The following is a 130,720-nucleotide window of genomic DNA, read 5'->3' on the forward strand; positions in this document are numbered from 1 at the left end:
CCTAGATTCTACTGTGCTGCTGTAAAGCCTCACAGCAGCACAATGACAGAACATCTCTTTTGTCATTGTGCAGCAGTAACAGCAGTAACAGCTCAACAGCAGACAATACTTTTGTAGGTAACTTAGCAACACTGAACCAAGTGCTCTACAGCATCAGGATAAACAATTAGATAGTTATATATTTGGAATGAATAATGATTAGTATATAAGTAGAGTAGCTCTCACTGTAGTAACCCCAGCTTCAAGCTAAAGTTTATTCTTTCATCATCTTATCTCAAGCAACTTGCAATGCCTTGACAATACAGTGCCATCAAACACATCAAGTGGACTCTGACATTCTAACCTGAAGTGTGAGATTGTGTCAGTTTATCATGTGTTATTAGTCATATGGAATTTTGGCTTAACAATGAGCAGAACATGAAAGAGATAACAAAGATTGCTCCAAGCTGTCTGCTTGTGTGATACCAGGCTCAAAGGCTTTTAGATACACTTATGGCTTCAGCTTGTAAAAAAAACTAGCTGAATTTTATTCCTTAGCTTTATACTATAAAAGTTGGTCTTCATTCTATCTACAAGGTTATTCTTTAAATACTAAGATCCCAAGGGTCTGTTTCCTTATTAGCTGTAGCTCCTATGAGTGCTTAGACTACCCTCTTTTTGGTCTCTATCTGACTCAGACCAGTATGGCACCACTAATCTACTCTGTAGGTCTGCTATCCATGAGTGAATCAGCTACATCTTCTATATCTAGCACCTCATCAAATAGCTTTATAAGGCTATCCATGCTTGATCCATTTCTGATTGGATGATGCATTTATCATATGCATGCTTCAGCTAATATGCATCCACTTCTAAGTGCTAAAGTCACTCATTAGACTCAAAAGGAGAAAGACAGACAATAGAAAGCCATCTGTCATTATCTTGCAGATTGTTGATCATATAGCAGATCTCCAGACAGATCATATTAGTGCTCTATTGCTTGAGCCATAGTAGAGAGAATGGTTTCTTGTTTTGAAGATGAGACAATGCTCACTGCTCAGCTCTCTCAATGCTTTGGCAGATCTAAAGCTAGAAAAACTGAAATTTGATGCTCATGAAACCATGGTGCAGCATACTAAGGGCTGTTCAAACTCACAGTAATGTTTTTCAGGCTCACTAATTCACTGACAATATTCCAATAGATGATGAATGATATCTTTAAGAATCTTATTGCCACTGGAAAGGTTACAATCTATCTTAATAACATCTTAATCATATCTGGTGACTGAGAGAAACATTGTCACCTTGTCTAACAGATCCTCACACTGATAAAGAAGCACAAACTATTCCTCAAAGCAGAGAAGTGTGAGTTCAAGATGTTGGAGACAGAGTATCTGAGGGTTATCATCAGCAAAGGAAGCATTCACATAGATCTGATCAAAGTACAAAGCATTGATGAATCAGAAATTATTTAGCTAGCAAACTCTCTGTAGGCAGAAAACACAAAACCTATGTTGGTAAGTGAAATGAAGGCACAGAATCTGAAGGCTGGTCTAAGTGAGTCTAGTCATGTACCTCTATATAGTGACTAATCTCTAAAGAGGTATAGCAAAGAGTGGCTACAGGGGTATGAGACTCTGAATTATATACTGTGACTCATAATATATATGTGAACTTTTCTATAATAGAATGTCACATATAGATCTGGATACTGGATGGCACAATCTATATGTGGCATGAACTTTTAATGTCAGAATCTTATATGCAGTTCTGGTGGAATTTAAAGAAATTTTGAGTGTCATTCAGTTACTCTTCAAGATCTTTTGTTAGGTCTAAGAAGTGTGAGCATGATATGCAAGAGCAGCAGATCCCTTTTGTGCTTTTGTGAATGAAGCAAGACAAGCCAATATTCTACAAATTAATAAGTTCACTAGTGTCGTATGCAAGCTTTCAAGTAGAATGTAAGATTGTCAAGATGCTATGGTGCTCTCAGTTGAAGGGTATTAACCTATAGGCAGTCTGTATAATGGGTTCTATTGGAGGGGTGTTGTACTGGTATACAGTTTAGTATGAGTGTCAAGTCATCTTCTATGACTCATCTGTGTTCTGTTGGATCCCTCTCAGATTTTCTTTGTACACTACTTATACTACTCTTTTTACTAATATCAAGTACATAATATTTAAACAGCCTTTGTAACTGCAGTACTAGCTTAATGAGCATAGCAAACTTTTTATTATGTGAAGCCTTTTAGTAAATTTAGCATATTTAAAAGTTTGCATAGCTAATAGTATGTTAGCCCTTCTAATATTTCTTATGAATATCTAACTAATACATGGTTAGTCCTTTGTAGTATATTACTCTTCCATATGCTGTTACAATTTTTCCTTTTTTCCTTTCTTTTCCTTGGAAATGACCCCTATCTTTGCTTAGTCAGAGCATCTAAACCAGTGCTTAGGACCATGGAAATGCTTAGCTCAGCAACTCAGTCAGTCATTGTTCTACTGCGCTGCTGTGTGCTGTGAAGGGAGAGACAATGCTTCTTTTGTCTCCAAATGGTGGTGCAACTGCAACAGTGCAACAGCAGGACAACAGCTTTTGTGGAGAGCCTGGCAACAGCAGGGATAACAGCTCTATGACAGACAATATCTTTTGTGAACATCTATTAATAGTCAGATAACAGAATAGTATTTAAGTAGTGTAGCTCTCACTGTAGTATCTCAGCTTTGAGCTAAAGTTTATTCTCTACTATCCTATCTTGAGTCATTTGCAAATGCCTTGATCACACAATGCTGATAGCACATCAGTAAACTCTAACAGTATAACCCAAAGCACGAGGTTCTGTTAGTTTATCACATGTTATCAGTCATGTGGAGTTTAGGCTTAACAATTAGCTCAAAGCTTCTAGCTTCTCTTTCTCAAGCCCAATTGTGCTGAGAAACTGAATGCCACCTGCCTTTAATCCCTCTGACCTGAATTTCACTCATGAGTTCTTTGAACTCTTGGCTTCTATCATAGGAATCTTGATTGGTCTATTGATGATCATACAGCTGTGCTATGGATGTCAATCAATTGTAGCTTGGACAATCAGGCACTATCATAAATTCCAACATATTCGAACCATTCTCTGCAATGTCACACCAGACCTCCCTCTCCACAACATCCCTGCCTCTGCCCAACAGTCTTTCTGATCTGCAGAAGGACTCAATCCTGAAAACATCTCTGGGAGCTCGACTGAGGAATGTCCTAGGGAAGAAGAGGAGCAGTGTCAGCAGCACACATATCCTCCACGATCCCTGATAGCAGTCATCTGAGACCCTGAAAACCCTTGGGCTACAGGGTTTCAATGACCCAGACCTGACACCTTCATTCTGTCTCCCCAGCACAGTATCCCAGCAACAAAAACCATAACCTCTGTCCCTAGCACCAGCATTGGGTGCCATGCTAGAGACTCCTTGGATGCTCCATGGATGGCTTGAGGGACTGGAAATTCCAGGGGCTGAGAGTCTCAACATACCAATTCAACATGCAGCAAAGACACCAGTCATAGAGTGGGAACCAACAATGACTTCTACTAGAACAATAACAGCAACAAGTGCCACTGGTGGACAACAGCTGCTGTCGAGGCTGACAAATTGGAGCACTATGCAGTTAGTGGTAATTCTAGCTGAGCAGCAGGCATATGAATGGTTTCAGCAGGAACACGATCAGGCAGCCCCACCATCCTGGTCCCCTTGAGAGAAGACTAAGTTTGACATGCCCAAGACCTTGCTGAGTATTGGCAGGACCAGACACATATCGACAATGAGATTATGAGGGAGAATGCCCTCTTTAAGTGGTACCTCTGAGCACAAGCAGAAGAGGAGTGCAGGAGAGGTGAGGGAGGTAGTCAAACAACTATGTATATTGGAACCACTACCTCTGACTTGCCCTTCCAGGAATCTGCCACTCCCACCACTGAGTCTGATCCCTGGGCAGACCATGCTGAGAAAGAAGCCCAGCCTCACCTTGACAACAACTGACTGCTATCTTATGGGACTGACACCATTGTAGAGACAGAGGACATTCCAGTCTGAAGAGATAGAATCTCAGCAGAGAGAGGTATCATCAGAGGAGACAATGAGAGTATTGACCTCACCAGTGACCTCAAGAAGTTCCTTGATGGGAACTTCATGGCTCTTTTCCTTAACCCAAAGTTTTACAGAAACTTCTGCCAGTATTGCAGAGCAATGGCACCAGGAGCAGCAATGAGCATCAAGGAGCTGCCAGAACAGCCTGAGCAGCAGCCTGCTCCTCGACCCAGACCTGACAATGCTGGACTCAGTACACAGCCTCAGTCCAGCCAACCCAGTGGTCTTTGACCCATACAACAGTTCTCTCCTTGGGGACAAGGAAGCTACTGACACAGATGACAAGGCTGAGGAGGAGGATCCCAACAGGAAGGGTGGAGGTCTTCTCTCTAGCTGAAAAAAAGAATTCAAACCATGGACAGAGGAGGAGTTACAACAGAAGGAGTGGGAGGCATGAGAAGAGGAATTCATATGGTTATACTAAGAACAGATAGCTGAATTATAGAGGGATGATCTTTGGCTAAGATCATCTCTGGGACAAAGGTATACTTTCATCAACTCTGTTGAGTGAGAGGAAATTTTGCAATATGCAATCACTGAGCAGGCCATTTTTAATTTTAACCAAAGATATTTACATTATCAGATGGGACTATTACCACCATACAAGCTGAGGTATGGCAACAGAATGCTGCCCAAGCTATGGATGCCAAGTGTGATGCCACCTAAATCAGTATACACTATGTCATCAGTCTGATCAGCAGCAACAAGATATTCATTCACTATGTTGGCTGTATGAAGCACAGCATCTCAGCTTTCTCACTATTGATCATTGCTGAGTAGCCACCTGATAAACCCTTAGAGATTCCTAATGCCATGGCTCTTTGCTGGACAACCACCACCTGATGAAGCCAAGAGAAGCAAAGCAGTTCCAGTGGAGCTGAAACCAGAAGGGGATGATCCTGAGGCCATAGCTCAAGGCTGGACTATTAAAGATGAATGTATCATATGGAAGGGGCCTCTCTCATCAGGGAGTCTAATAGCTGATGATGGATCTCTCCATTCATTTCCAGGACCATCAGCTAGATGGGCGGGTCCACCAGAGGGCAGACCACTAAACCCAATGCCTCCTCTCAATGCCAAGGTCCAGATTTTAAATGTCAGATCAGTTCTGGTGTGTGAACCCCTCCCCTTCAAAGAGGCATCCAATGACATCAATCAATTTCTTACAGACTGCGATTAATACTTCCAAGTGTTTACATCATATTTTCTGCTCGACATGTACAAGGTGACCTATACCACTACCTATTTGGAAGAGAAGGCAAAGGTATGATAGGTTCTCATTGCCCTCCCATTCTGATCAACCACATGACAATATCATCAATATCCTGCATGGCTAGTATCCAAACAGATGATCTGTGACAAGTTCATGGACCCAGCCATCTAAGAAGTCCATAAACAAAAGATGAAGGAGTACAAGATGGGCAATAAAGCAGCCACTGACTACTTTGACAAATTGGAACAACTTGGAAAGCTCACAGGAGTATGGGAAGATGTGACCAACACAGGATGAATGGTTGAATACATAAAGAGAGGACTGCCATTCTCTTACCTCAAGACTATCTCAGACCTCAGTCATAGCATTCTGGTTGGCTATGAAGAGTGGAAGACCAGAATCATCATCATGTGGCAAGAATGACAGCGACAGAAGGCAGAATCATCCATCTTATCATAGGATGGACACAGGAACTAGGGACAGGGCTGGAAGCCCTTGAACTCCCAGGCAACCATGTCATCCAAGTCCAGTGGCTCTGCCCCAACTTCTCAATACTCCAAGAAGCAAACTGGTATGGGCATGACATATACCAGAATGGGTAAGCCAATAGATGTGAATCACCTCAAGAAGGGGGGAAAGTGTTTCAATTGTGGCCAGAAAGGCCACATGGCATGAGACTGTCCTCAGAAGAAGAACAAGCACATCTGAGAAGATATTTGGGCACAGATTGCTGAGTTAATGAAAGAAGAACAGGACCTCAGCCAGGGTAATAAGGCCAAGGAGGTAAAAGGTGAGGCTGAGCAGTGAGTGATTCCACTGACTCAGCCAAAGAAATGAGTAATGGGCTACAGACTGCTGGACAGACTGACAATTCTATATCTGTAGATACCCCTATGACTAAATTATGCATGCATTCGAATATACCCAATCCCATTACTCATAAAGGTGAATCGCCTAAGGAACCAAATCAAGACACTCAACTGCCAATGTATAGTCAAAGAAGGACAGAGAGTCCTAAAACAGATGAGTTTTTACCAAAGGTTCATCAAGCTAATGCTTTAAAAGGCATCCAATTGCTGATGAGCCAAACAAAAAAAGAGAACCCCACCAGTTGGCTAAAGCCATTTGAGACTGAATAGACTTGGCAGGCCATCAAAGATGTGAGAGATGAGGAAGTGGCAAAAGCAGTACTCAAGAATTGGGTACATAAGACCTGAGCCAAAGAAGTAATCAATGACATGATTGCTGGGATGTGAGTTGCAGAACAACATCAAGCCCTAGAATGGCTCAATGAACTACATGGGCTATGGAAGTTCATCTGATGAGCTAAAGGTCCAGGTCAAGACCTAGTAACCAAAGCCCAGATCGAAACACTCATCTCTTGAAGCACCCATACTATTATGGCCTTGATTGACAGTGGATGCACTGGGAGTTCCATCAATCATACCTTTGTCAACAAAAATAATCTCCCTATTCAGGCCACTGCAGCTCTGATCTCCATTTACAATGCTGATGGAACAAAGAATCAAGCCAGATCCATAACTGAATATGTGGAGCTCAGACTCACTATCAGAGATCATTCTGAATGAATAGATCTGGCAGTAACCGATTTAGGAACCAAGAAAATTTTTCTTAGACATGATTGGTTAATATAACATAATCCATTAATTAATTGGAAAACTGGACACATCATATTTGCATGATGTCAATGCTGGAAGATTCCCTTTAAATTACCAGATGCAGATCCTAAAGATCAGTGGGATGAGGAAATGAAAGATGGTGAAATGATCCTTGCCATCAATCTACAAAGGGCTATTAACATTCAAGCAATACACCATGCTAATGACCTAGTGGCAAAAGCCAATGTCAGCAAGGAAGGAAGGACATTTGAGGAGCTGGTATCAGAATGGGCAAGAGACTATCAAGACTTATTCAAAAAAGAAAGTTTCAATGAATTACCCAAGCCCAAGCCCTGAGACCATGCAATAGAATTGATTCCTAATGCAAACACCAATCTGGATTGCAAATGTTATCCTCTAGACAACAACAAACAAAAGGAATTGGACAAGTTTCTTAAAGAAAACTTATCCAGTGGAAGGATCTGACTATCAAAATTGCCAATGGCCTCACCCTTCTTCTTTGTCAAAAAGAAGGATAGGAAACTCTGACTGGTATAGGATTACCAAAAGCTTAATAAGATAACAATCAAGAACTGTTATCTGCTTCCTTTAATTTCAGAGTTGATGGACAAACTCTGAGGTGCCAAATATTATATCAAATTAGATGTCCAATGGGGGTACAACAATGTGCACATCAAAGAAGGCAACAAATGGAAGGCCACTTTTCAAACTAACTATGGTTTGTTTGAACCAACAGTTATGTTCTTTGGACTCACCAATTTGCTGGCCACATTTCAGTAGATGATGAATGATATCTTCAAAGATCTCATTGCCACAGAGAAGGTCATGATTTATTTGGATGATATTCTGATTATGTCCAAAACCAAGAAAGAACATCGACAACTAGTATGGCAAGTACTAGCACTAATGAGGAAACATCAACTCTTTCTCAAGGCTGAAAAATGTGAATTCAAGATACTAGAAACTGAATACCTCGGAGTCATCATCAGCAAAGGAAGCATTAGAATAGATTCTGTCAAGGTAGCCAGAGTAACTGAATGGCTAGAACCAACCAAAAAGAAGGAACTGCAATCATTTTTAGGATTCACCAACTTCTACCAGCAGTTCATTTGGAACTACAGCAAAATAGTCCGACCCATGATGCAATTAACTGGAAATTCCCCATGGACTTAGAGAATTTCTCAACAAGCAGCATTTAATGGTCTTAAATGACATCTGGCTGAGGATGTCATCCTGGCCATACTAAGTCAGGATGGGAAATTCAAAGTGGAGGCTGACTCCAGCAAAGATGCAATCAGAGCAGTGCTTTCACAAGAACAGGATAACAAGTGGCGACCAGTTGTCTTTATGTCAAAAGCATTCACCATGACTGAGCGCAACTATGAAATTTATGACAAGGAATTTCTTGCTATAATGTTGGCACTTGCTGAATAGTGGCATTACCTCATTGGAGCAGTTCAGACTTTCAAAATTTGGACAGATCACCAAAATTTACAATATTTCTGACATCTCCAGAAGCTCAATTGCTGACAAGCCTGATAGATCACAGAACTATCACAATACAAATATACATTACACCACAAATCAGGTGCAATGAATAAGAAGGCTGATTTCTTTAGCCAGAGAGTGGACCATGACCAGGGAGGGGACAACAATAAGGAAGTCATACTCTTATAACCAGAACACTTCTGTGCAATGATTATATCCATGGAAGAGAAGGTATATGAATGGATCAAAAGTGCTATCAGAGACCTCCACAAGTGGGATTAAAGAATCGCTCTATCACTCAACCATAAGCAGAGACTAAAAAAGGAAGGGGGATTGATCTATTATGACAGATGGATCTATATCCCAAGAGATCAAGCACTGCATGGTGATATCATGGCCACATGTCATGACCATGCAATGGCCAGACACCCAGAGATTGTGAAAATGAAGGAATTAATCCTGAGAGAGTATTGGTGGTCCAAAATAGACTATGATATCATCTGATATGTCAAAGCCTGTGATATTTGCCAATGAGATAAGACTTCAACACAACTCAGAGCAGCCCCACTTCATCCGAATGAGATCTCTGCATCTCTGTGGACCCATATCTCAGTTGACATGATAACCAGACTTCTCAAAAGTGATGGCTATAATGTGATCATTGTCATAGTCGATTGCTTCTCAAAGGTGATCATTCCAATCGCTTGTTCAACAGAATTAACATTGGAGGGTTGGGCTAAAATCCTGTGAGACAAGGTATATGCAAAATATAGCATGCCTCAAGTAGTGATTTCAGACAGAGGCCTACAATTCATGTCCAAATTCTTGGACAACCTATATTGACTCCTAAATATCACACAGAATGCCTCAATGGCATATCACCCATAGATGGATGGTCAAACAGAATGGGCCAACCAGGAAATTGAAAAGTACCTACAACTTTTTATTAATTATCGACAAGATGACTGGATGGAATGACTAGCACTAGCTGCCTTTCAACTATGGAAGACATCCACCAGTTGCACAAACCAACTGGGTGCACACTATAACACCAGCATCAGCAGATTTTGCAAGGACAATGGCAAAAATCCATGAAGAAATAAGAACAGCACTTGAAAAGACTGTGACAACAATAAAAAGGCAATATGACAAGCATCATCAACCCATGCATCAATATTCAAGCAATGACAAGGTCTGGTTGGATACAACAAACTTGCATCTACTAAGACCCAAACAAAAACTAGCAGACAAACAAACAGGACTGTTCAAAGTTGTCACCAAAATCGGTAATTCTATATATAAGTTGCAACTACTAGCAACTTGGAAAGTTCATAATGTCTTCAATGAGGCATTATTAACACCATACATTGCCTCAGCCTTTCCAAACCAGGAACATCCATCACCACCACTATCAGATCTAATCAATGATAAAGAACACTACAAAATTGATGAAGTGTTAAACTATAAAACATGAAAAGTCAAAGCACAAGACAGAGGCATAAAAACAACCATTGACTACCTAGTGAGCTGGAAAGGATATGGACTGGAATCAAACCAATAGGTCAACAAAAAATACATGAACACAAAAGAGGCAATTCGAGACTATAAACACAGAATCAACAAGGTGGATGCAGAGAGGGTCATGTTCAATATTATCCCTGAGAAAATATGTTGACCTACTGACAGCAGAGGATATGTCGATGGCAAGGAGGAGCTTTCATCAATACCTGCCTATACAATGTGGGTTATAGAGAATGGAGATGCTGACACTTTGACAGATGAGCCAGAAATGGTGCAGACATACAGCAAAGAGCAATCTCTCACTGAAGATGGAGATGCTGACACTGTGACTGGTGGAGACAACTTACTCTAACTTAACTATCAGGACAATGGTCTTAAGAAGGGGGTAATGTTACAATTTTTCCTTTTTTCCTTTCTTTTTCTTGGAAATGACCCCTATCTTTGCTTAGTCAGAGCATCTAAACCAGTGCTTAGGACCATGGGAATGCTTAGCTCAGCAACTCAGTCAGTCATTGTTCTACTGTGCTGCTGTATGCTGTGAAGGGAGAGACAATGCTTCTTTTGTCTCCAAATGGTGGTGCAACTGTAACAGCACAACAGCAGGACAACAGCTTTTGTGGAGAGCCTGGCAACAGCAGAGATAACAGCTCTATGACAGATAATATCTTTTGTGAACATCTATTAATAGCCAGATAACAGAATAGTATTTAAGTAGTGTAGCTCTCACTGTAGTATCCCAGCTTTGAGCTAAAGTTTATTCTCTACCATCCTATCTCGAGTCATTTGCAAATGCCTTGATCACACAATGCTGATAGCACATCAGTGAACTCTAACAGTATAACCCAAAGTGTGAGGTTCTGTTAGTTTATCATGTGTTATTAGTCATGTGGAGTTTGGACTTAACATATGCTAGCTGTGAAAAGCTTAGATATCTGCAGCCAGCCTTGTATATATGTCACAATAGACCTTGTGGATCATATTAAGATGCCACATGTATACTAATAATGATATATGTCTTATATGATTGAGTATTGTAGTGTCTGGCCATACCTATAGTGCTTATTAGAATCAAAAGTTTACACATTATGAAAGTTAATAGAAAAAGTTCACAAGATCAAGAAAAGTTCACAGACAAAAGAAAAGTTCATATGTATATATAATATTCACACACAAGGGGATGTCTGTGAATAACAAATAGTTTTTAACAAAATTACTGCTATTGAGTCTGAAATAATTGGTTTACTGAAAGTTCATTTAAGGGCAGAAGTCAAAAATAATTATTGAGGCCCATGATTTTAGAGCACACAGAGTCTAGAGCTCATCAGCATAATGGAATGGCTGACTTCCATCAAAAAAAAAGAACTTCAATCATTTCTGGAGTTTATGAACTTCTACCAGCAGTTTATCAAAGACTACAGCCATATTATTCAACCTATAATGCAGCTGATGAGAAATACTCCATAGATCTGGGAAATAGCACAAGAAGACATCTTCCAGCAGTTGAAGAAGCAGTATTAGCCATCCTGACAAGAGAAGAAAAGTTCCAGATGAAAGCTGACTTGAGTGATAGAGCAATCAGAACTATACTTTTACAAAAACAGAAAGACAAATGGTGATCTGTCATATTTCTATCCAAGACCCTTATGACCACAGAATAAAACTATGAGATATGCAATAAGGAGCTCCTCACTATCATGCTCACTCTGGCTGAATAGAGACACTATCTAATAGATGTGACTCAGCAGTTTGAGATCTAGACCAATCATCAGAATCTTCAATATTTCTGACTCCTGCAGAAACTAAACCAATAAGTCTGTTGGATTACTGAACTGGCAAAATATGACTTCCTCCTTTAATATAAGACAGAGACTGCAAACAAAAAGACAGACCTGCTCAGTCAATTCATAAACTATGACCAAAGAAAGGATGGCAATATTAGACTCAAGTTGCATATGATCAGAACATATAATAAACTAGTGCTGTATCACATTTGTACAGTCATACTAGAGTTTACTTGTGTGTATCTGTTGACCAAGTGCTTCAAGGCCTTTGCAGATTGGCTTGAGAGTGAAGTGGTATAGAATAAACTTTAGCTTGAAGCTGAGATTATACAGTGAGAGCTACTCTACTTATATACTGCTCATCTGTCAAGATAAATATATAACTACTTAATGTGCTTATTCAGATTTTTGTGCCTATTATCTTTGGGTGTTGCTACTATCTACAAAAAGATTGTTGTATATCATTGAAAGTTGTTATTGCATCAGAAGACAATAACAGATGCAGCTTGTTGTGATGACTAACTCTGTTCCACAGTCTTAAGTGCCAGCCTAAGCACCCTGACTAAGTATAAATAGGGGTTAATTGAAGAAATAAATAGGAAAAATCATAATATTACCCTCTTCTTAAGACTATTATCCTGATAGCTTAATTTAGAGATAATTCATAGTTACATATTGTGTTCACAGCATTCACATGTTTCTCATTCATCTATTAGTTAGATTCTGGACTGTAGCTCTTTCAGCTGACTAGGTAATTGATAGTCATCATCATACCTCCTTTGTGTGCACAGATCTTTTGTAGCCAGTAATTAAGAATTCAATCAATTTTATAATGTTCTTTATCCTCAATCAAGTCAGAGAGTGGAGGCAGTGGTCACTCCTGATTGAAAAAGGCAGGTGTGATGAAGGGGGTAAGGAGAGATTCATTGAAAACATTGTGGATTTTCCAGGTGACCAATAGATAGAGTTTATATGCTGAGATGCCAATTTTGGCAATGACAGGAAATAAACCTGTTCACTTGTCCACAAGTTTCTTCTTGGGGTGCAATAGATGAAGATTGGTCATATCCAGTCAAACCTTGTCATTGATGCTGTAAGAGTGGGCAGAGGCCTAGTGTTTGTCATATTGGGTTTTCATTAAAGAAGCCACCTTTTCAAGAGCAGCATGTATTTTATCATAAATTTTGGTCATCATGTGAGTGAAGTCAGAGGATGCAGGTGTGGTTATATGAGCATGTTCTGTGTGAGATATATTTGGGTGCTGTCTATAATTGATAAAGAAGAGGGTTTTTCCAGTGGCAGAGTGGATGTGATTATTGTGTTGAAATGCTGCAAGAGCAAGCCATTCAATCCAGTTATCTTGTTGATAATTAATAAAGAGATGAAGGTATTTTTTGATCTCTTGATTAATGTGCTCTATCTGTTCATCCATCTGTAGATGATATGCAGTTGAGGTGTTCTGCCAAATATTAAAGAGGTGATACAAATCATCCAAAAACTTTGAAATGAATTGTGATTCTTGATCAGAGATTACCATCTGAGGCATACTGTATTTGGTTTATACCTTATCACACAGTATTTTAGCCCATCCTTCTGGTGTCAACTCTGTCAGACATATGACTGGAATGATCACTTTTGAGAACCAATCAATAATGACTATAATAGCATTATAGTCATTGCAGTCCAGTAATCCAGTTATCATGTTGACAGAGATATATGTCCACAGTGCTTGTGGGATCTCATTCAGGTGGAGCAGTGCAGCATGTGGTCATATTGTTGACTTTCTTCACTGACATGTTTTGCATCCCTTCACATAACATTCAATGTTTTGGCCTAATTTTGACCACCAATATTTCCAGAGCATAAGCTCCTTGGTCTTGGATATCTCTGAGTGTCCTGCTGTTGCATAATCATGATAGGTGGCAATGATTTCACTATAGAGCTGCTGGTCTCTTGGAATATAAATCTATCTGTCATAGTAGATCAATCTATCCTCCTTCATCATTCCTTACTTATGATTAAGTGATAGGGTCACTCACTGATCTCACTTACTACTGTCTCAGGTCACACTCCTAATCCATTCATGGATTTTCTCCTTGGTCAGCATCATCATTGCCTGAAAGTGTTCAAGTTTTAATAATGCCACTCTATCATTGTCATTCCTCCTTTAATCATGATTAGCTTATTGACTGAGTAAGTCAGCCTTCTTGTTTGCTATACCAGCCTTGTGATAGAGCATATAAACATATTTGGAAAGTTCCATTACTCATCTTGCTTATTATTGATTGAGCTTCTGGGGGAGTCAGAAGTATCAGAGGTTCTGATGATCAGTTTAGACTTTGAAGGTCTAAGTGGTACCAATTAGATAGTGTCTCTATTTCTCCAAGGCAAGTATTATAGTAAGGAGTTCCTTGTCATAAATCTCATAATTTCACTCCATGACCATTAGCATCTTGGAGAGAAAGGCAACTGGTTTTCACTTCCCATCCTATTCCTGAGAGAGCATCACACCAATAGCTCTCTCACTCAAATCAGCCTCCACTTTAAACTTCTCTTTCTGCATCAGAATAGCAAGAACAACATCTTCTACAGGGTATTGTTTAAGATCATCAAATGCTAGTTGCTGAGGAGGTCTCTAATTCCATGAGATGTTTCTCATGAGTTGCATCATTAGGCAGACAATCTTGCTGTAATCCTGAATGAATCATCAATAAAAATTGATAAACTCTAAGAAGAATTGGAGTTCCTTCTTCTTTGTTAGCATCAGCTATTCAGTTACCCTAGCTACCTTGATAGGGTCCATTCAAATACTTCCTTTGTTAATGATAACTCTAAGGTATTCCATTTCCAGAACTTGAAACTCACATTTTTCAGCCTTGAGAAAGAGTTTATGCTTTCTTATTAGAGTGAGTACCTGGCAGACTAGTTGTCAATGTTTTTTTTGGTCCTGGGACATAATAAGGATGTCATCAAGGTATATGATCACCTTTTCAGTGGCAATGAGATCCTTGAAAATATTGTTCATTATCCATTGAAAGGTGGCTGGTGAGTTTGTCAATCTGAAGAATATCATTGTGGATTCAAACAGCCTTTGGTTTGTTCAGAAAGCAGCCTTTCACTCATCATCTTTCTTGATTTGCATGTTATTACACCTCTATCTGATGTTCAATTTGATGTAATATTAGGCCCCTTGGAGTTTGTCCATGAGCTCTGAAATGAGCAGAAGAGGGTAGCAATTTTTAATTGTCATCTCATTCAACTTTCAGTAATTCTAGATCAGTCAAAGCTTGCTGTCCTTCTTTTTGATGAAGAAGAATAGTGAAGCCATGGGGGACTTCAAGGGTCTGATCTATCCACTGGAAAGATTCTCATCCAAGAACTTGTTGAGTTCTTGCTGCTCATAGTTGCTAAAGGAGTATATTTTGCAGTCAAGATTAGCTTTGGCATTAGAGATGAGTTTGATAGTATGGTCCCAAGGCTTCAGTTCTAGCAACTCATCAAAGCTTTCTTTATCAAATAAGTCCCAGTAGTCTTGGGCCCATTCTGAGACTATTTTTTCAAATGTCTTCTTCTCCTTGCCAGCATTGGCCTTGGCTGCCAGATTGTTGGCATGATGCACAGCCCAAACATGTAATGCTTATTGCATGTCAACAGTGAGTATAATTTTGCCATCTTCTATTTCTTCATTCTATCTGTCCTCAGGGTCTTCATCTAGTAATTCAAAAGAGACCTTTCAACATTTGCACTATGTGAAGATGATTCACTCAGTCTTTCAATTGACTAAGGGATTGTGTTGGATAAGCCAATCATAGTCTAGAAACACTTCTTTGGTTCCTAAGTCAGTTATGGCCAAGTCAATCCTTTCTGAATAATCACTAATAGTTAGGCATAGCTCAACAAACTCAGTTATTGAGCCAGCCTAGTTCTTATTTCCATCTGCATTATAGACTGATATAGGGGCAACTATTGCTCTAGTGAGAAGTTTGTGCATAATGACAAAAGCACAATTGATGGAGCTACTGGTACAGCCACTGTTGATCAGGGCTGTTACCATATATATGGTCCAGTTTATGAGAGTCTCAATTTGGGCTTTGGTAGTTAAGTTATGTCCCAGGGTCCTGGTGCTTCTGATGTATCTCTGGGTCTCTAGAGTTCATCAAGCCACTCCAGCACCTAGCATTATTCTGTCTTCTTCATTTCTTCAACTATTTCATCAATTACTTTTTCAGCCCAGATCTTATATACCCAATTCTTGAGTACTACCTTAGCCACTTCTTCTGTTGAGGCATCTTTGATGGCTCACCAGATCCATTCAGTGTCAAACAGTTTGAGCTATTTAGTGAGAGTCTCTCTCTCTGTTTGGCCTGCAGGTGATTGAGTTTTTTCCAGTGGTCCTTCCAGTATATATGCAGTAGTTGGAGAACAGGGTATATTTGAATGCACTGATAACTTAGATATATGTGTACCTATAGAGATACTATTAGTCTGTCCCATGGCTACTGGTGACACACTATTTTGTTTGTTGGCTGACTCAGTTGAACCATTCACTGGTTGGCCTCATCTTTTACTTTTTTAACCTTTGTCTCCATGCTGAGTTCTTCTTCCTCCTTCTGTGGTTCAGCAATTTGTACCCATATATTCTTGTATGTCCATTTCTTCTTTAGACAATTCTACAATATATGCCTCTTTTGTCTACAATTGAAACACTTCTCTTCTTTCTTGAGATAGTCAATATCCATCAGCTTTCCAGCTCTAATATACATAGTGCCTGTTTCTGTCTTCTGTGCTCTGTAACTGGGGGTATTCAAGGGTGAGGTACTGAACTTGATAGTGCCAGTCTGATTACTGGGCTTCAAATTCTGCAGCTGGCTCAGTTTGTGATATTCTTGTAAATTGGACTGCTCTGTCTTCTGCCACTGCCTTTCCTTCTACACCTTGACAATCTGTTCTTTCCAGTCATTATATCCCTTCAGAATATTCATTCTGATATTGGACACTATCTTGATATAAGATGGCAGGGCCTCTCTCTTGAGCACTTTGACTATCCATCCATTGTTGGCTATATCATCTCAGATCCTGATGAGTTTGGCAAGTTGTTCTAACTCATCAAAATATTCAGTGGCTGGCTTATCACTCATTTTGAACTCCTTGATCTTCAATTTATATACTTCTTGTACTGCAGGATCAATGAACTTGTCATTGAACATCTGTTTGAAGACCGGCCAGGACAGCAGTCAATAGTGCTGCCTAGTTGTAGAGTAAAAATTAGAGGAGATCAGGATCCACCATATTTTGGCTTTGTCTTCAAGATACAATGAGATGAAGATGATCTTGTTTATGTTGGTCCTAAGATAAGCAATATAGATCTTGAAGTATTGTTCACAGTCAATCAGGAATCAATTGATATCATCAGATGTGCCTTTGAATAGATGAGGCTTTCAGAGTAAATCAGGTTTATACTGAAGAACAGCAGCATTTTCTGGTAATGCCCCTATTAGATTAGATCATTGGTCAAAGAGTGATCATCACCATTCAACTGATGGGGCTGAGAAGGAATAGAGGGAATTGTCATCAGTGACCAGGCTTCTTATAGGCTCTGCTTCTTTGCATATGATTACCCCATTCCAGATGGTGAATCCTAGATGTATTGCTTTGGAGTCATTCTTGACAGGGTCCTTGCCACTTTCTTTTGCTTCATCTGATGGGAGTTGTCTGCTGAGAAGTCAGCTTCTTTTGCTGGTCCAAGAGTTTTGGAATCTGGTGGCTTGAGCTTCAGATTGTACTTAGCTGTAAGTTAGCTGAGTTGCTATAGTTTGAGTGAAGAGGGTGGAGTATAAGTATCAGCTGCTAGTTGTTCAGATGGAGGGTGCCATGTACATGGCATGCTTTGGGGTGACTGAGGGTGTCCATGGCATTGGTTGGATGTTGTACTTTGACTGATATGCCAGGAGTTTGCCAAGTTGATCCTCTAGATGCCTTCTGTTATAAATGTAAATAGCATGTTGAGTGGCAGAATTTTGTAAAATATTCTACTGCTCTGTTTTATCTGCATGTATATACTTTTATCTCAGGTTTAATGCTAGCCATCCAGCATCTCACTATAAAAATGTTACCTCCTCATTGTATAATTCCAAATATTTCTTCTCCTGATGTTATTGTATTTCTTCTCTCAGTACTTCTTCATTGATCTCTTCTTACATATATTGCTGTAGATTCTTCCAATTAAGTGAAGTGTTCCTTCCTACTTCCTTGCTGCTCTTCTTATCCCCAGCCTTATTATCTGCCTCTTCCTTGCTATCCTCAGTGAGAAAGCTGGCAGGCTGGTTATAAATGCTTGGAGTGTGGAGTTTGATGGTTGTCAGAGAGCTAGTTGTCATATTGAGTGCTTGGTCCAGCCTCATTGTCATTGGACCAAGAAGGAGACTGCTCAGAAGCTTGGCCAGCACTGATCTCAACATCTTTCCAGTGACTGCCATATGCTCTCTGTTCCTCTAATTCTCAGCAATAGATGCAGAAGTTTCTGTAGTATCAGGAGTTAAGAAAGAGTGCTGCAACTCTTCCTCTCAGGAACCTCTGGAGACTGTGGTCAGAGATATGAGCATTAAGAAGGACTTGAAGCCTATAGGCATCAAGTACAGATTCAGAATGAGAGAGAATGGTATCTGTGTCAGTGATGCTGGAAGTTTCAGAATAAGGGAGATACATGGTGTGTTGGGCAGCTTCACTGAGAGTGACAGCCTCTGCTGACCCTGCTCAGAGATCTGTTCCTCCTGTAGTACTAGGCTCCCTAAAGGAAGAGTCAGATGGGCTGGTTTCTGTTTGGAGTTCATACCAGATAGAAGAACCAGATCCCCACATGGCTGCTTTCAACTCATGCTGGTGGCATCAAAACTGGTGGTCATACTGGGCTTCTTCATAATTGTTCTGTGCCTGGGCCACTGCATACTTGGCAGTAGCTTAGACTTGTTCTTCTTTGTCCTTCTGGTTCCACTCTGCATGAGTGGTAGTGAGTATGAAATCTTCTGATGCAGTTATAATAGTATGTTGGAGTCTTTCTCCTGGCTTGAGCTGAGTGTGAAGCCTTCTACTTTCATCAATTCATATTGTGAGCCTTTCATCTCATTGCTTCAGTGGATCCTTGTTGTTGGATCAGAGGTTGGTAGCTCTATGACTACTATAGTCAGTGTAGACCAATGAGGCAGGACTTCTAACTAGCATAGCATAAAGGGAGTCATGACCTGAGTTTGATAATACACTTCAGGATCTTGAAGCCACTCAAGGAGCATCAAGAGAGTCCCAAGCATAATCTCCAATCTCAGGCTCTCATGGGGCAGTAGAAGTGTCAGAGGAAAGCTCAGTATCAAAGAAGTCACTGGAGAGATTCTTGTTCTCATGGTTCAGAACTGGAGAGAACTCTACTAAGACCCACAGGTTTTTAAAGCCTGTGAGTCAAATATGCTGATTTCTGTCATTTGTTTCAATTGGTTAGAGGGAATATCAGTGTCTCTCCTCTTTTTCTTGAGTGCTCCCTGAATGTACTCCACTAGGCCCAGCTTGGAGTATAGGTCTAGGCAGGAGCTAGAAGGAGACTCAGGCAGAGGGAGAAATATTATAGAAGAGAAGGTCAGAGGTAACATTTTGTAGAATCTGTTGTACTTGCTGAAAGGCTTGATAGTGCTTGACTATTCAAGCAGTTACTGATTGACATCCTTGGCAAAGCTATACAATGGTGAAAAGCTCTAGCAGAGTTCTAATAATCACAGCTAAAAGCCTAAAGAAGTCATTTGTAAGGTTGGAAGTTATTGTCTGAGAAGGTAGCATTCAGTTTCCTTTGCACTTATTATGCATAAAGAAAGAAAAGCAGCAAGCTTTAAGCTAATTGTTAGACTCAAGTCACATGTGATCAGAATATGTGATAAACTAGTGCTGTATCATGTTCATACAGTCATGCTAGAGTTCACTTGTATATATCTATTGACTAAGTGCTTCAAAGTCTTTGCAGATTGGCTTAAAAGTGAAGTGGTATAGAATAAACTTTAGCTTAAAGCTGGAGTTATACAGTGAGAGCTACTCTACTTATATACTGCTCATCTATTAAGATAAATATATAACTACTTATTGTGCTTGTCCAGATCTTTATGTTCATTATCCTTGGGCATCACTATTATTTACAAAAAGATTGTTGTTCATCATTGAGGGTTGTCATTGCATTGGAAGACAATGACAGACATAGTCTGTTGTGATGACTAAGCCTGTCCCACAGTCTTAAGCACTGGCTTAAGTGCTCTGACTAAGCATAAATAGGGGTTAATTAAAGAAAGAAATAGGAAAAATTGTAACAGACAATGAGAAGATGGTAGTACTCAAGGCAGAGCACTTCAGAGCAATGACCATACCAACAGAAGAGGAAGCTCATAAGCACATCAAGAGCACTATCCAGCAAACTGAGCTGTGGAATCAAAAAGATAGCATCATCAATCAATCACAATTGTGGAATGACTAAGGAAGAGGACTAATCTATTATGACAACTGAATCTACATTTCTTATGATCACTCTCTTCAGGGAGAAATCATCATCTGGTCTCATAATCATATCACTGCTGGACACTCTGAAATTGTGAAGACTGCAGAATTGGTATTATAAAAATATTGATAGCTAAAACTGAAGAGAGACATAGAGAAGTATATGAAAGCCTGTAAAATCTACCAGTACATCAAGTCAAGCACCCAAGTGAAGGCAGCTCTGCTTCATCTGAACAAGATCTCAGACACTCTATAGATGCATATATCTGTGAACATGATCACCAGTCTACCAGAGTGCCAAAGCTATGATACTATTATCATCATCATTAATCACTTCTCAAAGATGATTATATCAGTCACATATTCAACAGAGCTATCATTGAAAGGATAGGCAAAGATTCTAGAGGACAAGATATATGCCAAATATAGAATACCACAAGTTGTGATTTCAGATCATGAGCCACAGTTTATCTCCAAGTTCATAATAGGCCTATACTATCTTTTTCAGATCTAAAGCAATGTCTTGACTGCTTATCATCCACAGATGGATAGGCAAACAGAGAGAATTAATCAGGAGATCAAAAAATATCTCTGAATGTTTATCAATTATCAACAAGACAATTGGATCAACTGGCTTCTGCTCATGGCCTTCCAGTACAACAACCACATACACTCTGCTATGAGCAAAATCCTATTCTTCATCAATTATAGAAGACACCCCCACATCACTAACTCATTCCACTATACTACTACAACTTCTGCCTCAATCATGCTTATGAATCAGATGGCCAAGATTCATGACAAAATAAAATCTGCCCTCAAAAAGGCAGCTGCTGTGATGAAGCATCAGTATAATAAATCCTGCTGCTCCACCATCTAATACAATGTCAGTGATCATGTATGGTTGAACATAACTAATCTTCATCTCCTATATCTAAAAAATAAATTAGCTGACAAGTGAATCAGACTCTTATCTATTATTAAGAAGATCAGCATCTCTGCCTATCAGCTCATGCTTCTAGTCACTTGAAAGATCTATCCTGCTTTCAATGAATCTCTTCTCTCTCCTTATATGCTCTCTGCATTCCCAAACTAAGAAGCTTCCCCACCTCCTGAACTGATTCTGATCAATAATAAAGAACACTATGAAATTGAAAAAATTCTCAATCACCATCTTTATAAAACCTATGACTGCTAGAGTCTGGGCTCTAATACTTTTGTCAAATATCTCATCAAGTGGAAGAGTTATAGGTCTGAGTCCAACCAATAGATCAGCAAATATAACATGAATGCTGCTGATGTCATTTATGACTATAAACTCTCTCTTAATTGAGCCATCAGAATAATGGTCCTAATAGGAGAATAATATTATGATTTTCTTTTTTATCTTATCTTTTATCTTGATTATCTTATCTTTGATCTTATTTTATCAGAGTATTTATCTTATCTAAAGTGCTTGTTGACTAGCATGAGATGATTACTTAATCACAAAAAGCAACTCATGCTATTATCCTTTAATATGTAATAGATATCTCACCAACAGATAATACTCTATTGTCTCATATTTAACAATCAGACATTATAACACCATAGTATAGAAACACACAATTAGTAGAGACTATATTTATCACACATAAAAACATATATAAGTAATATAGCTCTTGCTGTAGTAGATTAGCTTTAAGCTAAAGTTTATTTATATCACTCTTTTTCTCTTAAGCCTAACTTGTATGGCTTTAATCAAACACTACTCAATTCACACTAAGTGGACTCTAATATGGTTGTGCAAATATGATACAGCATCAGTTTATCACATATCTAGAGTCATATGATGAGTGAGTCTAATATTAAGCTCATGACAATATATAGCAGTCTGATTGCTTATAACTGCTGTTGATTAAAACACTAATATTACTATAAATAGATAGATCTTTTAGATATGTCTTATCATGCAGAGAGCATATGAGTTCATCATGAAAGATCTTATGCATCATCATTGGAGAGATGACTTTTACTATATCATCTATCAGTTCTCATCTAACAAATCATATCATAGAATTCTCTCAGATCAGCAAAATTAACTCACTTCACAGTACATCTTTCAGTCACAAAGTCAAAGTTGTTTCTCAACCAAAATAAAGAAGTGGGATCAAGCTTGGTTTTGTCATGAATTTTACTTCTAAATCATGATCTGCTGATGCTTAGTAAGCTAATGCTTACCAATCCTGACCAAAGCCTAACTTCAACTGTGAATGATAATGCCATGATGATACAATAACCATGTCTTACTTATTGACATACAATAAATGGCTGAGAACAACATGATAATAGTCACTGCTACATGCCTTTGTCATAATAAGAACTGCAGCACACAGGAAACTCACTATAGCAATCACACAATAGAGTGACAATGATGAATAAAACTATAATCACAGTCATTATCATTCAAACAATGAGTATAAAGCATAGAAACCAGACAATAGTTGCCTGTAGAGTAGAAAGCTCTTTAAACAGTATTTAAGAACAGTAGTATACACTGATGTACTCTAGTCTCAAGCTAAGGTTTAATATATTTACTAAACACTCTGACTATCTGGTGTGAATACTCTTTTCCACAACAACAGACTATCTCTACCAGCTACACTCCTTGATCTCTCTTTACAAAATTCTCATCACATACTTAATCATTCTTATCATTCTTCTATACCAACAATAGACTCAGACCCAGAACTCAGAATCAGACCTCAGCAGAAGCAGTGCTGAATATTTGTAGATGTTTAATAGTTGCCTCACAGATTTTCAGAGACAGCTGAGATGTAGCCTTCTTGACTTGTTGCAACAATGATAATATGGATGCAGAGGTATTTGAGACAGTGAATGGTGTGTTTGTGGTGGTTCTAGTAGCTGGAGAGTGAATAGAAAGATCTTTAAATATGCTGATGTTGGTGTCAAGCATGCCTGGCATTTGGGCTCTCATCTATAGTGAACATAGAGTTCTGTATGCAGAGCTATAAGCAGAATCAGATCCCATAACAGTAGCCATATCTGTGAGATGATGATGGTTGGATGATAAGAGTATCAGCTCACTCTGAGAATAAGGTAAGCATTCATATAACAGCTTTACTGTGAGACAAAAATAAAATAATATAGATTGGTAGTTCAGTTAGACCTACATTTTGCTGGAATGAATGCAAGACTTAAAGCAAAAGAATAAGTATCATATTGATTCATAGTTGTGATTTTCTTGACACTGTTCTGCAGAACCAGCAACTTCATCCTATACACTTTTAGAGTGGAGGTAACATTAAGATATCTGTATGATAGAGACTTGATTATATTATTTTCAATCAGCCATCTAGCTATATCTTTCAGTATGTTTATTGAGAAAAAGTTTATACAAGGACAGTATCAGTGATTAGCAGGATCAGATGTACACCAATTGGTCAGTTGGTTTGCCTAAATATTAAAAATAGAAATTGTATTTAATATGAGAAAGTATTTATTTATTTGAAATACTTGTATATAATAGTGCCAAAGAAAACATGTGTAACTAATGTTGCTCCTTGGCTCAATATGTATTCTTTGGGGTTGCTACTGATAGGATCTGCTATGGACTGGGAATTTAAGTGCCAGCTGACATGTAGCTAGAGAATGGCTGAACTTTAAGATACAGATTTTAATATTCTATTTACTTCTATATTAATTGTCTCATGTCTACTATGTCTTATTGTGCTTTATGTATTACAGTTTGATGTTTATCATTGAGCTTGAGGTTAGTCAGGTTATTGCCCCAATAGGTAAGAAATGATATCAAGAGTAGGATCCTTTTGTGTTTAACATTAATGAGTTTAATTGTTTACATTCCACTCATTTTCTGTACACTTTGAGATCATGAATACATTCAGGAAATGGCCTGATTAGATTTTGTGACTGTTAGTTTTTATTGGGATGCCAACAGGCTACAGTTTTTCATCAGACAATATTGCTATTAAAGTTTTTGATAAATTATTTCAAGGCACAAAATATTCTTATATAAAAGTATTAATCAATGTCCAGATATTACCTAATTGAAAACTAACATATAAAGTAATTGAAGGGTAGGCACAACATCGTTTGAAATAGAGCGTATCAGTCTTGTGTTCCATACTTTGGGACTCCGTGGCGCGGTCATATAGTCTTTTGCTTCTTAAGTTCTCTTCTTACTTCTTAGAAAGTGACTGTGACCGTGCTATTGACCATGACTCACAGCACGTCTCGCACGGACCAATTTTGCTTTTCTTTGGTCCCACCCTTCGTTAGACACCCCATTCTTCCTTTTCCCTTTACCCTCACGTAGACGTCTACCACTCCTCTCAAATACATACATCGTTCACCGTATTGCCGCCTTCCGTGAGTCCCAGTGTTTCCTGTCGGTTAGGACAGGTTTCCATCTCACCCTGAATTTCCCCCATAGCATGAATCCACAAGAACAGCCCAGCAATAGCACAGCGTCGCCCCTAGCAACTGTAGAAGACACTTCTCATGGCTCTCAGAAAACGGAAAACTTAGGGAAATGTCTTATTCTGACATTGGTGCGGCATGGACAGGTATGTAATGTTTCTTCACCGTTCTAGTTCTGTAACAATCCCCCATAAAGTCCCAATCGAATGTCTGTCGACACCTAAGCGGAGGCAGATTCGATCCTCTCACCGACTGCGGCTATTCCCAAGCAGAACAATTGAGCAAGGATCTATCCTCTATGCACATCGATCATCTCATATCATCTCCGTATACACGAGCTTTGGATACTGCTCGGGTTATTGGTCGAAACAATATCGAGCGACCTGGCTTGAAACCTGAGGAAGATGAACTCATCATAGAGCAGTACCATGGACCCGCGGTTGAAGCTGCTCGGAGCGCTGGAAACGGGGATCTTGCATACGAGCTACGGACCGGACAAAGTTCTTTCCTTGCGTATGGACGTCCCACTTTCCCTCCTCGATCTTACAGTCCCCCTGGAGGCGAGAGTCTGGAATCAGTTTCTCGACGCGCACGGATTACACTGCGCCGCTATCTGCGTTGGTATGGTGGAAGCTTTTCTTCCATGCCGGATGTTCCGATAGACTCGACAAATCTTATCGACGGCGTTCCTCATGTTGTTATGGTCAGCCATAATATCTTCCTTACCGAGTTCTATGAAACTATGCTTTTCTTCAACGATCCTTCGCAGAGGTACGACACCCCGGTGAATTGGGGAAATGCCAGTTGGTACGTATTGTCGTCATCGTGAATCCATCGATACTCTCTGAATCTTTACAGGGCACGATACATAGTATTCTACGATGGCGAGCGCTTGGAGCTCAAAACCATGAAACAGCCCTCTTAACTGTTCGACGTGGGGAATATCGCTCTGCTAGCATACGTCGCGGTCATATCATTTCATCTGGCCGTACATCATTCTTACTCATAAAGAAAATTTGAATTATCAGAGAAGATCGAAAGCAGAGATACGAGATCGGCATATAGAAACAGATTCTAGGGCATCGACGGTACGAGTACGGGCCCGTATATCATCCACGGGGACATTGGACATCCTCACTAAATGTTAAATATCCTCTCCATATTGAACCTCTAGATACATTGTGTGTATAGTCGACAGCAACCGAACAACAAAGGAGTAGACAACAAACGAAAGCGACCGAAGAAAAAAGAGTTCAGCAGAGATCAGGCACCGAGACTCGCCAGCTCTTTTCGAATATCGGCCTCGCCTTCCATCTTCTTCAGCTGGGTCGCCTCTAATCTCTCTCCTCGTTTCGCCTTCTCCTTCAGCTCCTCAATTGCTTTTAGCTAATCCAATAGCGGCCCATCAGCCTAGAACATGAATACACGTCGTTGAAACCATACCTTCTTGTTCAAATTCCGGATCTTTTTGGCCGCCGGATCGAGAGCACTATCCAGTGTGGGAGTAACAGGTGATGCCACATCCACAATGACCTGCGGCGGGGGCGGAGCCGCCTCTACATTAACCTTGCCATTGGCCTTCCCACTGACAGAAACGTCCAACGACGGTCGTCCACTGTCAACATCCCCAGCGTCCTTCTTTCCCTTCTCCTCACCGTCCCTCTTTGCACCCTTGTTCCTCTTCCTCGACGACTTCTTCTCGCCTTCCGGTCCAGGACTCGGACTGTGACTAGGCGGAGCAGCACCGGGGACGTGTCGTCGCCCATTCCCGTTCACATTCCCGTTGACCGAGGTTCCGGGAGCGGGACTCCGGTTGTACCCTCGAGGCGGCGTAGCAGTGCCATTCGTTGGCGTTCGTGCGGCACCACCTTCGTCTTCTCGCTTGAAGATCGCAGGCGTTGCCAGACCTCGAGCTCCCGGGGGTCTGTACGCACCCGCGGGCTTCGCCGCAACAGGTTTCTTGACGGCCTCCATATTCTTGACGGCCTCGCTGGGAGCAGGAGACAATGGAATACCCTGCCCAAACTGGGCGACGTGTTCCACTGGTGTAGGCCTCCAAGAAGCTTGATAGAGCTCTTCCGCGTTCTGCATGTGGACAAGGGGTCCTGAACAGTGCCAAATTTTAATACCGTTGTCCACGCGTAGACGGGGAGACAGCGTCGCTGTCAGGAGGAAACGGCCATCCGGAGACCACTCGCAGTACGACGTGTTAGGAGCATCGATGGTCGTCACTTTCGTTAAGGATCGTCGATCGAAGACGTCAATCTTGCCTGCGAGGTTACCAAAGCCAGCGAGGGCAATGAGGCGGCCTTGAGGATTGAACGAGACGAAATTGTGCGGAGATGACCCAAAGTCGTGCAACGAGCGGACTCGATGGTCAAATATGACAGACTTTGCCGGCATATCTAGAGAATTCATGGTGAATATTGATTAAATGTGTAGGAAAATATGAAGGTACAGCCATAAACGACCGCGAACTCTTTCGAGTTCGGGCTCCAGTTGAAGTCGTGGATGGGTCCCTCCTTGTCCAGAGTGACACGGCAGTCAAAGTTACCGGCAGAGCTAAGCAAATAAAGCCCAGTCTCCCCATAGTAGCTCTTGTTCGAGTTGTCGACTTCGGTCTGAGTCAGGAGTAGGACCTGCGTGCCCAGTGTGTTCCACTTGATTTGTGACCGGTCTGCTTTGTAGAAGTTCTTTTGGCACGTCGGGGAGCCGTTGAGGGTTAACAAGCCGTAGATCTTGATACTGGCAGGTGCACCCTACAAGAAACGTCAGCAGAACTAAGGAGGTGTACCCACCTAGGCGACGTACCTTCTTCTCAGCAACGAACACGGCGATAGAAGGATTGAGCCCGGGACTCAGGGCAATGCTGGTAGCTCCCTCCACCCGCAGCTTGTCCACCATTCCCTTGGACCACTCCGCAGGCCGGTACACCTGGATGTCGGCGCCAACTAATCGAACAGCATGCGACTCTGAGATGGTGTACTGAAGGTCCCAGCCATCCTGTGACTTCTGTCCGAAAGAAACGAGTTCCTCGCCGGTAGAGGTCGAGAAAACCCGGAGATTTTTATGTTGAGACCCGTCTTCGAGTTTGACTGGCCGCTCCCAGGTGGACAAGTACGTGCCTCGAGGAGAAAAGTTCAGCTCGATGACGTTTGTAATTGCCAGCTCCCTGAGGAGTATGGCCCCCTCTGCCTGGAATATTCGCACTCTGAAAGAAAAAACGAGCCCGGTCAACTCTCCTCGTCAGAGAAACCAAACGTTATGGCTCACACAGTAGGTAAAGCATACGCATACAGACGACCATCAGCGCTGTACGCATAGGATCTGGCCGCAACGTCTGGAGAGACAAATCCCGGAACTGGGCTGTAGTTCGGAGTGCCGCCAACGAGGCCGAGAGATTTTTGAGCACGGACTAGAGGTTGAAAAGCATCATTAGCATGTATAATTAAAGGCAAAAAACATTGAAAAAAGTGAGAGCGAAGTATTCGTTTGGCGGTTTCGATGATTGTGCACCGCAGACGACCACTACCACAAAACTGAAACAAACCGAATACTAACATGCGTATTGCTGTGAGATTTGGGATGCCATTGCAGAATATTGAGGTCCAGAGGGCGAAGAGAGAGGTCTGAAGGAGGAGAGAAGCAAATTAATGCTTCGCAGTCGACAGCGGCAGTGAGTAGAGAGAAAGCGCTGCTTTGCCTTGGTTCCAAAAGCACTTGAGGGCCGGTCCGGCTAATTTTCTTCTAATTTTCCTTCCTGATTAGGGCTTCTGATCTACGAACCATCGGTGGCACTATAAGCCTTATTTCTCGGCCACGATACGATACGATAGGAGCAATATTAGCGCTCCAATCATGTCTTTACTCTTGTAGGTCCTGGACTTTCACGCATACCGGTGGCATTTTGCATGAACCTCATGCTTCGCGTCTATTGTACCCTGTTTTGAGAGTCGCGTCTGGTGGCATTCCAAGAAAAGCACCCGAAAATGCCACCAGAAACTGTAGCATAAATGAGGAGAAATCTGAGGTACGTTTCTGCACTCTGCATTTCTTCGAACGCTCACAATATCTGCGTTATCCCACACGAACTCATGGTAGGTGCTGCTCTTTTGCGTTGCTTCTCGACTAATCGTCCTCGTTCAATTCTCTGCAGTCCCAATTCTCTGATTCTTCGAACCTCGCGCTTGCAGGTTATCACCACTCCACACCAACCCCTCAAAGTAACACGGATGGGGAACAACACGCACCTGTTTCTTATGCGACGTACTTCGAATATGTTCCACGGACCCCAAGGTACAACCGTGACTCTCCGTGCATTTCCATTCGCTTCTCAGTCAATGGAAATGTTGGCCCATACCTTGAAGACGTACTGCGTGGACAAGTCACCATTGACGGCGCGTATAAACCCGCGTTCGAAGACTCTGCCAGTGGATGGTCGAGGACAAAATGGATGCTTGATGTATGGGCCAAGCTTTCCCCCTCCTGTTTTCCATGCTTTATGCTTGATATTCCAGTGGCCCGGTCTCCCAAGCGATTGCATAGGACTCTGGTGTCACGATATCAATAAAAAGCCCCTTACCCGCGACGCTCTCATTCGGGAGATTGGCGCACAGATTGGGCAGATCATGTGGAAATCGAAGAAGAGGGATCCAAGATACCAACAGTCAATGCATACGCCTCATTGTTGGCGCTTTGAAAATATCAAGTATCGCAATATTCGATTCTTTTCACTCAACTACTATAACCGTGTCTGGATACCTATACTTGCAGTTGACATGCGCTGCTAGGTTTTATCCCCCTTCTTTCTCTCCAACTTGATCTGTACCCCACCGAGTTATACTACCATTTTGCTACCAGAAATTTCACTTAATGGATCATGCACAGATCCTGATGCCTGATATCTCTCAGTTAAATATGCAGATTGGGAGCCTTGTGCTTTGCTAGAACAGATTTGACAACATTATATGTTGTAGGAGTGACCACTGCCAGTCGGAGGTTCATATAGGGGTTATTTGTCTCTATTATTCATGGGTATCATAATTTTCGTTTAATTTCCAATGGCTATTTCCCCTCAACAGTAAGCTACAGCGTTCCTTCCGTGCTGTGTGCTTTCCTTCTCCCCCAGCTTCCTCCATCCCCAGACGATTCGACATGTCTCCCCCCACAGGCAATGGAAAAGAATCTAATACCGCCCGTATCCTCGGCTCAGGAACTTCAGGTCAGAAAAAAAAAATCTTGACGGCGACCCAGTTTCACTGAATTTCGACTTTTAGGTGTTGCTGAGCTGCTCGTTTTCCATCCTGTGGACACTATTGCGAAGCGATTAATGAGTAACACGTCTCAGGTGGGTCTTGACACGAGCATGACTCTGGAGGACTTTCATCGACGTTCAAGCAGGTCTCCTTGTCGTCCCTATCGACCATCATCTTTCGTGACAAGGCGACCGCCAGCCTACCAACAAAACTTGGCTCCCTTTTTCCTGGTCTTGGCTATGCGGCCGGGTACAAGGTCTCCCAGCGGATATACAAGTTCGGTGGACAGCCGTGGTTCAATGACCTCATATCTTCGCACTACGGTACCCAGTTCAGGAATACGTTTGGAGAGAGGAAGGGAAAGCTAATGATGCAGGCTACCGCCGGAAGGTCTGCCTTTCATCCTTTTTAGTACTCTTGTCGACGCTCACACGTACCTTTTGGCAAGCTTGACGGGCATTGGTGAAGTCGTACGTGACATATACACATGAATCCACGAAGGGACGCTGACCACCACGACAGGTCCTACTTCCACTAGACGTCCTCAAAATCAAACGTCAAGTGAATCCCGAAGCTTTCCGTGGCCGTGGGATCCTCCGGATCGTCATGGAGGAGAAGGGGGCCCTCTACCGAGGATGGGGATGGACAATGGCGCGGAATGCTCCCGGAAGTTTCTCTGTAAGATCCCAAAGCCATAATATTCCCATTTATATCGCTCACACGGTACCCTGCAGTTATTCGGTGCTTCCGCCTTCACGAAGGACTATATCCTTGGCGTGAAAGATTACTCCAAAGCCACTTGGGCACAAAATTTCATCGCTTCCATAGCTGGAGCCGTCGCCTCTATCACCGTCGCCGCCCCTCTAGACGTCATCAAGACCCGAATTCAAAATGCCAACTTTGAGAGCAAAACGTCCGGAATAACCGTCTTCAAGGATCTAATACGGAAGGAGGGCCCAACTGCCTTGTTCAAGGGACTCACGCCCAAGGTACCTGTCGTTCCCACCTAGCTCGGAATTCCAATTGACTCTTTGTGACATTCGCAGATTCTGGTCGTCGGTCCCAAGCTGGTGTTCAGTTATACTCTAGCACAGTCCCTGATTCCCCTGTTCGCTAACTACGTTTAGATTTTCTACGATGAGCGTACTTTCATATGCATCTAACTTAGCTAGATGAGATATAGATGTAGGACCTATGTATGGCCTATGTAGTACCATTGACGAATGTCATGCCTGATTACCCTGCTCACTTGCACATGCCGTTGATCATGACGCATACCTATTGAACAACCACCCACCGCATGCCAACAATCACCGAACTCCCTTCTGACAGGATCCTTTCCACGCAGAACAAATCGTATTCAATTTCGCTTGCGAGAAACAATCAACGTATCGAGCAAGAGTTAGAGGTATATGCCAACGAGTAATCATAGACGTAAGTAACAGACAAACAACATTGATCTACAAAAACATAGCGCATGGCCTGGCATGGCATAAGACTAGTAATACATAGGTGGTCTACACCTCACTGATATCTAGTAAGAGAGATAGAAATGACGATGATGACAAAATGATGAGATGAGATGAGATGAGATTTGTACCGGACTCTATGCCTCCTGAGGCGATTGGGGGGGGGGGGGTATCTACAAAGCACTGGGCGGCAAGTTAAGTAAAAACCAAAGCGAATTGGTCAAAACTATATGGCAGCCAAAACGAATGATGGATGGATGAATGGATTGCGCCGACCGGCTCAACGGTCCGCATTCACCACGATGACACACGACGGCGGTGCGTACGAAGGCTTCGCTTCGACGGAACACTGTCATGGATTGACGGAACACTGTCATTTTTTGATGGAACGGATTCGCGTTTCGAAGAGGGCGGCGATGCGTCCAGCTTAGCGGCCCGCTTTTTCTGAGGGCGTTCTCTGCACGTCTTGGTAGGAGAGGCGGCGCTGGCGCTGCTGGTAGCACTGCAGGATCCGTGAGTATGAGAGTTGGAGGAGCTAGTGGATGCAGTTGTTTGGGTTGCCCCTGACTGGGTCGAAGAAAATGATGCTGCAGTAGAGGGAGACGCGGTGGTCACAGGCGCGACAGAGGATGAACTTTCAGAAGATGAGGTAGTGGCGGGCGCGGCATGGGTAGAAGATTCCGACGATGCAGTAGTGGTAGGTGCGACGTACGTAGAACTTTCCGAGGTCGAGGTTGTCCCGGGTGCCGCGGATGTAGCACTTGCCGCTGTCGACGAGGTCGCAACTTCAGCTGGAAGCGATGACGACGACGACGACGACGACGACGAGGACCAGGATGACGAGGACGAGGACCCAGAACCGGACGAAGAGCTGCCCCCAGTGCTAGTTCCGGTGAAAATGTCGTTTTGAGCGCCTGAAAATGTTTCACGGCGAGTTAGACGCCGCGAAATATCAAAATCCGACGAACGCACCACCACTGAATCCCATCTTGGTGTTGTATCCAGGGGACTTGGCTTCTCCGGCGAGATCGTAGCCAGAGACGGACACAGTGTCAGCTTCATTCTGGTTCCAAATGAGGAACTTCTTGGGACCAGAAACACAGGTGGATTGGTCGTCTTCACACCATACAGGGGTCTGTGGAGTTCCAACGGCAGTTGTACCGGTGGCGCCTGTAACTGTACACCTGTAGGGATGCATATAGATGTTAGGAATGCCACAGCTGTCAGCGAAAAAGATGTCAATCACGGCTTTGAGTGAGAGTAAGAAATATGACGAACCCATTGGGTATCTGGAGATAGCCGAGCGATCATTAGGTCAATCGTCATTATAATGGCCGAGGATAGAAATGCGTACCCAGCCCCACTAAGCAGGCACAATCAGTTTAGGTCCAAACACTAGTTGCCAAGAATACTCACAGCACAGATACAACCGCCATCTGGGCATGCTGGCATTTCCGCTGGGACATCATAGGTTGCAACAAGCTTCCAGGGGGTACTAAGCATTCGGAGTCAAGGCAACGTACAAGCGAATGAAAGCAATTTGCTCACTTCGCAGCAACGGTGAACACAACAAGATTGTCTTCATTGACCGCAGAGATGTCGGACTTGAAATGGGTCAGGACCATCAACGCCAGTAGAGTGGGCTGCGCTACGCACGGTATAGGAGATAGCGAAAGCAGTTCCTGCTGCCATGGATTCGTTCTGGGCGTGGACTACCATCGGGACAAGAGTCAGTGATTGACATCTCGACAGAATGCAGCCGATACTTACGATTGGGGCTGCTTACGCAGTCGGTGTGCTACAAACATTTTTAAGTGCCCGTTGAAATGACGATGCCATAAAGATACTGACAGTTTCATACAATTCCGGGTGGGCTTGACCGTCAGCCCAGTCAGAAACTTCAGTACCGTTGTAAGAGTATGAGGTAAAGGCGCGGTTAGAGGCAATCTCGACGCTGAACGAGCCACCAGCGGGCCTGTGGGGGGTGATTTAAAAATAAATAAGATTTGAGGAACACCATCAGTGCTCACAGTTCCAAGAAAGTATTGTCCGCTGGAGGTTGAGCAAGACACTACGAAAAAAACTCAATGTTTTAATTAAAGTGGCGGGAGTTACTAGTTCTTACGCCAGTATCAGCATGCACTGTGAGTCAACGGGAATCAGTAAAGATAATATGAAGTAAAAGAAAGCACTCACTCCAGTATCCGTCGTAGGCCAGTTCATACACGGGGTTTACAGCCTCTTCGGCGTTGATGTTAGACCCAGAGACACCCTAGAGATCGCGTAGAATGAGGAGACGACAGATAATCGACCCAGCATAAACGCACACTGAAGCACCACATCGAGGGGTGAAACGGCGCGACATGGCCTCGAACGGCTTGCGCAAGGAAGAGAGCAGCAGCGAAGGTCGTGAACATGTCGAGAAGGGATTGGAGAACGAGGATAAGGAGAAAAGACAGTCAGTTTTTAAAGGAATGTGAACAGGCGTTCCAGAGAAAGAAAAACGGAACTGAAGATGACCTGCAAAAGGCGTCCAGGAGGAAGGCGTAAGAGTGATAAAAAGGGCGAATCTGGGTTCGTGCCACTTATAACATTCGTGATGTGAATTGCCAAATCTGGACGCTGGAATTTCACCCCTTCAGGAACTCCAGGTTGCGACAACAAGGCGCTCCCAAGCCACGTGAGGTGGTTGCTAGGCTGCTTTCGACTCGAACATTTTGAACCATCGAAAGGTAAATTGAGGCCGCTGGGGCCGTTATTCAATTGAACGTCACTACGCCGAGCGTATCGCGTATCGACAGAGACTTGACACGGTGCATCATGTTTCCCCCCTCTTTCCCCCCCCCCCCCTGCATCAGACTTGGCGCTAGAAATCTTGCAGAGCCCACATACCCAAGGATTAAACCCAATTAACGGATACCGGCTACTGATCAAGATTGTTGGATTCCGAAGAGATCCCTACCATTCTTCGACGCCACCATGTTTATTAAGTCTCCTTGAGAACGAGCTGCCGCGCTACTGGACTGGACAGTTTGGTAAATGGGTTTGATCACCAATCCGGTTGCGAAGTCAACTGGCCCTCCCAACAAAGACTATTTACGTAAATGTCAAATTGTATGGAGAACTCTACTGACTCATCGAGGCAGAGACCTACCAACGCAACTCGTAGATGTCAGCGGTAGTCCTCAAGCACCAACGAACTGTCGAAATCTTCGTATTTCACAGTTCGGGAGCACCTAGACCGAAGAGCGCTGTTCCGATTCGACCCTAACGCGACCGGAGGTTAAGCGCGAAGCAAGTACTTATCAGATCATCATGTCGGCGTCGAAGGTGCTGTCCGAGGCTACGAAGCCAGCCAGCGTGGGAGAAATCTATTACCAAGCTCGTTCTCGCTTTCCCTTGGATCCTTCTATCGATCAGTTAGCGTTCATTAAGTCTTCCGAGCTAGTTACCAAGTAGAATACTCCAAGCCTCCTTCAGTCTACAAGTTGTAGGCTAACCATAACCAGCCAGACGGACGATGCGACATCTTTCAGGAGGGAACCATGCAGTGACTTTTTCGTTATAGCTAAAATTTAGTACGCACTGTGCAACCATAGCAAATTTAGACCGGTTCCGTGTCTACTACTTGTCAGACTCTTCCCTAATGCTCGCCTAGTAGAGAACATCTCTGTCGCATCAGCATACGTGGCTAGACGCTGTACTACGCGAATGTCTTCTGATGGAGACATAATGACGTTCAAGTCACCAGGTGCAGCTCGACTGGTTAGTTACTCCGAGTCAATGAGCCACGAAGCGTCGAATTCTGAGGCTGAAAGACAAACGTCTGATAACAATCTGCTCTCGAGTGCCATTCACATGTCTTCGGGTACATCAGAATCTTCATTTATTAGCATACGTACACTCATTTCTCGGAGATCTGTCCCCAAGACAAATGACGTTAGCCATAGACTCCTCTCATGGGTAGTGTCGATGATTCACACTGGCAGCCGACAAAACCATGAGGTTGCGTCTGGATCCAACACTCTCCTATCATACAATCATCGCCACCGTCAATAACATTAAATGGTATATTCTTAAAGACTCCAATGAACAGTACACATACAAAATGGGATACATACAAATCGACAGTAATCGACATACCGATCGACACTTATGCATAAATAGAAAACCGCTGAGTCCAAGCTGCTTAGTACTCGGCCAATTGCAGTACCTTCCCTGTAAACGCCACAGACGTCAGCCCTGCATCCACGAAAACATACTGCTTGGAAATACTAACCAACATGTGAATAGGGTGTACGCCTCCGGTGCCCAAGAAGCTGCACGTCACCACTGTCAAAGAACGAGTATCCCGCTGAAAAAGAATTAATGAGCAAGGATATTCAGCAATGGGAGGCGACATACGCATAGCGATATCATCATCGTCATCTTCGTCACCCGAATGTCCACTGATAGGTCGTCCTGTCTTTGAGTCCCTCAGAATACCTGCATGATCAACGAACGGCGCCGGGCGTTCATTCGCCGAGCGATGGATATGGATGATCAGCTTCTGTATATCAAGCAGATATTCCTGAAGGGTATTCAAAAACCGCCTAGTCTGCAGATGCTTCGAAGACGCGCAGCTACCGCAGGCCGTTAGCTAGAGCCCGCATGGGACAATATTGGAAATTCATACACAGATAATCCGTCCTCCTTGATGATATATCCAATTCCATACCCATCGGCAGCGACGGGACCGAAACCAAAGAGTCGCAGAGCGGGGTTCCCACAATTGGACGTCGATAGAATCGACGTGCTGAGGAGTTCCCAGCCGGGGTCGGTGAAGATCGCCGGCATCTTATTGTAGAACTCCGGCCATGGAGCAGGGTCGTCAGGCGAAGGGTCAAGATTTCCATTAAACTGCCTCTGGAGGAGACAATACAGAGCGTAGAGGTGCCTTGACGGATGGAATCAGCATTCCGCCGATAACTTTGATGCGCCCATGTGATTCACCCACCTGTCTTGGCCCAGCCCTTGGCTGCACTCTCGGGTCAATTTAACGTGACGCTCGCAGGCCTTGTGCAAGGCGTCTACTTTTTGGGAAGCTGGAGCTTCAGAGTAGAAGACCTACGATCATGTAAGCCTCGGTCCACACATGTCATGAACGGCTAAGCTCTGACCTTTGTAAAGTGGACGCTTTCAGGCTGAATAGAACGGATGGCCTCGGTACGTCCATGCAAAAATGATTTAGTCATCGCCGGTTCGTACACACATTCAATCCGACCTAGGAGGGTGTCAGTAACGGCGAAATGGGGAGAGATGAGCGAGCTGACCGTACAGCCCAAAATACGCCGCTTGGAACGCCATCTGGACAAAGGCATCTGGACTAAATCCATGGCTTGTGATAAAGTTCTTTCCATAACCCTTAAATTCGAGCGCTTGACAGTCGTTCTGGCAAATCAAGTCGCTAATTCTCGTTTCTGCAAATCGAATACCCACGCGCAACTCGGGAGAAAGTTTCCACTCTAACTTCTTCGGTGTCGTGTCAATGTGGTCTAGAGGTGGTGTCGGCGGTTTACCAGAGTTACGCGGAGGCTTGAACGCCTTTGCGTGAGGGGAAAGGGTCGCGTGGAAAAGAGTAGGCGCTGAGGGATTGATTGACCGGGCAAGCAGCATCAACCCTTCAGTGAAAATATCAGCCGCAAACCGAAGTACAGTGTGACCATCAACGCCAGTGTGCTCAAAGTTGATACCAGCAGCACCATCTGCACAAACGATGATTTGAAGCTGAGAGCCCCAGAATAAGCGAGTGGGAATAGAAGCATCAGATCCAATGACGTACCTTATCGTACCATCGGTTAGTACAGGTACCAGTCTGAACACCCTCTTCCAAGCCGTACGTGCCGCACAGGAAATTACTGCATAGATCCGCCAAGTTATCCGGCGCAGCATCATCCAAACAGACAACGAACAGGGATCGGTCGATGATATCAATGCATGACTTGTTAGTACGGTCATGAGACAGGGTATCGCGGAGTTGGGACCATATCTTTCTATTCTCCGTGGAAAGGACGCCTATCGCGCCTCTGACGACCTGAAATCATGATTGATTGATGCGGATATCAATGCAAGTAGTCGTGTACTCACATCAGCCTTATCGGTCTTGTCAGCATCGCATATGATAGCCTTGAGGTTCCGAATGACTTCGCGTTCCGTAAGAACCGGCAAGTTATCATCATCAAGGACATCGAACCAATCTAAGCGTCACTTAGAGCGGCCGTTAGAGTTAGATGCGTCTGATACTCACAAAACTGTCCACGACGAAGAACGATGATATGTCTCGAGTCCTCATGCACTTGCATCTTACACCCTCGCTAAGCGAACCTTGTGAGCACGGATATGTCTCGCTGCCGACACCACCGACGTACCTCTGTTGGTATCCTGGCGGTGCCGAACAGCCTCGAATACTGGTCCATGTCCAGAGGTTTTCCTCGAATTGTATCCGGCTCCAGAATTCCGGCTCGAAGGTCATGGATAAAGCCCAGGGATGAGATAATAAGCGACGCAGCGCGAGGAAGCTGGGTGCCTCGATCGGGAGAAGGATCATTCCTGGAAGTCGTGAGTCACAATTACGGATGAGATTAATGGACTGAGCTCACTCGAGAACGAAGAATGGATTCAGAGCTAGGACGACGGGGTCCGTATGCGATAGATATGACTCGTACCAAAAGTCTTCGATGTAACTACACCGTCCTTAGCCTAGATAACGAAGCGAACAGGGAATAAACGCCTACCTGTCTTTGTTCTTTGCCCATGTCTTCAGTTTCTCTTGTATTCGGGGCCCATCCTTGTCCAAGAAGTCCTGCACGGCTAGCTTCGTCTGTTCGTGTTCCCGTGCATCCTGCAACCCCTCAAGAGCCTTCAGATACCTTCTGCATGTATCCTCCAGAGGGGGGATAGGAAGCTTTGGGAGCTTGTCCTGGTACGTAAAGGTCTGACCTGGCATTGGGGTCGAAGAACTAGATGCCTTGAATTTCGACATTAGGGAACGTGAGCAGCAGCAGCAGGAAAGGAGATTATTTGACGCACGAATATTGAGTCTTTATATCGGAATGTGGGGAAGTGTGGGATACGGGATTTGAAATCAGAAGGAGATCCGGCATGCAGGTCGTAGAAATGCTGACATTACTACTGACAGATAGCTCCTAATAGTTTAGCGCTCAGGTCCTCCGTTCCGTAACTGGACGGCGGGATGGCGGTCCGCACGGCGGTACTTGTGTCTAGGCCGCCCTGAAGGTTCGCGCTCGGTGCCTTGAAGAGTCTTCAATACGAGGGGAGATGGAAAGCTGGAGCGACAGAGATAGTCACTTAGTGACACAATGCTGGTAACGGCTAGTCCTTCGGTTCCAGTAACTGAGTGAAAGAAGGTAAGAGAGGGTAAGAGAGGGGTCGGGTAATTCCGAGTTTATTATGGTGAGGCAATTATAGGGGGGCTTGCACACTGTAATTTTGGATCTGACAGCCGCTGCTACTGTGCGGAATGGCTCGGGTGACCGCTCGGTATGCGTATCTCTGTTATCACACTCTTTTGTAGCGGATAAATTAACAGGGAAAACCGATAAATATCGTACATGCAGCGGGCAAGGCTGATCGCTGTGCGTCGAAAAAAAATTACCAATGAAACAGAGAGGCTCGTTCGCCTAATGATCCACCCGTTGTGCATGCAACTACTGCTGCATGACAGGCGCGCATTGATGGGCGGCCACAGAAACTGACATTTCCGGCTAGATTCTGTCCACCAAAATTGATTGAATGTGATTGGATGTCCTTGGCAGCTAAGGGAACAAAAAGAGGCGGCCGGCGGTTGCTGCGCAAGATTGAAACACAACACCAGTCAGAATCAGCCGGACTTGAGGGGAAACACTCCCGTGTACTAGAAAATATAGCTAGGGTCCTTAGTGGCATTCTAGGGTGAATGCATATCCAACGCAGAGTAGGGAAGTTATCTTTTCGAATGGAAGTGTAGGTGACGCAGACTCGAGTTAAAGTCTTTCCCGTTCTCAGGTGAAGAACGGCTCGGAAGGGGACTGGCTGTCGATGAAGGTAAGCGATGAAAGCTATTTTCTATCAACTGTTTGTTCCTTGAATGCCGAATCTCTGCTGAATAATTTGCCTGCTGCACCACCTGCCTAGAAGAACCTTGACAGTGAGCACACAAAACAGGCGACAGGGCCGAAAAGCAATCTCACGTTGATCGCTTTTGGTCTTCTCTTGTGCGATGTAAGTGCTGAAGATACCCTGGCCTGGTTTCTAGAAAGCAGTGAACCATGAGACACAGGAAGAAAAATAGTCGCGTTATGTGTCGACCCAAGAGCTCTGAAGTACCCAGTCTGTTTTATTATAGGTATATTATAGGTAAGATGTTGAGCTGCCCGCTCGATGTGACTCAAGCCAGGTCGAACAAGGAAGAAAACTAACCGTTCCACATCAATTACACGAATAGCAAAACCACAGTTGCTTCCTTTTTTTTCTGGAAACGAGCCGAAGAAAACGAGAGAGATTATGAGGAACAACCGCTCAGGCGGAAGCATAAGCGCGCAAATAACTGAACGAAATAATCAAATTCAAGCTCAGTAAGTTCGTCATGAAGCACAAATGACACGGGCTAGAACTTGCATGTATAATGGAAATAATTGGATAGTCATAATTTACTAACTTCAAAGAGACAGAAAAAGGCTCTAAACTCCTTGTACAGGTCTTCGAAGAAGGCCGACCACGCCGGGAAATTATAAGCGCAAGTGGAGTTCCGAAGTGGGAATTGTGGCTGTATCCTTCCACTTACGGGCTTCAGTCGAACCTGTGCCTTGGTCGACGATATCTGCTCGGGGATTCGACATTTCGATAGATCCTGAAATTAGTCTGTTTTTAACGTGGGTGTGTTTGTCTCCCACCGTGTTATCACAAAGCATAATGTGACGGCCGAGAGCCAGCATTGTCCTTTACGGGCGGCAAGTTCGGCTTGCCGATTGCCAGGGAATATTGCTTGTCCCCGTTTTCCCTTCACAATCATTATGCAATGCAGGCTATTTTTTAATGTGTGTGGGGGGGGGAAGTGATGCTTCTTAGCTTCAGGTGCACCCCAAGATCCTGAAATACAACATTTATTTGCTGCCAGACTCCCATCAGGTTGGAAGTAATGAAGCCACGGACTTCGTACAATCTGTGCAGTCTTATATGTTTATTTTCCTGTGATTTCAGGTCATGATCATGACCAATGTTCGCTAACACCCATACTGATCACTAGTAGACTCTGAAGCATGAATCAGGCAGTCAGGACTGAATAAGACACTGTATATTTCTGATTAATGATAGTATATGCTGGATATGATGTCTAGTGAGTTGGAAGGACTGAGCTTTTGTATATATTGTAATTAGTGATGGCTCAATGCATTAACTAGTCAACTTTGGAGGTAGAAGCAAGAGGAGGAGGACCAACAGCCTCCATAGGAACAGGAAGGTGGCTCTCCAGTTGCTTGACAACCTGACTATGGTGATTGACCACAAACTCGCGGTACTGAAGCAGAAAATGTTGTTCTTCACCCCTATCACAGAGAGGGCGGTGATTACTAAATCTAGAATCAGCTTGTTTATTCCTCGAGCGTGGGAACTTGTGGCTTGTTGACCACGGTGACCGTCGTCGCCATCGCGCCTCTCGTTGCTCTCGTTTGTACTCTTCTCTACCAAGGATACCGATGTCGAAGTATATCGTCGCTGCTGTCGCTTCATCTTCAAGTCACTAAAACATAATCTTGCAGTTCTCGACACAGATACACCCAACAAGAGGACGAGCACCTTGTCGAATACTTGGCGACTCAAGCTATCGGCTTCCAGGCTACGAGAGGCAACCAGCTCTACATGAAACTGGTGGATGTGCGTTCGTCGTCTGCTTTCTTCCTGACTTGATTGAATCTCTTGTTTTCTGCAGGACGTGCAAAAATGGCCATGGGCAAAATCACGTAGCTGGCAGTCTTGGAGAGACAGATACGTCAAGAATCAGGATACTTTCAATATATCTATCAAGCGTTATCGGAAGAAGATGGCAGTGGGCAAGGAATTTGCAGTGATCAACCTTGGAAAGAGGGAGCACGAGTCCGACAAGGATGTCGCGGTGAAGAGACCGAAGTTCACGGATAGTCGCGATGAGGCACAGGAAGACAACGACCGGACGAAGGATAAGGCTAGATCAGAAGCGTTGCCGTCAACTAAGCAAGCAGTCACGGTCAGGCCGTTGCATTCAGAGGATAGTGGGAGCGGTCGCAGAGAGCCGACTACCGTTCAGAAGGAGGTGTCGAAGGCGAAAGATTCCACAAGCAAGATGCCTGTGTCGTTGTTCACTCAAGAGTCTGATGAGGAGTCTGACAGCCAAGAAACGCCAGGTCCAGACGATTACGGCGGCGAAATATTCGGGGATGATGTGCAGGAGCAGGTCATTGAACAGGCCATGGATACGGAGCTGGGCATCAATTCTGATCACGATCCAGCGGATGTGAACGAGGTCGCAGAGTTACTCACGCCTTCGCAATCCAAAATTTCGTACGTTCTTTATTCTCGGTAAGTTTTTTTTGATCTGAATATTTCTTCAGGCATAAAATACTTCCGTCTCCTCGCCTTATCTACCCCGATATATCCCAGCTGCCCTCTCCTCATTTACGTACCAAGGAGGACCCTCCCCCTGCCGCATCCAACTCCGATTCCAAATCCATGACGAAGCAAGATCATCTTCCGCGTCCTCTCAACCGACCCCTTCGCAAACGTCATCCTAGCTCAGATTCGGGGTTCTTTGAGTCACCTGTGTCGTCTTCTCGCGCTCCCTCTCCACAGCGAGTACGCCAGCTCCCTTGTCTCACAGAAGGTCCATTTGGTGGCCATCGACTCGCCAGTGGCAGAAAACGTGGAGGATCGAGTTCTGATTCTGATTCTGAGCCTAAAGAGACTTGGCCCCCGGTGAGGGGCAAGGCGAAGAGGAGACTGACTGCTTTGGAGAAGGGAAAGGGGAAAACGACGGAAGAAGCAGTGACCTCGGAAGCCGTACCATTTAGTTCGCCATTTTTGAACCAACGGCCTTCATCTCGACATGCTATCGATAGGTATAATTCAGTGGACAAATTGTCGTCCTCGCTTCCGCCCTTCCCTGAGCGACTACAGCACGTTCTCCCTTCTATTCCACGTAATGTTGGATCTTCTAACCCGCGTCCGCGGTCCCTAGTAGCTCCTTCCGACGATGGCGATGAAGAAACAATGTCTAAACTCTTGAGTGATGGCAATCCCTTTGTTGTCCCTCCGGCGCCGGAAAAGCCTGTCCCCTTCCTTGATCTATGCTCTATAACGAAGAAACCACCCCAGCGACGATATACCCTCGCTGCACCTGCACCTCCTCGAATTGATCTACGGAAGGAGGCATTCAAGCGGGCGTCGCGAAAGTCGTTGCCGGGAACATCAATTTCAGCGCCTGTCCTTATCAAGGACTCGATGACTGAACTTGGAAGATCACTGATGCGTAGCTGGACGAGACGATTCGGATTACCTGAAGATCGCGTGAGGAAAGTGTGGGAAGAGGAGCTGTCGATAGAGAACACGGAGAAGCGGTTGCAGCACGTCAAACACGAGCATGAGAAAAGTCTGACGCCTACGAAGAGGGTCAAGAAAAAGTCTGCGCCGAGGATGGATATCGACGTGCTGCCTGACAATGAGGATATCAATGGATACGAGCCGCCGTATTTGTCCAGGGCGCGCAGGTTTGCGAAACTGTCCAAGCAAGGGAGGGTAAAGGAGGCATTGGACCGGGATCGATGGTTAGCGAGTGAGGGTCGTGTGAAGAGCAAGAGTCCTTTGAAGAAGGTGTCGCCGTTATGGGGCAAGACAGAGGATGAACTCCTGCTCAACGTGAATACCCACAATGCGAACTCGCTGCGGGAGCTTGAGAAAAAGGTTGGGTATGCTTTTATGCTGGAGAAGGTTCGTGATGTTGCTTTGTTGAATCTGGCGTGAACATTGTGTTATGTATCTGGATTGTGGTTTCATTATTGGGCTGAATGGATGAATCTGCAAAGTTCGCTGGTGACTATTTGAGGTTCTATCGGATGGCGGTTAGTTTTTCTACCTGTTATTCGGCAATTCATGCACGTTCGATGTTAGCACCATTTCTCCTGCAATACAGATGCACGATTATTTTTGTTCTGATGACGCTGACGAGATCAGGTGGTTCTGGCTTCTTGATAGGGCTGCAACACGGTCACCTATAAAAAGGGCACATACAGGATTTCTGCCTTTGCTCTGTACCCCAAAATGGTGCAGGCCGGCTTTCTCCTTGCCGCGTTGGTGTCTGTCTCCCACGGTTCCTATGTCGACCCAGCGGTGTTGGACCAGTGTTCAGGGTATGATCTCGAAGATGCGACTTGGCAGGGAACATCGTTCAAGGCGAATCTCATTCTACGACCTGAGGGATGCGCTGTGTTCGGGCCAGACATTTCAACATTGTCACTTGAAGTGGTGTACGAAACTGGTGCCCACCTTTTACTCGTTTATGTTTTCCGCTTTGAATCTCATCATTACCTTATAGAAACACGAATCCATCTGAAAATTGCTGATCCCCACAATGCGAGGTACGAGGTCCCGGAATCCGTCTTGGTGCGCCCATCGTCGAGCGGCGACATCGTCCCGGACAACGCTTCTATCCAATTCAATTACACGGCATCGCCCTTCTCGTTCTCTATTTCTCGTACTTCAACCGAGGAGGTACTCTTCACGACCGCAAACCATCCGCTCATCTACGAGTCGCAGTATCTGCGCGTCAAGACGAGTCTCCCGCAGGACCCGAGCATTTACGGTCTTGGCGAGCACACGAACCCATTCCAGCTGCCCTTGAACACAACCTTGACGTTATGGTCACGCGATGCATATTCCGTTCCCAACGGGACTAACTTGTACGGCAACCATCCTGTCTACTTTGAGCATCGTACTACTGGGACACACGGCGTGTTCTTGCTCAATTCAAATGGCATGGATATCAAACTTAATAAAACAGAGTCCGGCGAGCCAACGCTCGAGTACAACGTCATCGGGGGCGTCCTTGACTCTTATTTTCTTGCCGGTAGCGAGTCGAGTCCTGTCGAGGTTGCGAAGCAGTATGCAGAGGTCGTCGGACTGCCGGCTGAGGTACCCTATTGGTCTTTCGGACTTCACCAGTGTCGCTTTGGCTACCAGAGTACGTCTTAATCGTTCCTGTATTGTAGTGACAAGAGTCTAAGCATATTGTCACTCTAGATTTCGTTGACGTTGCTAATGTCATTACGAACTATTCGGCTGCAGAAATACCCCTGGAGACTATGTGGACCGATATCGATTACATGGATGGGCGCAAGATCTTTACCGTTGATCCCAATTACTTCCCTTTGGACAGGATGAGACAGATTGTTCAGTACTTGCATGATCATGGCCAGAAGTACAGTGAGTCCGGTGTTTGATGGATGTCTCTTATGGTGTCAAATAACGTGTAGTCCTTATGACCGACCCCGCCGTGGCATTACAGGAGGGTTACGAACCATATGATCGCGGAACCGAGATGGACGTTTGGTTGAAGATGCCCAATGGTAGTGCAGTTATAGCGCTTGTCTGGCCTGGTGCGTGCTACATCGTCATATCTTCAAGTGCGTGATACGGAGATGTTTGAATGACCAGGTGTTACTGTCTATCCTGGTGAGTCGGGCAGATGCTGATCGATTGTCAAACCTCTGAACCCCATATCAGATTGGTTCCACCCGGATATACAGGAGTAAGTTTCCTCGTTGCTGGAGATAAAGGTTGTAATGAGATGCCTTAATAGGTACTGGAGCCAAGAGTTCGAACAGTTTTATAACCCGGGGCAAGGCCTTGATATTGACGGCGCATGGATCGACATGAACGAGCCTTCCAACGTAAGAATGGAATCTTTTTCTAACTTCCTTCGCTTACGCAACTTCTAGTTTTGCGTCCTGCCTTGCGAAGACCCGTACCAGCAAGCGCAGGAACAAGCGTTGCCTCCTCCCAGGACGTCTCTGCCTCCGGATCATAACGCGCCTATCTTCGGCAACTCGACTTCAGCATCGAAGAGAGAACTCGCGAAAAGAGATGACCTTTTGGATCCTCCCTATGCCATCAACAACGCAGCGGGGGAGCTGTCTAGCAAAACCGCATGGGTATGGAACCTTTGCCTATTGACGTTATGCACTACTTATATTGCTTCCAGACCAACGCAACGTCTGCGAATGGTTTGAGCCAGTATAACACGCACAATCTATATGGAACCTTGATGTCTAATGTAACGCGGAACGCGATGCTGAACAGACGTCCGGGCTTGCGGACTTTGGTCATAACTCGGTCGACATTTGCAGGCGCGGGCAACTACGTTGGCAAATGGCTTGGTGATAATGTCAGCACTTGGTATCACTACAGGATCAGCATTGCTGGTATGTTGGGCATGGCCAGTGTGTACCAGGTTCCCATGGTAGGAAGTGATATATGTGGGTACGCTGGAAACACAACAGAAACCCTGTGTGCTCGCTGGGCTATGCTGGGAGGGTTCTATCCGTTTATGAGAAATGTAAGCTCCTTGTGCGTGATAAGGAAGAAGGGACTAACGCTTTGTCGTAGCATAATTCGGACACCTCCATTTCGCAAGAATTCTACCTTTGGCCTACTGTAGCCGAAGCGGCTAGAAAGGTTCTTGATATGCGGTAAGCTTTTGAGTTCATCTTGCGACTTAACTTATTAAAACGCCGTATAAGATACCGTCTCATGGATTACATCTATACCGCTTTCCATACAGCCAGTCTTGACGGAACGCCCGTGCTCCAGCCTTTGTGGTTCCAGTACCCTGCCGACAAAGCGACGTATTCCATCGATCTCCAGTTCTTCTACGGTGACTCCATTCTTGTGTCGCCCGTAACAGACGAAAACTCAACTTCCGTTAATATCTACCTTCCCAATGATACCTTCTACGACTTTACGTCTCTTACTCCCATTAAAGGCGCTGGCCAACAAGTCACCCTCACCGATATCGGGTTCACGGATATTCCAGTATTCATCAAGGGAGGAAGGGTCCTACCTCTCCGGGTTCAGTCGACTATGACGACCGTTGAGCTTCGGAAGGAGGACTTTGAGTTTGTCGTCGCGCCCCGTGCGGATGGGACTGCCGCGGGAAGGTTGTACGTGGATGATGGAGTATCGATTAAGCAGAATGCGACCACAGAGGTGGCGATGAGCTTTGCGAATAGCAAGTTGGAAGTCTCTGGCAGCTTTGGGTACAATTCTGGTGTGAATGTCGTGAGGGTGAGAGTACTAGGGGTTGAGGCCAAGCCTGGGTCGGTTTATGTGAACAACCGTGAGGTGAAGGGTGACGACTATGACGAGGCCAACAAGGTTTTGGATGTTCCTGTTGGGCTACCGCTGAACCAGGACTTCTCAGTATCTTTTTCATAAGGTTTTGTGACGTTTCTTCTTTAAATTCGAAATGTATCAAGTGGAATGGACAATACATTTGTACTACAAAAGCATATAACATAAGCACAAAGATAGGGTACCAAAAATGAACGACTTGGAGTTCCAGCGTTATCTTTAAATTACAGGCCTGCTAGTTGACGAAGTGCGATACTCTTGAGCTCCGCTTTATCTGTCTTGCCGTTTCTGCGATGGAAGAATCAGACATTGTTGGGAGATAGACATTGATCGGGATACTCACTTGGTCAAAGGTAACGCGGGAACCGGTAAGAACTTGCAGGGAACGGAATACCAGGGCAAAATCTGACAAGCAGCTTCCTGGACGCTCTTGGCGTCGACACATGAAGGCGTGAAGAACCCTATGAGCTCGTCGCCAATCAATACTGCACATGCCCCCGTAACTGCGGGGCATGATTGCATAGCTGCACTGACACCATCCAACTCTACGCGAAAACCCTAAATGGTACAGGTGAAAAAGATGTTCCACTTGACTGCGAAAAAGAATCATACTTTGATCTTTACTTGATCATCGACGCGACCCAAATGGTCGAGTGAACCGTCTTCTCTCCATTTTCCGATGTCGCCAGTGTTGTACATCATCCTGAAAGCATGGTCAAGTTGAGTGAGAATGGCTGAATGGAGATAGGACTTGCCCGCCAGGAAGGAAAGGATCTTTGAGGTATCGTTGGGAAGTCAATTCATCTAGTCCGAGGTATCCTTTGGAGATACCCTTCCCGCCTGCCCACATAACGCCAGGAGTCCCGAAAGGAACGGGTTGCAGGAACTCGTCCAGGATGTAGACGCTGTTATTCGCTGTCGGCTTACCGATGGAGAGGGGCGTGTAAGGAACGTGTTTATGCATCGTGTTAACTATCGTCGTCTGCAAAGCAGATGAACCTTTCATATCACCTGAATATTCGCTGGGATGGCTCACCTCCGTGGGTCCACAACAATTGTAGAACGTCGCTTGAAAAGCCCACCTGTCTGCTAATGATTGGGGGCAAGGCTCTCCAGCCGTAGCAACCACTCGAACATTGGGGAAGTCGGACGGATCATGGGGGAGCAGAATAGACGGGGTAGCGACTATGATATCTACCGTCTTCATGACCTTGATCCAATCTGCCCGTCGGGGACCCCGCAAGTATAAAGTCCCGCCATTTATCAGACACCCTAGAGTTTCCCATGCGCACATATCAAAGGCTATATTGAGGAGCTGGGCGACTTTCATCCCTGGTTTTATGTGCAAATTCCCCGGCGATAATGAGAGTACTAGAGAGGAATCAGTATGAGAACTTGAACTCGACGCGAACGGAGGAAACGCACAGTTAGTGACATTGGAATGGCTAACCATTACACCTTTAGGCTTGCCGGTGGTGCCTATGCATGATTAGTATTGTATGCGGGTATGGAGGGTGATGCATACCTGATGTGAATATTATGTAGGCAGTATCGGAGCTTTGAGAGAGATCTTCAACCGGGCCGACAGGGACATCTTTGATGGAGTGAAGTATGTCTTCAATGCATCCATAGGGATGACAGAGTAGGTTCCTGCGAGAGATACATCCTTTGGACACCAGAACGAATGCGGGCTTTGCATCATTCATGATGCTTTTAAGTGTATCATCCTTGGTGATATCGCCATCCAACGGAATATATGCCGCGCCAGCGCGCAAGATTCCAAAGATGGCGACTACCTGAGCAATAGAGCGCTGGGCGACGAGGGCGACAAGAGTTCCTGGGCAAACACCACGGGCTCTTAAATACGACGCAAGGAGGGAAGATAGATGGTTGAGGTCGGCATAAGATATGGAATTCCCCTGGTGATCAATGACAGCTCTCTGCGAGGGATTGGCTCGTGCCACAGACACAAAAGCATGGTGGATACACTTGAACGGTGTATGCACTTCTACGCCAAAACTGTGCCTCGATGTGATCGGAAGACTAGGTATCTTTTCAGATACCTTTTCCCCCTTCTCGAATTCGGGGACGCGGTGGTAAGAGTACGACTGGGCGCGTGTTGTGAAAAAATACTGTCCCAGAACAGCGAAAATTACGTAGCGAAGATAGCGAACACCGGCGCTGAAGATCCTCGAGTCCATGTCGATTGCCCGGACCCGGAAATCGAGTTCAACAGAGAGTTGGGCATTATAAGGTGTCAGAGCGGAATTCAAATGTCGCTCATATCAGAATAGACCATGGATCCCTTGTCAGAGGGAACGAGTGCAGAGAAATGCCGAAAAGTGCTGGCGACCAATTATCGACAGACAAGCAAGAGGTCAAGGACATTACTGCCTCCGATTCATTCAGTGTCACATGGCAATATCAGTAGATCATGGCTAGTTGTTAAAGGAACCACCTGTACTTTTCTCTTCCCGTCGAATTTCCGATGATCAACCTTTCAAAGTCACTCGGTTTAGTGCCCCAAACGTGCGCGTCGTGGACCTATATAGTGATCAACCACCCACGGAATTGTACCCAGACCACCGCAGCGATTGATAGGCATCATGACACGGCACTTCCTGCAATTCGGAGGCACGTATCAATCAATATTACAAGTCATGAAAACAAAAAAGGCTACGACGAATACAAGGCACTATTGTTTGACAATGCTAGAAGGATAGCCAAGCAATGATAGTATTGACGGCGTCCGTATTTTACCCGACATTGCAGATGCAAGTACATCGCTAGGCATATGGTCTTGAACAAAAATTTACATGAAGTCAAGAGGACTTCGTGACATTGGGTAGTCAAGCAGACCTCGATCTTGAGTGAGTAAAATTCTGAAAGCAGTTCAAGGAGTTCCGTTACCCTGCAGCCTTGGCTTCATATTCCTAAGAGCGGTAGTGCGCAACTTTAAGTCAAGGAACGGAGATACCCGGGACCAACTGATTGTCCATCTTATCTTATCTTCAATCTAAGTTCGTCCAGCAATCATCTCTTCTGATGGCTGCATGAGATTCGCTGACTGTATGGGGTAAATCCGCTCCCTACTCAGATGTGGTGCTACTACTTGTTGATGTCGAATTTCCTTCTTGTCTCCAGACCACTCTTTGCATAGCAAAATTTTCTGATTCCATCGCGAACCAGTATGTTGCAAAGGCATGTCTCTTTGTGCTGCATCATCGCCGACCCAGACTCTCTTAGGCCATGCGGCAGTTACATTAGCATGTCCTCGAATCATTCATACGTGGCCGCCGCGACTTCGGATCTTCTTGAAGTAACATCAACCATCACCCAACCTGGTGACTCGTTCCTGCGTCGTGTCGCAGATATACTTGGACGGGTGCACGATTTCTCCGTCAAGGCAGGGAAAAATTTACTGCATTATCTCAGTATACGTGGTGCAGGAATGGCAGGTCCACGAATCAGAAAAATGCCTTACCCCAGGAGTAATGGGACATGCGGTTATCAGAATGCAACGTCATCTACTTGGCGTTCTCTGTATGCTTTCTTCCTTGTCATTCGTACTCGGCCCAGCCTGGACGCGTCGCTTTTACACAACCGGAGGGACATCCGTATGATATAACCACCGGGGGGGTTTTCCTTTCCCCCCTTCCCTCCAAGCCACCATGAGCAGCGACGCGTCCACCGCCTCATCTAGTTATACCACCCTTCCTTCCAACCTTTCAACGACAGAGAAGACTGCAGTCATCTACTCTAATACCACGGGTCCCAAGGAGATCAACGAAAAGCTCGGCAATCCTTTGGATGGCTACGAAGATCAGGACATACCCAAGAAAACTCAGTCGCGTCCCGTCCGTAACTTGCGCCTCCAAATTTTTACGGTCTACCGTCGTCTGTTCTCTGTAGCTTTCGTCATCAATATGGCCATCTTCATATCCTACGTGGTTCACGGATATTCCTCTTTGAGAGTGGCCGAAGTGGTGGTAGCGAATCTCTTCATAGCTGTTGTTATGAGGCAGGACTATGTCGTCAACGTGATCTTCTACATCCTACGTTCGGTACCGCAATCGTGAGATCTCGGTGGTTTTTTTTGTGCCTTCTATTTCAATGCTCACGCGTATGTTAGATGGCCCTACTTCGTTCGGAGCTGGGCTGCGAGAGCATACCATCATGGAGGCGTTCATTCTGGTACTGCTATTTCTGGCGTTATATGGCTGGTCCTTTTCACAGTCCAGGCCACGAAAGAGTTGGCTGACGGCACCGGTGTAAGTCCTAAGTCCTAAGTCCTGTTTTTGGAACTGAAAACAGTTTATCAGGCCTCAGCCGCAACCGTGGCAATAACCTATGTCATCTTGACGTTCCTGATTATAATTGTCGCCTTAGCCTATCCACCATTCCGAATCAGGCATCACGACGTGTTCGAGCGCGTACATCGATTCATGGGTTGGACAGCGACTACACTGGTGTGGGCGCAGGTAAAGGTCCATCTCAATAAAACCTTTCTCGAATTCTGATCAAAATTCGACAGGTGGTCTTACTAACGAATGACTATAAGGGCTCTCGAGCATTGGGTGTTGCCCTAGTTCATGCTCCAGCTTTTTGGTTGATGATAATATTGAGTGCGTCCCTTATCCTTCCGTGGGTAAGGCTCCGCAAGGTCGATGTACGGTGTGAGGTCCTCTCCGATCACGCGGTTCGCATGTATTTTGAATATGGTATGCCATATCTACTCAATACTCTCATACCACCTCTGACAGAATTATTCACAGCGACACCGATACCCGGCTCTTTCGTGCGCATTTCGACAGATCCTCTGTTCGAATGGCATGCGTTCGCCACCATGCCTGAACCCGACATGAAGGGATTCTCTCTGCTCGTATCAAAAGCAGGCGACTGGACCACCGAGATGATCACAAACCCGCCCACAAAGATATGGGTCCGGGGCATCCCAACAACTGGCGTTCTGACTATTGCGCCGCTTTTCAAGAGAATCCTCTTTGTAGGTACTGGCAGTGGCATTGGACCGATCGCACCACACATTTTCGCCGGAAAAGCAAATCATCGGCTGATATGGACAGCGCCGAACACGCGAGGAACCTTTGGAAATCATATGGTGGAACAAATTCTGGATAAGAGCCCGGACGCTTTGATTTGGGGTTAGTCAATATCTTTGGACGACGACGCGCAGATCCTTATTGGTTTAACCTTTTGACAGACACCCGCAAACAGGGAAAACCCAACATGGTCAAGCTCATCAACCATGTAGTGGACGAATACAATCCCGAAGTCGTCTGCGTCATATCGAATAACAAGTTCACGCAAAAGATTGTGTATGGACTTCGTAGTAGGGGCATGCTTGCTTTGGGTGCAATCTTTGACTCCTAGAGTTGTAGACGACCTCACGAAATGTTATTGCTTTAGGAAAATTAGACCATTAACGATGTTGCAATATATTTATACGTAACTAGCTAGCTAGCCCAACTTGTCAACATTGCACACGATACTACATGAATGTATATCCTACCACGAGAAGTAAAATATCAGACTAGCATACCCACCCAATAACCCTTGCTTGTATGATGTTTCGATCGAAGGGATCGCGTATATCAGAATAATCACTTCATTACTTTCTGGTGGTAGCTTTATAAGCTCGAAGATAGCGAATGCGTTTTATTAAGCATTGTGTATAGTAGCAGTGCACGTAGTTAACATTTATGTATTATGCATTATGCCGTGATTAATTGGGCAATTCAGATCGAGGAGGAACAAGACCTGGTGCACAGTAAAGCATGACAGTCAATACCTCTGGTAATGCAACCAGCGGGTACCAAAAGTGCTCATCAGTCTCCTTTTTCAAATTGCTGATAGTGGCGGCGAGGAAAGCCTCGCGAACGAGGAGGAGCAGCGATATGGCGCAGAGGATAAAAGCGCCATGCCTTGCCCCAAAGCCCGCTAACTGTACTGCTCCATATCCTGAAATGAGTTAGTCTATAAATTCCGGTGAGGCGAGAGAAAAAAAACATACTATCTTGCAGCTCTCTCCTTATCAACACAAAGGTAAGGTATGCTTGAACGACGGTAAGGGCCAGGAAAATGATGAGGCTGGCCTTCCGGAGGGCAGAAGCACTGGAACTTGACGAGTTATCGGAGCTGGAGGTTATGCCAGCTATTCCTAGTGCCACACCGACCATTAGGAGTATCCTAAACAGTCTGCGGTTACTTCCAAGTTGATGTAACCTATCTTCTGCAGGTGGAGCTTTGCTAAGGAGACCTCTAGGAATCAATGATGTAAATCGGTGATTTTCTGCGATACGGATGTCTGACTCACCGGTCAAGGACAAGAGTATAAGCGGCATATAGGAGACCAAAAAATCCAACCGCAAACAGCACTTGATCTCCAATCAAGAGGTTAAGATTTTCTCCTGAAGCGGCTGATTTTATCATGATAGCGCGTATTATGAACGCAGTAACGCGAACTATTCCAGACATTCAGTAACATTTCACGAAGAAGAGATAGCAGAATTGCTGACTTGCGCAGAACAAAGCCAGCACGGCGTAAACATAAGTGGGAGCCCCGATGAATCGCCAAGCAAAAAATCCGCAGAAGAAGAGATAGACGATGGCGAAGATGATGGCGGCAGCTGAGGAGTTATAGCCGTACGCCTCTGCATAGTCGATAATAGTCATTACTTGGGAAGCAAAACTGAAGGAGGAGTCGTTGAGATGGCTCCATAGGCGTCCTCAGGCTCCTTTATATCATTTTTTGATAAACGTCGACACAGCCGATCACGTAAGATCGGATAGCACGGTTATTTTTAACTTGAAGCTAAAAATTGTTCTGCATGGATGAAAACTGAAGAACTGGCAGAAATACAGCCGACATCTTCATTCGAGGTGCAGTTCTCTGTTCTGAGTCTGTCGTTTGAGGATCTATATTTATAGGAAGTCTAAGAAAGCGTCCTAAACCTGGGAATCAGTGTGCCGTTGGGTCCTGTTAGAGTCCGTCGGCAACAGATTGGGCGCGTCGGACGTCGTCGAAGAGAGTTCCTAAAAAGGGATGAAGAACCCGATACTGCGGTGGTCCCTTACAGCAGATGGAGTTTTGTTCTTCCCTCATGGCAGGGCTCACTTGGTTGACGTCAGTACGTACCTTCCTGGCCGAAAGGCAGACCTTGAGAGAGAAACAGTGCGTCATTTTGGCAATCCGAAATCATTTTTCTACTTAGCTGGTGTCCATGTGCGGACCTCAATAGTCAGCGCTCAATTGAGCAATTGACATTATGACACAGCTTTGCGGTGTACTAGGAGGGCTTAAGCTGTATCGGAGCATGTTAACGGGGGAATGGATTAGCCAGCCTATTGCCACAAAGTACAGTCCCATGCCTACAGCACATAGAACACCCCTGAAAGGGTCACAATTTAACTCGGAGATGCGAGCTTAAATAACATACCTTGATGGCGCGGTCCGCCGCCGGCCATACAGATAACCACTCATGTTTAGTAGCCAATTCTTAGTGTTAAGTTTAAACATAACTGCCAGCATCCTACCTGAAAGCATGATTGATTCACCCTTTCTCCAGGGAATTCTCGCCCTACCCCACTCTACGGTGAAAATAAATTAGACCTTTGAAGAAAATTTACTACTCAAATGCTTATGTGTTAGATGAGCCTACATTCGTAGTGGATGACAGAGCGACAAAAATGCGCTAACCGAGCCCAAACAAGGTAGCTGTAAGCAAGTGCTACAGTAATAGGTGATGGTTTCGAAATCTCAACTGGAACCATTATAAGGTGGCCGCGCTGGGAAACTTGTTCCAGCGGTCACTACGGGGGATAGACGACTGCTTCGAAGTCATGGTTTGACAGGGATTCTTCCGATGCTATTGATGGTGACGAGGCTTAGCAGTGCTCCTGCACAATCGAGATCGGTTCGCCAAGGCGTCAATTGTTCGGTCGAGGACTCAGTGACATAGCATACAGCTTTTAGAAAGGGCTGCTGCGGCTCAACAACATCTGGCGCAGAAGCTGACGAAAATTTCCCGGTGAAGGTTTTTTATCCGAGTTTGTTCTAAATCTGACGGCAAATGTCAATTTTTCATCTACCTCGATTTTCCTGTCAACAGGTTAAGTCCTCAAAGATCAAATATCATGTTACCAAGGTTCGACAGTGGCATTGGAATCTGGGTTTCCCTGAAAGCATGCGCTCAACGGGAAGAAATCTCTCATCATATTAATAGTATTTAAACAGTGATTTAGTATAGGGGTTAGGCCAGAGGTTCGTATAAAATTTCCGTTGGCATGTAACGAATCAGAGAATCAAAATGAGATACACGGATGTCAAATAAGATGGAAGTGTAAGTAATCAAGTCCGTGTTATGAATGCCCGTTGGGTCGGTGTATCCCACGTCGCGGAACCGAAGCAAATCAAGCGCGACCGAAATAAACAAGAGCATGGTACGAGGCCTCTTCCCTAGCGGTGCGAACGTCTCTTGCGCTTCCCTGACCGCAAGAGACATCATTGACTTGACAACATTTGTGTATTAGTGAATGTTCAATGACAGGCCACGAGGCGCACATACCGTACGCAGTTGAGGTCCACGTACCATTGTTCTGGGGACCAGTAAAGTTGTCGTCGAAACGTAAAGCCCATCCAGCCTGGATGCAGAGATTGTTCAAATCTGTGCGGTAGTCTAAGAGAGTGACATTTTAGTTTGACTGGATGGCGACATTGCTGAACGCTGAACTCACGTCTTCTGTCAGACATTTTTTGAGTCTATTGAGATGGGTGGATGGGTGGATTATGGATTGTTGCGTTAAACGGATGGTTCATCGTCTGTCTTTTATACCTTTCATATACATTGCAACTCGTGGTGAAACAACGTTGAAAGTAACCAAGACAAGTAGGGCGTTCCAAATCATGAGTTACAGATACAGCAAAAGATGAACACGAGGAGCAGGGAGACACTGTATGAGGGGGAGTAGGATCAAGAGCTGAGTTGACAGCAAAGAGTCTGAAACACTGCGGCAACTAACATTCATCAGAGCTTCCGGAGAAAGGCAGCTTGCAGGGCAAAGCGGTAGCAGGCTCAGGCTTCAAGTGAGTTGACCTTCCTCGTGGGGATACAGATACAAGAGGGTGCTCTTGCAATGACAGCCTTCCGGTGTACAAGATAACCTGTTGAATTTTCAAACAAGTGATTCGTTCGCATCCGAGGCACCGCGGGTTTGTGCTTAACGCAAGCCTTCATTTCTACACCAACCCTATCAGTGATTTAACAGGAAAGAAAACCATTCACTAAGATGTTGACATGACACGATACGTATCCTGCGAGAGGCCGGAAGAGAATATTCAGACAACGATCCATTGATATTCATAATTCCAAGAAGAAGCTATGTATTGATGGGCGTCGATCAGGATACGAGACTGGTTATGATAGCCGCTTCACCTGGTGGAGGCTATACCTGTAAAAATAAAACACATTAACAATTGACCGGACCATAATAGGTGCTGTCATTACTTGCCCGATGCGCGAAATGAAAAGAACAGCTGGAACAGCAGACGGGAGGAACAGAGAGGTTCCAACTCGGAGTACAAGTTGCAGAAAGATGCGGAGAAACCGGAGAGATGAATGTGGTGGTGAAAGTGCAACGGCACTAATAAGCGAAAAGACTGCAGTATGACATGGCCGACTAAGATACTTACGAGGAATGAGGATATAAGTAGCATGTTCAGTTACCACCTAAGAAATATGGATTCAAGAAAGCAGCTTAAAAAGTACAGGACAATTAATATGAGATTTTCGAATATCAAGACTGGTATGGAAAACTGCGCATGATGGAAAGAGGCTCAGGGAAAGTGAGAAGTGCTGCGATTGGCCGAGGAATAGTGACATAACGCAGGTGGTCGCGTATATCACCAGTCCTTCTCACGGTCTCTGCCATCTGCCAGACGCGCGACCGACAGTGTTCAATGCAACGGCCTTGAATTCCAGTATTCCAGGAGCGATTTCCGACTTTTTCTCCCCTGAGCGCAGCTCCTCCTAGACAATAAATGACGCAAGCATCTGGTCAATAAAGCACATCGCCTCCGATTCGACCACGAGGACGAGAGGACTGGTTCCCGTTGCCGGCTGAAGAAAGGCAACGGGCGTTTCGAGGTTATTCTCTGCATACAGCTGCGTAGAGATGGGTATCAGCTTGTACATGGAACCAGTAAGTACACTTACTGCTAAGCGATGGACGGCATGGAGCTTCCATAGGTATCGCCTGTATGCTGTCTCGATGACTCTGACCCGTCTGTATCGCAGATTAGAATTTAAACCAGAATTATTTTCAAAAAATACTGCGCGTTTTATCCGGTGATTGCTCCTCCTTTATCCATTTACTAATCTTAACGTTGTGTCCCCCATTCACGCTAGCTATCCTCACTTCATCCGCGAAGATCTCTTGTGTCCTAGCATCTATGGTATCTGTCCGTGCGGATGTTGTCGTCTGTTTCGTCTGGATGATGTATGCGGGCTGTGAGTTCTTCAGTAGGATCGCATTGACGACACTATTCTGGTCGAACTCGGTGGTGACGGATTTACGAGGGTCAATACGGAATCCATTGGATCTACGGTTTCAGGACGGATACTTATTATATCATTTCTATAAGCACTAAGGGAATCTTCGGATCCAGTGAGCACAGCTTGAAAACCACTCACATGAGCAACAAGCTAAGGCCATCATCCAGACTGGGCCCGCTATACTGTTCAAATGCGCACGCGCCTGAGTAAGAGAAAAATCCTTTGTTTTTGGCTAGCTGAATGTTCTAGGCGTTTTTTTAGGTTTCCGTATTCCCAGCACCCTCGCTGTCTGTACAGTTGTGCGAGGAAGGACCGTAGACGACGGCGCAGCGTAATCAAGAGAAACGAAATAGTCCAATGCAAGGGCAGCACAGGAATAGCGTTCGGCGAGTTTCAAATACTCTCGTACGACTTCGGACAGAACGCCTCGCTGTAGCAAGTGTGATTGGTTCCGTTCGACTTTAATGTCCGAGCTTGTTGTTTTGCTGTGCCATACCCGAAGTTTCGAAAACCAGAGAGTCTTGAGACGCGAAGAGATGCCTGACGGGCTGTACCTATAATTAAGCGTTGGTAAGCAGGTTCACAGCCGACCATTCTCCCGACTGATGTACTCCTCCGTGACCAGAGCCCCATTAATGTTCGGAGCTGAGGTTGTTAACTCTGCGTAATATGGGTACTCCAGTAAAGCTCCAGGCCATCACAACAATCCCAGTTCAATCTCAACGGAGCCAGTGTCACACCATACAGCTACTTATACATTCTGATTTTGTCGCGTCTTGGTCGGAGTGTGCGAAACGCAGTGCCACGCACAGAAAACTCGAGCCGAGTTCGAAACTGAGGAGATTCTTTCCACTTGAAGAGGTAAATATCACTCACTCCTGTATCTTCAAGTTACCAACGCTCACAAACTAATCGTCCGTGGGCCGCAAGCTCACCTGCATTACCCAGAAATATGAAGCCTTCATTTGCCAGTATAGAAGATGGACAGTAGAATTCCCAACTAAGATGACATGACTCTTCAAGTCGGGGAGAAGCTTCGCGAGCACATGAACTTGGTACGTATCCTTTTCATCTACATGAAATCTTGGCGTTCATCTAGTCCCAGTAATGCAGAAGTTTCCGGATGTCGTGTTGAGTCCGAAACTGGCCTACCACTGACAACGTCTTGGGAAGCGGCCCTAGGGAAAACAGTTTTCATTGGTCTATTTGGGCGAAGGTGCTCACGGAGATACAAAGAACCGCATATATATGGTTACCGTCATGTTCGTCGACGACAATAGTCTTGTTGAATGTCGGCTCGAGCAATATCACCGCCTCTCAAAAAAGACGGGCCGGCTCCAGTGAAGTGCGTCCCTGCAGCAGGGATTTCTTTGTTCCTGCCCAGTGCTCGACGTCTTTTTTACCGCTGGATATGACAATGTGTAATTCGAAGCAGAACTAGCCGGCGTCGATAATGTGAGAACTGAAGTGAGGTTGGCTTTTCTGCAAATATAATGATGCTGATCTTGATACAGGAATACTATAATACCCGGGAATTTGGTTTGCTGACGAATAGCCGAACAATGTATCGGGCCTCATAATTTTGATCTGCGTCATTTCCTTTCCGTTAGCGGTCACTTGCCGTACCTATTACATCACCGGTGAACAAAGACAATATACAATGCCATAAGCTCCCGGCCTTCGTGTCTCCAACCGCGGACACCTACTCTATACTCTCAATCGTGACGTTTTCAGGTGCCGTACAAGATTGATCCATTTTCCGTTTCCAATCGTGCGAATCCGGGGCATCTTATCGCAAGCGCACCACATCTATGGATAACATCTCTCTTTTTGAACCTCGGAGCCAATGAAACCGTCTCACCTCCATTGATTCTCCCTTGGGCCCGCGCTTCCGCGAAGTACATACTGGTAATTTCCTGTTAGCTGACATCAGAGTGCTGCAACTAGTGCCGATGACCGAAGGTTTGATGAGTGCCTCGCTTGATACAGCGTCATCGCATAGTTCACCTGATGTGCTATCCAGTGCTGAGACTCATGCAAATGGTCTTTCGAGATTGGCAGGAGACCCTGCAAACCGGGCAGTGGACTTCACCGAGTCTTATTTCCCCCTTGAAGAAACGGCCTTGATAATCACCTTCCCACAGCTTCAGTCAAATGTCTTGACGTCATTCGACGGGGCCGTCTCAGAATTATTCTTACACTCGATCAAATTCTTTATCGGTTATCGTCATGTGGGTAGGCTTATTTGATACGATGTACTGGGCAATTTCCTCAAGTAAACGGGTACTGCTGCTCGACGGGGCCGTTTCCAGAGGTTCTTACATGATCAAGTTCTTCATCGATCCTGTGAACTTTAAGGTAGGCTCAAACGGGTCCACGTATTTAAAGTCATTTTCAATGGTATCCTCTTAACAGTATCCTGCTCAAGTCTTGCGACATGCACCGTACTTCAAATTATCTCCTTCTTTCCGTGATTGTATACTTTCTCATCGCTGTTGCTTTACGCCTTCGGAAGCGTAGATCTGCCATTCGGAGGATTCGCGGACCCCCACGTCCTTCATTTCTATTAGGTTTGCTCAGCTTGACTCCGGCTTCCAATCTTTCATTCTGACCGCTGGATATCAGGTCATGAAGCACTTCTCCGTAATCGTGAACATGTTGGCGACTTGGAGATGGAATGGTATCAACAATATGGCGCTGTATATCGCACTGGCGGATGTTTCGGGGTCAGTGGCGCTTGTTTATCTTTCATTGATAATGCTGACACTCAAAGCAGCAAGATATTTTGTTCGTCGCTGACCCTAAGGCGTTGCAGTACATTTTCCATTCGTCCGGATACCGTTTTCCAAAGACAAGAGACATCCATCGTATCAATGAGGCTTTCGTGGGACCAGGCGTAGCCACTGTGGAGGGTATGCCGAAGAGTTCTTCATTGTGAATGTTCTTCGATTGATACGAGTCCTAGGTGACATCCACCGACGCCAGCGGAAAATTCTCGGTCCTGCTTTTGCAGCATCGCAGCTTCAACTTTTTTTGACTATCTTTCAAGAATCAGCCATGAAGGTACGTGGGTACACCGGCTTTCGTGATGTTGGCTTATTCGAATCCTCTAGCTTACAGAGAAGATCAACGAGCGTGTTGGGGACGCCAGAGTCCTCAACGTGTTGGAATGGACAAGCAAGGCTGCACTGGATATCATAGGCATCAGTACGCATTTATTTTGCACATGTGATTGTCACAGTAGTTTACTGCCTACTCGCCAGCCTCTTTCCGATATTACTTCAATTCGCTCAATGACGGGCAAACCGAGCTAACTGCAGCACTTAGAAATGTCTTGTACGTTTTAATCACTCTATTCATAATGGCTCGCAGACTCACCTTTCATAGTGGCGAAGCTCAGATGTGGCCGACGACATGGGAGCTTCTGTTTCCTGCACTCTGGCGCATCCTTCCCAAATGGCTGCTTTTACTGCTCGAGCAGCTGCCTAGCAGAGATACCGTGCGAATGAAGCGCTTTAGAGACACTGCGACTAAAGTATCCCGGCCTATCTTCGAGAAACAACTGACCGAAGTGGCCAATGATGCCAATCCAGCTGAGAAGGATGTCGTCAACGTTCTCGGTATGTGGGATGCATTACACTTATCGCACTCCTTTCTCATCTCGGACCAGCAATGTCTTATCTCTCCGACGATACGAAGAAGAAGATGAGCGACATAGAAATCGACTCCCAGCTAGCGTAAGCTGCTTCGACTTTTGTCCCTTTCGCTTAGCTGAATTGAGTTTGATAGGACGTTTGTTCTAGCGGGCCATGACACCACTGCCAACACGATGGCCTGGCTACTCTACGAACTGAGTCGTCATCCTGATGACCAAGCGAAGATACGTGAGGAGATTGCCATAGCGAAAGCGAACGCCCCGAGGTCGCTTACTTCGAGCGATTATGATTCAATGCCTTGGCTTAACGCTACTATTAAAGTGTGTCATTGTTCCACGATGTTTCGAGCTCTGATGGATGATGATTGGATCATTACAGGAAGTTCTGCGTTACCATCCTCTGGCGTATGGCCTCTTCCGTGAGTCGGCTCAGGATGATATCTTACCCCTGGCCGAACCTATCATCACTTCGAATGGTGACGCATGTTCAGAAATCCCTACTTCTAAGGGTCAGGTCATTTTCGCCTCTGTATATACCTATAACCGGTCCGTGGATTCTTATTCCATCAAGCGCGGCTTTTTGACTCGTTTTGTACTAGCCTTCCGTCTGTCTGGGGTGACGACGCCGCAGAGTGGAATCCTCGTCGATTCCTTGGAGATCGCGGAATCAAACAGGAATCTCTTGGTGTTTATGCAAATCTGTATGATCCTGTCTCTGTCATATACCAGCTTGCTAATTCCGACCATTGATAGGTTGACTTTCAGTAAGGACAATATACCCTTGTTTGAGTTTCTTCGTTGATTACCTCACAACTGCAGGTGCTGGTATTCGTGGGTGCCTTGGGTGAGTACTCGAAGCCTCGGAAACGGTGGATCAGATTTAACTCGATCAATAGGTGGCGATTCGCGTGAGTATGGAAGAACTTGTCAAATTCTCTGACCCTCACTGTCTTATAGCGTTATGGAGTTGCAATCGGTAGTCACAGAACTTCTCAGCAACTTTGAATTCAGCATTTCGAAGGGAGCACCGGAGTTGCAGCATGGTCCAGCGGGCTTCGTTTTAATCCCCATCGTTCCGGGAAAGGCGAAGGAGGGACCGCAGATCCCGCTGCTTGTTACCCCTCTCAAGAAGTAGGGAGGGTTGCTACAACGCGGGCACCAAGATGTGATGTATGTTTACAAGAATTACTACGTGATGAAAGTTGTACACTTGGCTAAATTCGAATGAAGCGCTTCTACTTAAGCCTTACCAACGAATGCAGATTGAGCATCCGACAAGAGGTTACATTTGATGTAATTGATCTAAGAGTGTTAAGCTGCTCTTCCAACTCCAGAAATCCATGAACACTCTTGGTAAACGGGCCAACCTTTTCATCCATATACCATCGGGAAATAACGTTCCTCGTCTTCATGCTGATTTTTTGAGAGGGGATCGTTTTCCGGACCGCTAAAGTCAACAGGTCACTCCTTTGAAAGCTCTTGGGCGCGTAACCCGTGATGGTATCCCGCAGCCGTCCTTACCTTTATCTTTTAGGTACGTCTGCCCATGCTTGAGGTTCTGCGAGTTGTGATGATGTCAACCAACATACAGTTGTGGTCATGATCAGCTGAGCTAGTCTCGTAAACCAGATGCGACGATCCGTATGAAGGATAATCGTTCAATGGATGTAGAAAAAAAATGAGGCAAAGGGTTTGAAAGGTGCAGATGGAATGCTGCTGAGAGATGTTATCTTTGTAATGAATACAGTGTTACACAGATCCAGTAAAGTTCAAGAAGCTCAGCAACTAAGTAATGGCGAATAGCAGGGATTGAAGTCTTATAGTATTATTTATTTATTATACTTGTACTTATCGTGGCGAAATATGAATAATGTAAAAGATTAGTAAGAAAACTCCGCTCTGGGCGCCCATTTACTCTAGCCCGTCATTAATGTACACTTTCAATTCATCGTCAGTAATCGAAACGTATCTTTCCTTGGCCCATTCCTGTATAGCCTCAAAGTTCCGGCACGTATGCACAACATCATCCCGCCGCCTCACAACCTGTGCTTGTTCATTCCACTGCCACGAGATGGGAGTGATATCTGCCGCACACATCAGCGCCTGGCGAACATGGCCCAAGCAGTGCGCGACGTGTAGTTTCCTGAGTGGAGAGTCGACGCCTGGATAGCGTTCCGGGTGCAGCGACATTCGTACCATGTCCTATTTTAGTAGAATTAGTTCGCGTGAAGACTCGGGAGCAGGATAGGATTTACCAGGCAGTGTAGCTGGTGGAACACGTCCAGTCCGCTCATATAATAGCCTTCTTCGTGAGGCATAGGATAAGTGCGATTGGTCATCTCCATCGCCTCTGATTTTGAGACTCGACTGACAGTGTCTGAGCATAGCATCAGATACGGGCTACATCCGACGACCACGAAGCACTTACATTGGTATAGTTCTGCCCAAGCTTGATCTACTTCGTCTGTGGGTACTTGTTCGTAGATGGGCATGTCCCAAGCAAAGCCAGGGTTGAATTTTACGGGATGGTACGAAGCGACATCTTGTGCTGGTGCTAAAACGTCGTGGTGAGAAACACTCCGAAGAATGGCGATATTCTGTACATACAGTATAGCTTCCAGTCACTCTTGCACTCGGGAAACTGGAAGTACCAGGTGTACAAAAATAGAGCATTGAGGATGGCCGAAACCCCAAGGAGAATAAGAGGAGACTTCGTCACCAGCGCTGTTGGCGAGGAAGAAGAGGAAGAAATTGACGTCGGGGGATAAGAGTATTTCATTGTCATTGTGACGGTATTGTCCCATCCATCGCGTCAACATTTATACTTGCAGAGGCGCTCAGGAACAGCGCCAAATGATACAAGCACTGGTACCGATGCACCGCTTTTCTCGCATCTGTTTTACAGATATTATCGGATGGTTGCCTAAATACAAAAAATAGGTCTTCAGCCGTCTGGGTCTTGAACGCTGCGACGAAACTCACAGACAATGAAACCAGTGATCCGTTTCCGAGTGCTATCAATTATCACTTCCTGGTGCACATTTCGCGCCAGCACCAAAGTACCTTGAATTGTCCAGCCACGAAGATGGGAGAATTATCCCGCGGTTCAAGATACGCAGTCGAATACCGATGGATGGTCCTCGTACAATGAGATCTGCGTGCGAAGAAGGTGGAAGATGAGTCATCGGCAGATAAGGCGTAAATCACCGTGGTCCATGACGTGATCAACGGTTATCCGCAGACAGGACAAGTTGAAGACAGCCATAGAAACGAGAGCATAGATACAAATGCTATGATAATCCCGAGAACATCTCCCCGTTTGCCGCAACATGATAATGGTGCCTGACTGTATAATGTGAGACGTTTCAAGTTCGTAACGTCGGAAAGACGATATTCGCGAGTAAATTGGCCGGTGATCCATATCCAATTATCAATGGAGATCATTAGCTCGAAAGGGACGGAGATTGTCTGTAATGACCTTCCTCAGATAATGAGACCGTTCGTAGGGACTTTGAGCGCACCGATAAATCACGATTATATACTGCGAGAATGGTAAAAAAGACCCCGTTGGGGACTGGCGCAATCTGGCCGAAAGTGCTAATCTGCTCCCTCGTGATTGTTGAACATCGCAGCTATCCTTGAGATGATATTCGATGGCATTGGACAGGTAGAGAGCGTAAAAAAACGATAGCCAATCGCGGATGGAGATGCCGAACATGCCGATTTATCACGCAACGCTTACGGCATCAGCACGTGGCCATGTCCTTCCCCCACTTCATTGTTCCCGAACGTACAACTGGCCACCGTCTGCCCTAATTTTTCTACTTCTTGATAGGCGCCCTTGATGGGCAGCGGTATGTGGTTCTAGAATTGCTCTACATGCGCTCGGCTGTATTTAACTAGTTCCTACAGAAGGCCACCATGGATGGATATACGTGATACGCAAACAGAACAACCTCCCAGACATCGACGGAAACCACAGCGCATTCTCTCCCAGCACCGGACGCCGAAGGCGCCGATAAGAAAAATCCTCAAAGCGAAACCCTGTCTGGGATGAAAGAGTCAGATGTCTCTTAGAGGAGTCGGTGTGTTCATTGCTTCTGATTTTTATTCTGTGATGTATTTAACTAGCGCTGCTGTTTCAGCAAGGGATTAAAAGGCGCCCTACTCATTGACCCTTTCCAGCAGGAGATATTGGAAAACGCTCGGTTTTGACGCACACCTCAACGACAGGGCGGATAAGGTACGGCGGTACGCTGTATGAGAAAAGGGGCGTCGATGGTGCGGTACGGGTATTGCCCATATACTGTATACGGATGTCGTATAAGAGGATGATGACCTAGGGCAGGTAAGCTTTGTGCTCAAACCGACGTATTTCATTAATTTGACACATTACATACTAAAATGAATAGGTGTCCTGGCAAATTTGGCCTACTCATAAAGGTCCCGTACAAATATGGCCGTAAAAATCGAATTCCGACCACCGACGGTACATGGGCCCGTGTATACAGTACCCGTATTCTACTATATGTACTGGTACTGTGGGCATCCCTACTCGATAGATTTCGACGCGGAAATGTTTGCTGGAGCTCGCGATATGATCGATATCCTGCTAGTTTTCGTGTGTCTTAGGTCTTTACTTCTTTCGTAATTTTGACGCCGTTATAGACCGGTCTTTTTTCTGCGGTACTTGTTCAAACATCGCAAAACACGCAGCCGGATTACAACCAGACCTCTGCACTACTTGAGTTCGCAAAGCTACTATGTCGAATGGATCGAAGCCCACTATCCTACTTTCTCTCTCTTATCCGTCCATTCTGCCCTTATAACGTTTCGTTAACGTTCCACGCCCGCTGCCCAAACCGCTTCCTGAACGACGCCCTGCTATGTCATCCGTGGCTTCACTCGCTTCGAAGCAAAGAGCACCTTCACAGACAGAGGCATCAAGGCTGGCGAGGAGACTATTCATTCGTGCTCGGGATCATGTCTATTGAGCGTGATCTTAAACACCTTGAAACCTCTTCCCAGTGAATGTAGTGCTATATTCGTGGCATCTCTTCAGCAGCAGACAGAACGTCTTGGACCTCTCGTGCCATCTCCTGTCGCAGAAACGGAGTTGGAACTCTACTTTTAGAGCATTGCAGCTTGTCGTTAAGCATCACGGCATACTTCAGCGTTTACGCTTGTATGACTCCCCGCCATACGCGATGGGTGGTGTGGGGTGATTAGGCGTCTCCTTCGATTGAATATTATAGCGAGGAGTCTTTCACTTGAGTGTTCCTTGAGCACGTTGAGGCGGTTGTTACGATTGGGGAGTTGTAGGGTATCTTTGGCTACCCCGGTGAAGAGGTGTCTATGATTATAGAGTGTGTACAGAGAAATGCCGGTTTGGCTGAGGAAATATAGGTGAGCACCGCCTGTTCGATCGCTGAAATTATGTGAAGACGCATACAGTGTCGATGGAGAATCTCTGTATGAACCGTATGTTATGAATACGCTCATCCTGTTTTAATGCCGATCGACAAAAAGGCTGACTCTTGCTGTAGATTAGTGTGCATCTCGAGTTCAGAAATACAGTTTTCCAGCGAGGTCATCAATCTAAACTGGGGCCGAGCCCGTCCTGATTGATTCGCTTGTAGCAAACAATGCTGAAACCTGTGTTGCTATCTTAGAAAGCAGCTAGGTACCACCGCAGTAGATGAAGAACATTCAGAACACCTGTAGCTGCCTTGTTCAGATGAAACGTTCCCCAGAATGATGTGGAGAGGCGATAAGTGCATGTGGCAAAGGCCTCAGGTTTCGCGATCGGTGTCACATAATATTTCGCATGTCTTATCAAGCTAATGCCTATTGGCAGATTACGGTATTCCTCGAAGCATGCACCTTCAGAATCATCACAACTCCCCTCCCGAAGAAGAGCAACGTAAAATGTTCCCTCTCAAGGTAGCATGACTTATTTTTGCCTCTCTTCCTCAGTCACCGCAGTCGGATCTATCACGACGGAACAACAAATAGTTCGCGCAGCGAGTTCTTTTCACAGCATGGAGTTATAGTTTTCACAAACTGTGATCTGTGAAAATAGTGGTCCAAGAAAAAAATATTAATCAGTACGTTTATGATTGATATATCTTCAGAAGGCCTTATTACTGCTATAGGAGGTGGGGAGAGGTGCGGAATTCCTATGATCGCAGCTGCCTTTTACTATTGATGGAGGATGGTAAATGTATTCTTGGAGTGTTACCACCCTCAATTGTTGCTCAGCCTCAAGGGATCTTTCCTTTGTCTGGCTCTGAACTAGTGCCCGTCTAAGCGCCATTGATGTCATGCTGATAGAATAAGAACTTAATTTTTCCAGGAGCCGTACAAGCCGTGTCCAATCATCGACTGAAGATTGTGACTTGTTCATTTCAGTGACAGTAGGCAGTGCAAGGCGACATGCGTGGGGACTTCTTCCTTCCCCTTGCATGCACGCAAACACCACGATGCAAGTGATCATCATCTACCGGAGTGATGCTTTTTGCGAGGAACGCAGTCAGAGTGAGTCAAGCAGCAAAGAAGCACGGCATTTCGGCATTGTGCCCATCATAAAAAGGACGCCCAAGCGATGATATGACCCAAGGAAACCTTCCTTATCACCCACATCATCCAAACACTCATATCTACCAGTTTTATTTCAATGGCTCCACGAAAAGCTCATGGTCAAGCGGGAGGTCTAACGCGAAGTGGTACCAAAAGAGGTACATCTAGCGCTAGCCCTGCCGCTGCTCAGAGCGGCCTTCGTAGAGGGTTTGCAGACCAAGGTACTCTGCAAACCTCTGTTTCTATAGCTTGTAAGTCGTTGTCTCAGGGGTAGACACGTTAATCCATCTTTGATTTCTTAACTTTCTTTGACTGTCATTTGTAAAGCGGCTGTCGAGGTCGTCGGTGTCAAGCGTCCTGCGTATGGGAAGGAAGGACGTCGGATTAAGATTTTCGCAAATGTTTGCGAAGCACCTGTTCCTGAAGGAATGATCTATCAGTATGACGGTTGGTTTGTTCTTTCGCAATCCTGGATGTCAGAACTGAGCCTTTGCTCTAGTTCAAATATATTTCGGCTATGATGGTATGCTCCGTTGCTTATGGCGAGTTCGATGGCTGAAATGATCTCCAGATAAGGAGAAGAAATTCGATATGTCTTTGAACAGGTCTCTGTTTGAAAAGATGCAGAACGACTTTGCGAGCATCTTCACCCCGCCAGCGGTTTATGATGGGAAGAAGATCGCATTTGCATCCCATGAACTGGATTTGGGCCCCTCTGCTGACAAGCGCCAGGTGGGTTTTTGTCTTCCCTCACCGTGCATTGCTTATGTCCTCATAGTTCGACTTGTGGTGTGACAATGGTCCAGATCGCCCCCCCAAGCATTTTATCATCTGTTTGACGAAATCGAGTGTCATCAACTTGGAGTTAGTCCGAAGACCTTGTGCCGTTCTCCTTGACACTGACGAATGCTCCAGGGTCCTTCAACGGTTTACCAAGGGACAACAATCACTTGATAATGAAGTATGGAAGGCGCGCACTGTGAGTCTTGCTCTTTTCATTCATGGATCTTCTCGTTGACGTGGCGTAGGCCTTCAACGTTGTTATTCGAATGGCCCCATCTCTCATGTACCCTTCGCGGGGCCGGTCATTCTTCATGCGCGAGGCCAAGTCTATTGGCTTCGGTCTGTCGGTTTGCCAAGGGTACTTTCAGTCGATATTTCCCGCCGTCGACCGACTTCTCATCAACGTCGACACTACGACTGGTATTATGTACAAGGACGGTCCTCTCATATCGCTATGTCTTGAGTACCTCAGCTTGCCTCAAGACCAGGCCCACCAACTCGATCCCCGACAATTATCTACGTATGAGAGGATTCGCCTTCAAAGATTCCTCTCAGGAATGAAGATTGTTCCTACTCTAGCCATCAGCGGGGCGCGCGGCAGGAAAGGGAAATCTGTTACAGTCAAGAGGCTCACTGATCAGCCAGCATCGATGCTGAGCTTCAAACCTCGTGGTGGAGGCGTGGAAACAACTGTTGCGGCATACTTCCAAAGGCAAAACCAGCTGTTGCAGTATCCACATATCATATGTGTAGAGGTTGTACCGGTCCTGTCACCTTGCTTTTCTTCATCATTCTGACATTCTGCCTAGACACCCTCAGGTGCATTTATACCCTTGGAGAAGTGTGAGGTACTTCCAGGACAAATTATCAAGAAAGAAATCCTTCCGGAAGCCACATCTGCCATTGTCAAATTCTCCACGAAGCCGCCTAAGGAACGACTCACAGCGATAAAGAAAGGTGTCGAGGTATGTCCGAGTATTTCTCTTTGCATGTGTTCTCAGCTCATGCTTTATTATAGTTGCTCCAGTATGGACAATCTGAGTACCTTAAGGCCTTTGGCTTGAATGTCAAGTCAGACTTGCTGCCTTTCGAGATTGATGCCCGAGTTTTACCTGCTCCGAAGCTGCAATATGGAGGCAATACCATCATTGTAAGTTATTCTTATTCTTCATGGCTAACAGAGGAGTCTAAGATCATCAATCAGACTCCTGCATTTGGCTCGTGGAATATGTGAGTGTTTAAATGTTTGATAAATGAATTGCCATGTTGATGTTGTGTCATAGGGTTGATAAAATATTATACAAACCAGCATCAATTAAAGAGTGGATGGTCATCATCTATGCTGACCACTCTTTGATGCCTCTGAAGGATGCACAGAAGATGGTTGATGACCTGGTTGCAGGATGTCAGTCAGTGGGTAAGTTTGAGTAATCAATTCTCTGCGCAGTTAAATCTGAGGTCTGTGACAGGCATGACAGTAGAAATGCCATTTCCAATGCTCATATATGAGAATGGAGCTGGGAATATTTCTGAGGTATGGATGTGCATGGAAGTGTGTCTGAAAACAGTGCTGATAGGTTTTTAGCAACTTATGCAAGCGAGTGATCGCTACAAGACACAGCGTTATTGCTTTCCTGATCTAATTGTGGCCATTCTTCCAGACTATGGCAATTCTGGTATGTATAACACAATCAAACAGTGAGTCATATATGATAGTAGTAAATCCTCTTAAATGATAATCTCTGTCATAGTTTTGGGCAATTCAAAGTGAGTAGCAGTATAATTATACTGTGCAAACTATTTAATGATTTGTGATATGCAGGCTGGCATTGCTATACAATGTCTCAAAGCTGGAAATTGCATCAAAGCCAAGATACAATACTGGGCAAACGTTGCACTGAAGTAAGTGATCATCAATCTATCTTTGCTTTCAGAACTGATGTGGCTGTTGATTCTTAACTCTCAGGATTAATCTGAAACTTGGTGGCATCAATGTTATTCCTGCTAGTGAAAGTTTCAAAGTGATATCAGACCCACAGAATGCTACAATTGTAATGGGTATGGGTATTGCTCTCTTCTGATAATTTCAGTGACTGATATATACAAAGGTGCTGATGTTATGCATCCTGCTCCAGGAAGCATTGCACCATCATATGCTGCATTGGTATCAAGTGTTGACAAGTTGGGCATGAAGTATATTGCAAAAAGTAGTATGCAAACATCAAGGCAAGAGATGATATCTAGTCTGAGAGATATGGCAAAGGTATGATTATACTCTTAGTCTGCTGGTTAAGTAATTTTATTGATCTCATATTTAGAAAGCTATTCAGTCATATATTAAAAATAGGTCTGATGTTGAGAAAATTACAACTGCACTTGCAAAGCCTAAGCGTTTGATTTTTTTTCGAGGTAAGTCTATTAGTATTTATCTTTAGAAAGTCTTCTCAATATTCTAAACAGATGGAGTATCAGAAGGGGAATTTGAGCAGATTCTAGAAAAAGGTACAGTCTCACAGATATTTTGTTTTATCATTTTATTGATGCTTGTTCAGAACTTCCACTTTTGAAAGGTAATACTTTGGCAACTCTCTAATGTATTATTTGCTAAGTTCTTTTAGCTGCATGTCAAGATGTCAATGTGAATCCTAAGATTACTTTTATCATAGTAATCAAGAGACATCATATTCGGTATGTCAAATTTATGTACTGTTATATTCAAGATTTTTTAATGCTGTCTTCAGATTTTTCTCTGATGAACATAAAGACATTGATAAAAGTGGGAATCTTATTGCAGGAACTGTTGTTGATCAAGATATTACCAGTCCAGTTCTTTTTGACTGGTTCTTGCAGAGCCATGGTGGTTTAAAAGGCACTAGTCGAAGTGCACATTACACTGTAAGCATATTTTGAATGATTATCTCATATACTTCAGTATTGACTTGATAATAGGTTCTTCATGATGTATGTTCTATGATTTTACTTTATTTTTTTGTGCTGATTATTGGTTTATCTGTAGGAGTCTAATTTTAGGTGAGATCTCATTTCTGTTAGCCACTTTGCTCAACTGATGAATCTCTTAGTCCAGATGCTTTGCAAGAGCTCTGCTATGTGTTATGCCACACATTTGCAAGAGCTACAAAGTCTGTTAGTATTCCTGCACCTGTGTATTGTAAGTGATGAGATTCCTGAAAGTATTATGAGTATCTGATCTTTCATTGGTAGATGCACATATAGTCTGTAGTAAAGCAAAACAGCATTATCTTATGGGTTCAACAATCTCAGATGCTGAGATCTCTGGTTCAGTAGAGTATGATTACATCATGGAATGCCACAGGAGTGAATACAAGGCAGAGGTTCATCCAAACCAACAGAATGCCATGTATTGGATGGTGAGTAATTTGCTCTTGTGAATGAAACATGATAATTAAATGAAATTCATATGCTTTCAGTGAATGACAGACATTCATTGATGGACTGTGCTGTGTAATACTACCTATCTATTCAACTCATCTGAATACTTTCTTTTTTTTATGCTGTTATCTTTACATGCTTTGTCTCTGTCTCTTTCTGTGAAATAAATAGTGTCTGCAATGCTTGTATATTTTGTGAAAATAAAACAAAATAATTATTATTTTGAGTGAAATTTATTTACAGCATAGCATGAGCTATCTTGGCTCAAGATCACTTTTGGATCACTTCATATGACCTGAAAGAACTGCAATGATCAGCAAAACAGTGGTGTTGATTGGAAGGATATATCAGCCAGGTGCACTGACTTAACTGTGAGAGCATTCTCTCCAAATCAGCTTGTTTTAGGATCAGGCAGCTGGATACATGTGAGCCTGATGAGCAGTGAACATGGATTCTAATGGGTCACTCTGAGTTACTCTGTTGTAAATGTGACATGAGGACTAACCATATACTGCAGAAATTTGTCACAATGCAATATGAGAGCCCAAATGGCAACTACATGTCTGGCAGTTGATGGTCATGTGCAGCTTGAAATCCCACTCTTGGAACTCAGTCATGGGGTTCAATGCAACTCGAGGATTCAGTGCCACAGTACCGCATTTCTGACCTCAAGTCATTCCAACTTTGTGTTCTTCATTTCCGATGCCCGCATAGTATGGATCACACCTCGCTTGGAGTCTTCTTGGGTGTAACAGGCAGCGGAGGTGGTTGTACTATCGTTGATTTCAGCATGTACTTTCTTTGGAGCTCCTGCGTCTTTGGGTCTGCAGACCATGCGATGGGCTGTCTCGGGCTACTCTTAAGCAGCCATTCAGATACTCCATGGTAACATAGACCGTCATCGACACAAAGCCTTCGCCTGTTCTCCGTAAATTCAGGATAGAGACAAGCTCGGGATGCGCATTATAATCGTGCCGGCGTGCTACTAGCTGATCTTGGATGATAGATTCTCTTGCTTGAAGTTCGGCCATTTTCTGATGACAGGCGACGATCCAGTAACTTAAGATAACAACTCCGAGCAAGTTGGTTTCATATGCTTGTATATCGTACATTTAGGGTGACGACCATCTCTGCGGCCTACTAGTTGGTCCTCCTGGTTGTCTGCGATGCACTCTGTTAGTGCACATACATAGCCAAAGGGGTTTGACTCCTACCCTCGCGAGTTTCCTGCCAAGGACCGGTGGCAACACGCCTTCTGTGGGGAGTGCTCTTATCTAGATGAATTCCGCTGGCGTCAGATCTGATCGTTGACGATAATAAAGTTTTGGACTTACCACACGCCCTCTTCGAGGCGCCGGCGCCATCGTAGTCTTCGTAGTCTTCGGAGGCTCCGTACGCACACGTCGTCTTGCATTTTTCTATGGGGAGGACATCATCAGAATAGCTGAATGTGGCGACAAAGGACATGCCACCCACTTTCTCTGGCCTCGCATCGCCTGAGGACGGTCCTACCTCGCCTTCTTGACTTTTCTCAGGGTCTCGTTTGACGGCGTTGCCGTGTTTCCTCCTGCAGTGCTTGTCCCAGTTCGAGAGCTGGTACGAAGCTCGCTTGTCTAACTTGACATTTTGGCCATCGCACCCCGGTCTAATACAAAATACTCCATATTTTGTCGACCGGGACATGTCGACGAAAGGATCCGCCTCCAGGACCGCGATGCGCTCCTCGAGACTGCGGTGGCTGAAGGATGCTGGACGGCTGGGTTTCCCAAGGGGAATCGATGTCGAATTGGTGGATCGACTAGGAGTGCTGTTTACGGTCTTGACTCGAGATCGCGACGACGCGGTGGCAGCGATAATCTTTTTAGATGTCGTCGGTGCCATGGTCTAAGCTGGTGGTGTTAGGGAGAGGAAACGCTGGGTGATAACAATGTCGTCCAAGGGAGGGTCGATGAATTTTGTACCAACAAAGTTCACACGTGATGAAGCTGGCCAAAAAGGTAGACAAAGTCAACAAACACCGGTCTTGTAGCCACTTGTGGCCTTTATATCTTATTTCGTACAATCAGTGCTTTGGCAAGCCTGGTCTCTACAGAACAACCTACGCTCTCGATCCCTCAGTTAGCCTTGGGAAGTCTGAGCGGAAATACACATCCCATCTTCTTCCCCATTCAGTCACCTCATATCCTTGCAGGGTATCCAAAATCAAGTCTCGACATCCAACATCAATACCACTACCGAGTCCTTATAGTCTGCCTGGTTAACAGGCTGTCAGTGCGATGGTGATCGTCGATAACTTGACAGCGCCCTGTTCGGATTGCTGGGTTGCCGGCCGCAGCCATACATCATGATCCTGACAGTCAGACGTGCAAATTGAGAAGCATAGGTGGACTATCTCCTAGTATTCGCCTGAGCGATATGACTTTTCCGCGACGATCTGCTACCGTCCGGTTGAGCTAAAAATACGACGAAGAGCATGCTCATGTACTGGCTGCGCAGGCTCCTTGCCTTTGATGATATTCCCATCCCAGGCGCATGTTTTTTGGCACTCCAGAGCGTAAGGACAACTACGATGCTTTAGATGTGATGTTTGATGGTGGCTCGTCCTCGTGAATAACTAAGTCTGCACACGTGATCGTTCCTTGCGAACATCGCGATTTATGGTTTTTTAGAAGATATCCGAGTCTTTTGGCTCGGAATACACTGGAATAGATATTGCGTGTACTAAATATCATAAAAAGAAGAGCCGACAGGAGGCAAGACGCACGAATACTTATGTACAGGGTCGGGTCGAGAACATGATCTGAATGTTCGTTCCAAGTAGTTCTGTCTATTTTCTTTGGATGAGATAGTACGTTCCGCAGCCCCGCTCATACCAGGTAGACAAAACCTCACCGGAAAGATCGTTCTTTCTTCCGCGACGGATATTCTAACGCTTCGCGCAAAAAAATCTGCCCTGACAAACTAGACTCTTTCTTTTTGAACAGAGGAAGGGGCTCAGGGACACAGATATCCCCGAAACAGGTCGTACATCATGTATCGATGAGGAGTCCAAGAAACCGAGACCAGAAAGCCCCTGATGGAATGAAAGTTCAGCCGTCTCGTCCACTACTTAGACTTGTCGGTAAGTTTGATTTTTTTTCTAGGTCTTGACGATCAATCTCGACTGGCAGCCTTCATTGCCAAAACAAGCCAAAAAGTCCACAGGGAGTGCAATCTTTACCATTCGTTTGATCATCCTTTATACCCTGAGCTGAACAGAGACACCTCATAGGGATTGTGCAAGATAAACCTCGACGAAGAGGAAGGCATGTTGTTTCGAGCTCAGGCTGAATGACCCAGAGCCATGGATTAGGTGCATTCTACGCCACCGCCACAGTTCCAATAGCGGCCCTTGGAGGGCCCAGATGTACATATGGCGATACCCCCTGGGGCGACAGGGTAGAAAGCCACAGAAAAGTCCGAGAAACTTAGCCGCCGTTGATAGTATTGAATACGGTCCTCTGTCCGGGTGAACCAGGATGAGTCGACACCACGGGAGTCAGTAAAAACATGATAGAACAATTCTGATAAGCTAGAGATCGCCAGGATAACATCAAGGATGCCCAGACTTTCAGGGTCAGACGGTGTCGGGCTGGGCCTTGTTGGTACAAGTTAGAGGCGGGCGGCGTGACGTCATCACTTACTGCTGGACGCGCCTCACGTGCGCCCCTTCCCCTTGACTTAGGACTCGACATCCATTTCCCTTCTGACTTAGCCGGAAATTTCCCTCCAGAATTATCGTCGAACCTCGTTCTTATATTTTCCATGGTCTCCTATGCTGTCCAGCAGAAATCCTCGCGCCGATACCGTTCAGGTATGCCGGCCCAACTTGCCGCGGCACAGAGCAAATATTTTAACGACGAGGAGACGCGTCGCTCCATGCTTCTAGCAGACGCATGGATTGATCCCAACTCAGTTTGCGCCGATAGCGTCTTTTGTCTTTCCTGTCGGAAGACAATACAGCTCGACAAGCGGAACGGTCGATATTATCCAGCCAATTGGAATCGGCACAAGAAGAGGTGTCTAGAGACACAGGCGGGTAGCTTGAGCTTGAAAGGTAGCAGGGGAAGACCGAAGAAAAAGGCGAAGAATTCGTCGTCGAACCCCTCTGACGAGGTACGACTTACTTGGTAACATATCCATTTGTTTTTAACAAGCGCCTTGGTAACTTAGAAATTAATGGTCACTGTCAAACTGCGGCATAGTCTCCGTATCCGTGGGACGACAGAAACGGAGATGGAAGCCATAGCTTATAGGAACGACGTTTCGTCTGATAAAGATGATGCAGATGGTCCTATGGCGGAGAGGTCAGGTGAAGATGGAGAATATACTGAGGTGCAACTTTTCTTATCCTAAACCTTTATGGTGCCTAACTTATGAATTTACAGGCAACGGAACGGGAGTCCAGCGTGTTGCCGCCTAGATTCAATCGCAAACTTTCGATGTCTTGATAATCGTATTACTTATCCGTTGCATACGTTAATCCGGCATTCACTTTTCTTTACAAATACTAATCGAGAGGCGACTCCTAGATGAACGAAATTATACGAAGACTCTTAGGTATAATCATTTGTCCATCTGGGAAATGCTACCCACAACTTTAGACATCAAATCTGATGATCTGATGAACTGCGCTGCCTACAGCAAAGGCCGAAAAAAAGAACAGAGGGATCAACGCACATCTCAAAACGGACATCTTCCTTTGTGTCTGTGACATCACGTGTGCGCGACATTGTTCAAATAAAAGGACAACACGATCCCACATTTCTTTTCGTCCATCCATATTACCTTCTTCCATCTCAGCCACTCGATGCCGTGCATTAGAGCCAACAAAGACACTGCCACTCCACCCCCCTCTCGTTTGTCTGGGCACGAGCGAAAGGCGATCCTTGCTTCCGACCGCTGGGTGGACCCCAAGCAGTTAAAGCCACAAAGCGTGGTGTGTCTGGCGTGCGGTACACACGTGAAACTAGATAGGGGGAAGCAGTATTACTTGCGGTGCTGGAATTACCACAAGGAGAGGTGTATAGAAATCATCGCTTCCGGAGAGGTGGGCATGAGTGGCCAAGTATTTTCTTGCCGGTCATTTACTTTTATCAAAGGCTTCGAAGGGCCCTGGTGTGCTCTCGTCAGATATGCAGGTTGACACCATGTCTGAAGGAGACGTGGTACGTTGCAGCATCATGTTTGTGATTGTTTCGCCTGTTGATTTCATTCTTTCATCAGATCTACTCACTTACGGAAAAGGGATCGTTACCTCCTAAGCTAGCTCGGAAGCGTGATTTGTTTAAATGCTGGATTCTGTAATCTAATGAGCAGAGCTCAAAAACACGCACACCCATTTGTATTTTCATCCAAGTTTCATATATTCGTTAGTAACTTTAGTCTCCTCGATTTACGTACAACATTCCTTCTGGTATTTTCCTCCTGCATTAATGATAACCGATAGGGGTCTCTCCCGTCACTTGTAACGTTACCATGTATTATACAGCGAAGTGAGCTACGAATATACGAAGAACCAACAATGAGGACAATATATGTAGTGAGGCTATTCCCCTGGGAAATCAAACCACGCACAACGGTTGAAGGCGGTTGGTAAGTTATTAAGAAACAAGGAGAATGCAGCCACGTGTGGCGCATGGGGCAGTATAAGTACCGAAGAAGGCTGTTATGCGCGTTTACCAACCCACCGCCACCTGGAGAATACCCGAACTTGATTGTTCTCCAACAAAACCTAATGTCGAGAAAAGTTACACAAGCATTTGAGCGCTTGAACTTGGACTCAAGCGCTCGGCCTGTGCCTGGAAAGAATTGGAGAATAGCGGATAATACAAAGTACGATGACCATCTTTCGCAGCTCTAAGGCTTGTAACTAACACCGGCCTCTCACATCTAGGAGATCGAGATCCAAATCGATGAAAATTTGGACTGTGAGGTACCACACAATATTTCGACCGACACATCGTCGAAATGCCACTGTCATGTCCTTAAAGCACAGGCAAGAAGCTAGGCTGAGATCCCACCGCCGCCACATCGATGCGATGAGAGATGGTTCTCCAGCGAAACCTTGGGTGTCTATGTGGTGTTCCAGATGTCATGTGCGATTTTGGATCAGCTGTACCGCTGTACAAAACGGGGCGTAAAGAGAGCAAGAGGCATTGCGGATAGGAAGAAGGCGGAAGTATAGACATGTATAACAGGTGAATGTGGGGTGTCAGTGTAGCCACAATGTACAGTATTAGCCAATTGGATGAAGGTCAAGAATTACGGTCATGGATAGACAACTTATTGATGATTTCGAATTTATGTTTAGCGTTGCAACGGTACTGTTTCTGATACCCATAGAATGAAACATTCACACAGATGATCCAAGGAATACGGATTCGACGACTCTTAAGACGACATGATTAAAATTCATACTTGCTAATATGGCAGTGCATAAGTCGCAAGCGCCAAGCACGAACAAGCCTGGAGATAGGAAATCAAAGCAACCAGAGTATGAGTCGAGCGAGAAAAAGACTAAACGCTTATGACCGATATGCAGGCACTTCGTCTACGCGGGCCGATTGGAAGTCTTGTTCCCACACATGCAAGTGCGTTTAAACTTTCATCACACACAGTGATACAAGAAGAAGCTGCGCGGGAATCTGCATGAAGTTCTCAGGCATAGAGAAGGTCGTGCAAATGTCAGCTTCGATATTATCTTCTCGTGACCAAGTGGTCCCAGGCTTGTGGCGCCGACGTCAGTTATACTTTCTATTCAACGCCAGTTCTCGCGCCTTGACGAGTTCGACTGGACCACAAAGCCAGAAATCCAATAATTGGTTACCACAGGGACTGGCTTATCGATGCCTTTGAATACTTTGCGTATTCCCTTGACTGATTGAAGGTCAGTACCTCATTGGTCATTCTCAAATGCACCCTCCCCTAATCCAAAGCTACACACGCTTTCCGAATCACAGTGATAGGCGCCGAAAGACGTGTATTCCGTCAAGCGATGGCACTTGTCGACAACCGCCAAAGCCGGCAAATGTCATCTCGTATGCTCCTGCTGCTCCTCTCCGCCTTTATCCAGTACGCCATCGCCACACTCGAGAATATCACAGTTGATGATACAGATGGACGCTTCGTGTACCAAGGGACTTGGAACGACCATTCCATCTATAACTCAGTCTTGGACTATGGCGGAAGCCACTCTCTGAGCGGAGATGGTTCTGCAGACGCCACTTTTACATTCACAGGTTGGTTTCCCCTCGCTACATGCATGGATGCGTCGCTGAGATTTCCGTCCAAGGAGTTGCTGTCTACTACCTCGCACCGCTTTGGCCGTACAAAGTCGATACCGAAGTCACACTAGACAATGGGCCATCCACCACCGTCGATCTGACGGACACTTCTGTTACATCGGTTGGGAATGGCTCAGAAACAATCATGTGGGATGTACGATGGAGCGAGACCGGACTGAGCAATACTCCACATACTCTTCGGATGTCCATGGCGCCTGACGGGCAGTACATCGTCGTCGATGCAATTAAGTACGTTTCCCACCGAGACCCCGCACAGACGCTTGTGCTAATCAACAAGAAGGTACACCGTCGACAAGCCATCAAGCTCGATTCCAGCTTCATCGTCCATCTCACCCTCTTCGTCCTCACCCTCCGCAGCTTCCCCCCAATCTCACAAACCCACGTCCATTGTCGACGCCGTCTCTACTTCAGAAGAAGAAAGAGAGAACATGGTGGCGATAGGTTTAGGCGTAGCCCTCGGCACGGTGACACTTTTAGCTGCCATAGGTCTTAGCGTCTTCTGTCTGCGCCGAAAACGAGGGAGTCCTCGGGTATCGTACCATAGCACTCCATTCCCTTCTGACCCGTCCCCTCTCCTCTCATCAACATCAACAGCCGCTACTACCAGCGCACAGAGAGGCCGCCGCCCTCTGACACACCATAGATCCACACCACCTGTCCCACACGGCAAGGTATATTCATCTATCGGCAACGTGTATACCGTGCAGGATCCTTGCGACCACCCTGATAATAGGCCCCTATTGTCTACGGCAGCTGAAGACGATTATAACCCGTACCACGAGCACTCTCAATCACCATCCACATTCATGCTTCCCTCAGGGTCCACGATGGGTCAGGGGCAGAACGCAGCATCCTGGCTGGAATATAGCAAGAAAAAAAGAGACAACGTCTCTTTGTTGGGTAGCGATTCTCAACCATTCTGGACATCGTCGCATCGTGTGAATTACGCTCAGCATAATCCTCAGGTTGGGACCTTCATGGGGTTCGACGATGCGAGCATAGATGTGAAATCGTCCACCGTTTCAGCACCGATGCCGGCGGCTGAGAAGAAACGACAGCGCTTTCCTGGTGATGTAGCTGGTGTTTCCGATGTGGATACCGAAGCCGATATTGTCGAATCCAAGCAAGAAGTACTGGCTCCATACGGTACCGGGTTTGATGCCCGAAAGGCTGTCGATCAAAGGACTGGGATGGATACGAATGAGGATCGGGCATGGAATGAGAAATGGATACAGGGTCGCACTTCCGGGTACTATCAGTGAGAGAAATTGGCTTGGAAGAGGAGTTCTTCGTTGTATGTGACTCGTAGTTGACAACAATCACAGATGTTTTTCCCCCGAACGATGTAGATACCACATAATGACACCTCGTTTAGCGGCTCCGGAAGAAAGATGCTGTACCGTAAATCGTGGGAGACTAGGTATAATCCTCGCTTCCGATTTTACCTAGTCTGATTGTTGGACAGACACGAAAAAGATAACAACTTGAAGGGTGTGACGATGACAGGGCCCGAATGCGAGTCAAGCTGTCACCTGGAGTATTCGAGTCATACCTCAACTCTATGAGTCACCACGGAGTAATATATATCAATGGTGTCGAAGATAGATTCGTTTCCCCAGTACCCAGTACCCAGTCTTGGGATTGCATCCTCTTCCCCGCTCACTATGCCCTCTAAAGCACACCAACGCCGCAGCCGCCGGGCAGCCCGCCCACTAATTATCAGGGTCCATGATCGTAAAGCCCACATCCATGGCGTCCTAGGAGAATTCGACTCCAAGTGCAATGACATCAACGAGGCGATTGAAACCGCTATCCTCGAGGAGGTAAAGCAAATGTCGCTGCGTTCGGAGAAGAACAAAGGTGCAGTGGTATATCGACCTTCGGCCGAAGACCGTGTTCTGATAGGGGATTCCCAGAGAATGAGCACGAAGAGTTCGAGATGATGCCGGAGAGCGGCCATCTGGAGGAATGGGAGGCTGTTGAAGTGGAGGAAGAAGAATGGGAGGACCTTCATGTCGGGAAGGAGAAAGAGAAGATGTCGTATGCAACTGCGTTGAAAGGAAAGCCCGGGGGATAAAGGGGATGGTTTCGATGTTTAATGGAGAGCTGACGACGTACGAAAGAGTTTTTCAGAAGGCGATCATGGCCTACGCAGTATTGGAGTTATGAAGGATACGAGGGTCGAAACATAGTCGGACGGCTGGCGGGGGCTGGTGGCTCCGGTTACGTTGACAGAACCCTCAGTAGTGAACGAGGCAAAGCGAGAAGATGTAAGGTAGTTGCGATATGTACAAACGAAGGTCATGGATATCATAGTGATCTTTCAGATGGTTTTACGTCTTGTGAAAATGCGATCGTCTTATCCATCTAGTGAAGCAAATAAAAGCTTCACCGTTGTCATTCATGAATATGGTATAAGTCATGGATAAGCTATTGTGAAGGAAGTGAGTGAATTTAACAATTGTCTCAAGCGAGAGGGTACATACATCTATAACAATGACTTGGCATTGTAATCTTCGGCGAATGGATAGTCGGTGTATCCTGTTGGTATAGTTTCTCCACGAAGGTAGAAAGTCTTTCTATCCTATGCGTTGAGCGCAATGTCTCTCTCTAGTCTATACACCAGGTCAGGCTGCAAATGAATACTTCAGTTATCTATCAGATAAGAGAAAAATAAAACATCATACATTCGCGATGAAATGCCTTCCAAAGCCAATCAAGTCCCCTTTATTTTCTGCTGTATCGATTGCAGATTCGCGACTGTATCCTCCCGCTGATATCAATGCCTTCGGAGACCAGACCCGACGGATGAAATCATTCTCCTCATGTACCCCAATATCCTCTTCCTTCCGACCATACAAACCGACCATCCTCGGCTCCACAACATGAAGGTATGCTAACCTTGGCTGCCGCACCTTTAGCTGCGAGGCAAGGAATCCGAATGTGGGCTTTGGGTCGACCATCGTCATCCCTGGTGCATTCTTTGAGCGAATCCCTCGTGATAAGATCATGGAAATGCACACCGTTTGAATTATTCCACGGACTGATCCGGTAACCAACCCTCTCAGGTCCTATGGCCGACGCAACAGCATCCACAACCTCTAACGGGAACCGCACCCTGTTGGAAATCCTGCCTCCATATACATCCGTACGTTTATTTGTCACGTCTTGCGTGAACTGGTCTAGAAGATAACCGTTGGCTCCATGAATTTCTACTCCGTCGAATCCCGCACTGATGGCATTCCGAGCAGCCTGCGCATATAACTCGACGTACTCTCGGATTTCTTCTACAGTCAGTGGCCGAGGTGCGACCGCCTCATGCGATAATCCGACGTCAGATGCAGACACGTAGGGTAGACCCTCGGACGCGAGAATTTTCGGATCTGCTGCTCGGCCTAGCGCCCACAGCTGGCAGAACATGTATGAACCTTTCGCATGGACAGCGGACGTGATCTACTGCTCCGTGAATATAACATTACAAAAATGGACTGATCATTCTGCACCTCTTTCCAAGCATCTATCTGATCCTGATTCCAAATCCCTGGAACATTGTCGTATCCTCCTGCTCGTTCAGCGATGCACATGGCCTCGGTAATAAGAAGGGTCCCGGGGGTATGAGCACGTTGTTCATAGTACTCCTTCACTATGCGAACATGGGGTATATGCGCCTTCGATGCACGGAAACGCGTCAGAGGAGCCAACACTACGCGATGGTTGAGCGATATTGGGCCGACATTTGTTGGTTGGAAAAGTTTGGGAGCCATGGTCATTGTATCATCCTAGGGAAGGTCAGTCCAATTTATATAGGCTACGGGGAAAAGACGAACGGGATGGTCGAGACTCCGTCGGGGGGAATGGCTGAGTCAAGGAACACTAATAACTGAGTAATCTGGTCGGGCAGGCGGAACCATGATTATCTCGCAGGAAGGCAAAAAAATTGGTAGAGCGAGGACAACATATCCACTTCGTATTCGACGATGGTGGTGGAGACAAGATAGGCAGAGAAAGTGTCGGCGCCGTTCAAAATGACAGCCGGCTTGAGTCGGGGGCCGTTGGCAAGCATGAATAAAGCGGCAATCCCCCCATCCAGGCCCCATAGCTCGCCATTTTTACCAGTACTGTAGGTAGCCGAGATATGCAAAAAACAAACCACTTTCTGTAACACGGCGCACTGGCTCCTACCTCTAGAAATATAACTATGGATTAAAAATCCTCTTGTGTGTGTTGGCTTATTTTTTTGACAGAGTTTCGAGCAAGGATGGTGGTGTCGGCCAGATGCCCAGTGCAAGGGCCAAAAATTCGAATGTAAATCTGTGTCACGAACTGTCACAGTGAGGTTTGGAGAGACGTCATATCACGTTTTGTCACGCATTTTCTCTTCTTTTTTTTCATTCAACAGCTTCTACGCGCTCTGCTGCCCCAAAGATTTATCTGGAGAATTATATTATGATATTTATTTACGTGCTAGTCTTTCCCAGCATTTGGCTTCCCTCTATATGCAGTTATACAGTTCTGCATCCTCCAATTTGACCACTATTTCATGTTCAATGTGATGAGCTCTTGCGATTTCTCATTTCTGACTGCTGTAACTTCTTCACATACATCATCTCTATATACATGAATTTTTCCGAGGTCCCAAACAAAAGGGAATGCGTCGATAAACTTGATATGCATATCCCGGCTCAGTTGCACATGCCGATCCACCCATGGGTGCGGAAAAAGGAGGTCTGACACGCTCCGCAGAATTGAACCACCGAAAATCCATAATCATCCATGGTAAACTGTTAAACTTCATCAGTACTTGGCCCACTGGGCACTTCAAGTTCCCACCGAACCGTGGATCTGAGTCTGTTCAGGTGTCAATGAGCTACGCTCCATCTTTGCGATACTCAGAAGCAGATCCGAGTCATGCGATGGATTGACTGTTGAGAACAACGTCATAAGTGTCACAGTGAAAGAAGTCGCGTATTTCTCTCTTCTTATGCCTCCAGTTTCATTCAGTCAGAGGTAAGGAGTCCCTCTTCGCTGATTCAAGCATTGTCGGGAGCTAGAAAAGGTGAAAGAATACGACGATGATTAATATGTAGACGCCGCAAAGAATGTCTGGGTGCGCCGCTGCACACACCGAACCGTCGCTAGACGGAACTAGCAGTGGAAGTGCCTGAGAGGTGAACGTTTGCGCAACAGATATCTTGCAGGGAAGGAGAGGGAGACACGTGCTCTTCTCCCCATTTTGAAATCAGGCAGGCAAAGCAGATCTTCGGTCCGAAAGACGGTACACCTGCCGTAGAAGAAAGATTCGCGCCTGACAGATGGTCAAGCTTGAAGTTCCACCCCGGGTCCCACACCTAGGAAACCTGCATGAGAAGATTCGGCGATAGAAGAAGTGTTATGCATACTTGTTTGGAAACCCTCGAACGAAAAGTTGGGAACCGCGACCACCGGTGTATCGTTCTTCTCACAAAGAGCTGTTCTTCGAACGGGGGCCTTGTCGCGAGCTTGCCGGATCGAGGATTCGAAAGGAGGGAAGACAAGCGTGCCGCCGGCGTTGATATCACGACAACGACCCTGTTTGAGTCAAGTCATCGAAGATGCCCTTGAATATAACATTCCAAGGCCATCACACCCATTCGATCTCAAGCCAGAGGTCACGAAGGGTATAGGAGAATAATTAACATGCTAAACCACACTAAAAGCTACAAAATAGTTGAGGAAGAAGGCATACCAAAAGGACGAACGCTGTAGGTCCTCGAACTATACTAGTACAATATTCCAGATTTCCTGGAACAATATGATAAGAAATCCACAACGAAAAGATAACGGAAGTGAGAAAAAACCAACCATTCGTCAGTCACCTCTCCAACAACCTCCAGTTTTTGGTATAGTCCATAATCCGTCTGATCCATCATCAAATCCACCCAACCCCAAGCTTAGCATATCTTCTTCTTCATCCTCGTCCTCTGAATCAAGCCTCACTGCCCATGACTTCCGAAGAGGAGAACCAGAAGGCCGAGCCTGATCTTGGGCCGATTTCGACAGAGGGAGCACCGTATCGTGTCTCCGGAACACCATCCGCGCGACCAGGTGCGCCATACTGGCAATGACCTTCTTCGGCGACCTTGACTTCTTCTTCATCGGCTGCATACTCCTCAGCGGAGACGACTCTTCGCTCCGCGGCGACATGACGATCTCATCACCCAACTTCAGCCTGAGCAAAGCAGAAATCTCCCTCGTCCTCTCTTTCTCACGCTTCCGTTCGCGCTTCGCCTCTGCTCGTGCCAGCATATCGCCACGATCGAGCATGGTATACTCCAACTGCCTCGCTACACGCTCGGCGGCTTGAGACCGCTTGCGTAGCTCGATCAGTTTTTGAAGGTCAGGATCTGAACAACCGTTGACAACCAAGGGGTTGAGGTCAAAATTTTCTGGGGAGGGGGAACGTGGCTGGGGTACATCATTGGCGTAATCTATGAGTAACAGACTATGACGATCAGACGGTTCTGGTTGAAGAGAATTTTCGTTAGGTGGCGCAAGAAGGGAGAAAGGCTGTATTGGCGGATCGTATGGATCATCTGGTAGATCGAGGGGCTGGATCGTCGGACTAGGATGTGGCACATGAGGTGCGTCGTCCGGGACAAAATCGTATATCAATGAATAGAAAGAGTCGTCCGGGGGAGATTCGAGTTCATCCGGGGGAAGCGTGTGAGTACGCATGGTTGGTGACTGGAGCCACCAATCCACGTCGGAATCGATAGAGTCCAGTTGCTGCGGGGAAGGCTCGTAATAGTGGCTAAGACCAGGTTGGGAATCGTCGACATCTAGAGGTGATAACGGTGACAGCGGAGATGTGGTATTGTCCTCTGGGTGATGCTCTGCTAGTAGAACACTTGGTTCCGTATGAGTAGGACTACTCCGAATATCCGTAATCTTGCTGGACTCCCATTCAGGTGAAAGAGGCGAGAGAAGGCTGTCGTCACTAATGAGGGGGAATGGCAGAGAGAGATCAAGCGGCGGGGCAAAAGGCAGAGGCGGGGCCGCTGGTTCGTCCGTCGGGGGAAGAGCCGTTGTCGGAGTAGGAAGGGTAGGAGGTGGTGAAAGCGGTAGGAATGACATGCCCAGGTCATGGTCTACGAGCACTGGCGAGTCTAGTATACCCCCATATGTGGCTCCCCTAGGTAGTATATAAGCCACACAAAGAGTGGGAAGCGGCACACTCCGCCCCAGTGGTGAGCTGCTTGATGGAGGAGAAGGATACGCGGCCAACACTTCACCTTGCAGGCCATCGTCATCGCAGATGTGGCCTACTTTTCCGGTGCCGTCGAGAGAGGAAGGATTATTTGTACACGAAATTCCGAATAGATTTGAACAAGTCGAATGTGAATCGAAGGAAGCGGATGTAAGGTCATCAGACGATGGCTGCTGGTCGTACACAACCGACGTGTAGTCCATCCGGGCCATTAGGGAGTAATTTCAAGCCTGGATAGAGAATCGTCAGATTGTCCGATTTCCTCGAAAAAAGCGGAAAATTGGTAGGCAGAATATAGGACTCACAGCAAGACAACAGGTTAGAGGAAATAGTACGTTGTCATGGTAGAATCGAAAGAAATGCAGCCCTCTGGCGTGCTGCTAGCGGTGAGTGATGGTGGGGAGATAGAACCTGCCAGTGCGTGCTGGATTTCCGCCTTCTGCATCGTGGCTTAGTCAGCACCTCGTGGTTTCGAATTTGCCATTCGGGCCAAGTCATGTTGCTGGTCCGTTGGGAATTCACTTGGAGCCCGGAGTGATATTTATTCATTGTGTGTAATAATGGACATGTCCATCCACCCTGCCCTGAAGAAGAATCTGCGGCTGATATCCCTTTTTATCTACACATCTAATACGTCTTTCCTAACTCCTAACATCGAGTGGCCGTCCATGGTATATCACAATTGAAGGGAACCTGTTTCTGAATAGACGCTGTCAAAAATGCAGCCCCAGGTTGTCACCAGCAACGTTTTTCGTCTCACACATGACAATCGGCCGTTGGTCACCAGTTTCGTCGTCCGGATGGAATTGTGATGTACGAATGAACCCTGCATAGTGAGAAAACCCGTACGGAGGATCCGTCCATCGATGCTATCGACACGCATGCATTGGATGAAGGTGCGGGGAATAACGGACTTCGGATACGAAAGCGTTATGTCCAAATAATAATAATTTAGATACATAATGCTCCCGTGAGTCGGATAAATAGCAAATGCGATTTCGTTAGGCTGAGTTTCGGCAATGAGAACAGGATACGCTGCCCGAGGTTAGAATCTTCGAATACAAAGCGGACTCCGAAACTACGGATCGCGTTTCCGAACGCAAGGCTTCAACGGATCCTAAGCAAATCCTAAGAGCGTTCAACTGCGGCTGGGCAGGCCTGGTGGGTAGGGCTTATCCTCGAGGATTGGATCCGGTATACTAGACAGATGAAGCCAGACGGTCCAACAGTGCTCTTGCTTCGTCCCAAAAGGACCCTTTCCAACACTACCTCACGCTGATCAGAAGCTTGCGAACTTGATCGATGGCGTATCATTTATCGTTCATTGTTTGTTTTTTCCGGAAAAGGGTCTGGACACGAGAGATAAGTCTAAGCTCGATTCGCCCAATAAAAGAACGGTTCTTCAGGCCTAGGGCGATTACATCAACGCAGCACATGAACGATAGCGAGGCTATGCCTACAAGATCCGAGCAAGCGTTACCAAGCTGGTTCGACGTTTTATATGAAGTTGACGCAACGGTTCCGTAAAGATCGACCGAGGCTTAGAAAAAAGATGCGCCTCGTCGTCGGGCTGCTATCATATAGAACTTACAGTACGCACAAATAAGACTGATCGGATGCGAACCAAAAAATGCGTTAGTCCATACACATCGTTGAGCTGTGAAAATGTCCGCATCTGCGGGTAACAGGCCAAGATTAAAAGGTGGACGTCAGGTCTTTTTCATTTGACCCTTCTCCAACCGGGGCAGTATGACCAGGTTGACACGCAATGCTCAGATGTCCGCTTTCAGCGCTCGACTGTCGACAACACCTGATTGAACCAGAAAGTACATCAATCAATATGTAACCTTGCTGTGAAAAATCCATACTGACGTTCTTCAAGTTATTCTGGATAAAGGTAGGTGCATGAGACCGGCCAAGTCTAGGAAACTACTGATACAGACCAAGAAGACCGACAGATACTGCTTGATGTACTCTGTTTTAGTGATTTTTAGTCGGGATGGTGATTGCCGCAATGCAGAGGGAGCATTTGGGCAAAAGTAAGACAAACCTGGTGTTCCCAGTCAGCTCAATGTACAAGTATTCACAAGCAGATGGGCATCCTACCAATGGTGGTTATTCGTATTTCTTGGGGTGAAGAGTCGGGGGCTGTTGGACGGCCCAGCGGGTGTTGCGTTCACCGCTGCGTCGGTCGCATTCAAAGACTGTTGAATGAATAAGCAGAGATACTCGCATGACAAGGGCATTGTAGATCAGCATCGAGGGGATAACCAGAGCCACTTGAGTTTTTGTTCTGCGCGATACAAGAGAGAGGGCCCGAAAGGAAAAGACACGGGCTGGTTACCAGGTTAGAATATGATCGGACGTTGCAGGAAGGTCGTGGGAAAGCATTAGTAACATACACGATCACGTGCATTAACTAACAGTAATTTAAACAGTAAAAATTTGTTTCATGTCGGACCCTACCACAAAATAAGGGAATGTCATCAACTAAAAATATAAGTGTTGGTGGAGAGATGATGGGGACAAGGAATGGATCAATGAGGGGTTGAAATGGAAGAGGAAACCATTATAATATATATACTCAGAGCAGGGAATCTGTGCCTGCCGGTCAGAACGCGTTATAGATATGTGAAGATGATGCAGAATTAAAACCTACTCTACAATTATAAGGCTCCGCTGCAGCATGCGAGACGATGAACCAAGAAATCAATAGGTCGCCCAGGATTTAATCTCGGCAACATGTACAACTTTCGTAGTAAGATAAGAAAAACAGCTACGTAGTCATAGAGATATAATGTGCACCGTCACTTACTATCTCCTTTGAATAACCACCAGGACCCATTGGTGGAGTTCTTGAGACGAGTGATCATCAACGGGACCTGGGTAGACTTTCCCCTGCTTTTGGCTTAGGTTCTTCTGCTTTTGGCTTAGTTTCCTCTCACCCTGCGGCCTGTATTGCTTTATCGGCAATCGGAGGCGAGCGCTAGTGCTCTGGTGACTACTAGGTATCGTTGACCGGCCTATATACTTTACAGATCGTCATTGGATCAACAATATCTTACCCAAGATCTCTGCGAGTCCAAGGATTGGCCAACACCTGCGGCCATCGTCATGATCTTAACTGCAAGTTATAATGGGATTAAGAGCTACCGAACCTATTATCATTCTTATAGTTCACCGAAAGGGCGAATCAATCGACTAAGGATCATTGAGATGTCAGCTGGAAGGAAGGTTTTCCAGATGGCGCAAGATAAGATTATTGTAATACATGCTATGATACATTTAGTACAAACAAGGACATAAGAAAGAGATATCGATCAGAGAGGGAGAACCTTGACAACGATCAGAAATTCATGGCCTTCGAGCAGCTCACCCAAGGGCCACGATCCTGAAGATGCAACATGTGCCTTCAGAGCAGCTAGCGGCTCTTCGCGATCAACATAAAACTTTGTATCGACAGAAGAGACTGTCCCGGCAGCGGGCCGCTCCTCAAAAAGCGATCCCCGAAGTTGAGCGTCCTTGAGGTAGTCCACCGTCGCCACCGATAACATCCTAGGGGCGGTGCGACGGATGAAGTCGAGGTCGATATTGTTGATCCAATGACGATCTGTAAAGTATACAGGCCGGTCAACGATACCTAGTAGTCACCAGAGCACTAGCGCTCGCCTCCGATTGCCGATAAAGCAATACAGGCCGCAGGGTGAGAGGAAACTAAGCCAAAAGCAGAAGAACCTGAGCCATTGCGCAGCATGCGGAGAAGCATCGTTGCGATTCCTCTGCGACGATGCTTTGAGTGTACCACAAGCTGTGTAATCCAGCTGACGAGTCCTGGAGAGCACAGTAAGTGCCAGAAGTGTATTCCCATCTGTGGCTTACCATCTCCATAGCTCCATTGGGTGGCAAAGGCATAGCCGACAAGGGTACCATCATTGAGTGTACAAAGTGCAAGTGTCGTATGCGCTGGATCACTGAGACACTCCGCACGTGCTTTCGAAGGCGACAATTTTACATGTGCGCCTAGGATGAAATACCTTTCAGTGGGCGAATGATGCCAGGATGGCCTGCGGCATCTGTATTTTTTTTTACACATACCTGGTTTCAGAAGAGAATTTTGTTTAGCAGCTTCGCTACTCCAGACTCCATAGTGGGCCCCAAATAGCTCTGTGCACGCTGTCAAATAGGCATCAGTAACGTCGATACCCTTGACAATGCCGAAATGCAAGTCAGTCATCGAAGAACGTATGAAACAGGCGGAAATGACGTGCGATGATGGGATCGCCCCATTAGTCATATTTGACGCTGATTGGCAATGCTCTCCGTTGCTCGCCGATTGAGATCTTCAACGACGTCGACGACTTATGCGTACTCTCCACCACCACCACCATCGTCAGTTGCACGTCAAATACGAAGTGATATGCCGTCCTCGCTCTGCCAATTTTTTGCCTTCCTGCGAGATCATGGTTCCGCCTACCCGACCAGATTACTCAGTTATTAGTGTTCCCTGACTCAGCCATTCCCCCCGACGGAGTCTCGACCATCCCGTTCGTCTTTTCCCCGTAGCCTATATAAATTGGATTGACTTTCCCTAGGATGATACAATGACCATGGCTCCCAAACTTTTCCAACCAACAAATGTCGGCCCAATATCGCTCAACCATCGCGTAGTGTTGGCTCCTCTGACGCGTTTCCGTGCATCGAAGGCGCATATACCCCATGTTAACATAGTGAAGGAGTACTATGAGCAACGTGCTCATACCCCCGGGACCCTTCTTATTACCGAGGCCACGTACATCGCTGAACGAGCAGGAGGATACGACAATGTTCCAGGGATTTGGAATCAGGATCAGATAGATGCTTGGAAAGAGGTGCAGAATGATCAGTCCATTTTTGTAATGTTATATTCACGGAGCAGTAGATCACGTCCGCTGTCCATGCGAAAGGTTCATACATGTTCTGCCAGTTGTGGGCGCTAGGCCGAGCAGCAGATCCGAAAATTCTCGCATCGGAGGGTCTACCATACGTGTCTGCATCTGACGTCGGATTATCGCATGAGGCGGTCGCGCCTCGACCACTGACTGTAGAAGAAATCCAAGAGTACGTCGAGTTATATGCGCAGGCTGCTCGGAATGCCATCAGTGCGGGATTCGACGGAGTAGAAATTCACGGAGCCAACGGTTATCTTTTGGACCAGTTCACGCAAGACGTGACAAATAAACGTACGGATGTATATGGAGGCAGGATTTCTAACAGGGTGCGGTTCCCGTTAGAGGTTGTGGATGCCGTTGCGTCGGCCATAGGACCCGAGAGGGTTGGTTACCGGATCAGTCCGTGGAATAATTCAAATGGTGTGCATTTCCATGATCTTATCACGAGTGATTCGCTCAAAGAATGCACCAGGGATGACGATGGTCGACCCGAAACCCACGTTCGGATTCCTTGCCTCGCAGCTAAAGGCGCGGCAGCCAAGGTTAGCATACCTTCATGTTGTGGAGCCGAGGATGGTCGGTTTGTATGATCGTCTGGATGAGGATATTGGGGCACATGAGGAGAATGATTTCATCCGTCGGGTCTGGTCTCCAAAGTCATTGATATCAGCGGGAGGGTACAATCGCGAATCTGCAATCGATACAGCAGAAAATAAAGGGGACTTGATTGGCTTTGGAAGGCACTTCATCGCGAATGTATGAGGTTTTTTTCCCTTATCTGATAGATAACTGAAACATTCGTTTGCAGCCTGACCTGGTGTATAGACTAGAGAGAGACATCGCTCTGAACGCATACAATAGAAAGACGTTCTACCTTCGTGGAGAAACTATACCAACAGGATACACAGACTATCCGTTCGCCGAAGATTACAGTGCCAAGCCATTATTATAGACGTAAGTGTCTTGTCGCTTGATGTAACAGCTTTGTGTTGATCATCCCCAAGTGTCAGTTTGTCTTATCCTAGTTAATAATAACAGCAAGGATTGTTTGAGCTACTACGCCAACATGAAATTTCCCGAATATCTCTAACGATCTTCTCCATCCGGGATCAATGCAGAATGAGAAATCCGGCATGAATTTCCGTCAATGATCGAAGGCCCATTGTCTATCTGACCTCATGGATATTCCAGGACAGGTAGCTGCTGGAGCTATTTTTCCGGCTTGCTTCCCTTGGCTGAGCCAAGCCATGACAGAGACATGTCCACGGAGATTACCTTGTGAGCTCCGGTTGTGATTTCTGCTCGGACAGCTGGGACGGTTTTCAGATTGGGGCTCGGCTCCCAACCACCACGGAGCAAGCATCGGCTACTTCCGTCGCTTCCAAAGACAGAACAAGACTTACACTCGTTATCAAAGAAAGAGTCAACTTCTGTTCGTACAGTGTAGGAAAGAACCTGATCTTTTGCCCGGTCTAAGGTCTACACTTATCATGTAACCATTGTTTCGTGACAGCGCATGCAGGTTCCCAACATGCCCTGCCACCTCTGGTGGGAGTCGGAGGGTTTGATTCATTTCCTGTTCTAAGGGAAGAGGGAACAACCATTTCTCGGATCGCCGCAGGTCCCAGTAGGCCCAGCCAACAGGTTTTCTTCGAGGACCTCTTGTCACCTCTAACAACGTTTTCGTTCGATGCGTCACCAAGACCATTGTGATGAGTGGAATAATAAAGTACCGTTGAACTTTATCCATCATTGAAGCGAACTGAGCTCTCCGGTGCAGATTCATCTGTTCTTCTCTTTCTTGCCCATAGAATTAACAGAGTACTTCGAATAAGGTAAGGTTATCACAGCTCCCTCACCGGAAAGATTTCCCGTAGCGCGGGACGACTGGGCTGGGATGTTCAATGATGTAAACCCGTCGTTGCCGGAGACCCTTCCATTTGAACCCAACCTTGTTTTCTAGGGTCACGGTTGAGTGCAGCCATGGAGATCAGGTGTCAAGTCGAGAGTAAGCGCTACGAAGGGATCCGTTATCATACATTTACCGCGCTAATTTTCCGTAGTGAGCGTATAAACGGCAGAAGGCCTCCCTCAGTAGGTCAACCAACCAGTCTTTCTCTCACTATCCTCATAAAAGTCGCAGAACAATGATCTTCAAAACCTTTGTCGTTGTCGCACTCCTTGCGGTTGCCAACGCACGCCCTAACTGTCGCGCAGCTAGCTGCACCTTCCCCGCCCCGCTTTCAACCAGCAGTCTTTCCTCATCCAAGACCATCGAAGCTGGTGAATCTTTTGATGCACACCCACTGGTCCGTTCGCATGCCCCAGGACCCTACTGATATTTCATAGGGCGGAAACGTCAGGTTCGACCGAGGATCCGGTGCGTGCGAAGGACAAACCGAAGAAGGCGATGCTGCCGCTGTCTTCCTCCTTGAGGAGGGCACGACTCTGTCGAATGTCGTGATCGTATGTAACTACTTTCATTCTAGTCGTTGTTAATTTTTTTTCTGACGTATTCGTAGGGGAACAGATCAAGCAGAGGGTATTCACTGTCTCGGATCGTGCACGTTGACCAATGGTGAGTGACTGTATCATACTTTTCTTTGCGATCCTTTAACGTTGACTTCGCGACGGTGTGGTTCGGTAAGGAATAGTAGTGCTTATAAATTTAAAATGAACGCGTACTCATATCAACATTTTGCTGTGGTAGAGGATGTTTGTGAGGTACGTGAGAACCGTGTTCCTTCGTAGTCCATTTTGCTCACGAACAGGAGCAGGACGCGATCACCATTAAATGAGAGTCAGAAACCTCCACCATCACAGGAGGAGGTGCCAAAGGCGCTGACGACAAGGTCGTCCAGCACAATGGAGGTACGCTGCTAGCTAGATGAAAGGCACCAATAATGACGAGGGTATAATTAGGCGGCACCATTGCTATTGATAGCTTCTGTGTACGGGATTCTGTTATACATGTCTGCGACTTTGTCTTATTCATCACCATTACACTAGGTCGAAGACTTCGGTAAGCTTTACAGAAGCTGCGGTAATTGCGACGAGTAAGTAATTATTTTGCGTCTTCACATCGTTCAGTCCGCTCATCCTTAACGTGGTGTGAATTTGCCCAGCACTCAACCTTTTCCAATATTATCGCCTCTTCTGGAAGCACCTTGGCTGGAATCAACTTTAACGTAAGCTGATTCGATTCTTGTTCCCCCCATACTTTCAGCTAATGATCATTTTTAGTACGGAGACACTGCCATCTTCGACACGGAGTAAGACTTGATCTTTTTCTCCTCTTCCACGGGCTGATGGATTATTAGTACTATTGGAACGGACGACGTCGACAGTATTTGTGATACCTACGAAGGCAATGACACTGGTGATGAGCCAACGAAGTTGACTTCTAATACTTCTAATGACTACTGCCAGTTCTAGTCAGACCGCTTTGATACACATCGGTCGAACATCTTGTGCTCTTTGATCTAATTAAATGCCATCCCAGTGGCTTCAATGCGAATTCTAGTTCACCCCAAATGTTGCTGCAACAACGAACCCAAAATTACTCCCAACGATGCGGCATCTACTAATCATGTAGTCGGAAAACTAACCGATGCATGCGTAGAAGTCACAGCATGGTGATACACCGACTCAGCGAATCGACTTGGGTGTCTATACCTGCTATCGAGGCAATATTGAGTTCCCTGGGACGAAAGAAGTGTCATTCAACCTCCACCTCCTGTGTTCGTTCGCTACGTCATGACAGTGTTGAGAACATTACTCCCTTCTTTCAGTCGTGGGTTGACAGAAGTGTTTATATTTACGGCGCAGCGGCCGTTCATCGATGTAGGCCTAGATTCAAGGCCGAAGGAGAGGGGGCCCCTGTAGGTGGGAGCTCATCCACGACTGCTTTCCCTCGTTCGCTCTTTCATGCGTGGCTAATGTAATGGTCTACAGTCGAAGAATCAGAAGGACGAACCGACATGGCTCCTCCCAAATAGTTCAGCTCACCGGATTAGCGACACGTCGCAGGAGAAGCGTATGGCTGGTGATATTCGTCGAAAATCAATTGTTGTATTTGGTTCAAGCGTAACGGCGACTTTGTTTATTTCGAGCAAGAAGGACGTTATGCCTCTCGCGTCCCACTGGTGCAGTTGTCTACTTGAGCAGAACAGCGAGTTCTCTGTAAACCAATGATCTTGGGTACCTGCCAAGTCTCTAGTCCAGCGTATCGCACCTGTCGGATTTTTGCGTGCTTACGCGCAAAGCTGTCAGAAACAACGGCGACATATTGATGGAGCCATTGCTTTACCGAAATGGAGACTAGGGCAGTGATGAGACTGAGAGTCAAGCTGATGAACCACAAGCTGTTCGTCCACTCATCGGGATGGCTGGGAGAAGAAAAGGTAGTAGGGGAGGAAGGAATAGAATATTGGGAGCCGTTCGATGTGGTGACCTTAAGGATTTCAAAGATAAGAAGTATAGATGCCTGGTTGTAATTTGGTTGCATGTATTGTGACGTTTGTGCGACGAATGTTGTGAGTACTGCAGAAAAAAGACCCGCCTACAATATCGTTAGACCATTGGAAGTCCAATTTTTGAAAGAGACCCGTGACTCAGAAAGATAAGTAGGACATCAATGGCATCCCCCCACTCTGCCAACATATTGGTGTCAAACTCGGTGGCTTCGTCAAGGTAGATGGACCATATCCGTGCATTGTCGGACATCTCCTGGCCGTAAGGATCGGGAGGGCAGCGCGTCTTATAGTTGCGTGCCTAAAATATATAAATACTTCACAGCAGAAAAGTACAAGCAACCAAATACACTAAGTCTTCCAAAATGCAGCTGATTCCTTTTCAGTCCAAAAAACCTTCCGCTCGATCAGTGACCACGTCAACAGCACGGAATGCGCCTGCCGCTTATTTTGTTTTAGAGTTACCATAGATTCCAGAACCAACAGCTGACAAAAAGGGAGCAACGAGATAATATACCTCTCTTACTCAGCCCGATGGCGACATTAGTGTTTGTCAGCTAGTAATATCAGCATCATATATCTAAGGGGATTACGGATTCTTACTATTTGTACATTGATAAATGTCTTCAAAGCTCTTCCAGCCGACGAGCGTAGGCAACCTAAAGTTGAAGCACCGCGTGGTGTTAGCTCCCCTAACGCGTCTTAAGACAACCCCGTCCAACGTACCGCACACAGAAATCGTAAAGGAATACTACACCCAGCGTTCGCATGCACCAGGTACGCTCCTCATCAGCGAGGGAATCGTCATTGCTCCAAAAGCTGGCGGGCTCCCCCACTTCCCTGGTATATGGAGTCAGGAAATGATCACTGCATGGGAAAGGGCTCGTAGTACCCGGACTTTTAATTGCCAATACTTACTCACCCTACCAGGTAACTGACTCCATCCATGCAAAGGGCTCCTTCATCTTCTGCCAGCTCTTCGGCCAAGGTCGCAGCGCAGACCCCAAAGTCCTCGCAGCAGAGGACTCCTCCTTCCCCTACGTCTCCGCTTCTGCCATCCCCCTCTCCACCAGGCCCAGCGACGTGCCGCGTCCATTATCCGTCGACGAGATTCACGAATATACCCAGCTGTTTGTCCAGGCTTCTCTGAATGCTATCGAAGCAGGATTCGATGGCGTGGAGATCCACGGCGCGAATGGGTACCTCCTGGACCAGTTCACACAGGATGTCTCCAACCATCGGACGGATGAGTATGGAGGGAGCATTGAGAATAGGGCCAGGTTCCCATTGGAAGTTGTTGATGCGGTAGTCAAGGCTATCGGGGCAGAGAGAACAGGATATCGCGTCAGTCCGTGGAATAAGTTCCAAGGTGTGTGCTCAACTCTGTATTCTTGAATCCAGTCTGACCAGAAATAATGGTCTAGATATGACAATGACCGACCCAGTGCCGACATTCACCTACTTCGCTAACGAGATCAAGCGAAGGCATCCACACTTTGCGTATCTGCATGCCGTAGAGCCTCGTGTCGCCGGGACAGCTTTCCGGGATGAAGACGAGATCAAACCGCAAGAGGAGAATGACTTTCTTCGAAAGATATGGGCTCCGAAACCATTCATCTCTGCTGGGCATACCCGCGCATCGGGTATCGAAGCAGCAGATGAGAAAGGTGATTTGGTTGCCTTTGGAAGACAGTTCATCTCCAATGTAAGCTGCTGCCTCCACGTTTGTTTCCTGCTAAAACATAATTTGAGCAGCCTGATTTGGTTCACCGTTTAGAACAGGATTTACCTCTCAATCCGTATGATAGGGGAACCTTCTATATTCCTGGTGCGGTTGCGAAGGGGTATACAGATTATCCATTCTTAAATTAGAAAGTGTAGATACCAGGATGCAGATTAATTACATACCATGTGAATATTCCAATGCACAGACTTTAATGTTTTATTTAACATTTATAATTCGTTATGGAGTTAAGATCAGACAAGGAAACAATTACCACCTGCTAATATAAACGGATGACTCACAGCGAGACATACGGGGACAGAGACGGGACGCAGGCATTCGAGTTTAGCATGGACTTAGAGGAGAAAGCAGAGGTCTATGACCGAGAAATGGCTGCCCTCGCCATCCGAGCAATGAAAGCGATGAACTACATGAAAGAAGATGAAGAAGTAAAACACTTACACTTCTTTGCAGACAACACATCAGCATTTGATGCCATATTCGACCCCCTACCCAAAACTGGTCAAGCATTTCTCAATAGTTTTCCATCGATACACATGCCAATTTCTTGACAGCAACCTAGCACATACAATCAAAAGTTCATGGTGCCCAAGTCACAAGGACATTGCAGGAAATGAAGGAGCAGATTACTTGGCAAAGAAGGAAGAAGAAAAATACAATGGAAGTCATAGGCAGAACAAGAGCCAATGTTGAGAAGGGAAGCAGAGGCAAGGACACTGGAAGAGTGGAGGAAGGTGTGGGAGGCCAGCCCCAAATGTGGACACTACGCGATGGCAAACAGAATCCCACTGTCACTGAAGCCAACATGGCACCTCTTAGGTCTCGCAATGAAAAGGGAAATATTCAGCCAAGTTCTTCAGTGCAGAACAGGCCATGGATACACAGGTGAGTACTATTCATGATTTGTACCAAGCAAGGATGTTGACTGTCCTTGTGGTGAGACATTCCAGACACGGGAGCACATCCTATATGAATGCCTTCTCTATGAAGAGCAATGAGAGACTCTTCGAGATGTGTCAAGGACCATATACCTACCAGACATCCTTATTGAAGGAGATCCATACACAATATCATTTGTTTCTTGCTTACCTTTTTACTCTATCACATTCTGTGTTCTTACTTACCCATTTTGTCTACATCTCGATCACTTACTGATCACCCATAAAAAACCCTAGAATAGCTTTTCCGCACCTCAGTTGTTTCTGCTATCGCTGTGTTGACTGAGTGTGTGTATATCTTTACCTTTACCATTCTACACAGATGCTTACATAGCTCTTACAGTTTTTACAGATATCCTTTTCTTATTAGGTACAGTATTACTCAATATACCGAGGATATCTGTGCCTATCTCTTCTCACAGAACTCCCCAAAACCGCATTCCACCCTTTCCCAATTGCATCGTAAAAGTGCTTTACACAAGCCCGGGACGAGGCCTAATACACTTGCATTAGGCTCCATAACATGAATCTGACACCAAAATATGAGTTGTTTCTGCTATCACTGTGCCGACTGAGTTTCTTATGGATATCCTCCTCTCATCAATCCTCGGCACCAAGGAAGGAATCACAGCGCCGAGTGATTTCACGAAAAACACGGAAGCGTTCACCTGTCCGGTAGAACCACCCCGTTAATCAAATGCTGAAAGCAAAAAAACAAGGAGCAACTTTTTCGGACACGACCACGCGCATAGCCGGACCGGGTCCCACCGCTTTGTCCCCAGGCTCGAACAATGCGCGCTGAGCATCTAAAAGAACTAGTAATATATATACAGCGGTTAGGCTGGTACGATTTTCTGATTTTTTATTTGCTATAGATCAACTATAGATACCTATTTTTTGGAATATTTGTGGGCAGTAAGGGAAGAACTACCCAACAATGGATATAGCGTAAAGATAACAATTACAAACGGACCTTTTGTCAAATACAGTAGTCGTTGTTCTTTTTGTCCATGCATACATATTTAGGAGGGAAAAGCGCCAAAGTCAAAATACTCATCCGTATTGTGCAGCGGCGGGGTCGCGCCATCGTCAAAGTTCGAAGCACCTGGCCCCAACCCGAAGCCTCCGATAGGCCCGCCAGACGGATACCGGTAATAGCCTGCATCGAACAACGACAAGGTCACGCCATCGTCCAAGTTGCTAAAGTCCGACATGCCTAGCTCTGACCCGAGAGAGAAGTCACTGTCGACGTTGACCATAGGCATGCCATGTGGATACCAAGGAGTATTTGCGTTCGCCTCTGGTCTCATCTGAGGGCCGACTTGGATGGATTGAGGTGGCCGCATAGTCCCGTCAGCAAAGTCGTACTGGAGCAGTGATAAGTCAGTGTGAATCCCGTACAAGGAGAACAGTTCGACGAACCTGAGGTACGACCGGAGCAGGGTACGAGAGAGGTTGAGCACAAGCGAACACATCCGGGATGGGGAATGTGAGCGCAGGAGTAGCGATCTGGGGTGTCGCGACCTCTGGCTCGGGGGTCGTGCGAGTAGGCGGGCTATAAAGAATGAAGGTAGCCTCCTGAGCAATGGTCATGGCCTTTTCTTCGACACCCTTTTTGCCTTTCCCGCGTTTTTGCTTCTTCCTCCTCAACATAGGTTTGTACTCATAGCCGGGGTGCTGCGCCTTATGTCTTTCGGCCACTTCGAGGGACTTCTTTTTGTACGGCTCCTTTTCCTGAGACGACAACTTGTTCCATTGTACCGAGACGTGCTTGTTAAGATCATTCGACTTGCAGTTGGGGTACTTGTCTTTAAATTCTTTGCGTCGTTCGGAGAGATAGATCATGAATTGGTTGGCCGGACGGCGGATATGGTCAGGTTTCAACAGGTGAGAAGCGACATGTCGACGACGCGAAGGGGCTGAACTCGAAGCATCAGAGGGGGTGGATGGTATAGACGATGGGGCTTCAGACACCGGGTCGTCAGGGTGCACAGCACCGACGATGTTCAACATCGACAAGCCTTCATCTGTTAGGAACGGTTGGTGGGTGAGATACAGAAGACAAAGAGTCAATATTCGACTCACCGACCGCGTCGCACGCGACAGGTACCTGCTGGGACAATCGTTCGGAACGAATGGACGTAGTAGAACGAATGGGAGCCATAGAAGCACGTTGTTTGGGAAGAAGATGAGTGGAAGGGAGTTCACAAAGGAAACTAGATGCGTCTGCCTGAATGAAAGGAGGGAGAAACTCTGCACATTGGACCCAGCTTTTGTCGGAGGCATCGGATTACCTAACAAACAAAAAACGTGAGCCCCGCCGTTAATGGAACGTCGTGTACGCCTCGAGGCATCAAAAAGACCGAAAGGGAAACTCCCTGGCACATGAACAAAATTGAGCTGGATTGGGCAGCCTTTAGACCCATTTCTGTCTGTAACTCTGGTCCCCGAACGCCTTGACATCAGTCGATCGCCCATTATAAATGGGATTAGTAGATACTCCTGGAAGGCTCTTGGATGGCTGTTGAATGCAGTGCTTAGGATCGTCTAGCACTCTGAAATAGATGAGAGAGAGCTTACTAGGGCTTTCGAATACTTGGAACCGCGGGGGGGAACGCTTGGAAGATCCCTGCACATTGTCCGCTTAAACTGGCCATATTGCGTCGAAATAGATTTACATTGTTCTTATCTCCACCCCGATGAGTATTTGACGTGCCGTGTTATCATGCCGCCGGGCAGGGTCGATTTAGAGATTGAGTCCTCTGCAGTTGGCAAAGCCTATAGACAACAGTAAAATGGGATTAAATTCAATAATTTTACCATCCCATTAAACCATGGACGGCCCATTCGTAGACACCCAGGAAGACAGCACCACCAGCCGATATCCATAGCGTTCGCGGAACGGCTCCAGCAAAGAGAGCCTTCGGGCCCTCGGTCCTATAAATTGTCTTCATTCTAGCCATAAGCGAAGGCAGCCGCTCTTCCGAGTTCTATGCATTGTTCGGAGGGAAAAGATGTACACAGGTAGCAAGTGCTTACCCGTAGATCGAGCATAACCCGAGTTTTCAGCACGTCCAGCGGTGTTGTCAAGGCTGCAGCGACACCACCAGCAATACTCCCGCATACGGCAGCTTCATGCGCATACAACGGTTTTCGTTTGACAAATTTAGACAGCCGGAGCTTCAACAATTCGTACAAGGGGAACTGGATGGACGTGAACGGTATCTAGGATGATATATCAGCACCTAACCAAAAAAAAGGTAATAGAACGCTTACCTCTCTCATAACTGTAATACCAAACCCACGATAAAAGCCCCGAAGGCTGTCATCTGCCAGAATGCGCTTAGCCGCATCCCACGACTGCGCGGCACCGTAGCTTCCCGTCTGCGTACGCGTCTTGATGACTTCTGTAGGTACACGAATCAAGCAGGCTGCCTGTAAACATGAGTCATAGGAATCATATCAGAAGAATGCAGAGGGCCGCATACCACTTCGCCAACAGATGCCGACACTATGTGCGCAAGGGGTCCCTGGAAGGGAAGAACCTGTTTCATCGTGTCGTATGTCGAGAAAAAAGCCGCCGCTTATCCACGTGTAAGCAAATATCGTGGAATATGGACATCGTGGTGTTCACCTCCTGGTGCGCTGCCTACCACGACACTACCGATGCCCTTGTACACTCCTATGAACCCTCCAGCTCGTGCGAATCCCTGGGCAGATTGCAGGCGCGTTTTCAGTGTGTCGATTGGAAAAAATAGAAGATCCACAGAGGTCCCTGCGAGTCCGCCTGCCTTGAAACGGTAAATGGTCATCCCTGAAAAAAAAAGGGGGCGAAGAGACATACGATGAGAGACTGGAGGAAGGTAGGCGCGTGGTCGCCGACCATGGTGGTTGAGAAGAAAAAGGGATACCGGATCTTTCGGACATACCGGATCTTTCCAACCTGCTGCATCGGATCCGAAAAAAGATTAACCAAAAACATTTATTTAAATAATTTACCTATAATCAAGAGAAACTCTGGCTTCTGGTATACAACAGTTTTAGTATACATTTTTTTTTTGGTGGGGGCTATAGCAGAGGCCATTTAGCGACACAGTCGCCTCCGGCATGCAGCCAAAGGGGTCTCCAAGAATTTAAACCCAGGGAACGGAATGCATTTTACGCACGAACGGCACCTCTGCCGAACAGTGTGGGACTCAACATTTGTAATACCCACTAAACCTCCCATTGGTTTGACTGGGGATCGAACTTGCGTGGTGACGCAACCCAGGACCGAACATCCCTATATTGCAGTCACATATGTCGAAGGCCATAACGGAAGATCTAGTTGTCAGGTATCGACTGATGGATTTGGTCCAAGCTTCAGTATCACCCTCGGTAGTTTCTTCGTCAGCTCGACCCCATAAGATGAATCGCCCTCACTGTCTGCCACTGGTAGTGATGCCCTGCCTTTCCTTACAGGAGATTTCTCCTTCATCGCTGGAGAAACACCGCCCTTCGGTGAAACACTACCTCCCGCTTTCTTTCGCTCCCTCAAGGTCATTGCCATGGGAGGTGTCACTCCTGACACTTTCACCATCCCGCTCTCCAGCGATGTAAACACTTCCGCAGCTTTATCTACCCATGGCTCGACGGGACCTGGCGCTCCTCGCCGTTTCTTAGCGACCTTTTCCAGCTAAGGGAGAAACCCAGAAATTAACAGCCACAAAACAAGTACAAATGACTAACCAGGATGAGATTGTCCAGACCCCACCAATCTTCTTGGACCGTTCCTGGTGGTAAATCAGCCAGGCCCATAAGATGAGCGAACGTCGCGCTCGTCAACGCTCGGCCACTATATCCGCCCTCCAAGACACTGATAATACGCCCACCCGCATATCGCTCGCTCAGACTACACGCGTCTTGCGCGAACCGGTGGTAGAACGACGTGGGGACTTTACGGTTATGTCGGGACATGGACTCATACTCGTGTTCGCACGCATCCATACCACAGCTACAGAACGTCCAATCAATTCGCTGAGAAGGAAAGGGCAAAGGAGAAGTTACCTGATAAAGAACAAAACGTCGTTTCCGGGTCCGCCTGTTTCATCTAGAAACTGTTCTGCCTTCTGCAGAATCCCAGCGTACCGCTGGGGGTACAGCACATCAAAGAAATGCTCTCGGGATTCGTAGGTCTGGAGATGGATGTTCTCGATGTACTGTCCATGGGCTCCATGTATAGAAACAGACGCAGCCTGGACGAGTTGCGGCTTGCCGTCCTGAATTTACATGTACATTAGCATTCATCCATATGTTAGCCAGCGAAAGGGATACCTCGCAAGGATAGGATAGAATATCGTGTATAGAGCCGTAGTAAATTCGAGGGCCTGGTTTGATATCGGGAGCACCGCCTTCAGACTCGAGGGTTTTACGATAGGATTCCTCGTTGATTTGCCAAACAATGGATTGGGTACCGTTGCCTAAACAAGGCTTAGAACGAGCCTGGACTTGACAAACGCTGCTCACCGTGGTGCAGATCAATATCGAATATCACAACCCTGTTGATCCCGTGCTGAAGATGGGCTGCAGGAAATAAATGCCTGTCTTTCTTCTCAGACGAGGAAACATACCATGGGCAGCTGCAATAGCCACATTGTTCACGAAACAAAAGCCTTCCGGGGTATCTTCACCACAATGGTGGCCAGGTGGCCGGATGGCAACAAACGCGCGAGTGACGCCGCTGCGCTCATCTTTCTTCTTGGACGAGGCAACAACCATGTCGACGGCCTCGCATACGGTTCCTATAGCTCCCTGGATTGCAACAATAGATTCAGGGCATACTTCATACAGTATTAGTAGCATGCCACCACCAATACGGAAGGAAGACGCACAGTAGAGGTCACCCTGAGAATATCCTTCAGGTATCTCGCTCTCTCCTTTTGCAATCTTGTCCCGACTCTCATCAGCCCATGACTTTATCTTCGGTATGTAAACGTCCCCGTCCAAATCTCCGTGAATAAATTTGACTGCAGGATGTTGCAGAATATCAACAGACGCTGTACTTCGAACGATCTCCATCTTATCTGTTCCCGCTTCTTTGGCGATGTCCAAGCGGCTGAGTGCTGCTGCGAGATCATCTGGATCTCCGTCGGCGTCAACATCTGAAGGTATCCGCGAAACGGCAGCGGCCACACCCAACTTAACGGCACGTAGCCGTTCGGGGCGTTCAACAATTAGAGAGGTATCTTTGGACCGGATATACTGGTGCTGATAGCAGGCATCCTGGATGAATACACCAGCTTTTGCGGGAACCATAAATCGTCGTTGAGGTCGTGCAAAATTCGTGAGCAAATACCAAACAGAGTGCGTTAGTGGTGTCGAAAACGAAACGAAACGAACTCAGAACTATTTAGGCAGTCTGTATCACGTGTCATATTTAGGGCAAGCTACGTCGCGTCGAAGCGCGTCGCGCCCACTGGGAATAACACAGCAATCCCCTCAGGTCCCTCTTTAGAGCAAGTTCAGCAGAATAAATGGCGAGATCGCAGAGCCGACATATTAATGGCAGTAGTTATCGATGAAAATTCTCTTTCATTGGTGACAGTTCACTCCACTCCCCTCGGTGGATCCTTCATGGCATACAGAAAGGGACCGACGAGCCATCATTATACCATCATCACCATATTACATACGTCCGAGATCCCAAATACGTCCGTCCCCGTACCGTTGAGGATCCCACCAGTCCAGCTAAACTGGAATCTGTTCAGAGGTTGTGAGATACATTGAAAGATCTGTTGCCTTCTTTACAGGCGCATCAGAAAAGGGTTTCAACCAATCAGATGGGGAAAAATTGCAAAACTTGATCAGTGAATTCCATTCAGTTATGCCTCATATATGAAGGGAAATGCAATGGCATCACATAGTCTCTACAAAAGATGCCAATCGGCGTTCAAACAAGACGGTCATCGACCACGGATCTCCCAAAATGATAGGCACGTAAAACCTTTGTTGTCAAGTCACCACCAAAGAAGCCTCATAGAGCGCGTCCCTCTCTGTTAACAACCCAAGCCGAGTTTCTGAGTTAATGGCCTCGCATGAACTGTCCTACGATGAAAGGGTGAGAGGTCTTGAGTCGCTGTAGTTGCTATACAGATCGAAATTGTATATCCCTGGAAAATTTGATTAGAAGATGCGACAAAAGACTGGTACCACGACACCTACAAATCAGAGTATTCCCCACGGTGAACGAGTTCTTTGCAACGGGGTTGTGGGAAGCTGACGGGACTCCATCTGGATGATGTGGATGCAGCTATAGAAGAAGCACAGGAAACAGGCAAAGGTGAGGATGACATCAGAGGCCTGTAGGGAAGGGAAATCCATGTCTCTGGGTGAGCACCTGAGTCATTAAGATGATGAATGATGTAGGAACAATGTCAAGCCCTATATGTGGGCATCCACTGTCTATGAAGCCCAGTCAACATCTCCTAGGAAGGGAGGGCTAAAATGGAAGGCCTTTAAACCTTGGTAAGCAACATTCAGATTGAGTCATGGCTGGATACAAATGCACTCCAAATAAGAAACCTGTCTGTGGCAACTATCTGTCCCAGAGTACACCTGTGAATGGCACAAAGACTACAAGATCCCAAATCCCGATGCAAGCATATGATCAAAAGACAATTCAACACTGATTCGATGCCGACTATCATGCTCATTTTCATGTGAAGAAAGCAACCACGTAGAAAGATCAGAGGGCATAGGTGAGTACGTTTCGAAAGAAGGGCTAGATCATAAGGCCCAGGATTCTACCACATTGTGCATGATGATCAGGAGCAGATGAGTCATAAAGATGATGCTGAGATCATGACCAACCTAAGGCTTCCAACACGTGAAACATCATTTGCCATCAGCTTGACAAACACCTTCTTAGGAGATGTCCCCAAGTATGGCTGACCTCCTTACATCCCCAGTAAGCAAGGGTGAGAGGAAGAAACAGGCCATTGTTTGAATACCTACACACCTCATAGAAAACATTTCCATGGCAGCCCTCGAAGGAAGACTTCATGCTTGCAGACAGATGACACGAGACTGCATGATTTCCAATCCCAAGCATATGGATCTATAAGTGGGGTATTCTCCTTGCAACATATGGTTTTCTCTCCAGATACCTCTCCTATGACCAGGGAGTCACCCAAATCGCTATCCTTGTGCCCTATGATATTCAAACACCCATTATTCCAATCCTCCATGAGAAAACACAGAGAAAGAAGGTGGTTATTCATGGAAGCACCAGTCAGACGTATTACTACATGTGACATGAGACCTTGCTGTGCTTTGAGGGCATGCATGTGAATGATAAAGAATTCTTGTAGGCAGAGTCTTGGTATGATCTGTTGAAGAAGGCATTGGAAGAAATGGAAATTATGCCTATAAATCAGTTGCATGACTTGAGGATAGAGTATGTCAGACTGAAGGATGCATTGGAAGCCAGAGGGATAGAGTGGAGCAGGGTGGAGCACTAGATGGACTTATGCTGATTCATGAGACTCACATTGTTTAGCGATAAATGCTATCTGTATCCATCAAAATATAGTGCACAGTTTCAGTTGAACTACAGCCTGGAAACATTAGTTACAACATCATCTAAGTAGTAGACAAAGGCATGGTCAGCAGAACAGAAACAGATGTAAGGACAATGAAGAAAGACCTCAGCCTATCTATAGTCTTGTCCAACTCCATGCAATGATGAATTGTTCCTCCATCTCCGCTAACATAGGTGTGCTCCCACCCTCACTGTGATGATTTCTTGATGATCAAATACCAATATATTCCCCACAAAATATAGTAGAGGATAAAGATCATGACCTCTTCCTCATGCAGAGCCCTAGCTATTAGAATCCAAGCTCTATAGAAAGATGTTCTCAGTCTTTGGAGTAAATTGTAGAAGGACTGTATTTACACCTGTAGAAAGATGTTGTACAGATAATATAAGTATAATAGATATGGTGCAAGATGGAGAGAATTGCATACCTCAGTCTTCAGAGTAAGTTGTAGAAGGACTGAGGTAGCTGGGTAGAGAGTATGCTACTTATATACTGTAGCAAACTGGGTGGCATTATTACATTGTTATCTAGAATGAGCACAATGAAATAGAAACAATAGCAAAATTCCAACAATACAGTTCTCAGTGGCACACTTATATTATATGTGCACCAACACTTCTCCTCACTGAGAACTCCTCCTGACCCCCTTATCTATGAGAGGCTCATAAATCCTTGTAGGTGGATGAATTGAACAGGCTGCAGTGCTTTAGTAAAGCAATCCACAATGTTGTTCTTGGTGTTAACATAGTCCAGTAAGATCTCCTTGTTTTTGATGCATTCCTAGATGGAGTGGTACTTTATGTCTATATGCTTGACTCATGCATGCAATGACAGATCTTTGGATAGGTTGATAGCACTGTTGTTATTGCAGTTGATTGTGGTGGTGTCACATTGTTTGAAGCCAAGTCCTGAAAGTAGCATCCAGATTCATACAGCTTCTTTCATTGCCTTGCATGCTGCCACATATTTGGATTTGCAGAATGATACAGTGACTGTTGGCTGATGTTTTGCTGTCTAAGATATAAGTCCAGATCCCAATGTGAAACAATATCCACTGATACTGCATCAAGTATCAAGACAATTGGCCCAGTCTGAGTCAGTGAAGCCAGTGAGTCTGACATTGGAATGTCTGCCTAGGTACAGGCTTAGGTTTCTGGTGCCTTTGAGATACCAGACTACATGAATGGCAGCATTCTAGTGGATAAATGAGAAGGTATCCAGAAAATGAAATAGTTGTTGGATGGCATAAGCAATATCAGGACAGGTTCCAATTGCAAGATAGATAAGAGAGCCTATGAGTGACTGGTAGGGCAGTTTCTGCAAGGCAGTTTGATTCTTGTTGGAAAGGTGAGATAGATCAAGTAAATGAAGCTTCAATCCTGAGTTCATAGGTGTCACTATTGGGTGGACATCTTTCTGACCATACTGAGAAGTGATTCTGTTGATAAGAGCAGTTTGAGACAGTGCAATGCTTCTATTTGAACAGTCCCTGGAGATAGCAATCTCTACACAGAATTTAGCTTCACCTGAATCAGAGATAGTCTATTTCTGTTGCATTTGGGCCTTAAACTGTTCATTCTCCTCCTTCAAGCTGGCTATAGAGAGAACATCATCAACATAGACAGCAGCTATCACTATGCCAGTCACAGTCTTCCTGTAGTAAATACAGTACTCACTGCTAAGATACATGAAACCTCAGGATATCATTGCTTCATTCATAGTGTGGTTTCAGATGTGGCTGCTCTACTTCATGCTATACAGTCTATGCTGGAGCTTCCAAACTCAGTCTTTTTTACTGGATTCTTCAAAGTCTTTTGGCTGTTCCATGTACTGAGTTTTATCTTTAGGCAAAAGTCTATAAAGAAAAGTGGTTTTAACATTAATTTGCTGAGCATCCCAGTCAAGAGCAGCAGCCAGGTGCAATAGGATATGCCAAGATTCTATGTGAGTGGTGAGGGATGTGGTCTTTGTGTAGTCTCTGTCATAGATCTGTTCAAGACCTTTGAAGATGACATATACCTTCTAGTGAACTGCAGAGCCAGTCTCATCTCATTTAACTTTGAATATAGACCTACTCTTTTAAATTTTTTGACCAGAGAAACAGATGAACATGGAATGAGTATATAGACACCCATTTCTTTTAGGGACTTTAACTCATCTTAGTAACCTGTAAGCCAATGATCAGCATCTGTAGAAGCATGTGCTTCTTCCCACATAGTAGATTTGTCACCTATTTGTAAGGCAGCATAGACTTCATTTCTGACAGCTGTGAAGGCTTTGTCAAGATAGTCCAGAAATTGCTTGTTAAGCAGACTTTCTGCAGGCAGAAAACACAAAACCTATTCAGTAAGTGAAACCAAAGCACAGAATATGAAGGCTGGTCTAAGCAAGTCTAGTTGTGTATCTCTGTACAGTGACTAATCTCCAAAGGAATGTAGCAAGGGGTAGCTACAGGAGTATAAGGCTCTGAATTGTTTACAGTGACTCATAGTATATATATAAACTTGCTTATAACAGTAATATTATACAGTTGACTATCTCACAATGCATATAGTCAGGAGACACCAAAACTGTATGCATTTATAGATTTATGCAGAACCAAAATAGCATGTGATGTGACATGTGACTTTATGTGACAATGTTGTCATTGCCCCAAAATGCTGTCAGTGGCTTTTGGGTCAGCTTTCCATGCATCTCCTTGAATAATGCCCCTCTCAACTTCCTCAGCTGTGGTACTAATCCACCCTAGTCACCTTATGAAACACAAAATACCTCCAGCTTTTGAATAAGCTCAAATCCTTCCCTTGTAGTTATCAAGATCTGTTCTTCCTCACCCTTCTCTTCCTTCTCTTTCTCCTCATCATCATCAATGACAGTTATTTCCCTATTTTCTACTGCAATATCATGCTTGATAGTAGTAACAATCTCCTCATCTGCTGGCATCACCTCAAGATCTTCAGTATACTCTTCTGCAATTGTTAGGCTCAAGCTGCATGTGATCAACTTAGCATGTGATAAACTAACATGACTTTGCATTCGAGCCTTTCATTAGAGTCCACTTTATGTACTGTTTGTTGATTCCCTATGCTTCAAGGCTTTGTGTGACTAGCTCAAGAGTAGAATGAGATGGAATAAACTTTAGCTTGAAGCTGGGAATTACCAGTGGGAGTAAGCTTTCTTAAATACTGTATAAGGCTGACTAATAATACTACATACTTATTGTGTGTTACTCTGTTCCAGTGCTCATTGTCCTTGAGCATCATTATCATACATAAAAGGCTGATTGTGCATCATTGCGATGAAAGACAATGATGAACTTGACTAGTTGTGATGACCAAGCCTTATCCCACAGTCTTTAAGTGCTCATCTTAGCACTCTAACTAAGCATAAATAGGAGTTAATCTGAGGAAAAGGAAAGAAAATCATAATATTACTCACTCCTTAAGACCATCATCCTGATGGCTTAATCTAGGGATAATTCGTAGTCTCATATGGCAGTGTCAGCATCCATGAGTTTCTTGTTTATCTATTAATTGGATTCTGGTCTATAACCTTTCCAGCTGACTAGGTAATTAACTGTGGTTATTATCTCACCTCCCTTTGCTCTGATTTTTTGTAGTTTATAGTTTAGGACTTGATTGATTTTATAGTAGTCCTCATTATTGATAAGATCCAGGGGTGGTGGTGGAGGTTGTTCCTGGTTAGGAAATACTGGTGCAATATAAGGAAATAACAATGTCTCATTGAAGACATCATGAATTTTTCAAGAGGGAGGTAGTCAGAGTTTGTATGCATTTGCTCCAATCTTAGAGGTTATTGGGAAGGGGTCTGTGCATTTGTTTGATAACTTGCATTTGGGGCATGGCAAGTGAAGATTTGTGGCATCTAGCCATATCTTATCATTGATAGAGTATATGTGGGCTGGCCACTGATGCTTGTTGTACTGAGTTTTCATGATTGTGACAGCCTTTTCAAGGGCTGCTTTGGTTTCTGTGTGTATCTTCACTGTTGTGGTGGTAAAGTCTGTAGATGCAGGGGTGGTAGTTCAGTATCATTCTGTTTGTGTGATATTTGGATGCCATCTATGATTAATGAAGAATGGCATTTTCCCTGTTGCTGAGTAGACTCGGTTGTTGTGTTGGAAGGTGGTGAGAGCCAGCCATTCCACTCAATTGTCTTATCAATAGTTAATGAATAAATAGAGATATTTTTCGACTTCTTGGTTTGCATGCTCTGTCTGCTCATTGGTTTGGGGATAATAGGCAGTTGATGCATTGCACTTGATATTTAGGAGGTGATAAAGATCATCCAGGAACTTGGAGACAAATTGTGGCCTTCTGTCTGAGATGACTACTTGTGGCATGCCATATTTGGCATAGACCTCATCTCATAGGATTTTTGCCTATCCTTCAGAAGTTAGCTTAGTTAAGCAGGCAATCAGAATGATTGCTTTTGAGAATCAATTGACTATGACAATAATAGTGTTATACCTATTACAGTCTGGTAATCCCATGATCATGTTGACAGAAATATGGGTCCATGGTGATGATGGAACCTCATTCAGATAGAGTGGTGCAGCTCAGACCTGTGTTGAAGACTTGCCTTATTGGCAGACTTTGCATGTCTTGACATATGCAGTAATGTCATTTCCTATTTTCAGCCACCAATATTCTTGTAGTACCAATTCTTTTGTTTTGGCAATGCCAGAGTGCTCAGCAGTTGCATGATCATGATAAGTGGTGATGATTTTGTCATGTAGTCCATGGTCTTGGAGAATATAGATTCAACCATCATACCAAATCAGCTCTCCTTCCTTTGTCATGCCTTGCTCATGATTGAGAGATGGAGCTACTCATTGGTCCTATTTATAGGTGTCTTGAGTTGCACTTTTGATGCACTCATGGATTTCTTCCTCAGTTGGCATTATCATTGCTCAGAAGTGCTCAAGCTGTAATAATGCCATCTCCTCATTGTCAGTACTTTCTTAATCGTGATCAGCTCATTGGCTTAAAAGATTGGCTTTCTTGTTGGCTGTGCCAGCTTTGTGATGAAGGGTGTATTGATATTGGCTGAGCTCTATGATCTATCTGGCTTGTCGATGATTGAGCTTTTGGGGTTGTTGGAAATATCAGAGATTTTGGTGGTCAGTCCAGATCTCAAAAACTTCTATAGCTCTGATAAGATAATGTTACCACTCTTCCAAGGCAAGCATGATGGCAAGGAGTTCTTTGTCATAGATTTCATAATTTTGCTCAGTGATAGTGAGTGCTTTGGATAGAAATGCAATAGGGCACTATTTCTTGTCTTGTTTCTGAGATAGAATGACTCTAATTGCTCCTTCACTTGAGTCAGCCTTGACTTGGAACTTTCCTTTCTGCATCAGTATAGCAAGGATCACATCCTCAGCAAGCCATTGTTTGAGGTCATCAAATGCTCTCTGTTGGAATAATCTCTAGATCCAAGATGTATTACTGGTTAGCTGCATCATTAGGTGGACAATTTTGCTGTAGTCCTGAATAAAGCATCAGTAAAAGTTTGTGAATCCAAGGAACAATTGCAACTTCTTTTTTCTGGTTGGCTCTAGCCACTCTATTACTCCTGCGACCTTGATGGGATCCATTCAAATACTTTCTTCTGAGATAATGACCCCAAGGTATTCTGTCTTGAGCACTTTAAATTTGCACTTTTCTGTCTTGAGGAATAACTTGTGCTTTCTCATGAGAGCTAGTACTTGCCATATTAGTTTCTGATGTTCCTCTTTTATTTTGGACATGATTAAGATGTCATCGAGATAAATAATAACCCTTCCAGTAGTGATAAGATCCTTGAATATGTCATTCATCATCTATTGGAAAGTTGCTGAGGAATTAGTGAGCCTGAAGAATATGACTGTTAGTTCGAACAGTCCTTAGTTTGTCCTAAATGCCACCTTCCATTCATTTCCTTTTTTAATGCAAACATTGTTATATCTCCACTGGACATTGAGCTTGGTATAATATTTAGTGCTGCAGAGTTTGTCCATCAGCTCTGAGATCAACAGAAGAGGGTATCAGTTTTTGATCATCATTTCATTAAGCTTTTGATAGTCTTAGACTAGTTGGAGCTTGTTGTCCTTCTTTTTGATGAAGAAGAATAGTGATGCTATGAGAGATTTTGAGGATCTGATATGCCCACTGGATAAGTTCTCATCCAAGAACTTATCGAGCTCCTGCTGCTCATTGTTGCTGAGTGGATATGTTTTGCAGTCCAGATTGGCATTTGCATTTGGGATTAACTTGATTGCATGGTCTCATAGTTTCAGCTCTGATAGTTCATCAAAGCTTTCTTTTTTGAACAGATCTTTGAAGTCTCATGCCCATTCTGGCACCATTTCTTCAAAAGTTCTTTCCTCCTATCATTCATTGGCTTTGGTGGTGAGATTGTTGGCATGGTGGATGGCATAAATATGTAATTCATGCTGTAGGTCCACTGCAAGGATGGTTTTCCCATCCTCCATTTTTTCATCTCACTGATCCTCTGGGTCTTCATCAGATAATTCGAATGGGATTTTCTGACACTGGCATCTTGCAAATGTGATCTGTTCAGTCTTTCAATTGATCAGTGGATTATGGCGTATTAGCCAATCATGACCAAAAAAAACTTTCTTAGTCCTGAGATCCATGACTGCTAAGTTGATTCATTCAGAATGATCACTGATTGTGAGCCTTAGTTCTATGAATTCGGTGATTGACCCAGCCTGGTTCTTAGTTCTGTCAGCATTATAGACTGGAATTGGAGCCACAGTGGTCTGGGTTGGGAGTTTATGCTTGTTGATGAAAGCATGATTGATGGAACTCCCAGTGCATTCACTATTGATGAGTGTGGTTACTGTGTGAATAGATTGAGATGTGAGAGTCTCGATTTGAGCTTTAGTGATTAGGTCTCATCCAGCTGTTTTGGATTGTCAAATGAACTTTTATAGTTCTTGAAGTTCATTGAGCCATTCTAAGGCTTGGAACTGTTCAGCCTTTTTCATTTCTTCTACTATTTTATCGATTACTTCTTTAACTCAAGTTCAGTGAACCCAGTTTTTGAGCATGGCTTTTGCCACTGCTTTGTCTTTGGCATTTTTGATGGCTCTTCATGTCTATTCAGTATCAAATGGCTTGAGCCAAGTTTTAGGGCTCTCTGCCCCTGTTTGGCCTGAAGGCACTTGAGTTTTTTGTGGTGATTCTGTGGTGTGCAGGTTAAAAGTCTGGTGTATATTTGAATGCACTGATACAGTAGGTATAGAGGTAACTACAGAGATTTTATCAGTCTGACTAGCAGCTGGTGATTGCACATTATAAAAGTCCTTAGCCAGCACAGTGAAATTGCTCACTGATTGGCCTCTTCTTTTACCTCTCCCACTTTGGTTTCTTTGCCAAGTTCCTCATCTTTTTTCTGCAACTTGGCAATTTATGCCTGAATATCTTTGCATGTTTGTTTCTTCTTTGGGCAATCCTTTGCTATATGGCCCTTTTGTCCACAATTAAAGCATTTGCCCTCCTTCTTCATCTGGTCTATATCCATTGGTTTCCTGGCTCCTGTATAAGTTATCTCTGTCTCAGTCTTTTGGCTTCTGTAAGTAGGGGCCATCGAGAATCCTGGTGATTTTCTGGCAGTTTACCTCAACTTGTTCAGGGTTGGTGGAGTCAGCTTTTTGGTATAGTCCTGTAGCATCAATGATTCTGCTTTCTGCCTTTATTGTTCTTTGTATATCTTGATGATCTGCTTTTTTCATTCATTGTATCCTACTGGCATTAATGCATTAATGCTGATTGCAGAAATCATCATGATGTATGAAGAAGAGACATCTCTCTTAAGAGCCTCAATCATTCATCCATTGTTTGCTACATCATTCCAAATTCCAGTGAGCTTTGTAAAATGTTCTAGCTCATCAAAATAATCTGTGGTCACCTTATCTCCCATTTTGTATTCCTTGATCTTCTATTTGTGAACTTTTTGTACTGCTGGATCAATAAATTTATCATTCAGCATTTGTTTAAACACTGGCCATAAGAAATATTGGTAATGCTCTCACATCAACAATTGGAAGCTTGGAGAGATTAGGATCCACCAAGTCTTTGCTTTTTCCTCAAGATAGAAGACGGTGAATACTACTTTATTCATATCAGTGCTGAGATATTCAATATAAACCTCAAAGTATTGTTCATAATTGACCAAGAATTGATCAATGTCATCTGAGGCTCCTTTAAAGAGGTGGAGTTTTCACAGTAAGTCAGGTTGGCATTGTAAAATGATGGTGTTTTCTGGTAGAGCACTCATTGGATTAGGCCACTCTGAGAAAGGAGGTCAGTCTCATTCATGTGGGGATCTGAGAAATGAATGGAGGGAATGATCATCGGCAACCAGACTTTTCTTCAGAGTGATGTCCTTTCAGATGATCACTCTGTCTTAGACAGTAAACCTGAGGCAGATAGCCTTGAGGTTATCTCATACTGGCTTCTTTCCAGCTCCACTAGTTCCTGCTTGATTAGAGGGTGGCTGTCCACCAAGAAGTCAGCTCCCTTTACTAGTCCAAGGGTTTCAGAATCCTTTACACCATAGTGCCAAAGGATTCAGCTGGATCCAGATTCTGGTAAATCGAATTGCTGTACTTCAGATTGATAGGTTCAATGTTTTGGCATTGCTTCAGATAGATGGTGCTATGTATACAGCCTATTTTGGCAGGATGGGTGGAGAGCTTAGCATTGGTCGCAGCTGGTTTTTGGGTTGATAAGAGGGAATCGGCTTGAGCAGGTCCTCTGGATGCCACTGGCTGTATTCCTCCCAGGTGTATTTTGTCACTGCATACTGTAGAATATCTCTTTTTTCAGTATTGTCTGCATGTTTATACTTTAATCCTAGGGGGGTAGCCCTCCAGTGGGCATCCCTTCATAAAAAGAGTGTTCTCTGCTCATATAGCCTTTGGTATTCCTTCTCCCTTTCTCATTCCATTTCTTCTCTCAATACTTCTTTGTCGATTTCTTTGTTGGCATATTCCATGAATCATTCAGGTCTGAAAGAGCCCTCACTGTCTTCCTCATCACTCTCATCCCCACTGTCCTCTTCCTCAAGGAGAGAACTGATGGGTGGGTCATAGATGGACAGGATGGCTAGTCTGAGTGTTGCTAGAGAGCTTGTCATTGACTCTAGTGCTGGGTCCAGCAATACTTGGATCAGATTCTGGAGTCATTGGTTGGACAGGGATGTTCCTGAGTTGACTGTATCATGTTTCACCATGTGCTCTTTCTTTCTCCAGTTCTTAGCTATAGAGGTTAAAGTTTCATTGGAACCCAGAATCAAGGAACTGGTAAGTGACTCTACTCCCCAAGAACTAGTGGAGGGCTCAGTCAGAGACATGGGCATTGTCAGGTACTCAGAGCCCATAGACTCTGAAGACAGAGTTGGCATCAGAGGAAATAGTATTGGTTCTAGTAGGGTACTGGAGAGAGGGGAGGTGGTTATCTTCTATAGCATAATCTCTCTTGATGGCTTTGCTTCTGGTAATGGTACTGCCTGGTCCTGTCTATAGATCAGCTTCTGAGTTGGGGTTTCTGAAGGGGGATCCTGAGGAGTCAGTTTGGAGGCCATAGTGACCAGGAAAGGCCAATCTCAATCTGGTGGCCTCCTCTTATTGTTCTCATCATCATCTTTGTTGGTCGTATCCAGCTTCTTCATACTCTCACTGTGCTTCTGCCTGTATATATTCAGCAAGCTCTTTCCAAGCTCACTCAACCTCTGCCTGCAAGGCTTGAATCTGCTGCTACTGCTATACTGTATTATTGTAGTCAAAGGAGATTTTAAGGTCCCAGTCTGAGAATACTCATCATATAATCCTGTCTCAGGTGATCCTTTCCCTTGCACTGGCTGTCCCTGCTTCTGGCTGGCTTCCGACATGAAGATGGTTATAGAAGTCCTCTGCCACAGCAATAGCAAGCTTCACATTTGTGAAATCCTGGTGGGTACTCTTTCTATAGGAGTCATCAAGCCCCAACCTGCTGATGGATGAGCTTGACTCAGGGGTAGCATAGAGGGAATGGTGGAGGAAGTTGGAGGTTGTCTGAGGTCTTGAAGCCACCCAAGTGGCATCAAGAGAGTCCTAAGCACAGTTTCCAATCCTTGGGCTGATTGGAGAGGTGGAAGAGCTGAGGGCAGAGATTGAAGAGACGTTATCAGGAATTTTCTCAGACTCCTGAGCAACGTTTATTGTCCAAGAGTTCTGGAATCCTGCAAAAGCAGGGTTGCTGTCTCTACTGGATCATTGAGGAGGGTATCAGAGTCTTTCTTCTTCCTGAAGGCTCCCTGAATGTGGGTTGCTATTCCTGGCTTCTGATAAGGGTCACCTTTGTGGTTGGAAGGATGTTCTGACAGAGGCAGAGATATCATGGAAAGATAAGTCAGAGGTTATGTTTCAAAGGATGATGCAGATCTGTTGGAATGTCTGATAGTGCCTGACTATCCAAGTGGTTACTGACTGTCATCCACAGCAAAGGGTAATGATGGCAAGAAGCCCTAGTAGCATTCCAATGATGGAAGTTATTAATTCAAAGAAGTTGTGATTGAGGTCAGTGGTAGTTGCTGGTAGCATTCAGTTTTTCAGCACAATTGAGCTTAAGAAAGGGAAGGCAAAGCTTCAAGCTAATTGTTAGACTCAAGCTGCATATGATCAACTTAGCACATGATAAACTAATGTGGCTTTGCATTCAAGCCTTCTATTAGAGTCCACTTTATGTACTTTTTGTTGATTCCCTATGCTTCAAGGCTTTATGTGACTAGCTCAAGAGTAAAATAAGATGGAATAAACTTTAGCTTGAAGCTGGAGATTACCAGTGGGAGCAAGCTTTCTTAAATACTGTATAAAGCCAACTAATAATACTACATACTTATTGTGTGTTACTCTGTCCCAGTGCTTATTGTCTTTGAGCATCATTATCATATATAAAAGGCTGATTGTGCATCATTAGACAACATCATTGTGACAAAAGACAATGACAGACTTGGCTAGTTGTGATGACCAAGCCTTATCCCATAGTCTTTAAGTGCTCATCTTAGCACCCTAACTAAGCATAAATAGGGGTTAATCTGAGGAAAAGAAAAGAAAATCATAACAGCAATAGAGTTAATCATCTCTTCAATAGTTGGAATGAGATCAAACATATGATTTCATTGTTTCAATTTGACAAGATGGTCCTTCAACATTATCTCTGCTGTCTGGAGCTGTTGAATAGAGGCAATTTGGGTGGGAGGTGTGTTCATTTTTGACTGTGATAAAGAAGCCAACTGATTGACTGCCTCCAGTGCTTTATCAACATCATTCTCTGCATTCATAACAGCCATAAGAGCAGGACACCAGTCAGCATCAGCATATTGGTTTCCAAGCAGATCCTGCAATGCCTGTTTGATCTCTGGAAGCATGTATTTGTCTGTTGAGGCAAAGTCACAAACCAGGTTCCATGCAGACTTGAGGAGTGAGGTGTCTTGGAAATCATTGGATGGTGTGGTAGACTGTGACTTGGACATATTGTCAGGCATTATATCAGTGTGTTTTCAGCAGTTTGCTATCATTTCACTGCTGACATTTGCCCAAGCATCACAAGCAATAGTCATAGCTTCAAGGAGATCAAGCTTGAAGATCTCAGACTCTCCAAGATCATTGAGATCAAGTGCACAGATACACATGGCATTTCAATAATGTGCCTTGAAGCAGCAGATAATACCAGCATCTAGCAGCTGAACATATGGAGTCATATTGGGCTCAAAGAACTCCAGCTTTGTATTATAGAGTGTATAAGCAATAGAATGCCCTCAAAAGTTGTCCAAGGTCAGCAGAACCTGCTGCATCTCCCTCTTCATCTTTAAATCAAACATCTTCACCCACTTTGTAAATATTTCACTTATCATTCAGGCCTTCTTGTTATTCTGATAATAGAATCCTATTGCTGTTGGACTCTTTTTCTTAAAACATCATGGTTGCTTTGACTTTCCAATGAAAACAACTGGCATCCACTCACTCCTATCTGCATTCACAGCAAAACACATGATGATGCAGAACTTGTCCTGTTTTTGTCCACTCATAGAACCAGATGCCAAGGTATGATCTGAGATGGCAAAGATGACAAGACTGGATTCATCAATATTCTATCTGTCCCACATCACATATTCTTTTTCCACTGCCATCATATCCACTGAGCCTGCTTCTCCATGCTGCCAAACCTCCTGAATCTTCCATGTCTTGCAGAATGACCTCAACCATCCCTCTTCTTTCAAACACTGATCCTCTGGAATATTTATCAGATTTTCAATCTGATTTCACTTCTCTATCAGCATTGCACCAGTCACAGTCTCACCTTGGAGTTGCATGTTCTGATACCAGGATGCAACAGCATGCTCCACATCAGGTTGGATGACAGTGTAAGACTTTTTGGATGATAGTGCATTAGAGTTCTCATTTGCAACTGTTCAATTTTTGTACAAGATGCCAGTTTTTATGAAAGAGTTGGTTGGGTAAAGAGCAGTGCACCTTTCTTTCAGTTTGTGAAATGTGCCATAATGTCAGCATGTTGATGGAAAGGATGGTTATCAACATGTTTGAATACTACAAGCCAGTCTCCTGTTGTGAGGTGTGGATGGGAGATCTGCTTTAGAGGCTGAGCTGATGATGTGTACATTGGGACTTTCTCCTTCTGTTTTGTATGCTTGTATGGATTTCCAGGTTTAGCACATGGTTTTCATGTTGGTTCAGGAGGCATGTTTATAGAGATATAGGCTGTGTCGCTTTACAATATTTTTTTTTGTGTTTGTCATAGTCCATACAAACATATTATGTTCTTTATTGTTCTAATATATGCACAATGTCATATCAGCTTACTACAATTTTCAATCTGACAATGCATATTCCTAACTAGAACTATATGCATTATGCAATATGCATTTCTAGCCCATTTCCCTGCTCCCTGACTGCATTCCAGCCCAATCCATATGCAAAGTCAGAATTATGCATTTCAACATCATGCATTATGAGATAGTCAACTGTATATGCATAATAACATATCAGCTTACTATAATTTTTGATCTGACAATGCATATTTCTAACTAGAACTATATGCATTATGTGATATGCATTTCTAGCCCATTTCCCTGCTCTCCAACTGCATTCCAGCCTAATCTATATGCAAAGTCAGAATTATGCATTTTGATATCATGCATTGTGAGATAGTCAACTGTATATGAATCTGAGTTATGAGATGATGCAATCTATATGCAGTGTAAACTTTTATTGTCAAAATCCTATATGCAGTCCTAATGGAGTCTAGGAAAATTGTTAGTGTTGTCCAGTTACCTTTCAAAGTCTTTTGTTAGGTCTAGGCAGAGTGAGAATGACATGCAAGGGCAGCAGATCCTTTTCATGTTTTTGAGAATGAAGCAAGACAAGCCAATATTTCATGAATTAATAGGTTCAATATTATTGTATGCAAGCCTTATAAAGTTGTTGAGATGCTATAGTGCTTTCAGTTGAAGGGTATTGACCTGTAGATAGTCTGTGTAATTAGTTCTATTAGAGGGGTGTTATACTGATATACAGTTAATATGATTCTTTCTCCCTATTGCTTTTGTGCACTACTTATACTATCTTTTTACTAATACCAAGTATGCAACATTTAAACAGCCTTTGTAACTGCAGTCCTAGCTTAATGAGTATAGCAAACTTTTTATTACACAAAGCCTTCAAGGTTGTGAGGCTTTTAGTAATTTTAGCATATTTAAAAGTTCATGTAGCCAATAGTATGCTAGCCTTTTTAATATTCCTTATGAATATCTAACTAAACACATGATTAGTTCTCTTGGCCTACTACTCTTCTACATGCTAGCTGTGAAAAGCTTAGACATTCACAGCCAGTCTTGTATATGCATCATAATGGATCTTATAGGCTATATTAAGATGCTATATATATACTAACAATGACATATATCTTATATGATTAGAGATTGTGATGCCTGACCTGGCCTATAGTGCTTATTAGAATTAAAAGTTCACACACTATGAAGATTAATGAAAAAAGTTTATAAGGTCAAGAAAATTTGCAGAGAAAAGGAAAGTTCATATATAGTATATAATCTTCATGCACAAGGGGATATCAGTGAATAATAGATAGTTCTTAATGAAATTACTGCTGTTGAACCTAAAATAATTGGTTTATTAAAAGCCCACTTAAGGGCAGAAGTCAAAAATAATTATTGGAGCCTGTGATTTCAGAGTGCACAGAGTCTAGAGACTCATCAGTGGTGATGTTGGTGGTAGGGCTGGCTTTTTAGGCCTAGATAAGGATTGCAGTCTCCAATCATACTGAAAATGATCTGGCAGTTCTTCAGAAGGTGAGGAAAACAGCACTGCTGGCTCTTCCCTTTCTTTCTCTTTGCCAGAGGGTGCCAATAAAGCTGGAGATCCAGCATCTTCTAGTCCTGCTCCTGTAAACAGACAGATTAGTTGGGCCAGAGTTTGGATGTTTCAGAATGGGTTTCAGCTTCTCCAGCTACTTAGACTGCTTTCTGCTGATGATGATAAGGGAAAGGAAAAGAGGGCTCTCAGCACTCCTTGGTATTCTGTACTACTTCTGCTACTCTAGTTTCTGCCCATGCTCTGTTCACTAGATCTCTGGTGTGCTCTGGCAGTGCAAGATGCTGGAGCTCTTTGTCTGTTCCTAATCAATAGGTGTTGGCCATCTGCCACTCTCTCAGCTGTTGATAATGCCCAAGCAGATTCTTCTGCTACATGTGTTCACCAGTTGAGAATGTATTCATACTCTCCTGCCTGGCTCATATGGATCCACAGTTTCTGATTTATCAGACTGAGGCTCACCTCTCTAAGACTGTATGCATCAACTCCAAGGATGATCTGGCCACAAGGCTGGACTCATCCATCTGCTTAGAGTAAAGCTCAGATAGGGCTCCTGGTGTATGCTCTCAGTAGTAGTCAGCAGTGAGAGCAGCCACATCTCTGATTCAGAGTTAGCTTATATGGCTATCATTCCCTCATACTGACTCTCTCTTATCAGAGGTGGCCAGTTGAATGATGAGAGAGAGAGGTTCAACTCCTCCTCCTCCAGTTTATACACTTCTGGATTCTGGAGATTGGATGATATAATTCATGCTGCTGATGTCAGTAGGTTCTGGAGCCAGTGGTCAGATGATAATGCTCTCCTAACTCAGAAGTGTGTAGAGCACTGGTTGGAGAGCATAGTAGATGAGATCCACTCTTTATCAGCTCTCCTATTCTTCTAATTCTCTTCTTCTTCTTTGTTCCTTTGATAACTATATGATATGATATTTAATGATTCCAGTTACTGTGATAAACAGGCAGGCACCTGTGATAAAGGTGGCAATGATATTTTTGAGTACAAGTTTCATATGCTAGTTCTTAGCAAAGTGCTGTTGGACTGGAGCATGTGAAGTCTTGAGCTAATTGTTAGGCTTCCATTAAACACTCACAAATGTTTAGCACTGCTTCTACTAGAGTCTGATTCTAAGTTCTGAGTCTGAGTCTAGTTTCAGTATAATAGTATGATGAAAATGATGAGGTAGACAATAAGAATTTCATGAAGAGGAATAAGGGAGTGTGGCTGATAGGGATAGTCTGCTATGTTGGGCAAAAGTATCTGCACCAGGTAGTCAGAGAGTTTAGCAGGTGTATTAAACCTTAGCTCAAGACTGGAGTACATCAATATGTACTACTGCCTTAAATACTGTCTAAAGAACCCTATGCCCTGTTGGATTAGCAAGCAGAAGCTCTATCATATCCCACTGGTCAAGCTCAATACCCCTTTATATCAGGATGGACTATATATATATTGAATATAGTCCATCAAGCACCCTCATCACATTTCTGCTTATCACTATGCTATGTGAGAGTGAGTATCTACTTATATTACTTTATTTATGTTACTGATTGGTATCCTGTAGTCTATATTATAGCTAACAGTGTACTCTATTAGGTGCTATGAACATGCATCACTTTCTTAGATGCCCTACAGGCAATTATTATCTGCTTTCCATGCTCTCTGCTCATTGTCTGAAATAACAATGACTGTGCCTTTACTTTTGTTTATCATTGTTGCTCTGCTATACCATCACTATAGTGAGTTTTTCATATGCCACAGTTCCTATTGTATTCAAGACATGAGATAGCAATGGTTACCACACTGTTCCTTGTCATCTATTATATGTTGATGAATAAGGTATAGCCATAGTGTCATCATGTCTTCATCATTCTTTGTAAGGTTAGCCTGAGGTTAGGATTGGTAAGCATCTGCTTACTAAGCATTAGCAGGTCATGATTTTAAGGGTAAAAATTGTGACATTCTGAGTGCAAAGAAAATGTAAAGTTTCATCTCCAGTGAGCAGAAGAATTACTGGAGAGAAATATAGCACTGATAAAAAGAGTAAATTTTCTATAGATGTATATACTACTCATGTCATAACTTTAGCCCCTAAATCATGCCCAGCCAAGACTTAGTTTGAGGCACTGAGATAATAGCTTGGTTTGAGGCACTGAGACAATGGCTTGGTTGAGATTGCCAAGACTTTTCTATACAGTATTTAAGTCAGTAGTATACAGTGATATACTCTAGTCTCAAGCTAAGGTCAATACACCAATCAAACTCCTAAACTCTTGGTGTGACTACCACTTCAGTACCAATACTGGCAGTTACAGTCTATCAACCTTTCCCTTATCATCATCCTATACATCCCCATCCTCAACCTTCTGCTTTACCTTCAGTTAGAGTCAGACCCCAGCTGTTGCAGTGCATTGCATTTGTGATTGTTTGGCTGTTGTCTGACAACTAATTTGAGTTTCTTCAAGACCAAGTGACCCATATTCAGGAAAAAGACCCCTATCACCCATATTTGCCAAAAGCTTTCGACTGTTTGGCTAGCCATCGACTATTTCTTGTACCGCCATCATGTCCTCCTCGAAGGATATGGGTAATGTGGTGTTATTCCTACTTGCCGTTGTCTGCCCAACTTACAGCGCCCTAGACCTCCCTCCTCGAATTTCTCGACCTGCAGCAACTCAACTGCCTCAACGAATCTGCGGAGCACCCTTTCAAAGCCATCGTAGCCTCCAAGAAAAGGAATGCAACTAGTGCATTCCTACAGAGTGACGCAGATGAGCAGCTGCTATTGAACATTGCTGTACGTTATCTAACAGGTCGGATATGCGAAGAAATTTTCATGATATGGACAGTTCAACCAATCAGTTCGCGTACGGTCGATTGTCATCCAGTCTGACGAGCTATCGACTGCGCCCAAAAAGCTGAAACTTGTCATCAACCGGTCAAATGTTGGATTCGAGGACCTGGAGGATGCTGATGAACCAGATGTGGCACAGGTCTTGGAGCTGAGCGAGGAAGAAGTGAAGGAGGGAAAGCAGGTCGCCTTACGATTCGTACGATTTCAGAAGGTCAACAGCTTGCATGTGCGTACATGTCTTTCCCTTTCCGTTTCATTCTGACTGTATGTCAGATTTTCGTCGTGTCTAATCGCGGCGGCGAGGAGGAGACGAGAATCGACAAGATCGATGTATTTGGTATACCTGTCGAGTACGTTGCTCTGGATTATTGAGTCTTGCCTGCAAGGCTGACTTTCATCCTCAGGACTACCAAAGATCTCAGTGGCCTTCACAACCAAGAGCACAACCATTAGGGCTGACAATAACTACTAAGATGTCATATGTTTAGCTAAATGCAACCATCATCAGCCAATGTCGATGCCAAGTATTCGTTCGATGCAAAGCTGTCTCAGCGCGGAAATTCTACTCTGCATCCTATCCGGAGTCGGCAGGAACATGTCGACATATTTCTATACAACATTCATCAAGCGAGCACACGGGTCGACAAGATATAAAGTTGTCGCGTACCTCCGTCACAGCAGCCTGAAAATCACGGAGTAATAGCATCACTCGCATTGGTCTCTACCATCAATACAGATGCGGCGGACGCCTCGTTACATTTTCCGCGAAGATACAAGATGCAGCTACACGGGACGGTCGTCATGAGTATGTCTTGATATCCTTTTCTGCTAACCAGAATGATAGGAGACTGGTAATCCTCCCGTCTTTCCCGAAATTCTTGACTTCGTGTTGCATCTATACAAGGATCAATATGTGGATCGTCTTCTACTTCAAGAAACATACAGAACTCGATGCGCAAGTCAAGGGCCACGGGTGTAGGGTACAACGTTAACTCTACTTAGGATGCTTACCTTTCAGGATTCAGCCTTGTAATGGCAATGGGACCAACATATTCTCAGGCAAAGCAAAAGGAAATCGTCGGCCTGCAGCGGAAATGGTGCCAGTCTCCGGGCAACGTTTCGGTCCCGGATAAGTCTCCACCTCTTCATCGATGGGATGGGAGCAGCCTCGCTTCGTGGACTCTGGCTTCCGAAAGTCCGTAGCTGTAAGTGATTGGCCACCTCTTGACAAAAACTGCTGCCCCCCCCCCCCTCCTCTCTCTTTTTTTAACTGTGACGCCTATCCTTGCCGTGTCCTTCTGCTTCTCTTCTGACTTGCATTAGATCAGGTACTGTTGCGGGACGACACAAGTACCTGATGTCAACCTTATATAAGCATAGACAGTTTTGTCCTGAGTCGACGGTCAACTGCCTTTAAGCAATTGACCGTCGTACTCAGCCTGGCCGTTATTTACTGCGCAAAAATAACCTGCCTGCAACAGGTACTGAGTATGATCTCGGTGTATTTCTTTCTACATCATGACTGACTCGAACGCCTCAAACAAGCGGGCTTGTGGTCATCGACCCTAGGACTGCAATTCGAATATCTACCATACATCGTTGGCCCGCCGCCCGATGAGCCGGATACGGGCACGTATCTATCATTTCGTGAGGCGGGATGTTGCGGCAAGCGAGCATCCTGACAATGGTCTTGAACCTCGCGGTATATATGGTTTGTTCTACATTCAAGGCAGCTTCCTTTGGTCCTCAGACTTTTGAACAGCATAGTGCCACTCCGGGGCCTTGAGATCTGTGCTATACTGCATTAACCACCTCTTGAAGGAAACGTGTTTGTCGTGTTGAAGTCTCCATCTTCGATGTGCCCTTAGCCCTGCGCCGGGTGTTTGATATCCGGACCGTGCTTATATTCAGATGCAGACATGATTACTATCCCGATCAAAAAGTTTCAGCTGCGTCAGGTACTTGAACCACCTTATAGCCTCCTGTGGCGAGAAGAATTTCATCCTAGACAATTACTAACGATGGAAATCCTGGATAGCTTTATTTAAAATATCAGGAGAGAAGATGCTTGTTGCGTAGTTGAGCCGAATGCCACTATGGTGTTACTTGATCAATCAGTTAAGCTTTGAAGGTGAGTTCGTAGTCATTTACGCCATACCGAGCTACTATTAGAATTGAACACAGGAGGAAAACGTGATAATCTCGTGTAGAAGGTACATAGGTAGGAAACTAGGTTTATAATTACACTAAACGAATGACTTGAATGAAGTACAGGTACGATCGTAACAATCGGGGCTATATCTCCTCGTAGAGTATCTACAAAACAAAGCGGCGGCCATCGATTCAAATGTACGCCCAATCAGCAGAGACAAAGAGAGATTCCGCTTCCGGAGGTGCGATATCGGTCACCCCGTCCAGCACCTCCAACATATTAACGTAATCCGACATGTAATTCTCGACGGGATCGAACAGTTCAGGTCTGGCGGTATCGTCAGCGGGAGGGGCAATAGAGTTGGAATCCATGTTGACGTCGGGGTTCATCCCAAACTGAGCATCGACACGGATGTAGCTGGGAGGCTGGACCGAACCGTCGAAAGGGAAGGCGTCCTCCTGAAAAAAAAGGACTGAGCAGCAGGAAAAATATATACAGAAGGGAATACGACGAACTTTTTCAGCAGCCGAAGCGCTCAGATCGAGTGGCGGTATGGCGGAGGTAGGGACAAAGGACTTCTCCTCCTCCTCTGTCTTGACCGGTGGAGTGGCGCTGTGGGAAAGACTCGGGGCACGCTCCTCAGTGGCTTCAACGGAGGGAGTGGGAGAAGGGATAGCGTCAACAGGCTCCTCCGTCTTCACCTCCATCGTGATCTCGATGTCCTTGACACCCTTTCTGAACAACAGCGCGATCTTCCGACACCTATCCTCCTCCTTACAGTCACGATTGCGATGCGTCTTCGGCTTCTTCTCTCTCCGACCAGGCGCATAGGTGAAGTGCGGGTACTTCAACTTGTGTTCCGCTTGGGCGACCGCAGCCATCTCTTCATAAACTCTCCTCTCCTCCGCCGACATGCTATTCCACAGGAAGCCACAGATGCGGCTTACGTTGCGGTTGTTGCGCTCGCGCTTGTTTTCTTCCCAGTACGTCGAGCGGAACTGAAGGAACGCGTTGGGAGGACGCGGAGCCTTGGGAGGAGACGACGGAGAACCTGTAGCCGCGGCATCGAGTAGGGGAGCAACCAGGCCCATCGTGACGTCACCCGACTGCCAGCCATCATCTACAATGAATCAGTACACGAGATGGTCCCTGTTGACCATCAGCTCACCATCGTATTTGACCGGTACTTGCATCGCCAAACGTCGAGACCGGCGAACGGGAATAGAGCGAACGGGAGGCATATCAAAGCGTATTTTTGCGAGGTAGCAAGTGGAAGAGTCCAAATCGATTGGTGGGTTGTAGAGGATGAATGTACGAGAGAATGCATCTTGAGCTCAGCTTTTGACTGTGTCCCGTCGGTATCGAGAGATTTCCAAAAGCGTGAGCATAGGAACTTCGTCCCTCGCTAAATGGAACGGCGTGTTCGCCTCGAGGCGGGAAGAGGACGAGTTTCGGCATATCTTTCCCCCTCATGCACACACAGCACCCAGATTCGGTAGATCCATCATGACTCATTCGTTCCCCGTGTGGACCACGGTCATGGCGCATCTTCACATTCCCTGTGGATCACTCTCTACGGAATGGTTTGCCGTCTTCTTGATTATCAGAGTCTACGCCGATCAGTAAGATATGATCTTGAAATATACTCGTGACGATGTCCGAGCTCTGTGAACAACTAGATTGAGCTTCACCTGCTGTGAACGGTGTCTAAAAGAACTGACCAGTGTCGGTATTTTCCGAGGCATCTCGTGCTGCATGTAAGCTGCGTGTCGCCGTATCGGCGTTTGAATGAAAGAACCTAGGTGTTTTTTAGCGTCATCTATGGCAACAATTATCTCCGATATTAAGCGTACCTGCCACAAACCCGCCCAGGACACATCGATGGTTTCTTTACACCTTGACGCCCGAAGAGGGCCTTCTCACAAATGAGTCAAACAGCCTTTGTTAGGGCCTCGAGTGGCACTCCATCTCCATCGAGCGATGTAACAGCCTTTGTCTTTCTCCGGCCACCAATCCTGCTATCACAGTTCCTTGACTGAGCGAGGTAGCGAAGCCTCGATGTCTCCGCCTTGCCTCCGTCGATTCCGCCGTTCCTTTGTCCTTTGTTGGTTCGAGAAGTAGATCGGATTAACGTTTGAAGTAATACATGAGCCGCGGGGTCACTTCCAAAGGTAGACTCCAAGAGGATAGCCTCAGTTTTGCATGTCTGATATCCAATGAAACGTATAAATGACAAAGTCCCCAGATCGATTTATGAAGAGCGTTTCGTTCAATCTGCGATCAGGACGCGTAAGCAAGTATGTACGGGGACTCGGATGTTAGCGAACACCTTTGGCCAATGGTATCAAGTAGAACCGGGCCAATCCCCTGACCGATTCGGATGGTAACGCAAAAGGGAGTCCATGCCTTTGTCTAAGCCCCTATGGTGAGTTTTATGGTGGCGCTGACATCTTTAGCCGCTAGCTGCGGATATGAACGGTCATCATTCCTCCGTCCTGGTTTGGACAGAGACCAAAAGCCTCCTTTGTCCACTGAAATCCGATCGATAATAGTTGGCGCTGTACAATAGGCGGCTGCAATGCAAGAGGGTCAGACACAGATGAGAAGAAGCTAGTTCGATAGTACCTAGTCCGGGCACAAAAACACGATACCCATTAACAAGAGGCGCCAATCTCGCCAATAAATCAAGGCTGAGCACGCGTAGTGTTCTCTTTCAAGAAAGAATTGGTCAAAGAAGCCTTCGTGACTATGAATCATCATTTCTCATAGAGAAGAAGATATAGCTCGAGAAGATGAGTCTATATTATCCCTGACAGATCCCCCGTCAGAGTCTAAGTAATAAGAATGCAAAAACGAGCATACCAATTCATCTCCAAGTTTAAAAGGAGAGTCGGCGACCGTGGAAACTATCCGTGAGTCTTCTCTATTGGTCTAAATCGGGCAGCCTTCTCTATGACCACGCGGAAGAAAGTTAGAAGCTGACTAGAAGCATGACGAGGATATTATAGACCTCTAGTCATGGGGGTTAAATGGTATAGGCTAAATGTCGGAAGGGAGATCGTCCCAACTGCCTGCCTCAATACTTCATTAAATTTCCGACTGGCTGTTCTAATTATAAGACATACCTTTTTGTTACTGGGGAGCGTATTAGGCTTACCGTCACTTTAAATTGATAGCTCGCAGGACGATTATGCCAATTGGGCCGCTGACGTTCGTACAGGCCGACGTTGGAGAGTCCTATTTTTCCTATGAAAGGACAAAACACGTTCATTCGACCTGTCAAGGAAATCTGCTTTAGCCTGATTGTTCGGTGCAGACTTGTAAATGCACCTGCTGTCCCTGGCCCAGAACATTTAAACTCTATTTCGCGAGTCAATTCCTCTTCCCTTCTGTCGCCTTTTCATACACATGCTCTGATGAACATTCGTTATGGTAGACGCGGTCCACTGTAGGCTGTATGTTGCTGCTCGGCTTTTAAGTTTCTGACCATGTCCACGTGCGCATTCCAACTTCGGTTCTCCGGTCCGCCGAATAATCATAGCCCACCTTTCTTTTTCTCTGTCTACATTGCACAGGTCTCTGGTACTACATACGCGGGAGAATACTATCTAACATATCGGCGTGAGGATCTTTTTATTACCCAGGCCCACTTCGAGACCAATACATTTCGCCTTTGGATTGTACCCAGTCGCTTTTGATTCTGCCTGGCGACGCCGCTGAAAAGATACACAAGGTGTGAATTTCTCAGTCGGCACGTATAAGGTCCTCATAAGAAAACCTAACAGACTCATGGCAGTCAGACCACAACCCTCTGGTCTGTTTGGGGACTGGATATGACAAATTTTGAAAATTTGCCTGATCTTCATTTTGATGCATAGGCAAGGCGCTTAGAACATAGTAAGTATAATCATTTCACAAAACATTGTACAGGTCAGGCTTAACCACACGGAAACAAAAACAATCTGGCTATGTGGCAATCGGTAAATTTAGTACTCTGCCGTAGTCGGCTCAGTGTACAGAAAACCTCTTTTGACGGCGAGGTGTTTGCTTCCGAATAGTCACTCTCGCGGAAGCTCAAAAAACTCTAGCATCCTTTCAACAATTTCCTCGTCTGCGAGAATTGTATGATCAATGCAACTTCTTCTCAAGCCCAATGTCTTCGGTTTTTGTGAATATGATACACCCCTGGTAAGGAAC

General features: G+C 45.2%; 36 protein-coding genes across 36 annotated transcripts; 17 read left to right on the forward strand and 19 right to left on the reverse strand.

The window, feature by feature from the left end:
• The first annotated feature begins 24,404 nt into the window (after positions 1-24,404).
• BT62DRAFT_925728 (PGAM-domain-containing protein) lies at positions 24,405-25,933 on the forward strand. Its single transcript, XM_043184883.1, has 4 exons — positions 24,405-24,662; positions 24,727-24,859; positions 24,910-25,520; positions 25,572-25,933. The coding sequence occupies exons 2-4, from the start codon at positions 24,728-24,730 to the stop codon at positions 25,636-25,638; spliced, it is 810 nt and encodes a 269-aa protein (XP_043046694.1). The 5' UTR covers positions 24,405-24,662; position 24,727; the 3' UTR covers positions 25,639-25,933.
• Positions 25,770-28,421, reverse strand: BT62DRAFT_1070850 (translation initiation factor eIF-2A). The gene is made up of 6 exons (XM_043178697.1): positions 28,275-28,421; positions 27,987-28,128; positions 27,525-27,924; positions 27,172-27,472; positions 26,157-27,118; positions 25,770-26,099 (listed from the first exon to the last, which is right to left on the reverse strand). The coding sequence occupies exons 1-6, from the start codon at positions 28,303-28,305 to the stop codon at positions 25,977-25,979; spliced, it is 1,959 nt and encodes a 652-aa protein (XP_043046695.1). The 5' UTR covers positions 28,306-28,421; the 3' UTR covers positions 25,770-25,976.
• A 305-nt stretch (positions 28,422-28,726) lies between these two features.
• On the forward strand, positions 28,727-29,503 carry BT62DRAFT_999241 (uncharacterized protein; the record flags this gene model as incomplete). Its single annotated transcript, XM_043190783.1, has 3 exons — positions 28,727-28,810; positions 28,870-29,175; positions 29,231-29,503. The coding sequence occupies 3 exons, from the start codon at positions 28,727-28,729 to the stop codon at positions 29,501-29,503; spliced, it is 663 nt and encodes a 220-aa protein (XP_043046696.1).
• Positions 29,504-29,755: 252 nt separating this feature from the next.
• On the forward strand, positions 29,756-31,216 carry BT62DRAFT_925729 (mitochondrial carrier protein). Its single transcript, XM_043184884.1, has 7 exons — positions 29,756-29,934; positions 29,990-30,060; positions 30,114-30,358; positions 30,417-30,438; positions 30,491-30,646; positions 30,703-30,957; positions 31,015-31,216. Exons 1-7 carry the CDS (start codon positions 29,868-29,870, stop codon positions 31,093-31,095), a joined length of 897 nt encoding a protein of 298 aa, XP_043046697.1. The 5' UTR covers positions 29,756-29,867; the 3' UTR covers positions 31,096-31,216.
• Positions 31,217-31,311: 95 nt separating this feature from the next.
• BT62DRAFT_925730 (uncharacterized protein) lies at positions 31,312-34,083 on the reverse strand. The gene is made up of 13 exons (XM_043184885.1): positions 33,765-34,083; positions 33,634-33,709; positions 33,563-33,579; positions 33,468-33,508; positions 33,289-33,412; positions 33,208-33,235; positions 33,094-33,149; positions 32,986-33,041; positions 32,854-32,932; positions 32,792-32,800; positions 32,716-32,726; positions 32,410-32,657; positions 31,312-32,351 (listed from the first exon to the last, which is right to left on the reverse strand). The coding sequence occupies exons 1-13, from the start codon at positions 33,852-33,854 to the stop codon at positions 31,732-31,734; spliced, it is 1,455 nt and encodes a 484-aa protein (XP_043046698.1). The 5' UTR covers positions 33,855-34,083; the 3' UTR covers positions 31,312-31,731.
• Positions 34,084-35,484: 1,401 nt separating this feature from the next.
• BT62DRAFT_925732 (acyltransferase ChoActase/COT/CPT) lies at positions 35,485-38,869 on the reverse strand. Its single transcript, XM_043184886.1, has 15 exons — positions 38,601-38,869; positions 38,506-38,516; positions 38,211-38,443; positions 38,076-38,159; positions 37,845-38,025; positions 37,724-37,790; positions 37,564-37,673; positions 37,259-37,510; positions 36,750-37,203; positions 36,597-36,700; positions 36,434-36,543; positions 36,113-36,373; positions 35,842-36,059; positions 35,717-35,791; positions 35,485-35,655 (listed from the first exon to the last, which is right to left on the reverse strand). Exons 3-15 carry the CDS (start codon positions 38,420-38,422, stop codon positions 35,627-35,629), a joined length of 2,157 nt encoding a protein of 718 aa, XP_043046699.1. The 5' UTR covers positions 38,423-38,443; positions 38,506-38,516; positions 38,601-38,869; the 3' UTR covers positions 35,485-35,626.
• A 2,214-nt stretch (positions 38,870-41,083) lies between these two features.
• BT62DRAFT_51355 (uncharacterized protein) lies at positions 41,084-43,653 on the forward strand. The gene is made up of 4 exons (XM_043181220.1): positions 41,084-41,176; positions 41,232-41,346; positions 41,402-42,009; positions 42,060-43,653. Exons 1-4 carry the CDS (start codon positions 41,169-41,171, stop codon positions 43,462-43,464), a joined length of 2,136 nt encoding a protein of 711 aa, XP_043046700.1. The 5' UTR covers positions 41,084-41,168; the 3' UTR covers positions 43,465-43,653.
• An 89-nt stretch (positions 43,654-43,742) lies between these two features.
• BT62DRAFT_940594 (glycoside hydrolase family 31 protein) lies at positions 43,743-47,048 on the forward strand. Its single transcript, XM_043187760.1, has 11 exons — positions 43,743-43,978; positions 44,036-44,680; positions 44,740-44,922; positions 44,973-45,095; positions 45,154-45,171; positions 45,223-45,247; positions 45,299-45,389; positions 45,438-45,650; positions 45,701-46,054; positions 46,105-46,187; positions 46,239-47,048. Exons 1-11 carry the CDS (start codon positions 43,762-43,764, stop codon positions 46,930-46,932), a joined length of 2,646 nt encoding a protein of 881 aa, XP_043046701.1. The 5' UTR covers positions 43,743-43,761; the 3' UTR covers positions 46,933-47,048.
• Positions 47,049-47,072: 24 nt separating this feature from the next.
• Positions 47,073-49,049, reverse strand: BT62DRAFT_1070859 (AMP-binding protein; the record flags this gene model as incomplete). Its single annotated transcript, XM_043178698.1, has 7 exons — positions 47,073-47,136; positions 47,192-47,406; positions 47,461-47,551; positions 47,697-47,830; positions 47,885-48,219; positions 48,274-48,327; positions 48,374-49,049. 7 exons carry the CDS (start codon positions 49,047-49,049, stop codon positions 47,073-47,075), a joined length of 1,569 nt encoding a protein of 522 aa, XP_043046702.1.
• Positions 49,050-50,109: 1,060 nt separating this feature from the next.
• Positions 50,110-52,361, forward strand: BT62DRAFT_983963 (uncharacterized protein). Its single transcript, XM_043189822.1, has 6 exons — positions 50,110-50,923; positions 50,981-51,119; positions 51,171-51,329; positions 51,383-51,569; positions 51,624-52,010; positions 52,070-52,361. Exons 1-6 carry the CDS (start codon positions 50,520-50,522, stop codon positions 52,237-52,239), a joined length of 1,446 nt encoding a protein of 481 aa, XP_043046703.1. The 5' UTR covers positions 50,110-50,519; the 3' UTR covers positions 52,240-52,361.
• A 230-nt stretch (positions 52,362-52,591) lies between these two features.
• On the reverse strand, positions 52,592-53,541 carry BT62DRAFT_878799 (uncharacterized protein; the record flags this gene model as incomplete). The annotated part of the gene is made up of 4 exons (XM_043182561.1): positions 52,592-52,818; positions 52,880-53,127; positions 53,183-53,330; positions 53,385-53,541. 4 exons carry the CDS (start codon positions 53,539-53,541, stop codon positions 52,592-52,594), a joined length of 780 nt encoding a protein of 259 aa, XP_043046704.1.
• A 1,717-nt stretch (positions 53,542-55,258) lies between these two features.
• Positions 55,259-55,646, reverse strand: BT62DRAFT_1070862 (uncharacterized protein). The gene is made up of 3 exons (XM_043178699.1): positions 55,603-55,646; positions 55,434-55,544; positions 55,259-55,376 (listed from the first exon to the last, which is right to left on the reverse strand). The coding sequence occupies exons 1-3, from the start codon at positions 55,616-55,618 to the stop codon at positions 55,279-55,281; spliced, it is 225 nt and encodes a 74-aa protein (XP_043046705.1). The 5' UTR covers positions 55,619-55,646; the 3' UTR covers positions 55,259-55,278.
• Positions 55,647-56,249: 603 nt separating this feature from the next.
• Positions 56,250-56,632, reverse strand: BT62DRAFT_51434 (uncharacterized protein). Its single transcript, XM_043181223.1, has 2 exons — positions 56,377-56,632; positions 56,250-56,316 (listed from the first exon to the last, which is right to left on the reverse strand). Exons 1-2 carry the CDS (start codon positions 56,579-56,581, stop codon positions 56,297-56,299), a joined length of 225 nt encoding a protein of 74 aa, XP_043046706.1. The 5' UTR covers positions 56,582-56,632; the 3' UTR covers positions 56,250-56,296.
• Positions 56,633-59,856: 3,224 nt separating this feature from the next.
• On the forward strand, positions 59,857-62,209 carry BT62DRAFT_999255 (cytochrome P450; the record flags this gene model as incomplete). The annotated part of the gene is made up of 15 exons (XM_043190784.1): positions 59,857-59,989; positions 60,045-60,145; positions 60,196-60,331; positions 60,385-60,482; positions 60,533-60,626; positions 60,683-60,755; positions 60,807-61,039; positions 61,090-61,156; positions 61,209-61,395; positions 61,454-61,620; positions 61,674-61,775; positions 61,828-61,838; positions 61,894-61,918; positions 61,971-61,982; positions 62,032-62,209. 15 exons carry the CDS (start codon positions 59,857-59,859, stop codon positions 62,207-62,209), a joined length of 1,617 nt encoding a protein of 538 aa, XP_043046707.1.
• Positions 62,210-62,985: 776 nt separating this feature from the next.
• On the reverse strand, positions 62,986-63,859 carry BT62DRAFT_915490 (uncharacterized protein; the record flags this gene model as incomplete). The annotated part of the gene is made up of 4 exons (XM_043183940.1): positions 62,986-63,276; positions 63,330-63,451; positions 63,503-63,628; positions 63,682-63,859. 4 exons carry the CDS (start codon positions 63,857-63,859, stop codon positions 62,986-62,988), a joined length of 717 nt encoding a protein of 238 aa, XP_043046708.1.
• Positions 63,860-65,254: 1,395 nt separating this feature from the next.
• BT62DRAFT_51766 (uncharacterized protein) lies at positions 65,255-66,256 on the forward strand. The gene is made up of 3 exons (XM_043181233.1): positions 65,255-65,422; positions 65,487-65,695; positions 65,743-66,256. The coding sequence occupies exons 2-3, from the start codon at positions 65,531-65,533 to the stop codon at positions 66,103-66,105; spliced, it is 528 nt and encodes a 175-aa protein (XP_043046709.1). The 5' UTR covers positions 65,255-65,422; positions 65,487-65,530; the 3' UTR covers positions 66,106-66,256.
• A 1,494-nt stretch (positions 66,257-67,750) lies between these two features.
• BT62DRAFT_1070868 (argonaute-like protein) lies at positions 67,751-72,069 on the forward strand (the record flags this gene model as incomplete). The annotated part of the gene is made up of 27 exons (XM_043178700.1): positions 67,751-67,904; positions 67,981-68,100; positions 68,153-68,176; positions 68,225-68,385; positions 68,432-68,517; positions 68,569-68,632; positions 68,682-69,191; positions 69,246-69,401; positions 69,455-69,586; positions 69,641-69,666; positions 69,720-69,853; positions 69,906-69,970; positions 70,022-70,134; positions 70,188-70,203; positions 70,259-70,338; positions 70,403-70,494; positions 70,545-70,699; positions 70,755-70,845; positions 70,897-70,938; positions 70,989-71,006; positions 71,055-71,124; positions 71,178-71,331; positions 71,386-71,397; positions 71,453-71,466; positions 71,517-71,605; positions 71,659-71,825; positions 71,886-72,069. 27 exons carry the CDS (start codon positions 67,751-67,753, stop codon positions 71,886-71,888), a joined length of 2,748 nt encoding a protein of 915 aa, XP_043046710.1. The 3' UTR covers positions 71,889-72,069.
• Positions 72,070-72,347: 278 nt separating this feature from the next.
• On the reverse strand, positions 72,348-73,753 carry BT62DRAFT_990124 (uncharacterized protein; the record flags this gene model as incomplete). Its single annotated transcript, XM_043190203.1, has 5 exons — positions 73,182-73,753; positions 73,037-73,121; positions 72,574-72,766; positions 72,407-72,509; positions 72,348-72,358 (listed from the first exon to the last, which is right to left on the reverse strand). Exons 1-5 carry the CDS (start codon positions 73,726-73,728, stop codon positions 72,348-72,350), a joined length of 939 nt encoding a protein of 312 aa, XP_043046711.1. The 5' UTR covers positions 73,729-73,753.
• A 1,809-nt stretch (positions 73,754-75,562) lies between these two features.
• Positions 75,563-76,498, forward strand: BT62DRAFT_925747 (uncharacterized protein). Its single transcript, XM_043184887.1, has 3 exons — positions 75,563-76,002; positions 76,060-76,223; positions 76,275-76,498. The coding sequence occupies exons 1-3, from the start codon at positions 75,652-75,654 to the stop codon at positions 76,420-76,422; spliced, it is 663 nt and encodes a 220-aa protein (XP_043046712.1). The 5' UTR covers positions 75,563-75,651; the 3' UTR covers positions 76,423-76,498.
• Positions 76,499-76,594: 96 nt separating this feature from the next.
• On the forward strand, positions 76,595-77,364 carry BT62DRAFT_1070871 (uncharacterized protein). Its single transcript, XM_043178701.1, has 3 exons — positions 76,595-76,936; positions 76,989-77,054; positions 77,113-77,364. Exons 1-3 carry the CDS (start codon positions 76,697-76,699, stop codon positions 77,191-77,193), a joined length of 387 nt encoding a protein of 128 aa, XP_043046713.1. The 5' UTR covers positions 76,595-76,696; the 3' UTR covers positions 77,194-77,364.
• A 1,564-nt stretch (positions 77,365-78,928) lies between these two features.
• Positions 78,929-79,422, forward strand: BT62DRAFT_863251 (uncharacterized protein; the record flags this gene model as incomplete). Its single annotated transcript, XM_043182502.1, has 2 exons — positions 78,929-79,127; positions 79,181-79,422. Coding segments are annotated over 2 exons (441 nt in total), but the record flags the coding sequence as incomplete, so codon positions are not given.
• Positions 79,247-80,597, forward strand: BT62DRAFT_51946 (uncharacterized protein). Its single transcript, XM_043181238.1, has one exon. The coding sequence runs from the start codon at positions 79,622-79,624 to the stop codon at positions 80,453-80,455; it is 834 nt and encodes a 277-aa protein (XP_043046715.1). The 5' UTR covers positions 79,247-79,621; the 3' UTR covers positions 80,456-80,597.
• On the reverse strand, positions 80,598-81,464 carry BT62DRAFT_52000 (uncharacterized protein). Its single transcript, XM_043181240.1, has one exon. It carries the CDS (start codon positions 81,205-81,207, stop codon positions 80,740-80,742), a length of 468 nt encoding a protein of 155 aa, XP_043046716.1. The 5' UTR covers positions 81,208-81,464; the 3' UTR covers positions 80,598-80,739.
• BT62DRAFT_51959 (NADH:flavin oxidoreductase/NADH oxidase) lies at positions 81,465-83,203 on the reverse strand. The gene is made up of 6 exons (XM_043181239.1): positions 83,021-83,203; positions 82,697-82,972; positions 82,217-82,646; positions 81,881-82,164; positions 81,680-81,825; positions 81,465-81,623 (listed from the first exon to the last, which is right to left on the reverse strand). The coding sequence occupies exons 2-5, from the start codon at positions 82,961-82,963 to the stop codon at positions 81,778-81,780; spliced, it is 1,029 nt and encodes a 342-aa protein (XP_043046717.1). The 5' UTR covers positions 82,964-82,972; positions 83,021-83,203; the 3' UTR covers positions 81,465-81,623; positions 81,680-81,777.
• A 1,689-nt stretch (positions 83,204-84,892) lies between these two features.
• BT62DRAFT_52041 (uncharacterized protein) lies at positions 84,893-86,960 on the reverse strand. Its single transcript, XM_043181243.1, has 2 exons — positions 86,745-86,960; positions 84,893-86,669 (listed from the first exon to the last, which is right to left on the reverse strand). Exon 2 carries the CDS (start codon positions 86,649-86,651, stop codon positions 85,041-85,043), a length of 1,611 nt encoding a protein of 536 aa, XP_043046718.1. The 5' UTR covers positions 86,652-86,669; positions 86,745-86,960; the 3' UTR covers positions 84,893-85,040.
• Positions 86,961-89,657: 2,697 nt separating this feature from the next.
• Positions 89,658-90,682, reverse strand: BT62DRAFT_940616 (uncharacterized protein). Its single transcript, XM_043187761.1, has 4 exons — positions 90,535-90,682; positions 90,319-90,459; positions 90,109-90,270; positions 89,658-90,049 (listed from the first exon to the last, which is right to left on the reverse strand). Exons 1-4 carry the CDS (start codon positions 90,671-90,673, stop codon positions 89,760-89,762), a joined length of 732 nt encoding a protein of 243 aa, XP_043046719.1. The 5' UTR covers positions 90,674-90,682; the 3' UTR covers positions 89,658-89,759.
• A 93-nt stretch (positions 90,683-90,775) lies between these two features.
• On the forward strand, positions 90,776-92,563 carry BT62DRAFT_1070878 (NADH:flavin oxidoreductase/NADH oxidase). Its single transcript, XM_043178702.1, has 6 exons — positions 90,776-90,983; positions 91,032-91,307; positions 91,358-91,787; positions 91,840-92,123; positions 92,176-92,321; positions 92,372-92,563. The coding sequence occupies exons 2-5, from the start codon at positions 91,041-91,043 to the stop codon at positions 92,317-92,319; spliced, it is 1,125 nt and encodes a 374-aa protein (XP_043046720.1). The 5' UTR covers positions 90,776-90,983; positions 91,032-91,040; the 3' UTR covers positions 92,320-92,321; positions 92,372-92,563.
• Positions 92,564-93,514: 951 nt separating this feature from the next.
• On the forward strand, positions 93,515-94,802 carry BT62DRAFT_915502 (uncharacterized protein; the record flags this gene model as incomplete). Its single annotated transcript, XM_043183941.1, has 9 exons — positions 93,515-93,676; positions 93,717-93,833; positions 93,890-93,945; positions 94,016-94,091; positions 94,119-94,238; positions 94,377-94,389; positions 94,458-94,555; positions 94,611-94,639; positions 94,688-94,802. 9 exons carry the CDS (start codon positions 93,515-93,517, stop codon positions 94,800-94,802), a joined length of 786 nt encoding a protein of 261 aa, XP_043046721.1.
• A 688-nt stretch (positions 94,803-95,490) lies between these two features.
• On the reverse strand, positions 95,491-96,134 carry BT62DRAFT_878890 (uncharacterized protein; the record flags this gene model as incomplete). Its single annotated transcript, XM_043182569.1, is given in 2 exon segments — positions 95,491-95,928; positions 95,946-96,134. Coding segments are annotated over 2 exon segments (627 nt in total), but the record flags the coding sequence as incomplete, so codon positions are not given.
• A 106-nt stretch (positions 96,135-96,240) lies between these two features.
• On the forward strand, positions 96,241-97,811 carry BT62DRAFT_925756 (FMN-linked oxidoreductase). The gene is given in 7 exon segments (XM_043184888.1): positions 96,241-96,396; positions 96,443-96,498; positions 96,566-96,720; positions 96,731-97,154; positions 97,222-97,574; positions 97,629-97,664; positions 97,748-97,811. The coding sequence occupies 7 exon segments, from the start codon at positions 96,374-96,376 to the stop codon at positions 97,775-97,777; spliced, it is 1,077 nt and encodes a 358-aa protein (XP_043046723.1). The 5' UTR covers positions 96,241-96,373; the 3' UTR covers positions 97,778-97,811.
• A 1,528-nt stretch (positions 97,812-99,339) lies between these two features.
• On the reverse strand, positions 99,340-100,195 carry BT62DRAFT_52492 (uncharacterized protein). The gene has a single exon (XM_043181255.1). The coding sequence runs from the start codon at positions 99,994-99,996 to the stop codon at positions 99,544-99,546; it is 453 nt and encodes a 150-aa protein (XP_043046724.1). The 5' UTR covers positions 99,997-100,195; the 3' UTR covers positions 99,340-99,543.
• BT62DRAFT_873007 (high mobility group box) lies at positions 100,175-100,402 on the reverse strand (the record flags this gene model as incomplete). The annotated part of the gene is made up of 1 exon (XM_043182533.1): positions 100,175-100,402. A coding segment is annotated over one exon (228 nt), but the record flags the coding sequence as incomplete, so codon positions are not given.
• Positions 100,403-101,337: 935 nt separating this feature from the next.
• BT62DRAFT_879959 (S-adenosylmethionine transporter) lies at positions 101,338-102,407 on the reverse strand (the record flags this gene model as incomplete). The annotated part of the gene is made up of 6 exons (XM_043182608.1): positions 101,338-101,511; positions 101,561-101,746; positions 101,798-101,956; positions 102,010-102,104; positions 102,156-102,312; positions 102,366-102,407. 6 exons carry the CDS (start codon positions 102,405-102,407, stop codon positions 101,338-101,340), a joined length of 813 nt encoding a protein of 270 aa, XP_043046726.1.
• Positions 102,408-102,520: 113 nt separating this feature from the next.
• On the reverse strand, positions 102,521-104,877 carry BT62DRAFT_1070881 (Arginase/deacetylase). Its single transcript, XM_043178703.1, has 7 exons — positions 104,392-104,877; positions 104,131-104,340; positions 104,027-104,083; positions 103,835-103,980; positions 103,568-103,779; positions 103,250-103,514; positions 102,521-103,196 (listed from the first exon to the last, which is right to left on the reverse strand). Exons 1-7 carry the CDS (start codon positions 104,813-104,815, stop codon positions 102,852-102,854), a joined length of 1,659 nt encoding a protein of 552 aa, XP_043046727.1. The 5' UTR covers positions 104,816-104,877; the 3' UTR covers positions 102,521-102,851.
• Positions 104,878-124,014: 19,137 nt separating this feature from the next.
• BT62DRAFT_940627 (DUF1000-domain-containing protein) lies at positions 124,015-124,825 on the forward strand (the record flags this gene model as incomplete). The annotated part of the gene is made up of 5 exons (XM_043187762.1): positions 124,015-124,109; positions 124,159-124,314; positions 124,367-124,597; positions 124,645-124,721; positions 124,776-124,825. The coding sequence occupies exons 1-5, from the start codon at positions 124,083-124,085 to the stop codon at positions 124,822-124,824; spliced, it is 540 nt and encodes a 179-aa protein (XP_043046728.1). The 5' UTR covers positions 124,015-124,082.
• Positions 124,826-127,164: 2,339 nt separating this feature from the next.
• Positions 127,165-127,548, reverse strand: BT62DRAFT_873512 (uncharacterized protein; the record flags this gene model as incomplete). Its single annotated transcript, XM_043182535.1, has 1 exon — positions 127,165-127,548. A coding segment is annotated over one exon (384 nt), but the record flags the coding sequence as incomplete, so codon positions are not given.
• Between the last annotated feature and the right edge of the window lie 3,172 nt (positions 127,549-130,720).

Source organism: Guyanagaster necrorhizus (genome assembly GCF_019112545.1).
Source record: "Guyanagaster necrorhizus MCA 3950 unplaced genomic scaffold BT62scaffold_1, whole genome shotgun sequence".
NCBI classification, from domain to species: Eukaryota; Fungi; Basidiomycota; class Agaricomycetes; order Agaricales; family Physalacriaceae; genus Guyanagaster; species Guyanagaster necrorhizus.

Coding starts and splice junctions, on each gene's coding strand:
- BT62DRAFT_1070862 (XM_043178699.1), bottom strand. Junction 55,377..55,433: donor GTGGACCTCAACTGCGTACG/GTATGTGCGCCT, acceptor AATGTTGTCAAG/TCAATGATGTCTCTTGCGGT.
- BT62DRAFT_940616 (XM_043187761.1), bottom strand. CDS start 90,673: ATGACTGACTTGCATTTCGGCATTGTCAAGGGTATCGACGTTACTGAT. Junction 90,460..90,534: donor AAATTCTCTTCTGAAACCAG/GTATGTGTAAAA, acceptor ATTTCATCCTAG/GCGCACATGTAAAATTGTCG. Junction 90,271..90,318: donor CCAATGGAGCTATGGAGATG/GTAAGCCACAGA, acceptor TGTGCTCTCCAG/GACTCGTCAGCTGGATTACA.
- BT62DRAFT_1070850 (XM_043178697.1), bottom strand. CDS start 28,305: ATGGCATCCCAAATCTCACAGCAATACGCAT. Junction 28,129..28,274: donor AATCTCACAGCAATACGCAT/GTTAGTATTCGG, acceptor TTCAACCTCTAG/TCCGTGCTCAAAAATCTCTC. Junction 27,473..27,524: donor TGTTCGTTGCTGAGAAGAAG/GTACGTCGCCTA, acceptor CGTTTCTTGTAG/GGTGCACCTGCCAGTATCAA.
- BT62DRAFT_51766 (XM_043181233.1), top strand. CDS start 65,531: ATGGCCGTAAAAATCGAATTCCGACCACCGACGGTACATGGGCCCGTG. Junction 65,696..65,742: donor TCGATATCCTGCTAGTTTTC/GTGTGTCTTAGG, acceptor ACGCCGTTATAG/ACCGGTCTTTTTTCTGCGGT.
- BT62DRAFT_983963 (XM_043189822.1), top strand. CDS start 50,520: ATGAGCAGCGACGCGTCCACCGCCTCATCTAGTTATACCACCCTTCCT. Junction 50,924..50,980: donor CTACGTTCGGTACCGCAATC/GTGAGATCTCGG, acceptor CGCGTATGTTAG/ATGGCCCTACTTCGTTCGGA. Junction 51,120..51,170: donor AGTTGGCTGACGGCACCGGT/GTAAGTCCTAAG, acceptor ACAGTTTATCAG/GCCTCAGCCGCAACCGTGGC.
- BT62DRAFT_940594 (XM_043187760.1), top strand. CDS start 43,762: ATGGTGCAGGCCGGCTTTCTCCTTGCCGCGTTGGTGTCTGTCTCCCAC. Junction 43,979..44,035: donor TGAAGTGGTGTACGAAACTG/GTGCCCACCTTT, acceptor ATTACCTTATAG/AAACACGAATCCATCTGAAA. Junction 45,651..45,700: donor TGTCTAGCAAAACCGCATGG/GTATGGAACCTT, acceptor TATTGCTTCCAG/ACCAACGCAACGTCTGCGAA.
- BT62DRAFT_51959 (XM_043181239.1), bottom strand. CDS start 82,963: ATGACCATGGCTCCCAAACTTTTCCAACCAACAAATGTCGGCCCAATA. Junction 82,647..82,696: donor AGATAGATGCTTGGAAAGAG/GTGCAGAATGAT, acceptor ACGGAGCAGTAG/ATCACGTCCGCTGTCCATGC. Junction 81,826..81,880: donor GAAGGCATTTCATCGCGAAT/GTATGATGTTTT, acceptor ATTCATTTGCAG/CCTGACCTGGTGTATAGACT.
- BT62DRAFT_1070871 (XM_043178701.1), top strand. CDS start 76,697: ATGCCGTGCATTAGAGCCAACAAAGACACTGCCACTCCACCCCCCTCT. Junction 76,937..76,988: donor AAATCATCGCTTCCGGAGAG/GTGGGCATGAGT, acceptor CTTTTATCAAAG/GCTTCGAAGGGCCCTGGTGT. Junction 77,055..77,112: donor CCATGTCTGAAGGAGACGTG/GTACGTTGCAGC, acceptor TTCTTTCATCAG/ATCTACTCACTTACGGAAAA.
- BT62DRAFT_1070881 (XM_043178703.1), bottom strand. CDS start 104,815: ATGGTTCCCGCAAAAGCTGGTGTATTCATCCAGGATGCCTGCTATCAG. Junction 104,341..104,391: donor TTCTCAGGGTGACCTCTACT/GTGCGTCTTCCT, acceptor TACTGTATGAAG/TATGCCCTGAATCTATTGTT. Junction 103,515..103,567: donor GACGTTTTGTTCTTTATCAG/GTAACTTCTCCT, acceptor GACGTTCTGTAG/CTGTGGTATGGATGCGTGCG.
- BT62DRAFT_52000 (XM_043181240.1), bottom strand. CDS start 81,207: ATGAAGGTCCTCCCATTCTTCTTCCTCCACTTCAACAGCCTCCCATTC.
- BT62DRAFT_925730 (XM_043184885.1), bottom strand. CDS start 33,854: ATGTTCACGACCTTCGCTGCTGCTCTCTTCCTTGCGCAAGCCGTTCGA. Junction 33,236..33,288: donor ACCCGGAATTGTATGAAACT/GTCAGTATCTTT, acceptor AAATGTTTGTAG/CACACCGACTGCGTAAGCAG. Junction 32,933..32,985: donor GTGTTCACCGTTGCTGCGAA/GTGAGCAAATTG, acceptor CCGAATGCTTAG/TACCCCCTGGAAGCTTGTTG.
- BT62DRAFT_1070878 (XM_043178702.1), top strand. CDS start 91,041: ATGACCATGGCTCCCAAACTTTTCCAACCAACAAATGTCGGCCCAATA. Junction 91,788..91,839: donor TCCGTGGAATAATTCAAATG/GTGTGCATTTCC, acceptor AGAATGCACCAG/GGATGACGATGGTCGACCCG. Junction 92,124..92,175: donor GAAGGCACTTCATCGCGAAT/GTATGAGGTTTT, acceptor ATTCGTTTGCAG/CCTGACCTGGTGTATAGACT.
- BT62DRAFT_925747 (XM_043184887.1), top strand. CDS start 75,652: ATGGTCTCCTATGCTGTCCAGCAGAAATCCTCGCGCCGATACCGTTCA. Junction 76,003..76,059: donor CGTCGAACCCCTCTGACGAG/GTACGACTTACT, acceptor TTGGTAACTTAG/AAATTAATGGTCACTGTCAA. Junction 76,224..76,274: donor GATGGAGAATATACTGAGGT/GCAACTTTTCTT, acceptor ATGAATTTACAG/GCAACGGAACGGGAGTCCAG.
- BT62DRAFT_51946 (XM_043181238.1), top strand. CDS start 79,622: ATGGTGGCGATAGGTTTAGGCGTAGCCCTCGGCACGGTGACACTTTTA.
- BT62DRAFT_925728 (XM_043184883.1), top strand. CDS start 24,728: ATGAATCCACAAGAACAGCCCAGCAATAGCACAGCGTCGCCCCTAGCA. Junction 24,860..24,909: donor CATTGGTGCGGCATGGACAG/GTATGTAATGTT, acceptor TCCCCCATAAAG/TCCCAATCGAATGTCTGTCG. Junction 25,521..25,571: donor AATTGGGGAAATGCCAGTTG/GTACGTATTGTC, acceptor GAATCTTTACAG/GGCACGATACATAGTATTCT.
- BT62DRAFT_52492 (XM_043181255.1), bottom strand. CDS start 99,996: ATGTGTTCGCTTGTGCTCAACCTCTCTCGTACCCTGCTCCGGTCGTAC.
- BT62DRAFT_925732 (XM_043184886.1), bottom strand. CDS start 38,422: ATGCCAGGTCAGACCTTTACGTACCAGGACAAGCTCCCAAAGCTTCCT. Junction 38,160..38,210: donor TGGGCAAAGAACAAAGACAG/GTAGGCGTTTAT, acceptor AGGACGGTGTAG/TTACATCGAAGACTTTTGGT. Junction 37,791..37,844: donor CCGCCAGGATACCAACAGAG/GTACGTCGGTGG, acceptor AGGTTCGCTTAG/CGAGGGTGTAAGATGCAAGT.
- BT62DRAFT_51355 (XM_043181220.1), top strand. Junction 41,347..41,401: donor TCTACATGAAACTGGTGGAT/GTGCGTTCGTCG, acceptor TGTTTTCTGCAG/GACGTGCAAAAATGGCCATG. Junction 42,010..42,059: donor CCTTCGCAATCCAAAATTTC/GTACGTTCTTTA, acceptor ATATTTCTTCAG/GCATAAAATACTTCCGTCTC.
- BT62DRAFT_925756 (XM_043184888.1), top strand. CDS start 96,374: ATGGCGACATTAGTGTTTGTCAG. Junction 96,397..96,442: donor GCGACATTAGTGTTTGTCAG/CTAGTAATATCA, acceptor ACGGATTCTTAC/TATTTGTACATTGATAAATG. Junction 96,499..96,565: donor AGCCGACGAGCGTAGGCAAC/CTAAAGTTGAAG, acceptor CGTCCAACGTAC/CGCACACAGAAATCGTAAAG.
- BT62DRAFT_52041 (XM_043181243.1), bottom strand. CDS start 86,651: ATGGCCCGGATGGACTACACGTCGGTTGTGTACGACCAGCAGCCATCG.
- BT62DRAFT_925729 (XM_043184884.1), top strand. CDS start 29,868: ATGTCTCCCCCCACAGGCAATGGAAAAGAATCTAATACCGCCCGTATC. Junction 30,061..30,113: donor TAATGAGTAACACGTCTCAG/GTGGGTCTTGAC, acceptor ACGTTCAAGCAG/GTCTCCTTGTCGTCCCTATC. Junction 30,439..30,490: donor TGACGGGCATTGGTGAAGTC/GTACGTGACATA, acceptor CCACCACGACAG/GTCCTACTTCCACTAGACGT.
- BT62DRAFT_51434 (XM_043181223.1), bottom strand. CDS start 56,581: ATGCTACTTATATCCTCATTCCTCGTAAGTATCTTAGTCGGCCATGTC. Junction 56,317..56,376: donor CTTTTCATTTCGCGCATCGG/GCAAGTAATGAC, acceptor TTATTTTTACAG/GTATAGCCTCCACCAGGTGA.